This window comes from Schistocerca gregaria, chromosome 1 (genome assembly GCF_023897955.1).
Source record: "Schistocerca gregaria isolate iqSchGreg1 chromosome 1, iqSchGreg1.2, whole genome shotgun sequence".
Taxonomy (NCBI): Eukaryota; Metazoa; Arthropoda; class Insecta; order Orthoptera; family Acrididae; genus Schistocerca; species Schistocerca gregaria.
The window spans coordinates 533518135-533662313 of record NC_064920.1 but is presented as its reverse complement, the minus strand read 5'-3'; the positions used below and the strand labels follow the sequence as shown (position 1 = coordinate 533662313).

At 41.0% G+C, this 144179-nt stretch overlaps 2 protein-coding genes across 2 annotated transcripts; one reads left to right on the top strand and one right to left on the bottom strand.

The window, feature by feature from the left end:
* Nucleotides 1-32217: 32217 nt before the first annotated feature.
* On the bottom strand, nucleotides 32218-69960 carry LOC126355232 (metallo-beta-lactamase domain-containing protein 1). The gene is made up of 4 exons (XM_050005513.1): nucleotides 69578-69960; nucleotides 69130-69294; nucleotides 59287-59400; nucleotides 32218-32490 (listed from the first exon to the last, which is right to left on the bottom strand). The coding sequence occupies exons 1-4, from the start codon at nucleotides 69726-69728 to the stop codon at nucleotides 32267-32269; spliced, it is 654 nt and encodes a 217-aa protein (XP_049861470.1). The 5' UTR covers nucleotides 69729-69960; the 3' UTR covers nucleotides 32218-32266.
* A 292-nt stretch (nucleotides 69961-70252) lies between these two features.
* LOC126355241 (bolA-like protein DDB_G0274169) lies at nucleotides 70253-80109 on the top strand. Its single transcript, XM_050005526.1, has 4 exons — nucleotides 70253-70337; nucleotides 70451-70686; nucleotides 74434-74502; nucleotides 79899-80109. Exons 1-4 carry the CDS (start codon nucleotides 70310-70312, stop codon nucleotides 79977-79979), a joined length of 414 nt encoding a protein of 137 aa, XP_049861483.1. The 5' UTR covers nucleotides 70253-70309; the 3' UTR covers nucleotides 79980-80109.
* The last annotated feature ends 64070 nt before the right edge of the window (nucleotides 80110-144179 follow it).

Genomic DNA, 144179 nt, shown 5'->3' with positions numbered 1-144179 from the left:
ATACCTGTGAGAAATTATGTTTCACCAACAAGCAGCACAATGTCCCACTGAAGAATACACCAAGCTTATGGCTACTAAAGGACCAGTCACTGGAAGGTCTCCAAAACAAGCAAACCTTTACAAGTACAAAAACACCTGCTCTTTCTTGTTTAATAAAAATTAAAGAAAATAGGTGATAATATGTAGCAACATAATACCAAAGCTTTACAAGTCTGAGTTAAAATACTGATGGCTTTTTTGGGTATTAACAGCTTCTAGAATAAACACAAATAACTGCGGCAGTTTGTTAGAAGTAATAACAAGTAACTTGTCTGTGGAGCTACTTCCTTTGTTCAAAAATAATTGTCATCAAAAAATCATTGAAGAACTGATGAAATCGATTTTTCTCTCAGTTTTCACATTTTGCATGTAAGAAATGGTGAGTGACCTGCCTTAAAATTTTTATAATACGAAGAGCGCAAGAAGTTGTGCACCTGATCAAAATATCTCATTTACTTTATGACCAGCTACAATTTTAGGCTATCTAAATTTGTTCAGAATAGCTCATAATTTTTGCAGACCCCACTTAATGCCTCATAAAATCTTCAATTATTTATATCTTAAGCTCAAATTTTACACAGCTTAGTTTTATCCTATAAGAAACATATCAGAAAATTTTCATTCACATTGGAGGTGGTTAGGTTGGGAGTGCTGGTTCTCTTGATATACAAGCCACTGTACAATTCCTAGCAGAGGGTCTTTTCTGTTCCATTCATGTACTGAGCAAGGGAAAAATGGCCCCATGTGCAACCTAATCTCTATTATTTTTATAGAAAGTATATGTGAATGAGTGCCCACAAAAAGTCATATAGAAGGCTTATCCACAAAGTAAGTTCCATTTCTATTTTTATCCATGGCAGTGCTATGATCGAAGTTCCGAGCATGCACGGCAGTTACTCTGACTCAAGGAGAAGACATGTACGCCATTTCCAGAATGCTGTTGCAGATGTACGCTTTGTAGTGCTTCTTTATAATGTCAGCCACAATTGAAAATGCTGCCGCATGTGAAATCAGATTTGTGATTCATTTTCTAAATGCAAAGAAAGTTCAACCAAAGTAAATTCATCGGTAAATCTGCAAGGTTTACAGGCAAAATGATATGAGTGATTCAATGGTTAGAAGATCGGTGAGGATGTTTAATGAAGGACGTGATCAAGTGCACGATGAAGAACGAAGTGGACATCTGTCTGTGGTTACTGATGAACTGGTTCACACAATTGAACTGAAGATTAAGCACAACCGTAAGTTTACACTTACACCTAAAATCTGTCCGTGGTGGTCAACACTTCAGTGATGATGATGAGCTGAAAGAACATGTTACCACATGGTTGAATACACAGGCAGCAACCTTCTACGAAGAATGCAAACAAATCTTGCGTCACAATATGAGAAGTGCCTACAAAATTTCGGGAGCAATGTAGAAAAGTAGTGTAACAGTTGTAGATTTTTGTACAATAAATATTTTTCCTGTAACTGTACACTTTTGTTTTATATAACCATGTGGAACTTACTTTGTGGACAATCCTAGTATACAAATTATCTGTGCTTTATTAATTGAAATAAGTCCACTTTAGGATGGAGGTATAACCCTCCAAAACACATAGTGAGAAGACTAATAGAAGTGACTAATTACAACAATTTGTGTGTTTCAGTTGCGATTCTTTACAATCAGTCAAGTCTAATTGAAAATGGTCACATTTAAAAAAACAATTTTTGATGTTGAAAAATAGTTTCCTTAAAATTGCATGATACATATTTTAGGAATAGCTGTAGTTTTGCTTAATTTTTATTAAACTGCTTTCTTTCCAGGCATAGTAGATGACATGATATCCCACATTATTGACATAAGCAGACTACAGACACACCCGAGAACAGAGAATTTTACAAGTACATCTATCTGTCCTGAAGCACATGGTGCCCCTAGCAACTAGAATGTACACGTAAAAGTTCTCATGTTTATTAGATTCCTTTTGGTTTTCAAGAACAGTGTTCTTGATTCCTTGAAGTTCCCAATTCTGACCTAATGTATGTAGATCTCCACCACAAGGAGTGATGTTTCATAATACTTCATTTTGTAATAAACGTGTGACACACCACACAAATGTTATATTTGTCATACTGTACTTACCCACTAAGTAGATCCCACACGCGCACACACTTTTTTTCCTCTATCAGTGAATTATCTTAAGGTATGCACAAAAGGAATACAAGACGATAGAATGACTTCAACGAGACCTGTCAAGACAACTTAACTTCTAACGTGAACTAATATTAACACGACCAGACAAACTATATATATAAAACAAATAGATATAGTTTTTTGACAATGTCCTGACCAAGTTTTCAGAGGGCTTCATGGGGCATAGGAATTCAGCTCTAATGCAGTATGGCAGTATGGGGGCAGAGGTGGAGGGGGGTGGGGGGGGGGGGGGGGAGGCGTGCCAAGCTGTGCTTTCCGCATGCAGTGTGGCAAAAAACTTTCCACTTCATAATGACTATAGCACACATGAGTACTGTATTGTTAGAGCGCCAGTGTTGATGTAAACCATATGTGGCTCCAAATCGACTAAATTCTATCATCTACCTCATTCAGGATGATGTGAAAAAAACCATAGATCCTCTAAAAATTGTTGCTTGGATCAGAAGGAAATCCACATGCTAAACATTCCTGTGGTACTAATCAATAAATTAATCTAAGAAAAAGAAAACCAAAAACAAATTAAAATCTCAAAAAATGATTTCTGGTGGGAGAAAAGGGCAAACAAATGTGATATTTCAAACAGGATAGCCAATAGCCAACTTGAACCTTTGGCACAAGGAGATAGCCAGATAGCTCTGACACTGGGAACATCAGGAAGGTCTACAAGTCAATCAAAAAGCATCAGTATACCCTCCTTTCGGTCTGCATTGTCCGTGTGCTTTGTTCCATACTTTTGCTTCCACTGATTATTGCAGCAAAAAAAAAAAAAAACTGTTAACAGGTGATGCATAAAATTATGGTGAGTTAAAACACTGCTGGACCGGCGTCCGTGCCTTTAGGCCTTCATGTTCAATTTTTTGTCCAGCATTTAGATTTGCCTTATCACAAAGTCCACATTTCAACATTTGTAGACTGCTGATAGCTGTCTGTATACAAATAAAATGGTTCTTTTGATGTGTTAAATAAAAGCAAAAGTAACAGTGGCTCTTTTCTCTCTCTCTCTCTCTCTCTCTCTCTCTCTCTCTCTCTCTCTCTCTCTCTCTTCAAAATAGCTGTTTTCACCTAATATACATTGTATTTTAGATGTGATTCCATTAATAATCAATGTGAGTAAATTAGCACTAGTGATTATTTGTTATTAGTATACTGTACAGAATTAATCAACAGTGGCTACTACTGCCAGTCAATGTATCACTTGACTTGCTCCACATCACTAAATGCTCTCCATCAAGATGGAATTTACTGAAAATGATGTTTGACAGAATGAACAGGGATTGGTACTGAGTCTTTCTTAAGCCACAGAAATTATCTTCCAATTATTTTAAAGGACAGTTCAAAAATTTACATTGCTGATGAGACAAGCATGCAGAATCCAAGCTCATATTACCATACAACTGGCTAACAGTAAACAGTTCAGGGCAATCTCATAAAGACTCACATTAAACTGTTTTACACAAGAAGAAATGACATACCAATACCAGAAGCAGATATTAATGGTCATACACTAAATTGAAATAGTGTGTCCGAAATACCTTGTGGTGCAACTGTCTATTGATTTAAAGTGGATCAGAAGCATAAATAATGATGGATGTCAGTACAGCTTGTTTTGACCTTGGGTGTATCTTTCATTACATTGAGTTAATAAAGGTAAGTGTGTTTACTTATTTTGTGTACTTTCAGTCCCTGTTGTTTTTATAGATGTATCTTCTGTGTCAACACTTCTAAAGTAAACATTCACCAGAAATGAGTAGTAAGAGTAACATGTAAAGCCGAGAACACCACATCTTGCAGAAGTCTCTATTAGTTTCCTAGAATCCTCACTCACAACTCAAGGCCTTTGCTTCTTTGCAGTGTTTGTTGCTGATGATAAAAATCACTTTCACTGGAAGCGTGGTATGCTTAATTATAATGAAAGATGAAAATATTTTTCATGTAGATTTTGCATTCTTCTCCAAGATTCAGCGTGCAGTCATATACTCTAATGCAAATGTATTCAAAATGCTCCCATCTCAAAGCAAGAATCTGCTAAACTTTGCCAATTCAAAAGAAAATTAAAAAAATGTCCCACTGGCCACCCTCACAAATGATTACTCTAGCTTTCAGAACTATTAGTTCCTTCCTTGGGCAGGAGAGAGGGATATGTTAGGAACAGTAAAAGGAAAAAGGAAAGAGCAGGACTGTCAGACCTGTGGATGATGTATTTTATGATTACCAATGGTACAGAATAAGACTGCCGAAGGTATGTATTGACTAGCAATTCTGTCTCATGATTTTATAGTTACCTAGAGCGAATTTTTCTTTTTATAACACTATATTCAAGGACTGAAAATTCCTGTTAGTAACAAAATTCATTATAAAGCTACATGGCACCAGTAGTAGTGTGTTGTAAATAAGTCTCCATTGTTACTGGTGTAGTTAACTATTTTCTTTGAAAAAAATACCAGTGTAATAAATACTAAGCTACCTACTGAAAATAAACAGCAAGAGTTTAATGCAATTGAGAAAGCATCAGTTTTTTTCACAGCAGCAATTAGCATAAAAACTAATGGATTACATTTAGTTGGCATAAGTATAAACAGTTTTAGGTAGTATAGTGATAACTTATTGTTAATATAGTGTAAACTATAAATTTCAGAGACTTTGTTCTCTTTTGTTAATGTTTACAATGACTTATTTCACATTTGTAAAGGTTCACCTTGATGGAATCTATGAAACACAATGATCCAATATCTTATTTTAAGAGAGACACCTTTTCTCAAAAAACACTGGAAAACTGGAATGCTTCACATTCATTATATGCTTTTATCTATTTATGGAGCCAATTGACAACTAACAATGTTGTTTTCTCTTGCAGCCTTGACTTGATTTACAGCTGACATTGTTTCCTGTATATAACTAACGAAAAACTATTAATCAGACTCCTCATATGTTTACAAATTATTTTCTGTTTCTTGCACAATTTATTTAGCATGAGTTTTATCTATTCTATATCTTCTAAGGTAGCATCAGACACATTTCATGTGATCTGCAGTACAGTAGTTACAAATAAATTTCTCACTTAACAATGTTAACATTGCTGTACAACTGTACACCTTTTATGGTATCTGCAGTTTCTTCTTTTCTTTTCTTGCAGCAGCTGGTACATAACAGCAAAGATAAACAAGGGAGAGAGGAGAAAAGTACAAAATTATGAAACAGGCTAGTGATTTTATCAAAACTGACACATATCTTTAAAGACCATCAGGTGATGTGAAATCTATCAAAAATTGGGAGCAGTGCCCTTGCTGTCTCTACAATCAAAAAGCGGAACTTTTGGTAAACCAATTCATGTCATCAAGAGATGGTTCCATTTTCGTGCTGAATATACATCACACCTGTCTTATGTATATTAAGTTATTATGAAAATAGGACTTCCAACAACAAATTTCAGTTGCTTCCCTCCTTGCATTTTCAGACATAGTCAACCTTTTCCATAATGTCAATTGTCCATGATGTCTTATTCTCACATATCACCCAAACTCGTGTCTTCTTGATATGAATATGTCTTTAAGACCAGAGGTAGATATGGGGCACCAGGGAGCCAGACAAAAGTAAATGTTTACGATGGTGCAGATTTTGAGATATAAACCTGAAATTAATATTGTAAACAAAAACTAAGCTATTTCACTCACAGAGTATATATATATCTGCTTGATTTTTATTTGGTCCCATTTGATTACATTTTGTATAAAGCATGTGCCTGTAATATAGGAGAAGTCAACTTATACCTATTTTCTTGCAATATTTAACCTATTTATTACAATTTACTACATCAAACTGGCAATACTTATAACAATGTTGCATACATTTATCATCCATTTTTAGGTCCTGAAAATAATTTACATACTGCATTATACTCATATTTATATTTTTCTCTTAGTATTCATGTTCTCAAGTTATTTACATACCATAAAATGTTCAATTAGTTACAGTACCTCCATAACAGTAATAGTAGCATTTTTCATTCATTGATACATACACTCTTCTACATTGGAAAATTCTTTTTCCATTAAGTAATCATTTAAAAGTTTTTGGAATGTCTTTTTGCTCACATTGTCCTGTAAACTCTTTGGAAAACACTTTATGAGATTGACATCTGAGTATCAAGGACCTTTTTCAGCAACTCTCGGTCACTGTTGTATACTTCTCAGCTGGCCTTTATTTCTTGTTTCATATGTATGAACGTCTGCATTTCTTTCTAGTACTGCATTTCCTTTTATTAATGATATTATTATTTTGTAAATGTATAGAGATGGAAATGTCAGTATTTCTAGACTATGGAAAACTGTTCCACGTGAGTCTCTTTGTTTCTTGTTCACGATTGTCCTAACAGCTTTTTTTTGGAATGTAAATATTCTTTTTAGTATATTTAATGCTGGAATTTCCCCAAAGAGTAATTGCACGTTGTAGGTATGACTCAAATAGAGCATGGTACCATGTACATAGAAGCTCCTTGTTGGCAAAATGTGCAAGCTGTTTCAAAACAGATAGAGCAGTGCTTAATTTAGAGCAAACATTTTCTATATGTTGACTCCATTTGTTTCATCTATGAATATATCTGTGTGTTCTTACTTTTCTCTATTTGTGAACACCATGAACACTGTCTTTTTTAGATTTAAAATTAAGTCCTTTTGTATAAGCCACTGTACTATGTTATTTATTGACATAAACACACTTCTTTCCAGGGTTTCCAGATTTTTTTCTACATTCATTAGTGTCATGTCATCTGCATATAGTATGTTTTTATCTTTCTCACTGACATCTATACTGTTATAGGTTGCACAGAAGTGGGCCAAGCACAGATCCTTGAGGCACTCCATACTTAATATTTCTGATTTCAGATCTTCATCCAGTTTTTGTTTCCACATAGTGCTTTCTGTTGCTGCAGTATGATTTTATTCACTTTGCTGCATGTCCACAAATACCATAGCTTTATAAATTTTCTACAAGGTGTATACGTGGACAAGGAGAAAAAATTCCTGGATTTTTCCCGTATCTCCAGGTTAAAAATACACTTTCTCCCTGGTGAATATACACTTTTCCATGTTAAGTGACAGTATACTTTCCCTCGGAACTGTAAAATTTGTCAATCACTTAAATGGTTATGGTTTTATACAGCGGCTTATAATTTCCCGGCACAAAACACATGGGAAAACAACATGTTTTGGAATGTTCTTTGATGTGCAGCAACATGTACACTGCATATTTTCGTATTACAAAAGTATAAATTAGCATTCCACGCAACACTGCATATTACTTTCTGAAGCACTGAAATCGAGATTGCAATGCACATTTGTTAGCCAGTCATAGCTCATGTCACGTGATCTCTAGCCAGTCATAGCTCATGTCACGTGATCTCTAGCCAGTCATAGCTCATGTCACGTGATCTCGCCAGTCGATAACAGCGGATATACAGAGCATAGGACACATGATGTAGTCAGTCAATAGCAACATCACTGTTAAGTAGCAGAAACACACAACAGAAAAAGTTAATGGTTTAAATTAATATACATAGTGTTGCTACAAGAAAAGCAAAGCTTCCATATATAATATTTGTCTTTAAGATTAATAAGCTACAAAAGAAGCTAATCTGTCACATATAAAGTTGATACTTTTCCATGTTTTACACTTTAAGATACATTACACAAATGTGCCAGTAAAATGTTTAATACCAACATAAATCTCTGATCTCCTGGGCTCGAAATTCTTCTGAGTGGCTTGTCATCAAAGAGTTGACTTTTAAATGGGAGTCAAACACTCTGTGATTTAAAAAATTCATCGTACGTTCTCGCACATAGTTCATCTTGCATAAAAGGAAATTTACTTCGAAGATTATGCTTTTCAAACTACAATTTGCAATACTTTCCCACGATCTGTTAGAAATAGATTTGTTTCAGCAATTGCCAGAGAGCGCGAGGTAAGAGGCGTCACCGTGCTTGCACAGCTACAATGACGTAGAAGCCCGTATGTTCCTATGTGTAAAACATTAAAAGATCTGAAATTATGTCATAAAAGAAACAAGACATCAGAGGAATTTCGTGAACCATACTGAAATGAATAATTCACCTTAAAGTGCACATAGAATATCCAGATTCCCAACGAAGTAGGCCTCAACCTGATCTTAAGCTTTTCAGTGTGGTTTTTGGGATGTAAATTTTCTGGGAGCACCAGCACTGTATTATCTCATGTTTGGTTCTTTATTATGGCATAATGCCCTACATGCTAGAAGATGAAAACTTGCACTTGAAATGCAGCGAACAGTTGAAACTAGCCAATGGCATGGAATTAAACACTTTGTTTCAAATAAATTGGCTGCCTCAGAGGAAAAATATAAGTAAAAGTCGAATTTCTTTAGCAAAGCGACAAAAATAACTTGATTGTTCTGCAAGGTGATTAATGCTTGACTGACAGAAAGGTGGAACTAAAATCTGAAACTAACAACATATTTTAGCCCTCCGTAAGTATGTGAATGTATTTTAATTCACTTGATAGCTCCCAGGCACAGAAATCACTTTTTTTTTCAATTGACGTGAGAGCAGTAGACAAAGAGGAAACAGCAAAATCACTAAATGTATCATAGATCACTTGGAGACTATCCCCCTCCCCCCACTATAACTCAGATTGCTCTGCGCAACAGCCCCGGATTTACGATATTTCGAACCGGGGCAATACTATCAGTTATTGTATTATTTTCAGAGGAAACAATGAGCACACTTTACAAACAGTATTAAAAATACAAAAGAGAGCAGTAAGAATTATAACAAAAAGCAGTAAGTGAGCCCACTGCAGAGAACTTTTCAAAATGTTAGAAATTCTAACAGTTCCTTGTGAGTTAATATTCCAAACCATAGTGTACATCAAGAAAAATATGGAAAATTATAGCACAAATAGCAGTTTTCATAACTACAGTACAAGAACAAATCACTAGCTTCATCTAGGCACGAAGAATAAACATAAGACTCAAAATAGATTTTTGTATGAAGCTGTAAAACTGTATAACAAAATGCCACAGAAAATAAAAGAAACAGGTAACATGTACTGCTTTAGGAAAAATCTTAAATTGTTTTTGCAGGAACACTGCTTTTACACTATAAGTGAATTCCTTAGTACAAAATGATTGTAAATAACTTTTGTTTCACAATATTTAACCATAAGTAATGTTTTGATAAAGAGCAAAAATTATTGTAAACAACTTACATGTCACAATGTTTAACTACATGTAACAACAAACTGTATAAACATATGAATCTACACAAACTGACAACATCCATATGAAGGTCACTCCATAAGATATGCACACTATTTTTGTAAAACTACAGTTTGCATTCTGCATGTGTGAAAGTTTTACAGTGTGTAGATACATCCTTCCTGCTTGTTTGCAAACTTAGTTCAACCTGTTCCCATGAGTGGCGCCGTCACAGCATGTCTTCAAGATGGCTGCTTCACTTGACATTCATCAGAAGCAACGTGCTGTCATAGAATTCCTGTGCTGTGAAAATGAGACAGTGGGAAACATCGACAAGAGATTGAAAAAGGTGTATGGAGATGCTGCTGTCGATTGCAGTACAGTTAGTCGGTGAGCAAGCAGGTTACGTGATGAAAGCGGGCACAGCAGTATTGAAGATTGTCCTCGCAGTGCCAGGCCTTGTACTGCACACACTCCAGACAATGTGCAGAGTGTTAAAAAATTGGTGACTGCTGACAGACGCATCTCGGTGAACGAATTGTCACGCTACATTGGGATAGGGGAAGGAAGTGTTTGCAGAATACTGAAAGTGTTGGCATTAAAAATTTTTCATGACAAGTGGGTTCCCAGGATGTTGACAGTGGCTCACAAAGAAACAAGAAATACAGTTTTCAGTAAACTTTTGGAACAGTACGAGAATAGTGGAGGTGAATTTCTTGGAAGAATTGTGACAGGTGATGAAACATGGGTCCATCATTTTTCACCAGAGACAAGGAGGCAATCAATGGAGTGGCATTGTGCAAATTCACCCAAAGAAAAAAAAATCTACACCTTCTCCTGGAAAAGTTATGGCTAAGGTGTTTTTCAATTTTGGACACTTGCTTGTGGACATCATGCCAAGTGTAACCACCATAAATTCTGATGCATATGTGACGATACTGAAGAAATTTCAAGCCTGACTGAGTCGTGTTTGACCACACAAGAAAAATCAGGATGTTTTGCTGTTGCACGGCCACATGTCAGTCAGAAAACCATGGAAGCGATCAAAAAACTTGGATGGACAGCACTGAAACACCCACCTTACAGTCCTGATCCTGCTCCATGGGACTATCATCTCTTTGGGAAACTGAAAGACTCTCTTCGTGGAACAAGGTTTGAAGATGATGACTCTCTTGTGCACACTGCCAAACAATGGCTCCTACAGGTTGGTCCAGAATTTTACCATGCAGGTATACAGGCACTGGTTCCAAGATGGCGTAAGGCAGTTGAGAGAAGTAGAAATTATGTGGTGAAATGAAAATATTGTTGCTTCAGGATGTATCTACACACTGTAAAACTTCCAAGCATGTAGAACAAAAGATGGATTATAAAAAATTGGTGTGCATTTCTTCTGGAGTGACCCTCGTACATTTTTAAATGTCCATGGATGGCTAAACAAATAAATAAATAAATAAATAAATAGATGGGAGCATCCCCCCTCTTCCCGCCTTCCTAGAGCGTTTGAGGTAGAATGTCAAAAATTAAAAACGTCAAAAATTAAAAAAAGAAAATACTTTTAAAAAAAATATTATCATTTTGTAGTGCACATCTTTCTGAAGAGTCTGATGCATAAAACATATAACTTCAAGGTAATGTAAGAAGTGTTATCTGGTCTTTTAAGTGTGCCAAAGTGCAGTGCCATACCTCTTTATACAGCAGTCTTCTAATGCATGTGACTGTATTTTGCAAAATAGAACTCAAATGTGTATATTTTATAATGGATGCCATCAAACTATATTCAGGATAGCGGAAACCAAAACGTCCTGTAATGCCTCTTCTGCTCCCAGTCGGCCAATTTGATATCCTGTCCCTCCACCTCGCAATTAATACTGGATGCGATTATTTGTAACCAGAAGGACAAGAACTCTTCAGTAAATTTGGACTCTTTATTGCCTATTAGCTAATAACTTGCTGTTCTGTGTGACATAAAATTAAATATAGGATGCATAAAACCAGTATAGACAAGAGACAAGCAAAACAGCACACATTTATTCAGTCCTTAGCTCCTAGCATTTTTTTCTGTCTAATCTTGCTACAGCTTTACATGGCGCGGTTTCCTTTCTTCGAAAGAAACTATTACCACATCAAATTTCGTCAAACGTTTTGGTGCATGAAAAATCGAAATGTCTCTGTCTAATACGAAAAAGCTGTTAATACAAATAGTACCCAAGGCTCGTGTGGTTTCTCGATCTGATCACCTCTATTTTGTCACTGTCCACTAGTTAAAAGAAAATAGGACTTTCTAATATTGCAGAAATTGTGACACACACCAAATAAGTGAGATATTTTTGGTTATAATGATCATTTTTATAATACAGCAGAGTATAATTCGGGAGTAGCAATATTAAGTGCCTATTTAGCCTACTACAAGCAAAAAGGTTTATGTTAGGAAATTGTTTCACATTTCATTCATATCCTCCAGTTTCTCAAACATGCAATCGAAAAGTAGTAGTACTAAATATCCGTATAAATTTGGAACAGTCATATTCTTCCATAATTTGTGTGATGTCCCCATTTCTTCTCCTTCCTCGTTCTAACAAACAATCTTCTCATCACTAATTCTGTAACTATTCCTACCACTGACAAAACTCATTTTCCGGTTAACTCTACTAACTCTGACAGAATCACCGACTTAGTTACCCCGCATTTATTCTCTGGTTAGGTGTTATTACATGTTCATACAATGCGTTTTCTGCACTACTCCCAGAATAGAACTTAAGTGGCTGCTAGCTGGGGACTGTACTACTTGCCCTTTCAAGGTCTGGAGAAAAATTTTCTGTCAAAATTTCACCTAGAAGATAATACGTAATCTTTCTTACCTGTAATTTCTGTTAGTTGTTTATTTCCACTCTGGTAGTCTTAATCTATGGACTTCGTTAGTAATTATAGCAACATTGATCATTCGCATACACAATCAATCACATAAACAAACAGCAGTGGACAATCATCCGTTCAGCTTTATTCTGCTCAGCTCATGTAGCCCCGAAAACTTTTGTCTTCAGGAAAGTTTATTTCTAGCTGGATTCCCCTGGCAGAGACATCACATACACTATGCATGCATTCAAATATCAACTTATAATTAATTCAATAATCAACTTGGAATGTGTTCAAAAACCAATATGGATGCGTTTTGAAATCACCTAAATAATCAATAGACCAACTTGCGCTAGATGCTAGGCCCTTTGCGAAACAAAGTTTTTTTCCCTCAAGAGTACGAATTTTGTTAGTAATTATAACAACATTGATCATTCACTTACCCAATCAATCACGTAAACAAACAGCAGTTGGCAATCATCCGTTCAGCTTTATTCTGCTCAGCTCGTGTAACCCCGAAAACTTTTGTCTGCAGGAAAGTTTATTTCTAGATGGATTCCCCTGGCAGAGACATCACATACGCTATGCATGCATTCAAATATCAACTTATAACTCATTCAGTAATCAACTTGGAATGTGTTCAAAAACCAATATGGATGCGTTTCAAAAACACCTAAATAATAGATAGACCAACGGTGCTAGATGCTAGGTCCTTTGTGAAACAAAGTTTTTTTTCCTTAAGAATATGAATTTGGCCCCCCCCCTGCTCCTCCGCCCCCCCCCCCCTCCACAGAAATTCCCGCCTGGTTCAGATACCCCAGTTTACTGCTTACACAGCCAACAGCGACATTTCTGTAGTCAGAAGCGGGAGAAGGTACTACTGACTACTTATACGTGACTCAGCTGCGCATGAGCATGAGCCCGCTCGTAACTGCTTAAATGAATCTAATGTAAACATTTGTGATGTCACGTTAATTGGAAGTAATTTGTTGTTAAGGAGCACTGCATAGTCTTCCTAAAGCCGCTCTGTGTGTATTTATGTGGCACACTTCCTTTGTAATTTAAGTTTTATTCCCTCGTTCATGTTTTGTTGGTGCTGTATTATTCTGCAGTAGTGGTATACAGAAATAGACATTGTTAGAGTATCGGTTCTTACCTAATGACAAAAAATTAATTGAAAACTAAAACAATTGGAAGTTCCCAGAATTCTTAAAACTTCCCAGGTTTTCCCAATTTTCTCCCAAATGAAAAAATTCCTGGGTCTTTCCTGGATCATATACACACTGTTCTCCAAGTGTTGTGTGGGTGATTGTGTCAAATCCAGAAACATAGCAGACATAGTTTCTTTTGTCTAATGCATCTATAACAAATTCTGTGAGGCTTGAGATGGCAGGTTCTGTAGATTTCCCTTTTTGGAAACCATGTTGTGCATGAGCATCTCCAGTGTTTTTGAGAAACCAGAGATTAAAATCGCTGATCTGTAGTTATTTGGATCATTTTTTGTTTCCTTTCTGAAATATTGGTACTACTTTGCTTACTTTTAATTTTTCTAGGAATGCTCCTTCTCCAAATGGGCAGTTTGCAATGTCCAAAAGAGGTTTGATTGTTTCTTCATTCACATATTTTATTGAATAATTTGGTACTTCATCATCTTCTACAGACGTTTGGGTTATTTTTATGAGGTCTGTTTTTGTAACTGGTTCCGGGAACATTGAGTGGGATGGTTGGCCAAATGTTTAGCATGCTTCTACCACAGATTTGTTTCCCCTTTCAACTTTTTACAGCATCTATAAAGTTGCCGTTCAGTATATTATCAATTTTTGTTCCATCTGTAACTATGTTGTCGTCAATACTCATTGACTTAATAAAACATGTTTTTTTTACACTTTCTGGCTATATTTTCACTGTTGATTATATCCCATGTTGTTTTACTTTTCTGATTTGAATTTGCTGTGACTCTGTTTATTGAAATGCCTTTTTTGCATCTTTTGTTAATTGCCTGTACTACTTCTGATACTGTTTATGTGTCTCCATGTTCCCTGCTTGTCTGAGCTCCTTCACTCTAGTCCTAAGTTCAATTACTTCTTTCATAATCCATTTCTTACTGTGACCTTGCTTTTTCTGACAGGCTACTTTGGGGAAGACTACATGAAAGTGATGCAATAGTGTGTTAAGAAAAGCATCATACTTCTCATACAGCTGAAATCTGGTCTCTTCTTCCCACCCTCTGAGCAGAGAAGAGCGTGTGGTGCAAAGGAAGGAGCACCATGACTGCCACAGGGAGAGTAACGAACAGTAGAGTTCTCACAGTACTTCCAATGCTCATGTTTTGCAATTTTTATTTATTTATTTATCCATCTTTAAACATTTATGTGCAATTGATGCCATCATGAGTAATGTATAATTTACATATTAAGAAATATAACTACTGTGAGGTATCACACAAAGCTAAAGTATACATTTTAAAAGAACATACATAATAAAGGAATACATTTGATACATAAAGATATCCCACATAACTAAAGTGTGCATTTTAAAGAATGTGCATAATAAAAGAATACATTCCATACATAAGGATTTCTCCACATGTTTAACAGTTAAATGTGGAACTACAGAGGCAAAAAAAGGTTAGGAAGAGGTACAAAGAGAGTTGCAAGTTGTTTCGTAAATCAGGTCCATTTATGAAGAGTTTTCAAATTCTTTAACACTGTAAAAAGCTTTGCCTTTCAGCTATTTTTTAGTCTTACTTTTAAATATATTAAGAGTGGCACAATGTACCTGCACAGGTAATGTGTTGAAAAGCCTTAATCCCATGTATTCGTAACTGTCTTGTGTTTTCTTCAGTCGAGATGTTGGTATGTCTGTCTTAAATGTTTGACGAGTGTTATGATCACGAACGGACTGCCTAAGGTTGTAACTGTTAAAGTTTTCTTTTATGTATAAAAGGCAGCTGTATATAAAAAGAGAAGGTTCTGTCATTATCTGTAATTCTTTGAAGTATGACCTACATGATATGTTATTTTTGGTAATCCAAGAGATGCTCCTGATGGCTTTCTTCTGCCAAATAAAAATTTTCCTTGACCATGGAGAATTACCCCATAGAAGAATACCATAGCTAATATGGCAATGAAAGAATGCATAATAGGAATTAATCAGCTGGCTTTCAGAAACACAGGTGCTTAATTTTTTCAGTAGATAGATAACTCGCGAAAGCTTTCGAGATATGTTGTCTATGTGACTCTGCCAGGTTAATTTCATATCTAAAAAGTTTGGTAGAAGTGTACTCAATATCAGCATTGGATAAGCTGAAGGATATATTTACAGTCTTTTCGTAGTTAATAGCTAACTCACTGGCTTCAAACCACGTATTCTTGTGAATGTGCAAAGAAGTGCTACAGAGACAAAAACAACTTTCAATATCACAATAAAAGTGTGCATGAGGACACATGAAAAATTATTGGTGAAGATATGTAGATGTCAAAACGAAAGTGAGTATCCATTACTTTTACAATTGGTTTGATCATTGAAGTCAAAAGTTAAAATCAGATAACAGCATTTGAGTAAAGTTTCTGATAGTAACTTCCACTGTCTCAAATTCCATATCATGCATTAATCTGTCTTCCAGTTTGCATTTGTCAACAAACAATTCTTTCAACCAGCAATGTACCTTTCGTTTTGACTTATTACTATTTTTGATCATATTATATGTCACAATGAATGAAGCCATTGCATGGGTACTATCCATGTTGTCCAAGAGTGGTGAATTGACATATCAGCAGGCACAACACACAGAAGCGACAAACGCTTAGCTGTCTACTGTCAGCAAACGCCTTTACACACAGAAGCCAAAAGCACTGTGTACGCAGGTTTAGGAATAAGTATCTATGCTTTGGATTTATGGTGTACTGTTTTACAATATAGAGACAAATTTCCAATCTAAAGCACCCAGAGACATTTCAGCTAAGAAAGTAAAAATACAAAATCAGTGAATAAAATTGTGATATTTCATAAACTTTGAGTGTTAGCTACATTTTCCGCTGTTAAAAATTAACATTCGATCTCTTACAGCAACAGTAGTTCCCTGGTTTCATTCCTCATTTCCAAAAAAGAAACTGCATTTGCACCTTCGATGCAGCATTGTATGTCCATCATTTGGTTAAAATAAAATAAAACACCAGCATTATGAGTCAGCTGCTGGCAACCGGTTGGTTGGTTGGTTGGTTTAAAAGAGAGGGGGAGGGACCAAACTGTTAGGTCATCAGTCCCTCGTTCTGATTAAAATAATTCCACAAGGGTGGGAGTAAAACAATTGAGACATACAATACAAAGTTGAAAGAAAGGAAAAAAAAACAAGAATGACAAAATGGCAACAAACACTAAAATGGACCAAATGGGACAAGAAAATCACAGAGAGAAGCAAGAAGCAGGTAGAAGAGATTAAAACAAGAAAGCAGATTACTATTGCCAGCTGAGCATGTGAATAAAATCGAGAAGCCAGCCACACTGTTGTTGTCGTGGCCTTCAGTCCTGAGACTGGTTTGATGCAGCTCTCCATGCTACTCTATCCCGTGCAAGCTTCTTCATCTCCCAGTACCTACTGCAACCTACATCCTTCTGAATCTGCTTAGTGTATTCATCTCTTGGTCTCCCTCTACGATTTTTACACTCCACGCTGCCCTCCAATACTAAATTGGTGATCCCTTGATGCATCAGAACATGTCCTACCAACCGATCCCTTCTTCTGGTCAAGTTGTGCCACAAACTCCTCTTCTCCCCAATCCTATTCAATACTTCCTCATTAGTTATGTGATCTACCCATCTAATCTTCACCATTCTTCTGTAGCACCACATTTCGAAAGCTTCTATTCTCTTCCTGTCTAAACTATTTATCGTCCATGTTTCACTTCCATACATGGCTACACTCCATATAAATACTTTCAGAAACGACTTCCTGACACTTAAATCTATACTCAATGTTAACAAAATTCTCTTCTTCAGAAATGCTTTCCTTGCCATTGCCAGTCTACATTTTATATCCTCTCTACTTCGACCATCATCAGTTATTTTGCTGCCCAAATAGCAAAACTCGTTTACTACTTTAAGTGTCTCATTTCCTAATCTAATTCCCTCAGCATCACCCGAATTAATTCGACTACATTCCATTATCCTCGTTTTGGTTTTGTTGATGTTCATCTTATATCCTCCTTTCAAGACACTGTCCATTCTGTTCAACTGCTCTTCCAGATCCTTTGCTGTCTCTGACAGAATTACAATGTCATCTGTGAACCTCAACATTTTTATTTCTTCTCCATGGATTTTAATACCTACTCCGAATTTTTCTTTTGTTTCCTTTACTGCTTGCTCAATATACAGATTGAATAACATCGGGGAGAGGCTACAACCCTGTCTCACTCCCTTCCCAACCACTGCTTCCCTTTCATGCCCCTCAACTCTTATAACTGCCATCTGGTGTCTCTTCAAACTGTAAATAGTCTTTCGCTCCCTGTATTTTACCCCTGCCACCTTTAGAATTTGAAAGAGAGTATTCCAGTCAACATTGTCAAAAGCTTTCTCTAAGTCTACAAATGCTAGAAACGTAGGTTTACCTTTCCTTAATCTTTCTTCTAAGATAAGTCGTAAAGTCAGTATTGCCTCACGTGTTCCAGTATTTCTATGGAATCCAAACTGATCTTCCCCGAGGTTGGCTTCTACTAGTTTTTCCATTTGTCTCTAAAGAATTCGTGTTAGTATTTTGCAGCTATGACTTATTAAACTGATTGTTTGGTAATTTTCACATCTGTCAACACCTGCTTTCTTTGGGATTGGAATTATTATATCCTTCTTGAAGTCTGAGGGTATTTCACCTGTTTCATACATCTTGCTCACCAGATGGTAGAGTTTTGTCAGGACTGGCTCTCCCAAGGCCGTCAGAACTTCCAATGGAATGTTGTCTACTCTGGGGGCCTTGTTTCGACTCAGGTCTTTCAGTGCTCTGTCAAACTCTTCACGCAGTATCGTATCTCCCATTTCATCTTCATCTACATCCTCTTCCATTTCCATAATATTGTCCTCAAGTACATCGCCCTTGTATAGACCCTCTATATACTCCTTCCACCTTTCTGCTTTCCCTTCTTTGCTTAGAACTGGGTTTCCATCTGAGCTCTTGATGTTCATACAAATGTTTCTCTTATCTCCAAAGGTCTCTTTAATTTTCCTGTAGGTAGTATCTATCTTACCCCTCGTGAGATAAGCCTCTACATCCTTACATTTGTCCTCTAGCCATCCCTGCTTAGCCATTTTGCATTTCCTGTCGATCTCATTTTTGAGTCGTTTGTATTCCCTTTTGCCTGCTTCATTTACTGTGTTTTTATATTTTCTCCTTTCATCAATTAAATTCAATATTTCTTCTGTTACCCAAGGGTTTCTACTAGCCCTCATCTTTTTACCTATTTGGTCCTCTGCGGCAAGGTCCATGGTTCATGGGGACACTGTAACACATTAAAACCTCCACCCTAAAAGTACTTGGGTGGAGGACACAGAGAGACAAAGGACATGCGCTAAAATGTTGATCAAACGAGAAAACCAACCCTCATGAATAAAATGTAAAACTAAATCAGCAAACGAGGCATTGTCACATAAAATTAGCACCAACGGGTCCGGTAACTGAAGATTTCGTTGCAGGGCAGTCAAAGTGGGACACCAGAATATGGGTCACTTTCAACTGGGCGCTGAACCGATACTGAGGCGGGACTTCACAGCACAGGAGGTAGCCATGGGTTGTTCAAGCGTGGCCAATGAAGAGTCAACAGAGAACCAGAGTCCCTACGAGAGGCCCGCATGGAGGACTTCCACATATTCATCAACTCCTTAATGACACACAGTTTGTCGTGCGTACGGAGGTTATGCCATTCCATTCCCCAAAGCCAGAAAACCTGTCTGGCGGCGTAATACTGAAAGCAGGTCAAATTCAGAGATGCCTATCTCCAGAAGCGGTTTCCGTGTAGCCTGACATTTTGTTGTGTCCCAGGGTCCAGACAAACACCACTGAATCACTGGACCATTCCAGGGCATAGATAAAGTCCTGGATGGTCGCTGCCAAAGGATGATGAGGGTATCACTGGTTGATAGCTTGCAGGTTGCTCAAGGAGTCAGTACATGGAAGAAATGACTCCCCAGTGCATGAACGGATGTACTGAAGTGCACGAGATATGGCCACCAGCTCTGCAGCCATCAGGCAAGGAATGCTATCATTATTGCCCCTGTGGGTGCAGGTGAAGCCAACATGACCATCAGCGTAAACCACTTCAGAGCCCAGGAACATGTCAAGAATCAAAAGAAAGCAACAGTGGAGATCCGCAGGAGTAACTGAGTCCTTAGGGTCATGCAATAAGTCTAGTCGAATCTGTGGCCTAGGTGTACACTATGGAGATGTATGCAGATGGACCTGGGTGGTAGGTGGTAAAGGGAAGGACTCCAGTTCAGATAGAAGAGATCAGACGCGAGCTGCAATCGTGAGCCCTGACCTGGGCTGCCGATGAGGGAGATGAACCGCTGTGGATGGGATAAGGGTACGGTAATTCGAATGCTCAGGAGAACTATGAACGTGTGAAACATAACTGGCTTGTGCATGCCTAACCCTCAATAGAGGGGCTCCCGCCTCCACCAGGACGCTGGTCACCTGATTCATCCTAAAAGTACCCGTTGCTAGGTGAACGCCACAATGTGCAATGGGTCGAGTAAACGCAATGCTGAGGGCACCACCGAGCCATAAACCAGACTCCCATAGTCAAGGGAGGATTGAACGATGACTCTGTAGAGCTGCAGCAGCATAGAGCAATCCACACACCAGTTGGTGTCGCTTAGGCAGTGGAGGGCATTGAAGTGCTGCCAGCACTTCTGCTTAAGCTCGTGAAGGTGAGGAAGCCAAGTCAATTGGGTGTTGAAAACCAGTCCAAAGAATCGATATGTCTGCACTACAGTGAATGGATCATCATTAAGGTAAAGTTCTGGTTCTGGATGAATGGTACGAAGCAACAGAAGGCCATAACACAGGACATTGCAGCTGAAAACTGGGGGCTAGAGCCCATGACTGCACCTTGTGGATGGCTCCCTGTAGGCACCGCTCAGCAACACCAATACTGGAGCAGCAGTACGAAATGCAGGAGTTGTCTGCATACAGAAGAAGGTGAGACGGATGGCCCTACAGCTGCTGCTGCCATTTGAGAATGCAAAAGGCTGGGGGGTAATTCTCTGATGCAGAGGCTCAAGCTAGTGCTCAGCAAAGTGCTCCGCAATCACATTTGCGTCGGTAGATAACGCTCCATTAATCGCAACATCAGGGACACCTGTTGGGGCCTGATACCCAAAAACACGTCTGATCTTCATCCAGACTTGGGAAGGTGATGTGTGGCACCCAATGGTCAAGACACACCTCTCCCAACACTCCTGTTTCCGTCTTTTTATGAACTGGCAAACGCAGGCCATTTAAAGGCTCTTAGGTGCTATAGGGAATGGTGCCACTTATGTTGCTGTAGAGCTCGCTGATGCTCTTTAATTGCCTCAGTGACTTCCAGCGACCACCAAGGTACTGACTTTCGCCAGGAACACACTAAAGAACGAGGAATCGTGATTTCCACTGCAAAACGATTGTTGTAGTGACCTGTTCAACCACAACATCAATGGCACCATGTGGGGGAGATTCAACAGCGACAGCAGAGGTGAAGGCTTCCCACCTGCCTTGCTGAAAGCCTATCTGCGTAGGCATCCATTGGCATTACACCGAGGAAGTGACAGGAACATGGGGAAGTGGTCACTACCAAACTGGTTATTATGTGCTCTCCAGTGGATAGATCAGAATAGACCAGGACTGCAAACAGAGATGTCAATGACCAAATCTGTACCATGTGCCACACTGAAATGTGTGGGGACATCTGTATTTAAGAAACAGAGGTCGAGTTGTGACAGTAAATTTTCGACATCTCTACCTCGGCCAGGAAGTTCAGCGCCACCCCACAAGGGGTTATGAGCGTTAGAATCTCCTAAAAGTAGGAAAGGTTTAGGGAGTTGATCAATCAGTGTAGCCAATGCGTTCAGGGATACTGCACCATCTGGAGGGAGATATACATTGCAGTCAGTTATTTCCTGCATCATCTATATCATGACAGCCACAGCTTCAAGAGGAGTTTGAAGGGATACAGGTTCACCAGATGCAGAGTTCAAAACATAGATGCAAACTCCACCTGACACTCTATTGTATTCACTATGGTTCTTGTAATATCCCCTGTAGCTGTGAAGGGCAGAGGTCCACATTGCCGGGAACCAGGTTTCCTGGATGGCAATGCAGAAAGCAGATGTAAAGCTTAATAGTTGCCATAGCTCAGCCAGGTGGTGGAAAAACCACCACAATTCCACTGGAGGATGATGCGATCTTGGGACTGGGAAGGCATGAAGCACACAATGAAACAGTCTATGCCTCAGGGTCACCTGGTGGCACCGGATGGATATCTGTGTGATCATCATCCATTGTAACTGGAAACACCCATTGTGTCTGAGGGCCCAGCAAAATCTAGGTCATCAACGGATGCTAGAATCTCCATTTCATCCTCAGATGCAGAGCTTGTAGGTAGCAGTATTGTGGGTGCCACCACAGTGCCTTGATTCTTGAGGGTCTTTTTTCTTTTTGTGTTTCTCCGGCTGCTCCTTAGGTTTGTCTGGCTGGAAGGGCTTCACTAATTCAGTCTCAGGGACTGACGAGGACCATGAAGCCCTACAACCAGCTGCTTTTGGGTGCTTCAGCCACTTTGTTGGTGTCTGCTTTGCCACTGGTAGGAACCTGGGAAGGGAGTGACTCAAGGGACCCCTTCCTATCGAGAGTAGCTGAAGTAACGGCCGAGGCCACTAATCTGGCTGAGAACAGGGGACTGACATCCCCAATGGTTGGAGAGCTTTGCTCCCGAAGTAGGTGGTGCGGGAGTAGCATGGATAGAAGTGACGCTTACCATCAAGGGGGCAGGTGCAGTATGACGGCTCTGAGAGCCAACTGTACACAGCGAAATGGAAGGTGCTCAAACCGTTGACATAGCGGTGGCATAAGTTGATGTCATAAGCACAGGACGTAGCCTCTCATATTTTCTCTTAGCTTCAGTGTGGGTCAGTCGGTCCAGGGTCTTGTATTCCATTATTTTACTTTCCTTCTGTAGAATCCTACAGTCCAGCGAGAAAGGGAAATGGTGCTCTCTGCAATTGACACAGATGGAAGGCAAGGCACATGGAGTATTGGGATGTGATGGACGTCCACAATCTTGACATATGGTGCTGGAAGTACAGTGGGAAGACATATGCCCGAACTTCCAGCACTTAAAGCACCACAGGGGGGGGAGGGAGATACGGCTTCACATCACAATGGTAGACCATCACTTTGACCTTCTCGGGTAATGTGGCACGCTCGAAGGCCAAGATGAAGGCACCGGTGGCAACCTGATTATCCCTTGGACCCTGATGGATACACCAGATGAAATGGACACCTTGTCACTCTGAGTTGACGTGGAGCTAGTCATCAGACTGCAAAAGAAGGTCCCTGTTGAATATAATGCCCTGGACCATATTTAAGCTCTTGTGGCGTGTGATAGTGACAGAAACATCCCCCAGCTTGTCACAAGTGAGTAATATCCGTGACTGGGCACTGGATGCTGTTTTTATCAAGACTGACCCTGACTGCATTTTGGACAAGCCCTCCACCTCCCCAAACTTGTCCTCTAAACGCAAAAAAAAAAAAAAAAAAAAAAAAAAAAAAAAAAACTGAGGCTTCATTGACAGGAAAGATTCCCCATCAACTCTCGTACATATGAGGTACTGGGACGAATAAGCTTTGTTGCCATCCTTAGTTTGGTGTTCCTCCCATGGTGTGGCCAGGGAGGGTAACAATTTGGGGGTCGTTTTTCTTAGCACTGAAGATGGACCCTGACCACGTACAGACTGCTGGTGGTGGACAACCAGCAAGAGATGATGTAATACGCTTCATGGCATGCCATCCGACCTAATGCCACCCAATCCGACCAGATGCCCTCCCCACTGGTGCCACCCAGCCTCAGCAAAGGCCACCTGGCAGGATGGCTATTGCCGGGAGTCCTGATGCCCCAGGGTGACACCTACTCCTTGGCATACGTGGGTAGTTAATGGTGCATGCATTAGCTGAGCAATCCCTGTGTGGTCAGGGGGTTACACCCAACAGGGTACATGGCGGCACCACCACTACAGACTGTCTACTGCGCTGTATATCAGGTGCAAAGAAGTCCATGATCATTGTCGGTGCAGAAAATGATACTGCACAGTGGATGGAGGAAAACGCTCCCAGGAGGGTGACCTCGCCCAACAGCTGAAAAATGAGTGGAAGTGCAGATCCACATTGATCAATGATGCGGAAGGTCTCAGTCCACAATGGACACGTTGCACCATGTAAGGTGCCCTTCCCCACTTGGCTTTCTCTTCGGGAAACTTTTGAAGAATGGAGGTCACCCTACAGGGGACCATCACATAAAGGCCAAAATATGAGAGACTCCTTTTAGTCGCCTCTTACGACAAGTAGGAATACTTCGGGCCTATTCTAACCCCTGGACCAGCAGGGGGGTAGCAACTGGAAGAGGAGAATTTGCAACACTGCCCTGGACACAATGTGGCAGTGCAAGTGTTGCCAACTATAGCAGGGTTCCGCTACACATAGAAGAGGTTTTCGACTTTTGTGACATAGCGACAGAATTGTAAAATAGTTAAAAACATGGCATAATCTAACTTCCTGGTTGAATGTAGAACCTTGGTAAATTTCCATTGGGAAGTATAAAAAAATATTTAATTCAGTATTAAGGCCAATTCTCACTGGCTGTCACAGCATCATCATATCAAGGTGTCTTTATAATGTCCATCATGTCATGGCACATCAAGTCAGTTTGTCATGTGATCTCAGCTCGTATAGCTGTCCTCTACTATTTGTTTTGTTTTTTTTTCTTTCTTTCTTTCTTTTCCTCCGAGGAATTGTGGTCTCGCCTATATGATTTTCAACTGTTTTTATGCGTGAAATGTGTGTAGACAGCATGGTAACTTATGTATGTAATGAAGTCCGCATTAGCATGAAAATGACATTTATTGGACTCAAATTATTTCCAGAGAGAACTTGTATATTGGACAAGGAGGGCAGAAAAAAACAACACAAAAAGATTGTGAGTCTGAAAAATGTCAGCATTTGGTACAGAAAGAGAATTTCTTGCACTATACAAGGAGCTCCAGGAAGAGGAACCTGCAGTTTATATTTTAGAAAGTCAAAGCATTGGTTTTTCCATTTGTTATGTCAAACTGCACTCAGAATTTCTGAAAGGAATACAAGGTTACAAGTTGCTATCACATCCTGTAAAAATTGGTTTGTTTAAGGTTAAGTTCAATTGGCTGGTCCAGTGCAACTTTTTGGCACAGTTGTATCTCCTTTAATACCTTTCCGTTCAAGATTTTATAGGTTTTCTTTACATCTTTTATTTAGCTTTTGATAGTTTTCCTTTTTCATATTGGGGTTAGGTAATGAAATCACATGAATATTGAGCAGTGGTGCTTGCAAAACTTGTTTCACACACAGTCCAGAGGGCTGCTTAGGAATAAATAAGCCTGCCACAAACACATTTTTAAACAAACAACTTGCAGTGTCTGAAGGTTTCAGTTCATTTCTTTATGAAACACTACAAATGCCTGACAATTCACTTACTAATCAATCGATTTCTAACCACAGTACTTTCTTTACTTGAAGTTGTTGTCATATTGCATCTCTCTTCCTTATGAAATATTAAATATGGTACTGGCTTGAATAAAAATCCACTTCATAAAAGTAATTGAGGGTACGTAATGATACCAACCATGAAAACTACGATGAAATGAGGTATGGAGATCTGTGCATGGCCATATATCGAGACGAAATGAGATAGAGTGTCACATGATCAACAACAGATAGCTGTTATCACATGTCAAAACTTTCTTCTTGAGAAACCTCGATGGTGACGTGACGTGATGTGACGTGACAGGTTGGCCACTGTGGATGTCACTCAGGGTGAAATACACTGCAGAATGTTTTAATGGGACAGGTCATGATGTGACATGATCCAATGGACAGTGTGAATCCGTCTTTATGTGAACTTTAAAACATTGGTAATTTACAGACTAACATAGATTTAATATTACTGTTTGTGTTTTCCTACAGTTAAGTCTGCATGCTTTCCTATTCTTTTGGATATTAACGATAGTATTTAACATATCACGTATTCTGAAGAATGCACTGACATTGTCAGTCAACGATAATATCTGGTACTATAAACAAAGTGCCAGTTGACACATGAGATGATAAAAATATATTACGAGGGTTGACTGAAAAGTAATGCCTCCACCTTCGTAACTACTTAACAGTTGGCAGCATTGGTATGCAGCAGGTATTGGCTTGTTCCCTAGCCTTTTCCCTACAGCTCCAGTTGGTGGGAAGCCTTAGCAGTGAATGGTTGTGTTGTTACAGTGTAAAGTATGGAACCATGCACAGAACATCGGTCAATGCGATTTAAGCAATGTGCAGTTATTTAATTCTTGACAGCAGAAGGTGTCACCGCAAAAGAGATTCATCAGACAATGAAAGCAGTTTATGGTGATTGTGTTGTTGTGAGTACTGTGTCTCGTTGGGTTAGTAAGTTTAAAGACGTTGAGGTGTGAACATCTGACCTGTGTGACAAACAAACCACCGAGTTTCACAAGCAAAATGTTGACAGATTTATTCAGGATGATCGTCGTATCACTCAGAGAGAAACTGCAAGCACAATTGGCATTTCACAAGAACATGTGGGTCACATTATTGCTTTGCTTGGCTATCGGAAGATCTGTGCATGATGGGTACCCCGGATGCTGTCTCCTGAAATAAAAGTGCATAGATTTCAAATTTGCCACGAACTCCTCTCACGTTACAAGAATGAACGTGATGCCTTTCTCCATTCAATTGTGACAGGAGATGAAACGTGGGTACATCATTACAACCCGGAGATGAAACATCAGTCTATGGAATATTGACACAAAGACTCATCCCAGAAAAACAAATTAAAGACACAGCTCTCAGCTGGAAAAATAATGGCCACAGTGTTCTGGGACTCTGAAACGACAGCTACCAAGAGTCTGAAAGGAAAAGGGAAATGTTTTCCTGCAGCATGACTGTGCCAAACCACACACTTAACATGCCACCACAGCAGAACTCCAGAGAGTGAATCTCATCAGCGCACAGCATCCTCCATACAGTCCAGATTTAGCACCGGCTGACTTCCATCTGTTCCCGATAATGAAAGACGATCGGCGGGGACATCATTATGCTTCTGATGAAGACTTTGAGAGAACTGTGGGGTGTGGTTGCGGAAACAGAGTCTTCCATGACGGCTTCAGAAAACTTGTTCATCGTTGGCAAAAATGTATCCAATTGGTTGGTGATTATGTGGAAAAGTGAATACTGGTAATTAAAGATCACATTCTATGCATTATTTCTGCATTTGATTTATTAAAATATTCCCATCCAAACCCAGTTAATGAAGGTGGAGGCATTAATTTTCATTCAACCCTCATTTACATGACCCAATAGATTTCTTTTTTTGCTGTTGTATAATATTTTTTTCCTCAAGGTAAAATAAGGAAAGGACAGGTGCTTTATTTCAGTTTCTACAATAATGCGTGACATCACTAACAACTTTAATCTTTGCACAATTCAGTGGACCTTTAACCCATATGGACACAGACTCTGATTCATTTACTTTACGATAATTCCTTGTCCTAAGAACCAATGGCGTTGTAGACATATAGTAAGATGTACCATGATCTCTGTTGTACACCTCACATATCTGAAATTTACAATAAGCAATAACCTCTCAGCTGTCAAATCATTTACATATTAATGATGGCAGTTACTTCCAACAGAATAACAATGACATTTGGTTCATTGTTTTCACACTTAATGTTGTTGTTGTTGTTGCCTTTAGTCCTTAAACTGGTTTGATGCAGCTCTCCATGCTACTCTATCCTGTGCAAGCTTCTTCATCTCCCAGTACTTACTGCAACCTACATCCTTCTGAATCTGCTAAGAGTGTTCATCTCCTGGTCTCCCTCTACGATTTTTACCCTCCACACTGCCCACCAATGCTAAATTTGTGATCACTTGATGCCTCAGAACATGTCCTACCAACCGGTCCCCTCTTCTTGTCTGGTTGTGCCACAAACTCCTCTTCGCCCCAATTCTATTCAATACATCCTCGTTAGTTATGTGATCTACCCGTCTGATCTTCATCACTCTTCTGTAGCACCACATTTTGAAAGCTTCTATTCTCTTCTTGCCAAAACTATTTACCGTCCATGTTTCACTTCCATACATGGCTACACTCCATACAAATACTTTCAGAAACGACTTCCTGACACTTAAATCTATACTCGATGTTAACAAATTTCTCTTCTTCAGAAACGCTTTCCTTGCCATTGCCAATCTACATTTTATATCCTCTCTACTTCGACCATCATCAGTTATTTTGCTGCCCAAATAGCAAAACTCCTATACTACTTTAAGTGTCTCATTTCCTAATCTAATTCCCTCAGCATCACCCAAATTAATTCGACTACATTCCGTTATCCTCGTTTTGCTTTTGTTGATGTTCATCTTATATACTCCTCTCAAGACACTGTCCATTCCATTCAACTGCTCTTCCAGATCCGTTGCTGTCTCTGACAGAATTACAATGTCATCGGCGAACCGCAAAGTTTTTATTTCTTCTCCATGGATTTTAATACCTACTCCGAATTTTTCTTTTGTTTCCTTTACTGCTTGCTCAATATACAGATTGAATAACATTGGGGAGAGGCTACAACCCTGTCTCACTCCCTACCCAACCACTGCTTCCCTTTCATGCCCCTCGACTCTTTATAACTGCCATCTAGTTTCTGTAAAAATTGACAATAGCCTTTCGGCCCCTGTATTTTACCCCTACCACCTTCAGTGTTTGAAAGAGAGTATTCCAGTCAACATTGTCAAAAGCTTTCTCTAAGTCTACAAATGCTAGAAATGTAGGTTTGCCTTTCCTTAACCTATTTTCTAAGATAAGTCGTAAGGTCAGTATTGCCTCACGTGTTCCGACATTTCTACCGAGGTCAGCTTCTACCAGTTTTTCCATACGTCTGTAAAGAATTTGCGTTAGTATTTTGCAGCTGTGACTTATTAAACTGATAGTTCGGTAATTTTCACATCTGTCAACACCTGCTTTCTTTGGGATTGGAATTATTATATTCTTCTTGAAGTCTGAGGGTATTTTGCCTGTCTCATACATCTTGCTCACCAGATGGTAGAGTTTGGTCAGGCTGGCTCTCCCAAGGCTGTCAGTAGTTCCCGGGGCCTTGTTTCAACTCAAGTCTTTCAGTGCTCTGTCAAATTCTTCACGCAGTATCATATCTACCATTTCATCTTCATCTACATCCTCTTCCATTTCCATAATATTGTCCTCAAGTACATCGCCCTTGTATAGACCCTCTATATACTCCTTCCACCTTTCTGCTTTGCCTTCTTTGCTTAGAACTGGGTTTCCATCTGAGCTCTTGATATTCATACAAGTGGTTCTCTTTTCTCCAAAGGTCTCTTTAATTTTCCTGTAGGCAGTATCTATATTACCCCTAGTGAGATAAGCCTCTACATCCTTACATTTGTCCTCTAGCCATCCTTGCTTAGCCATTTTGCACTTCCTGTTGATCACATTTTTGAGATGTTTGTATTCCCTTTTGCCTGCTTCATTTACTGTGTTTTTATGTTTTCTCCTTTCATCAATTAAATTCAATATTTGTTCTGTTACCCAAGGGTTTCTACTAGCCCTCGTCTTTTTACCTATTTGGTCCTCTGCTGCCTTCACTACTTCATCCCTCAGAGCTACCCATTCTTCTTCTATTGTATTTCTTTCCCCAATTCCTGTCAATTGTTCCCTTATGCTCTCCCTGAAACTCTGTATAACCTCTGGTTTAGTCAGTTTATCCAGGTCCCATCTCATTAAATTCCCACCTTTTTGCAGTTTCTTCAGTTTTAATCTAAGGTTCATAACCAGTAGATTGTGGTCAGAGTCCACATCTGCCCCTGGAAATGTCTTACAATTTAATACCTGGTTCCTAAATCTCTGTCTTACCATTATATAATCTATCTGATACCTTCTAGTATATCCAGGATTCTTCCATGTATACAACCTTCTTTTATGATTCTTGAACCAAGTGTTAGCTATGATTAAGTTATGCTCTGTGCAAATTTCTACCAGACGGCTTCCTCTTTCATTTCCCTCCCCCAATCCATATTTACCCACTATGTTTCCTCCTCTCCCTTTTCCTACTCTCTAATTCCAGTCACCCATGACCATTAAATTTTCATCTGCCTGCACTACCTGAGTAATTTCTTTTATCTCATCATACATTTCATCAATTTCTTCATCATCTGCAGAGCTAGTTGGCACATAAACTTGTACTACTGTAGTAGGTATGGGCTTCGTGTCTATCTTGCCCACAATAATGCATTCACTATGCTGTTGGTAGTAGCTTACCCGTACTCCTATTTTTTTATTCATTATTAAACCTACTCCTGCATTACCCCTATTTGATTTTGTATTTATAACCCTGTATTCATCTCACCAAATGTCTTGTTCCTCCTGCCACCAAACTTCACTAATTCCCACTGTATCTAACTTCAACCTATCCATTTCCCTTTTTAAATTTTCTATCCTACCTGCCCGATTAAGGGATCTGACATTCCACGCTCCTGATAACGATGTCCATTTGAGTGGCCCCCGCCCGGAGATCCGAATGGGGGACTATTTAACCTCCGGAATATTTTACCCAAGAGGATGCCATCATCATTTAACCTTTACAGTAAAGCTGCATGCCCTCGGGAAAAATTACGGCTGTAGTTTCCCAGCACAGCAAGGGCGTTTTGGTTAGTGTTGCAAGGTCAGGTCAGTCAATCACCCAGACTGTTGCCCCTGCAACTACTGAAAAGGCTGCTGCCCCTCTTCAGGAACCACACGTTTGTCTGGCCTCTCAACAGATACCCCTCCATTGTGGTTGCACCTATGGTACGGCCATCAGTATCGCTGATGCACGCAAGCCTCCCTACAAACAGCAAGGTTCATGGTTCATGGGGGTAGGTCTCACTTAATATAAGGAGTCAATTAATCCGAAAAAGGATGAGATTGTTGTAAAAAATGTGTTTTTTTCATAACCACTCTGTTTTCAGAATAATTCCAGTCATTCCTTATTCTGAGTTTACTAAATTGTTACAGGTTGTATTCAGGTACTTCTGATATGTCGAAGAGTTTACAGATGGGTATAGATGTTTCGTGATCTAACCAGTGGGAAAATAGGGGAATAAACAAAGCTTAACAAAGAGCAGTCTTATTAAAGAACTTCTCTGTCCAATAAGTACATGTATCTCAATGCATCAGCTCCAAACTGTTTTTGAACTAAAGTTGTCACAATAAAATATGAATTTTAGTGCAGTTTTAGTGAATGTGATCCTGTGATGAAGGACAAAAAGTTCCTTCAAAATAAACAGCTGTCTTGGTTTTTCAAGCATCAACTTCAGCAGAATGAAGACATTTAGTTGTCAAAATCTCGTATTTCATGTATTTATATAATATTTGGACACACTGTATGTTTAAAATGACAATAATCAGCTGTAAACAAATCTACACTTTTTTCACAGTAAACTAGTTTTTGTAAAAATAAACAGCAGCTTCAGGAGAGCTTGCTGCATATAAATGTCTGGTTAGTATAGGAATTGGCAAATGTTGTTTTGAGTTTTTTAAGCTGACTTAACAGCATAAACTTTTCATATCATGGAGCCACAAAGATATTTCAAAACACAGATGTTTACAGTCAATAAGCACCAGAAATGCAACATCTGTTTTTTCTGTGAAAGCACAGTAAATGGAAATTTTATTCAGATTTTTGCAACCTCACCAGGGTGAGATCCAGGACTAAGCCTTAAGTGTCACTCTCATCGTATCTCATGGCTTCTGACTGTGGCCAATTTTCAGCCAGTGCTGTAGTAACCTTTAATATCACCCAAATCTTTTCACTGTGATAGTTTAATGGATCCTTGGTACAGATTTGTTACTCTAGGACTGCTCCTCAGAAGTTAAGAGATTTAGGTACTGGGACATGTCTACAGACTGGTCTTGCTTGGAATTCTTTTTAATCTACATCACCTGTACTACTCTGGCCTAATCGTTGAATGTATCTGTATCCACTCCTCCAGAACTTCCTCACAGTTTTCATAAATCACTGTTAGTGCGAATGTAAAATAGACCCCCCAACCTAACAATGATGTAAAGGCAAGATAAGAAAAGAAATTAAAGCTTGCACAACTGCACTGGCATTTGTGCCTTATGAAAATTATGAACTGTTAAGTGCAGAAATGGAACAAGTCAATTTTAATAAATGTTACAGAGGAGACAAAAAAACTTCCTTAGACAAAAAACCTGAAGCAAAATTATTCTAAATTTTCCCTAAAAAAGTGCAGTTGTTTGGTGCTTTAGACGATATTAACTTGTATCCAACTTTATGTTACTGGTGTCTCCCCCCCCCCCCCCCCCCCCCCCTGCAACTATTCTGTAGCAGCAACTGCAAACATATGAAGTGTGATTCCAAAACTCAGGTTATAGAAATGGCAGCTAAATATCAAAGTAAGTTTCACCCCACCCCACATGGAAAAATGCTAGAGGCAACTGGTCTTGCTTTGGAAAAATTGATATGAGTACTGACATGTTTGTTTCTCATGCAGTGGGATAAAAGGGACAACGTAAAAGGTTCCAGTAACAAAAAATGGTAACATGAATAGCACTTTATAATAAAATTTTTAATAAGTTATTGAACATTTACATAGTTTAGATGTAGTGAAACTGATTATCAGAATTGTTTAAAATGTCTTCGACATCCTGTTTCATCTTCTGTGTTACTTGGAACTTAGGACCATGGCCAGGTACAACCCAGTCAGCCAACTGTAGCACTCTGTTTCTATTCTGCCGCTGCAGACCAGGTTCGTCACTGCCAGCAACATGTTGCCACAAATGTGGATCTTTTATATCTTCTTCTCTTTCAAACAAGTCACCTGAAACACAGTAATTTCCTTGAAATCATGATGGTGTACTTCATTTTTAAGGTGGCCACTTGTAGAATGGATCAGTAACAGTATAAATATTTTCTTATGTGGAATTAAAAGATGATAAAAAAGATACATCACTACTTACTGTAGCTTTATGGATTAACCTATTGTTGGAAATGTACACTCTTCCACATAAAACATGGCTGCTAGCCATCTGTCACAGAGAAATTCTGATAGCTCATATAAGTGGCCAATAAAACTGGCTGTCCCTCAGAATTCTATATCTGCTTATCTGAATGACCTGGCAACACCATACAAGTGGGATATGTCCATAAAAAGTGTTGCATTCCACCTGATCTGTTACAGTGCTGTATCTGCTCATGGTCTAGCAGTAAATGATTCACCATTAAGATGTAAGGTCGCGAGTTGGAGTCGGAGTCCACTTAGTCCTTTACTTTATCATATTTCAGTTGTATGCTGAAGATATCAGTTTGATGAAGCCTACAAAATAGTTTTGTTCACTTTATAACCCATCAGTAATGAAAAAATCTTCAGCAAAAGAGCTTACAGCTTCTTCAAGATCAGAACGGTTTATGCTCAAATGTTTCCTCGCTCTAGAGCAGCCACCGACCACTCACCATTAGCCGCTTGACATAGGCTGCCATCCAAACAGGTGAATGTAGTGTCTCATACCTAAGGCAGATTTATTCTCTCTCATTGGTACGCATAAAATTGTTTCTTATTATAATTTGAATTTCTGCACGAAATAAATTTGATAAACTGAGAGAACATTATGCATTTACACAACAATAGAGTAATCTACATCTACATTTATACTCCACAAACCACCCAACGGTGCGTGGCGGAGGGCACCTTACGTGCCACTGTCATTACCTCCCTTTCCTGTTCCAGTCGCGTATGGTTCGCTAGAAGAACGACTGTCAAAGCCTCCGTGCGCGCTCTAATCTCTCTAATTTTACATTCGTGATCTCCTCGTGAGGTATAAGTAGGGGGAAGCAATATATTCGATACCTCATCCAGAAACACACTATCTCTCGAAACCTGGCGAGCAAGCTACACCGCGATGCAGAGCGCCTCTCTTGCAGAGTCTGCTACTTGAGTTTGATAAACATCTCCATAACGCTATCACGGTTACCAAATAACCCTGTGACGAAACGCACCGCTCTTCTTTGCATCTTGTCTATCTCCTCCGTCAACCCGATCTGGTACGGATCCCACACTGATGAGCAATACTCAAGTATAGGTCGAACGAGTGTTTTGTAAGCCACCTCCTTTGTTGGTGGACTACACTTTCTAAGGACTCTCCCAATGAATCTCAACCTGGTACCCCGCCTTACCAACAATTAATTTTATATGATCATTCCACTTCAAATCGTTCCGTACGCATACTCCCAGATATTTTACAGAAGTAACTGCTACCAGTGTTTGTTTCGCTATCATGTAATCATACAATAAAGGAACCTTCTGTCTATGTATTCGCAATACATTACATTTGTCTATGTTAAGGGTCAGTTGCCACTCCCTGCACCAAGTGCCTATCCGCTGCAGATCTTCCTGCATTTCGCTATAATTTTCTAATGCTGCAAATTCTCTGTATACTACAGCATCATCCGTGAAAAGCCACATGTAACTTCTGACACTATCTACTAGGTATACTAACCGGGAAAGCGCCGGTAGACAGGCACAATAAAAAAAACACACAAACAATCACACAAAATATCTAGCTTTCGCAACCCACGGTTGCATCTTCAGGAAAGAGGGAAAGACGAAAGGATGTATGTTTTAAGGGAGAGGGTAAGGAGTAATTCCAATCCCAGGAGCGGAAAGACTTACCTTTCTTTCCGCTCCCGGGATTGGAATTACTCCTTACCCTCTCCCTTAAAACCCACATCCTTTCGTCTTTCCCTCTCCTTCCCTCTTTCCTGAAGATGCAACTGTCGGTTGCGAAAGCTAGATATTTTGTGTGATTGTTTGTGTGTTTTATTTATTGTGCCTGTCTACTGGCACTTTCCCGCTTGGTAAGTCTTGGAATCTTTGTTTTTAATATATTTTTCCCATGTGGAAGTTCCAAGACTTACCAAGCAGGAAAACACTGGTAGATAGGCACAATAAAAAAACACACAAACACACACACAAAATTTGTTGGTGTAATGGTTCAAGGATTCCGGGCAGGAGCAGATTCGTTTGCCACGAAGACCTAGGCTGTAGGGAAGGGACTGTTTGATGTGGAATGGGTGGCAGCTGTCATAATGGAATTACTGTTGCATGTTGGTGGGTTTGATGTGGACGGACACGTGAAGCTGGCCATTGGACAGATGGAGGTCAACGTCAAGTAAAGTGGCATGGGATTTGGAGTAGGACCAGGTGAATCTGATGGAACCAAAGGAGTTGAGGTTGGAGAGGAAATTCTGGAGTTGTTCTTCACTGTTCAGATCATAAAGATGTCATCAATAAATCTGTACCAAACTTTGCGTTGGCAGGCCTGGGTAACTAAGAAGGCTTCCTCTAAGCGACCCATGAATAGGTTGGCGTACGAGGGGGCCATCCTGGTACCCACGGCTGTTCACCTTTAATTGTTGGTATGTCTGGCCTTCAAAAGTGAAGAAGCTGTGGGTCAGGATGAAGCTGGCTAAGGTAATGAAGAAAGAAGTTTTAGGTAAGATGGCAGGTGATCAGAGGGAAAGGAAGTGCTCCACTGCAGCGAGGCCCTGGACATGCGGAATATTTGTGTATAAGGAAGTGGCATCAATGGTAACAAGGATGGTTTCTGGGGGGTAACAGATTGGGTAAGGATTCCAGGCGTTCGAGAAAGTGGTTGGTGTCCTTGATGAAGGATGGGAGACTGCATGTAATGGGTTGAAGGTGTTGATCTATGTAGGCAGAGATACGTTCTGTGGGGGCTTGGTAACCAGCTACAATGGGGCGGCCGGGATGATTGGGTTTGTGAATTTTAGGAAGAAGGTAGAAGGTAGGGGTACGGGGTGTCGGTGGGGTCAGGAGGTTGATGGAGTCAGGTGAAAGGTTTTGTAGGGGGCCTAAGGTTCTGAGGATTCCTTGAAGCTCCGCCTGGACATCAGGAATGGGATTACCTTGGCAAACTTTGTATGTGGTGTTGTCTGAAAGCTGACACAGTCCCTCAGCCACATACTCCCAACGATCAAGCACCACGGTCGTGGAACCCTTGTCCGCCGGAAGAATGACGATGGATCGATCAGCCTTCAGATCACGGACAGCTTGGGCTTCAGCAGTGGTGATGTTGGGAGTAGGATTAAGGTTTTTGAAGAAGGATTGAGAGGCAAGGCTGGAAGTCAGAAATTCCTGGAAGGTTTGGAGAGGGTGATTTTGAGGAAGAGGAGGTGGGTCCCACTGTGACAGAGGATGGAACTGTTCCAGGCAGGGTTCAATTTGGAAAGTGTCTTGGGGAGTTTGATCATTAGGAGTAGGATTAGGATAATTTCCCTTCGTGGCGAAGTGATATTTCCAGCAGAGAGTATGAGTGTAGGACAGTAAATCTTTGACAAGGGCTCTTTGGTTGAATCTGGAAGTGGGGCTGAAGGTGAGGCTTTTGGATAGGACAGAGGTTTCGGATTGGGAGAGAGGTTTGGAGGAAAGGTTAACAACTGAATTAGGGTTTTGTGGTTCCAGATTGTGTTGACAGGAATTTTGAGGTTTTGGAGGGAGTGGAGCTGGAAGTGGGAGATTGAGTATATGGAAGAGACTGGGTTTGTGTGCAATGAGAGGAGGTTGAGGTTTGCTGGAAAGGTTGTGAAGGGTGAGTGAGTTGCCTTTCCGGAGGAGGTAAACCAGGAGATTGGATAGTTCTTTGAGGTGAAGGGTGGCATGCTGTTCTAATTTGCGGTTGGCCTGTAGGAGGATGCTCTGAACAGCCGATGTGGATGTGGGAGAGGAAAGATTGAGGACTTTTATTAAGGATAGGAGTTGATGGGTGTGTTCATTGGCTGAGTTGATGTGTAGGTGAAGGATTAGGTGGGTGAGGGCAATGGATTGTTCAGTTTGGAACTGGTATAGGGACTGATGGAAATAAGGGTTGCAGCCAGAGATGGGAACTTTAAGTGTGAGGCCTTTGGTGGTAATGCCAAATGTCCGACAAGCCTGAGAAAATAAAATATGAGAGCGTATTCTGGCTAGGGCGAAGGCATGTATGCGGAGGGAATGTAAATAAAACTTAATGGGGTCGTCGTGGGCGAGTTGTGAGGGTGACATGGTATTAGAAGGTGGAACATGAAGCTGAAATGAAAACGAAAATAAAAATATATGGGGAGAGATAAAGGTGAACTATAAAGTAACTGGAGATCTGGTGTGAAAAAACGAGAAAAAGTGTTGGTTAAAGCTGGGGTATGTTGATCCTGTGGTGAACTTGGGTCGGTAGACAACGATGTGCATGGAGGTTAGGTGGTAGTGTTACCGCAAAAACACGTTAAATGATGGAGAAATTAGGGAAAATTTAGAAAAAAAACTACGTGTAAATGTATAAAAAGGAGTGGTTTTGTGGTGGCAGATTAAGAAAATGAGGATAACAATTGTCTAACGAAGAAATAATGACGTTAAAACCTGTGGAAAGCGGCTAAAAATGATCAGTGACGTGGGAAAAATGAAAATGGAAATAAAGCGAAAGTTATTAGAACTAGCCGAAATGGTTGTTTAATAGGAGAAAGGAACTGTTAGTGAACTAGAAACGGTTGATTTTATAGTAGCGGTAGTGTTGAAAGCGGAAAAAAATTTTTTTGGTTATGGTTTGGAAGTGAGTTACGTATTATTGAGTATATATAGGAGGGATAAAATTGTATAGTAGATTACGGTAAAAAGGAGAAGGTGAATACAAAGTGAAACAACTGGCAAAAACAGAAAGAGAAAATAAGACGACAGAAAAGATTTCGAAATGCAAAAGTAACAATAACAAATGTAATTGTTGGGTTCAAATAAATGATATGAATGTAATAGAGGGAAACAAAGATTCCAAGACTTATCAAGCAGGAAAGCGCCAGTAGATAGACACAATAAATAAAAGACACAAACACACACACAGAATTTCTAGCTTTCGCAACCGACGGTTGCTTCTTCAGGAAAGAGGGAAGGAGAAAAAAGACGAAAGAATGTGGGTTTTAAGGGAGAGGGTAAGGAGCCATTCCAATCCCGGGAGCGGAAACGAATCGTTTATATCTAAACTAAAATTAAGTCTACAACTGACGAAAACAGCAGGACCATCCAGCAGACCTTGTGCAGCTACAGACTTAACTGGAATACGATTCTTCTTGTCTCCAGCTGTTGTAGCAAATTCGATGTTCTCGATGGTCTTGTAGACTGTTTGTTTAGAACGGCGGCGATATCTTCTGTACGGCATCTTGGCAACGTTCAATGCAGTTGCCTGTGCAGCAGCAGCAGCGCGACTTAGCCGCTGCGCGGCGCTCGCTCGCTTGTATACATGTCCGGTTCTCAGCTGCATTGAACGTTGCCAAGATGCCGTACAGAAGATATCGCCACCGTTCTAAACATACAGTCTACAAGACCATCGAGAACATCGAATTTGCTACAACAGCTGGAGACAAGAAGAATCGTATTCCAGTTAAGTCTGTCGCCGCACAAGCACTTCTGGATGGTCCTCCTGTTTTCGTCAGTTGTAGACTTAATTTTAGTTTAGATATAAACGATTCTTTTGGTCATGGTAACGGATGGTTCACCGTTGCCATTGTTCGTGGTGGTACAGGAGTACCAAGTGTTGCTGGACTTGAAAGTTTTGTTGACAGAGATATTATTGCTTTTCGCGCGCGCGCACGCGCACACACACACACACACACACACACACACACACACACACACACACACACACACACACACACACACACACACACACACAAGCAGACATATTTGCCTTTAAATATGTCTGCTTGTGTCTCTCCCTTAAAACCCACATCCTTTCTTCTTTCCCTCTCCTTCCTGAAGAAGCAACCATTGGTTGCGAAAGCTAGTAATTCTGTGTGTGTGTTTGTGTGTTTTGTTCATGTGCCTGTCTGCCGGCGCTTTCCCGCTTGGTAAGTCTTGGAATCTTTGTTTTTAATATATTTTTCCCATGTGGAAGTTTCTTTCTATTAGAAACTTCCACATGGGAAAAATATATTAAAAACAAAGATTCCAAGACTTACCAAGCAGGAAAGCGCCGGTAGATAGGCACAATGAATAAAACACACAAACAGAATTTCGAGCTTTCGCAACCGGCGGCTGCTTCGTCAGCAGCCGCAGCCGCCGGTTGCGAAAGCTCGAAATTCTGTGTGTGTGTTTTATTCATTGTGCCTATTTACCAGCGCTTTCCCGCTTGGTAAGTCTTGGAATCTTTGTTTTTAATATATATATGGTCATTTTCTAGTTGAAATTCTAATATTTGTCTTGCACTTGAAGATTGGGTTTTCGTGATGTAATCTTATGATTGTTGTTTAAGAGTGCAAGTGCGGAAAGGTCTAACTTGTGAAATTTTGTCTGCTTTGGGTGAAACATTTACGTCTTGTGTGGGATGAGTACTATTGTACAAATCACCTCAGAAAAGGATTTTCCTGTTTCAAGAAAGATTGTTCTGGCACGAATTAATTTCCACATTCAGGAAGCATCAATAACTGACACAGGAGATGAAGTGCAATGTTTTGAAAGTTGGTTTTAGTTGCACTGTATGCTCTGATTCAAAGCAATAAAGCAACACTGAATTTTTATTTGAACATCATCAGTTCACACAGTGAGCATTCCTATGAAATATTGTCATAGGTGATTAGTTACGATGCCTATATCTTCACTTGTTAAGAAGAGATTAATGGTTAAGCCCTAACAAAAGTCATCATCACCTCAAGCAAAGGGTAGTGAGAACAGATACCATTTTGCGTCTGGTGGCACCCAAGAGGTGTGTCGCTCAAAGCTGGAATCTGTTACCAACAACTGAGACACCATTCAGTCGCAATGTAAGAGAAACAACACCTCAACTACATCAAGTGTTACTACTACATGGTAACACTGCTGATTTCACAAACAAAACTATTCACAAATTTGTTTGATAAGTAATTCCTCACAGACATTCTTCTGACCTTGTGCCCTCAAATGTTCACCTTTCTTGCTCCTTATGAAACAACCACCAAGAAAATTTCTTTCCAGACAAAAAATTTCTTTCCAAATAAAAATGCACTTCAAACCTAGCTCAATGACATCTTTAATTCTGAAGCTTAGGTTTCTATGGTCAGTGAGCACAGTCAGACTGTTTCAGTTGATGTTAGAGAGCTTATTGCTGATTTCTCTCTCCTGGCTACTATAGTGTTCAATAAACTACTGCAAAAACACTATAAATACGTATTGCACCGATACAAATTTATTACAACTTACGGCAATAACTTTACGACAAAAATCTATTTTAATAAAATAAAGTATCTGTGATGTGCATGCCAGATCGGCACAAATAAGTAACATATTAATATTAGAGGCACTTTAGGCTTCGAGAAGGTCTATGTTCACACATTGTCCTATGTCATCCCCAAGTAGTATGAAACAGAGACAGCTGAAGTAGATGCATAAACAACTCTGTTAATAAATTATTTGGTGCCACAAGTTCATAAAATTGAGTATATACAAAAATTATGTCAGCAGGAGAAAAAGGCACGATCAAGTGTGCAGTATCATGGGCCCTTCACACTTACACTATGGTGTACTGGAAGGAATGAGAAGGCTTATGATTGAGAGGTTTTTTTTATATTTTTAATATTTCCTTATTGATTTTCTATCTGGCTGCTTGTAGCTCTGTCACATCATCAGTCAATGCTAGCCTGCAGTGAGATTTGAAGTAACAGCCAATCAAGCCTTCACTTTATAGTGTGACCACATTATCTTACAGCTACTCAAGAGCTGCAGAATTTTTCCCTCCCTTAATGTTGCAGTTATTGCCAGAAAAACTAAATTGCAATGCAAAAGACAGAATTGGTTGCAATTTCCACATGAAATGACCTTCCTGGGCTCAAAACCATAAACTGTTAACCCAATGTCACACTGCTGTGAATGTAGTAACTGAATAATTCAGCCCAAACATCCATGGCAGCAGAAAAATGTTTCCTTATTCTAGTCCCTTAAAGGTAGCCACTTTACTATAACAGAATGTGGCAACACCGTAAGAAACAACATCTAATGTTTATTAAGAGCACGTTAAAAAAAAACATATTTTGGAGAATTTGAAGCACAGCAATTGATGTTTGAAACCTCATACAGTAATATGTAAATATCTTTGCTGTCTCTTGGTAGTCTATGATATTGTCACAGTAACTTATAGCAGTATGCAGTTGTTCTGTAAACTATCCTAGTTCTCGATAAATAGCAAATGCTAAGTCGAAAAATAGTCTTCAGAGTACTGTACTGAGGTGATTGCAGGCACTCCGAGTAGCTAACTGCTAGTTCATAACTGACTGAGTGTTTGCAGTGCTGCACGTATTAGTGCCTCTCGTGCATGTCTGTGGAAGCAACGTAGTCCGCAATTTACAATTCTCCCAGTGGCGGCTACCCAAACTATCAGTGGACGCGTACAACACTCTGGATGATGTGGTGAGGAAGCAGGAACAGGTCTGAGTTTTGTGAGCACCACCTGGAGGCTGTTGCCTGGAACTGAGAGATGCCAGACGTGTTTGTTCCTGTGTGGTGACGGCCTCTCATGGTGTTTGTTGTGTACCTCTTGCATGGTATACATCACTGAAAATCATTCAAATTACTCAATGGAAAACATAAAACATTAGTGAATTTAGCAGGATAATTCTGTGCACCCAGGAAGTAACTCGATGATCACACATTTGCTGAATGTATTCTGTGTTGTTACCAAGCCTGTTTCTCGAGCAAGCTCAGACCTGAGCTCAGCTAGCACCTCACAGATGTGGCTGTTGAGGGCTGGAATGCTGAAAGTATATGCCAAGGAATTTTATTCCCATTTCTGTCAATAGGTTTAGGGGATAGAGAGTAGTTAATAACAATATTCAGATGCAGCAACTGCAAACTAATCATCATAAATCAATCATTGTCACAGTTATTTTTGTTTCCCTATCTTAAAGATATTGAAAACATGATTCACAATCTTGTAGTGGCTACAGTGGTTATGTTGTACACATTATGAGCAGGTAACACATCTTTTCACCATTATTGGCTTAGAAAATGTTTTTCTCATGCATACGATCATTGGCACTATCCTCAGTACAGAACAGAGGAACACAGCACAGATTGCAGAAAGTGAACATCCACAGAGAGACTTGCTTTAGAGTTGCTCAACAGTGTGACAGCAACATCAGCACCCCACACACAACACAGGCTGATGAACTGCCAGTTAATCAAAACAAAATGCCATATGTTTGCGTCTTTCTACCATTGACTTAGTTTCTTCCGAGCAGCCTGTCATGTTGTTGTGGGGGTGATAAGTATAACAGTTTATCACACCATCCTTCATATCCATTCCCGCCCCATCAGAGTGCGTACCCACAGTAAATGTGTCTATAAATTATGACAATGACACTGATGCTAATTTACATCTACTTTATCAGCTTCTTGTTGTCACTTTCTGACTGTGTTCTTTGAAGAAAAATACTTAAGTAAATATAAATATTCTGTTCAGCAGGCATCTGATTTTCCATTCTTTTAGTTACACCATTCAAAAAATAGTGAAAATAAATGACAGGAAAGTGCCTATGAACTTTTAAAAAAATATTGTAATAATTAGTGAATCAGAGTAGGAAAAAACTCTGACTTTAAATATAATTTTACAGTGAGATTTCAATCCAGGGCTATTGTCACACTGGCACACAGCTAGTGAGGCATTGATAATGTAAACATTATTGCACTGTTGTATTGGTGGCTAAGATCAAAACAGACAGATTCCTCACAAAGTAAAAGCTGAGAGAAATTGTAATTTACTATTAAAATAGCCTTCCTGCAGTTAAAAAATTTACTTTTCTGGACCACTGTCACTCATTATGCAAGAATTGTTCAGAACATGTCATTAAAATTATACATAAATATCTAGTGAACTTAGTAGGTTAAGTCATATCTGGTCTTTGAAGTCCAATGACTATCAAGTTGCCAAACATTTCCAGATGGCATTTTATGTGTGTGTTTCTTTTTGACAAAAGAAGTAATTTGCAAACATTCGTCCTGTTATTTGTTTAGCAGCACTGTAACAGCATCCTTTTCTTAATTACCATATTTTGATGGTGCCAATGCAAGTCAAACACATGTGAATCAGAGTTCAGCACCTGTCAAGCTGCTTATTTAACTAACAGTAACTGTCATTTCAGCTGCATTGTGGACAGTAATGTTTGTTATGCAATTACCTGCAGAATTAATGTAATTACAACAATGAATTATCAGGTCGTTTTTGTATAATTTACAGCTCATGGATTGACTACTTTTTTTTTTGTTAAGTCAGGTTTTCAAATTGATGTCAAATACTACAGAAATTGTTTTAAATTTGATTCTGAGGTATGTTCTGCAAACTATGCTGCATGATATAACTGCAAAGTGACCAATGTAAAATCTGTCATATAATAAGTAAAAATATTATTTATGAAACAAAGTGAATAAAAAATCATTACACAAGTAAAAATGGTGCTATAATAGGCGAGATAAAAAGAGAAGCAAGCTGCATTGAGTAATATTATTTACAGTAATTACTTATTCCATGAAAAATTACAGCTATAGTTTGTAAGTATGTATTTCACTAGGCTACAACATCTTCACACATATAAACTGAAGTTGTCTCCTGGCATCTGTCTACAAGTGCAGGCTAATATCAGGAACTGCTATATGGGGAAGGTTTTTGTATATAATATACACATACATCACACAGACTATCTTAATTACCATGAATTAAAGTAACAATATAGGATTAAATAGCCAACCGGTGTAAGTGCAACCAGTCTGTTTTTTAATCCTATGTTTAAACTAGTCTGTGTTTGCTGAATAACAGCCATGTTCCAAACTGTAAGAATTAAAGTTAAATTGTGGCAATGATGTCACTATCACTTACCAAACAGCAGCTATAACTTGAGAGAGCAACAGTGCCTTAAGTTTACAAAGTGTGACCAAGTTCACATCTGGTTTAATGATCAAGTGGTAGAGCATTTGAATAAGGACCAGTAGACTGCAGGATCAACTGCCAACTGGATCAATTTTTTCACTCTGCCAAAAACCTAGCATTTACCTCTCAATGATGTGGAGGACCACCAGAAATTAAATGTGGTCCGGATTCCACTACATCTACATGACTACTCTGCAATTCACATTTAAGTGCTTGGCAGAGGGTTCATCAAACCACAATCATACTATCTCTCTACTATTCCACTCCCGAACAGCAAGCGGGAAAAACGAACACCTAAACCTTTCTGTTCGAGCTCTGATTTCTCTTATTTTATTTTGATGATCATTCCTACCTATGTAGGTTGGGCTCAACAAAATATTTTCGCATTCGGAAGAGAAAGTTGGTGACTGAAATTTCGTAAAAAGGTCTTGCCGCGACGAAAAACGTCTATGCTTTAATGACTTCCATCCCAGCTCATGTATCATATCTGCCACACTCTCTCCCCTATAACATGATAATACAAAACGAGCTGCCCTTTTTTGCACCCTTTCGAGTCCTCCGTCAATCCCACCTGGTAAGGATCCCACACTGCGCAGCAATATTCTAACAGAGGACGAACGAGTGTAGTGTAAGCTGTCTCTTTAGTGGACTTGTTGCATCTTCTAAGTGTCCTGCCAATGAAACGCAACCTTTGGCTCGCCTTCCCGACAATATTATCTATGTGGTCCTTCCAACTGAAGTTGTTCATAATTTTAACACCCAGGTACTTAGTTGAATTGACAGCCTTGAGAATTGTACTATTTATCGAGTAATCGAATTCCAACGGATTTCTTTTGGAACTCATGTGGATCATCTCACACTTTTCGTTATTTAGTGTCAACTGCCACCTGACACACCATACAGCAATCTTTTCTAAATTGCTTTGCAACTGAGACTGGTCTTCGGATGACCTTACTAGACGGTAAATTACAGCAACATCTGCGAACAGTCTAAGAGAACTGCTCAGATTGTCACCCAGGTCATTTATATAGATCAGGAACAGTAGAGGTCCCAGGACGCTTCCCTGGGGAACACCTGATATCACTTCAGTTTTACTCGATGATTTGCCGTCTATTACTATGAACTGCGACCTTCCTGACAGGAAATCACGAATCCAGTCGCACAACTGAGATGATACCCCATAGCTCCGCAGCTTGCTTAGAAGTCGCTTATGAGGAACGGTGTCAAAAGCTTTCCGGAAATCTAGAAATACGGAATCAAATTGAGATCCCCTGTCGATAGCAGCCATTACTTCGTGCGAATAAAGAGCTAGCTGCGTTGCACAAGAGCGATGCTTTCTGAAGCCATGCTGATTACGTGTCAATAGATCGTTCCCTTCGAGGTGATCCATAATGTTTGAATACAGTATATGCTCCAAAACCCTACTGCAAACCGACGTCAATGATATAGGTCTGTAGTTAAATGGATTACTCCTACTACCCTTCTTGAACACTGGTGCGACCTGCGCTATTTTCCAATCTGTAGGTACAGATCTATCGGTGAGCGGCGAGCGGTTGTAAGTAGGGAGCTATAGTATCAGCGTAATCTGAAAGGAACCTAATCGGTATACAATCTGGACCTGAAGACTTGCCCGTATCAAGCAATTTGAGTTGCTTCGCAACCCCTAAGGTATCTACTTCTAAGAAACTCATGCTAGCAGATGTTCGTGTTTCAAATTCTGGAATATTCCATTCGTCTTCCCTGGTGAAGGAATTTCGGAAAACTGCGTTCAATAACTCCACTTTAGCGGCACAGTTGTCAATAACAGTACCATCGGCACTGCGCAGCGAAGGTATTGACTGCGTCTTGCCACTTGTGTACTTTACATACGACCAGAATTTCTTCGGATTTTCTACCAAATTTCGAGACAATGTTTCGTTGTGGAACCTATTAAAGGCATCTCGCATCAAAGTACGTGCCAAATTTCGCGCGTCTGTAAATTTTAGCCCATCTCTGGGATGTCGCGTTCTTCTGAACTTCGCTTGCTTTTTCCGTTGCCTCTGCAACAGCGTTCGGACCTTTTTTGTGTACCACGGGGGATCCATTCCATCTCTTACCAATTTATGAGGTATGAATATCTCAATTGCTGTTGCTACTATATCTTTGAATTTGAGCGACATCTCGTCTACATTCGCATAGTCAGTTCGGAAGGAATGGAAATTGTCTTTTAGGAAGGCTTCTAGTGGCACTTTATCTGCTTTTTTAAATAAAATTATTTTGCGTTTGTTTCTGATGGATTTGGAAGAAATGGTATTGAGCCTAGCTACTATGACCTTGTGATCACTCATGTGATCATCAGTCATGATGCTCTCTATCAGCTCTGTAGCTCCTCTGCATAAAGAGCCAATGACAAAGAATTGTGGAAATGAGTCTCAACAATGCATCATGTTGTGTACTAAGGTTCTGTTCACAGGCATAGTGCCGTAACAAGAGCCAACCATGTACATCATGCATATTTTTTCTTATTTTTCCTGACTGACGCACACACACACACACACACACACACACACACACACACACAACTCATGGTTCACATACAATATTTACAATGGTTGCAAACTTATCACTCCAAACACCAATTCAATATGGAACACACAATATTCCTGGCATGCACTGGTTGCATTACGTAAGTTATATATGAATGTGATGATATCCACTTACACTATGTGATCAAAAGCATCCGGACACCGGGCTGAAAATTATTTACAAGTTCATGCTGCCCTCCATTGGTTATGATAGAATTCAATACCGTGTTGACCCACCCCTAGCCTTGATGACAGCTTACACTCTCGCAGGCATACATTCAATTAGATGCTGGAAGATTTCTTGGGAAATGACAGCCCATTCTTCAAGGAGTGCTGCACTGAGGACAGGTATCTTACATCAGTCGGTGAGGTCTGACATGAAATCAGCGTTCCAAAACATCCCAAAGCTGTTCTACAGGATTCAGGTCAGGACTGTGCAGGCCAGTCCATTACAGGGATGTTGTTGTCATGCAAACACTCCACGATAGGATGCGCATGATGAAAAGTTACACAATCATGTTGAAAGATGCAATTGCCGTCCTCGAATTGCTCTTTAACAGTGGGAAGCAAGAGGGTGCTTAAAACATCACTGCAGGCCTGTGCTGTGATAGTGCCACACAAAACAAAGGGTACAAGCCCCCTCCATGAAAAACAAGACCACACCATAACACCACCGCCTCCGAATTTTACTGTTGGCACTACACACACTGGCAGATAAAGTTCACTGGGCATTCACCATACCCACACCCTGCCATTGGATTGCCACATTGTGTACTGTGGTTCATCACTACACACGATGTTTTTCCACTGTTCAATCATCCAATGTTTATGCTCCTTACAACAAGTGAGGTGTCATTTGGCATTTACCAGTGTGATGTGTGAGCAGCTGTTAAATCATTAAATCCAAGTTTTCTCACCTTCCCCCTAACTTTCATAGAACTTGCACTGGATCCTGATGCAGTTTGGAATTCCTGTATGATGGTCTGGATAGATGTCTGACTATTATGACCCTCTTCAACTGCCAGCAGTCTTTGTCAGTCAACAGACGAGGTTGGCCTGTACGCTTTTATGGTGTACACTCCCTTCACATTTCCACTTCACTATCACATTGCAAACAGTTGATCTAGGGATGTTTAGGAGTGTGGAAGTCTCACGTACAGACATATGATAAGTGACAATCACCTGACCACGTTCGAAGTCCGTGAGTTCCACAGAGTGCCCCATTCTGCTCTCTCACGATGTCTAATGACTGCTGAGGTCGCTGATATGGAATACCTGGCAGTAGGTGGCAGCACAATGCATGTAATCTGAAAAATGTGTGGTTTTGGTGGTGTCTCGATACTTTTGATCACGAAGTGTACTTAAAGTTGTTATTTGAGTTTTATTTGTGACTCCAAGCAAAACACACTATACCAGTCAAGTTGTCTGGCCATAGATAATTAATGCTACCTATGCGAATCTGGGCCGCATTGATAGTTTTACATAAAAATTGAGCTTTTTGTACGTTGTTACTTGCAAAACTCAAAAAGTAGTCACTTTGACACAATGTTTAATTTGAATGTTTTCCTATGCCTATTTTATGTATGTAACATAAAAATGATTATATAATGTACAATGTGGAAATACTGTTACACAAAACCTCAAAAAGTACTGGACCAATTTACTTCCAATTTTTACATGTTACTCAAATAAACATTTGTACAAATACAGCTTTTATAAAATAATGTTCGAAAAAGTCTTCAAAAATTCTTGACAGATTTACTTCAAATTTTAAACAATATTCTATAAAACACACAGACTAAAGAATTTGGATTTGCAATAACAAAAAACAAGGCTCAAGTTCAGAAAGAGGAGAGGGACAGAGGGATGGAAGTACACTGACACAGAGACTGGAAAGGACGAGATGGACAGAGGTGGCAGGAGTGGATGAAGAGAGGAGATGACTGACAGAGAAATGGGGGAGGAGTTGATGGACAGAGAGAGGGCGAAGGAAGGAAAAGGAAACAGTAAAATAGAGCAGGAGGAGATGGACAGAGACTGGGGGAGGGAAGGGGGGGGGGGGGCAAGAGGAAATTAGGACATGCTTTTCCCTTTTCTTTCTTTTCCTTTCAACCGTACTGAGCCACAGCAATTTGTGGCTGGGTACAGCTGGTAACAACTACATTTTGCAGCTACACAAGACCAATTTAATTTCATTTTTTACTAATACTCCATCGGAAATGTGTCCTGGAATATTTATTTGCAATTTCTCATATGTTTAAAAACTACAGTTAGCATAATTATAGAGGTGGTACGTAGATCTTTAATTTTTCATCTGTCAGTCTTTAAAAGCAGGAGAACAGTCAAATCTATACTTTCCAGAAAGGTAAGATGATTGAGTTAATGGGTTAAGTCAATTAGCTGGAAGCAATATACAGCTCAAGCCGATAGCCAGAATTTAACATTGCTCTCATTGGCAAAAGCTTGCATTAATTACCGTATTTACCTGAATCTAATGCCCCATAAACTGTTATGCATGCCCCAATAATTAAAATCATAAAAAAGAGTATGTTTGCATGTAACTGGTAGACTAAATCTGTTTTACACAACAATGAATTTATACATGAACTATTAAACAAACAGCAATTTTTAAGTGGTTGGTTGGTTGGTTCGATTAAAAGAGGGGGGAAAGGGACCAAACAGCTAGGTCATCGGTCTCTAGTTCTGAATAAAACAATGCCACAAGGGTGAGAATAAAACAAGCAAGACTGACGACACAAAATGGAGAGAAAGGAAAAAACCACAAGAACGACAGAAGGGCAACAAACACTTCAATGGAAAAAAGGGGAGAAGAAAACAGAGAGAAGCAAGAAACAGGTAGAAGAGATTAAAACAACAAAACAGATTACCATGGCTGGCTGACCATGAGAATAAAAAGAAGAAGCCAGCCACTCTGCAACACATTAAAACCTCCACCCTAAAAGCACTAGAGTGGAGGACACAGAGAGACGAAGGACATGTGCTAAAACTTACATAGACATAAAACCCACCCTCATGAACAAAACGTAAAACTAAATCAGCCAATGAGGCATTGTCAGAGATGAAATTAGTGGCAACGAGTCTGGTAACCGAAGATTTCGTTGCAGAGCAGTCGAAGTGGGACAGTGCACCAGAATATGGGCCACTGTCAACTGGGCGCCACATCGATACTGAGGCGGGACTTCACAGCGCAGGAGGTAGCCATCGGTCACCCTATGCAGAGGCGGCAGAGAACCACAGAGTCCCTGCGAGAGGCCCGAATGGAGGACTGCCACACATGCACGGCCTCCTTAATGGCATGCAGTTTGTTGTGAGTACTGAGACTATGCCATTCCTTCTCTCAAAGCCGAAAAACCTGGCAACGTAAATACATACGCAGGTAAGATATTGGAATGCCACTTTCCACAAGTGGTTTCCGTGTAGCCTGTTGGGCTAGCCTGTCAGCAAGTCCATTGCCTGGGATTCTGACATGTCGTGGGGTCCACACAAACACCACTGAATGAGTGGACCATTCCAGGGCTTAGATGGGCTCCTGGATGCTCACTACCAAAGGGTGACAAGGGTAGCATTGGTCGATAGCTTGTAGGCTGCTCAAGGAGTCAGCAAACAGAAGAAACAACTTCCCAGGGCACAAATGGATGTGCTCAAGAGCCCGAGAGATAGCCACCAGCACTGCAGTGAAAACCCTGCAGCCATCAAGCACGGAATAGTGTTCAATATGTCCTCCATGGACACACGAGAAGCCGACATGAACATCAGCCATCGACCCATCAGTGTAAATTGCTTCATGGTGTTGGTACATGTCAAGAATTGAGATGCAGTGACAGCAGTGATCCGCGAGGTGAATTGAGTCATTTCAGCCATCTGAAAGGTCCAGAGGAAGCTGCGGCCTACGTGTACACCATGGAGGTGTACTCAATTGGACCTCAAGTATGGGTGGTAAAGGCAAGGACTTCAGTTCAGGTAGAAGGGATCAGACGCGAACTGCAATTGTAAGCCCTGACCTGGGCTGCTGATGCGGGAGATGAACTGCCGTGGGTGGGAAAAGGAGACGGTAATTTGGATGCGCAGGAGAACTGCAAATGTGGGCAACGTAACTGGTGAACAGTTGTGCATGTCTGACCTGCAATGGAGGAACTCCAGCCTCCGCAAGGATGCTGGTCACTGGACCCATCCTAAAAGCTCCCGTCAATAGTTGCTTTTGCTTAGGCAGCAGAGGGCATTGAAGTGCTACTAGCACTTCCACTTAAGCTGACAAACGTGAGAAGCCAAGTCAATCAAGCACCAAAAACCAGTCCTAAAAATCGATATGTCTTGGGTTCCGGATGAATGGTACGATGCTGACAGAAGTGCATAACACACGGCTTTGTGGCTGAAAATTGAAAGCCGTGGGCTAGAGCCCATGACTAGACCTTGTGGATGGTTCCCTGTAGGTGTCACTAAGCAACACCAGTACTGGTGGAGCACTACGAAATGCAGAAGTCGCCTGCATATAGAGAGGGTGAGATGGGTGGCCCTACAGCTACTGCTTGACTTAATGGCCACTAAAAATAGACACACACTCAATACAGAGCCCTGTGGGACCCCATTCTCCTTGATTTGGGGGGAACTACCGGAGGCACCAACTTGGACACAGAAAGTACGAAGTGACAGGCAATTTTGGATAAAAATTGGGAACAGGCCTCGGATACCCCACTCGTATAATGTGCCAAGGATGATGATGTTGCCAGGTGGTGTCATACGCTTTTAATAAATAAAAAAAGATGGCAACAAGGTGTTGGTGTCTGGAAAAGGCTGTTTGGATGGCAGACTCAAGGGACACAAGATGATCAGTGGTAGAGCGACCCAGGCAGTAGCCACCCTGGCACAGAGCCAGTAGGCCACATGCTCCAGGACCTGACCCAACCGCCAACACACCATATCTTCCAGCTGCTTACAAAGAACTTTGGTGAGGCTGATGGGATGATAGCTATCCACATCAAATGGACTCTCAACAGGTTTTGGCACCAGAATGATGGTGCTCTCCTGCCACTGCAACGGAAAGACGCCATCACACCAGATTCAGTTGAAGATCATAAGGAGATGTCACTTGTCGTCAGACGAGAGATGTTTATCATCTGACTGTGGTTCTGATCGGGCCCAGGAGCTGTGTCGGGGCAATGTGCAAGGGCACTGAGGAGCTCCCACTCTGTAAATAGGGCATTATAGGGTTCACTAAGGCTTGTAGTGAATGAGAGGACTTTCTCTTCCATCCACCGTTTGAGAGTGCGAAAGGGTGGGGGTAATTCTCCGAGACAGAGGTGCAAGCATAGTGCTCAGCAAAGTGCTTCACAATCGTGTTTGTGTCAGCAGATAACACACCATTTATGTTAACACCAGAAACACCTGTTGGGATCTGGTACCCAAAAACTTGGTTGATCTTTGCTCAGACTTGGGAAGGTGACATATGGCACCCAACGGTCGACACATACTTCTCCCAACACTCCTGTTTCTGCCTTGGCAAATGTGGGCATGGAGCTGTTTAAAAGTTATGAGATGCTCCAGGGAAGGCCGCTGTCGAGCTCGCCAATGCTCCTTAACTGCCTCAGCAACTTCTGGCAACCACCAAGGGACTGTTTCGCCAGGGGCACCTTAAAGAACAAGGGATCACATTTTCCACTGCACAAATGATCACTGTAGTTATCTGCTCAATCACTACATCGATGCTACAGTGTGTGGGAGATTCAATAGTGACATCACAGGTGAAAGTTTCCTCTAGGGCAAGCGTCCGAGGGCCTGATGCTGAGGTAGTGACAGGAAGATGGGGAAGTGGTCACTACCACATAGGTTGTCACAAGCTCTCCAGGGGGTAGATAGGAGAAGGTCAGGACTGCGAACCGAGAGATCAATAGCTGAATATGTGCCATGTGCCACACTGAAATGGGCTGAGAGGCAGAGGTCGAATTGCGGCAGTAAATTTTCGACATCTCTGCCTCAGCCAGTAAGAACTGTGCCACCCCACAAGGGGTTATGAGCATTAAAATCTCTTCAAAGTGAAAAGGTTTAGGAAGTTGATCAATCAGGGCAGCCAATGCGTTCAGGGGTACTGCACCATCTGGAGGAAGATATATGTTGCAGACAGTTATTTCCTGCATTGTCCTTATCCTGACAGCGACAGTTTCAAGAGGGGTTTTAAGGGGCACAGGTTCACTGCATACTGAGTTGTTCAGGACAGATGCAAACTCCACCTGACATTCTATTATAGTTGCTATAGTTCCTGTAATATCCCTTTTAGTCAAGGAGGACAGGGGTCCGCAATGCTGGGAACCAGGTTTCCTGGAGGGCAATGCAGAAAGCAGGTGTAAAGCTTAACAGTTGCCATAGCTCAGCCAGGGGGTGGAAAAAACCACCGCAATTCCACTGGTGGATGACGTAGTCGTGAGGCTGGGAAGGCATGAAGCACGCAAGGAGGCAGGTTATGCCTCAGGGTCACCTACTGCCTCCAATGAATATTTGTAGCCATTTTTATGGTGGATGAGGCATCAGTGAGACCCAGGTCTGCAGGTGACACTAAGATCGCCACTGCATCCTCATATGCAGAAATGATAGGGAGGGGTGGTGTTGGAGCCACCACAGGGTCCTGTTTCTTAGCAGACTACTACTTAGTTTGCTTGCTCTCTCGTTTCTCTTTAGGGGGCTTGCTGGGAAGATCTCTCTGAAGCAGTTTCAGGAATAGAGGAAGACTGCGAAGCTCTTCGTCCAGCAGCATTTGGCTCCTTGAGCCACTGGCGAGTGTCTGCCATGGCATTAGTGGAGACCTTGGAAGAGAGGGGGCTGTTGCTTCTCCGGCAGGGGGGAGGGGACTAATGTCTCCTGCATTTGGAGGGGTCTTGCTCCCGAAGTAGGTGCTTTGGGAGCAACAGAGGAAGATTTGCCCCCTGCCACCAAGGGGGCGGAAGTATTCTGGTGGCCCGGCGGGCCTGCTGGTCATGGCAGAGTGAGAAATCACTGGCACCTGGGACGGCGATGGTGATGTAGCAGCAGTGTATGTTGACATCAACCAAATGCAGTGTAATCTTTTGAATTTACATTTAGCCTCTGTGTAAGTCAACCTGTCCACGGTCTTGTACTCCATAATTTTCCCCTCCTACGGAGTACTGGACAGTCTGATGTGCAGGGGGAGTGGTGCTCTTCACAGTTGATGCAAGTGGAATGTGGCACACATGGAGTATCTGGGTGCAGTGGACATCCACAGTCTCAACATATGGCACTGGAAGTGCAGCAGAAAGACATGTGCCCGAACTTCCAGCACTTAAAGCACTGCATACGGGGAGAGACGTATGGTTTAACATCACAGGGATAAACCATCACCTTGACCTTTTCAGGCAATGAATCACCCTCAAAGGCCAAGATGAAGGAACCGGTAGCAACCCTGTTGTCTTTGGGTCCCCTGGAAATGCATCAGATGAAATGAACACCCTGCTATTCTAAATTGGTGTGGAGCTCATTGTCAGACTGCAAGAGGAGGTCACGATGGAAAATAATCCCCTGGACCATGTTGAGGCTTTTATGGGGAGTGACGGAAACAGAAACATCACCCAGCTTGTCACAAGCGAGTAATGCTCGGGATTGGGCTGGGGATGCTGTCTGAATCAAGACTGCGCCGTTTTGTACTCTTGGAGAGCACTGTCACTTCTCCACATTTATCCTCAAGGTGTTCAATGAAAAATTGAGGCTTTGTTGGTAGAAACGAGTACCCATTGGTATTTTGGTTCTGCTACAGACTAAAAACCGAGGCGAATATGCTCTCTCCATTCTGTAGATCTATGTTCCGCCCATGGTGTAGGAAGGGAAGGAAATGATTTAGGGTCATACCTGTCGGCATTGTACTCTATCTTGTCCTCCTTAGAGACTGCTGCTGCCGTACGATCACCAGCCAGAGATGACTTGGTCTCCTCCATTGTGGGCCATCTGCTCTGATGCCACCCTCTCCGATTGGGGTATCTCCCCACGGGCACCACCCAGCCACAGCAAAGGCCAACTGGCACAATGGCTGTTGCCAGGAAGACAGGCATCTACTCCTTGGCAAACATGGGGAGTTTACAGCTCAAGCATCAGCAGTGTTACCTGTGTTGTCAGAGGGCTACCACCAAATGGATACATGACGGCCCCACCACAATGGACTGGCTACCGTGCTGGATATTGGGTGCAGGGAAATCCAATATTGTCATGAGGGTGAAAGAGGACAGGAGACAATGGAAGATGACATACTCCGGAAAGTGTCCTCACCCAAAGAGTTGAAACACAGGAGGAGATGCAAGGCTATGACAGACTCAGGATATTAAATCTAAGGGCACTTGTGCACCACGTAAGGCGTCTTCCATATATGGCCTGCACTTTTTCTACAGAGAATTTTGAAAGTGGCACGCAAATCATAGAATGGGACCTGAACTCATAGGGCCGAGAAGTGAGAGACTCCTTTTAGTCGCCTCTTACGACAGGCACGAATACCTCGGGCCTATTCTAACTCCCATACCCGCAGGGGGCAATTTTTAAGTGGCCCTCTGTTAAATGAAAAAAAAGTCATTATTAAAAAGGAACATATAATTTAACTACCTACATGAAATACATACAAACAAACATACTTTAAATTACCGACATTACCCATCACTATTCACTAATGTCATCATTACTGGTATCCTCAGGAGTCTACATCAGAAATATATTAATTTTGTTGTCCCCCTTCATCCTTGGTGATGTTACAGGGCACATCATATTCAGTGCTGTCTAGGGATTTGAAATGCACCATTTCTTGAATTATTTTACAATCATTGGTGTTTCAATGCTTTTCCAGGCAGCCAAAACCCACTGTGCAATAATGTGGGGTGCAACACACTCAATTTTTCCTGTTGGAGTCAGTTCACAGTTTGGTTTGCAAAACCATTCTTTTTTTTTAACTGTAACCTTTGAAAGGTTTATTTATACAGTTCACAATTTGGTTTGAAAACCATTTTTTTAACTGTAACCTTTGAAAGGTTTATTTATATAAACATCCAGAGATTGTAATACGGAAGTCACTCCTCCAGCAATAACAACAAGATCACCGCCTAGGCTGTGGATCTACTTTATTATGTCATCAGTGAGATGATCACAAAATGCATTAAGACAAAACACTGATGTTAGTTTTAGTTCCCATACGTTTTGGAGACAGTCAAGCATTAAAGTTCCAGTCATCCATTCCTTCTCTTGGTTTTGATCAAAAATGTCAACAGGTAACAACTTTTCATTTTTATATGTCTTTGAGCATTTTTCCACATGAAGATTAAGAAAAGGGGAAGTCTGCGCCCACCAGCTGTGATTCCCAGCATTACAGTAATGTGCTGTTTCTCACATCCTGTTGTTTTGATGACAACTTCTTTCATCTCCTAATCAACCGTGTAATTATGTGCCAAATCAAACCAAATTATTGTCACATTAGCTTTGCTTATTTGGCCCATCAAAAAAGTATTCTCTTTTCAGTGTGTGATGACATATCTCTGAAAATCTTAACTTTTTTCTCAAAATCTTGTAGATGCTTTTGGCATACTGTTGTACAGAATCATAGAGATAAGCCTGCCCATTTCATAAAATGATTAACCCATCCGCAGCTAGCCTTAAACTCTTGTTTCAGTATATTAAGAGCTGCAGCCACCTCTTTGGTTTGTTTCTTGTGGTGTTACTAGTCACAGATTACCCATACTACCTTAACAGGCAAATTCAAAAACTTTTACTACGGCATCAGGATGTCTCTGTGAGGGCCAGTGAATTTCTTTCTATTGGTGGGCATTGAAAATATTGCCAATTTCTGTATCTTCCATAAGCAAATGTTACTCTCAGCTAGCTTGACCTCTCGTCCAGCCCTCCTGTTACCATATTTTTCAACAGTAAGAATTATTTTACAATTGAAAATAACATTATACAAGGTACATCTTTGATTGCCTTCCATTTTGTGATTCACTAATGCAAACACACTACAAGTAAAAGGCCAACAATAACATAACAAATTTGAGAATTACAACAATGTGTTGTGATGTAAGGAAAAATACTTACATTTTAATTATGCTGCTGGTGAACAACAGATTCAAGTTCATATTCGAATGTAATGTGCCACTGAATTTTATGTTGCAAATGTTAGATCTCTTGCACTTGTGACTATTTTGTAACTCTTAAACCACATTCATAACATTAAAGTATGCAAAACCTAATTTGTACCTGCAAGACAAATACTAAAACTTCAATTATGAAAATTACAACTGATCTATACACTCATAATGTTTGCATGTTGTGTAGCTTCTCAGCATTCTCTCAGTTTATCAAATTAATTCCTCACGGAAATTCAAATTACATTAACGAATGAGAGAGCCGAAAGGCATTTTGGTTTTCCTGGTCACCCTTTTGGATCGCTGTCTATGTGAAGTGGCTAGTGGTGAGTGGTCCATTGCTGCTCTAGGGCAAGGAAACACTTGAGCATAAATTGTTCTGATCTTGGAGCAGGCACAAGCTCTGAGGAAGATTTTGCTGTTACTGGTGGGTTGTAAAGGATTACAAAATGTGTCTGAGGTTCCATCAGACTGACATCCTTTGCAGACGGCTGAAATGCGATTAAAAGAATAAAAGAACGAGTTGACTCGAACTTGCGACTTTGCATCTGCATTTTGCCATGTTTAGCACTAGACCACAGTTCTAATGCAAGAAGAGTTTTAACTAAAACTGGAATTACCTTGCAGGTCAATCAGCTACATCTGCACATGCACAGGGGCACTTTCAACTAAAATGGCACAGATGTAAGACTGACAGTGTTTCCAAAGCTTTTATAAAACTGTTGTTGTAATTCTTGCAAGGTTACAATGAATTCTCCAAATCTCACCTTTTTTTTTAATGCCACTGCACCAGGGAACTGGCCTGTCTTTCAGAACGTGTCCCTTCTACAAAGTGACTTTTTTAAATGCATCCCTATCAAATCACAAAGATGTTGCCTTTCAGCATCTTACTGTGTGCAGGTAAGTCCATTTAAAATGCAAAGTCTACGATCAATTCCAGCTGATCTAATTTTTATTCCTGCATTCCTTTTTCCTTCATAAATTCAATAGTGAGATTTAAATTGAAAAATCATTCCAGGCATGCCCCTTGACTTGACCAACATATTTTGAAGTAGTAATTGAACTCCTTATGCTCTTCGTTCATTTCAACTGAAAACAGTTGCAACTAAAAACAGAATAACAGATGCAACTTCAGAAATTTTACTGCCCGTACTACCAATTTCTTCAAGTGCTCCATGGCTGCAAATTTAGCATGAAGTACTTCTTGGTTTACAATGAATCACACCTGTCAACCATTGTAATTCTTTGCCCTGTCATTGTCATCTAAAAGCTTAAATTCTTTCTGCATGGTGCTTAATGTAGTTGTATAGCAAATAAGTAGTACCCTTCGCTTATGCAAATTGAGAATTCTCACCCTTCTCTTTCGTCATTCCCATTCATTTTAAATAATTATGATGATCACTCTAGACTTCTTCTTCTTGTGCAAACAGCCAATGGACTTGTGAACATCCTTTACATCACAAACAAACAGCAAAGAAACTTCCTGGCAGATTAAAACTGTGTGCCGGACCGAGACTTGAACTCGGGACCTTTGTATTTCACGGGCAAGTGCTCTACCAACTGAGCAACCCAAGCATGACTCACGCCCCATCCTCACAGCTTCAATTCCGCCAGTACCTCGTCTCCTAGAGCACTTGCCTGCGAAAGGCAAAGGTCTGAGCTCAAGTCTTGGTCCGGCACATACTTTTAAGCTGCCAGGAAGTTTCATATCAGCACACACTCTGCTGTGGAGTGAAAATTTCATTCTAGAAACAGCAGAGAGTAAGCATCACTGACCCCATAATTCTGCTGAACTCAGTGTTGTGCCAACTGGATGATGCTGCACTGCAGTGCTAAATGAAATATCACACTGTTCCAGGTACTTCCAATAAGGAGTGAGCAAAGTCAAGTGACAGGACGGGCCTCTGACTGCCTACAGCCTGCACATGCTGCATGCATGAACTTCAGCATACTGTGGCCAGCCCTGACCTAGAAGCACTAACAGACAGGTTTTGACTGTGAGAAATGTCTTAAATGTCACCCACTTTCATTTCATTGACTTCTATGGAGTTAACAGTTGGTCGAAGTAGAGCTCAACATGACTGAGTAAGCCTCATAGAACTGAGATGCGGCAAATGCCCTCGATGTTGTCACTAATGATATTTCACCTCAACAGACACCATAAAGAAAACCTCGAGGTCTTTTTTTAGTTTTATAACATCCTCAAAACCACAGCAGATAAACCTAAATATGCAGTATCTCAACACAATCATTTCCACCATCATGCTTAAATGAAGTCTCTAAAGTATGCCTAGAGGTTAAGGTAATGAAGGACTAGTGATACTGACCAGTTCTCAGCTTCTCTAAACCTGTACCAGACAGGATTAGCAAAGGTCCCTAAGGTGTGGATGAATTGTGATCATTGCTTTGGTGAGTTATGTAACTCACTTATAACTTTAAATCAAAGTCACCACTGAACATGTGGAGCTATAGCTGAGTCGGCATAAGCTGATTCCTCGCAGTTGCAGACAGCTGGATGCAAACAGCTGGATGCAGAAGCTTTGTGGGCCTATATCAACTAATAACGTAACATGATAGAAGTCTCTATGGCAATGCCTAGTTATTCTCCCAGCTCTGTGTATGGCTACTGTTTTCTCCTGCAGCCATCAGTGCTTACAGTTGGAAGCTGTCAGTGGTCTTTTTAAGCTGTCTCAGCTGTAGGGCCACAAAATAAATTTTGGTTATTAGTTTATTACCTGATGCTAAGTTGTCAACCATGGCAGCACCACACTTATAAAGCCAAGTTTTGAGTTATCACTATTCCATCCAAGTAGCAGACACGCATCTATTTCTGTTCCGGTTCAATTAAAGTGTTACTCCATAACATGAGGGAAAAGGGGGGAGGGGGGGGGGGGGGGAGGAGCTGAAGGCTTATTTGCCTACATTAAATTCCATTAAAGTAAACTAACATTTAATAATAAATGATTGAAGAGTAAATTTATAACTTTACCTGTAATTGCAAAAATGCCATCACTTTTAGTTTTAACGATTACAGATACATCACTGAGAGTGTGGCCTGGTGTTGGTATAACTTTCACATCTTCATCTATAATATAAGGTTCCCCTAGAAATTAAAGTGGTTTTTGTTAAAAGGTTTCTTAATACCAAGAGGAGAAATGAAATTGTTATCACATGTAACAATTATTATTTTTGGGATGTTGGTTTGTGAAATTCCAAATTTTAATCTCGGAAGTGGTGATAAAATTTTTCTGTAAACTCTGACAAGGTTATCTTGTGTTCATTGAAGTACAATTACAAAAAATAGGCACATAATAATAAATTGAAGTTTAATAAACTGAACCATTTGAAAACAAAGCACACATTAAACAAGAGAATAGATTATTATGATTACTATTTAATTTAATCCTGGAAACAGCAAAACGAAACTCAATGTATAAATATTGCCAGAAGTCTCCAAACTAAAACTCGCCTTCATTGCCTAGCTTTTGCTGACATTCTAATCCTCTCCAATAACAGACCGGAAGCAACCCTTTCTGTAGAGAAAATCTATGAAATGGTGGCAAAAGCTGGGACCAAATTTCATAAGAAAAAACATTATATGGAAGGGACCAGATTAAGACCGAACGACCAACTTTTACTCAGCAATTTTGGCACACCCCAGCTAGACAAATTCTAGTATCTAGGAGAAATTATTGAACTAGTGGGGCTAAATCAAGAAGGTAACAAAGAAAGAATTGCAAAACTATAAAAGGCACACACATTTACATGAAACAGATAAACAAAATATATATAAGAGAAAATTAAAAGAATTTCTGAATGACAACTTCTACTCAATAGATGAATTCTTAGATATGAAGTAGTAATGAGAAACCACAACTGGTTAATAGAAGTTAATAATAGTAAAAGTGTGCATGAAGGGAGAGAGACAAAGCATTCACTGAGAATTAACTGCATTAAGAATTATGTAGTACCTTCCCCCAAATCTTTCATAGTTTATATGAGATATCTGTAGATGTAACTCTTATAACAAAAAATGTGTTAAATATGGCACAAACTTTAGACATCAAACTGCATTCATATCAATCCGTTACCATTATATTTATTTCGCATTTACATTTGTTGGCTTCGATAAATCATAACCAAAGTGTCACATTCCTACCTAACTTAAGTCTCTCACAATTTTATAGATTAGTTTGTCACAACAATGAAGATTTCTAGTGGGGATGGGCATTATCACACTAACTCTAACTAGTGTGACAACACAGCAATAGGCTACCACTATTAGTAAGTTAAAGACTAAATTGTGACAGTCCCTATGAGCACATGGTTGAAATATTCACTTTATTCCATTGAACATCAAATGCCTGATCATTTAAAAACTTCATATTGGAGAATATTGGGGTAAGACAGAGCATAATCTGCAGACTGGTATTCTCTTCTTGCTAGGCTTTAATGCCTCGCTGCAAAATCTTCATGTATGACAGATTAGTTCAGTTTTATGGAAGGCACACACAAAAATAAAGGAACCAGCCTAGTGCTATGGTGCCTTGAATCCCCTCCCCGTCTCCTGCTAAACCACATACATACTTAATCAAACTGAACAAATCAAGATTTTTATTTCAAAGTTTGGCTCAACAGCTCAATGAGAATATGTTAAAAACACGATTTCATGTATTTATGTTCAATATCTGGGCTCATTTACAGTTTCTTCTGCCGCTCAACATCTCTGGGTTATGGATATGCTTATCACCATGTAAAACAGTAAATTCTGTGTCTTGGTGTTGCCAGGGTAGCTGAAACACTTTTTGTAATAAATATACTGAGAAATGCCCAGTCTGTCACAATACCACCACGACCACAACCAATAATAATAATAATAATAATAATAATAATAATAATAATAATAATAATAATAATATAGTCCCTCCTACAGGTGCCACCTTTATGTGGTCAGGAGGGGGTGAGGGCCTTGAGTGCTCCAGTAAAGCTGAGAGACATGCCAGCAGTAGTGCAACCTACTGGCAGTTTCAACCACAATGAAGAGGTCAAAGCTGAGGGGAAGGACTAAATGCACCTAACTCATTTGAACAGATGGAGCAACAAAACAAAAACAGGAAGCCACACTGGCTCAGGTGTCACTCAGGATAAAAAGGAGGACAGTGGCTGCTGACGAATCTGGGCAGCCGTTGGCTGGTGGCCTACCATACATAATGAAAAAACTCTGAAGCTGCAGAAATACACTATGTAGGACAACTGGGAAGTCATCAAATGCTTCTAGCCATCAGAACTTTATAAGAGTGGCTACCAAAAGAACATGTACCTGCTCTCGAAACAAGAATATTCACATTCAAAGATAATAGAATGATAACTATCCAATTACAGACAATTTGTCCTAAGGAATAAAGTGTTTAGTCTAGTGCAAAACTTGGGCACAGAAGTAATACTACCTCCTGCTTGGGCACCAGGAAGAACTGGAGTCACTGAACACTGTCAAACTTTAAAAAACCTTTAAAATGATGCAAGATGAATAAGAAGGTGAAAAAGAAGGCCACTGATGAAATGCCTGATACACTGACTCAAAAGACAACAAGATCTTAAAGAGAAAACTCTGGATCGTTGGCCATCTAATGCAAAAAGCAAGTGGCTGCCAACTTTAAAAACTGTATGCAGTAAATAACTGGCTCCACTAATTAAGGACATCAAAGCTGCCCAAACAACAACAAAGAAATGAACCAGGTTGAGTTCAGCAGTAATGGTAACAAAAGAAAAGGGGTTACTGCAACCAAAGCCTGCCAGAAGATTTATTGGGAAAGCAAAATAGAAAGTTCACACAGAAGATAAAATCAAAAGCTTGAATCTGGTGCAAGAAACTTTAAGAACATGAAAGGGCATGAATTGAATAACGAGAAGACTAAAAATGTATTGAGTGAACACAGGAGAAACTGAAGAAGCTTTGAAAATTGTGAAACAACAAATAACTGCAATAGCCAGGGAAATTGAAAAATATGAGGCCAGTATCATCCAGTACAGGCCAAATCAAAGTTTCCAATCCAACGAAAGGCAGTTCTACCAGCGCCTGAATCAGTAAGTCAACACAAAATTTGAAAAACAGAGAAATAGGCAGCGACTCCATTCTGGAAAGATCTTTGGGAGACTGAAAAGTTCTGGGTGGGCAAAGGACTTAGAAAAAAGAATGTACCAGCTGTGGATAAAACATGAAATGGTTGAGGAAAGGATGAAGGAAGTTAAGAACTGGACAGCACCTGGCAATGACTTCCGATTCAAATACCTAACCAATCTGCATGTAAAAATAGCCCAACTGCTCAGTGCAATGCTGCAGATGGGTCAACTGAAGTTTGCAATACTACCTGTCTATTTCGACCTGTGATATAAACGTGTTGTGTGACATCATGGTGGCACGGTGTATTTGAAACTAATCATATTTGCAGAGCATGTGGTGGCACTTTCTAGTGTGGGATTTTTTTGGTTTTTAGCAGTTCACTGGACTTCTTGAGTGCTGTTTGTGAGAATAATATAGGAAGAATTTGTGGTGCTTTGTTAGCAAGTTATTTTGACGTTGGCAGTTAAGAGCACTTTATTCATTTTTCAGATTTGTAATTATTGGTGCAGGTTATTGTTAATAGTTGGAGCATTGTGTGTGGCTTGTTTTTGATACTGATATGACAAGGTGGCTTACCCAAACATGGAAAAAAAACTGAATTCCAGGTGTGAGGATGGTGTCAAGTAGCTCCCAATACATAAATGGTGAGTGGGGGGAGAGGCAGCACAGCACAATAATGACTTTTCTTTCCTCTCAGCAGAGCTACATACCAGCCATAAGCAGTAGCTTAGTTGCAGTTCTTAAACACTGATAATGGAATTAAAATACAGGGAGAAGAAATACAACATTTGAGGGCTGCCGATGGCATTTTAATTCTGCCAGACAGCAAACGACCTGGAAAAGCAGTTGAACACAATGGACACTGCTTTGAAAAGAGAATATAAGATGAATATCAACAAAAACTAAACAAGAATAATGGAATGTAGTCAAATTAAATCAGGTGATGCAAAGAGAATCAGATTAGAAAATGAGACATTTAAAAGTAGTAGATGAATTTTGCTGTTTGGGCAGCAAAAACTGATAATGGCAAAAGTACAGAGGAAATAAAAGTAGAATGGCAATGGCACGAAGAGCACTTCTAAAGATGAGAAATCTGTTGACCTCACAGGTCAAAGTCAAAGCATTGTACCACAATTTTCAGCTTTAACCCAGACAGGAAACACCAATGAACAGCTAACAACTGAAAAAAAAAAACTAATTAAAACAGAAAGATGGACAATACCCAGAAATTACAGCTCACTAGCATCTTTGTACAGCTCGTTAAAGTTTCTGAGAAGTGCCATAAGCATCAGAATTCAAGACTTTCTGGAAGAATACATAATCATACCAGTAGGACAAAAAGGTGACAAGTGAAAAAGCAAGAGGACAAAGACCAGCTGCTGATCAACAAAATGGTTCTGGAAAACTGCAAAAGCCAGAAAACATATCTATGTATTATGACTGTGATTGACTACATAAAGCTTCAGACTATAGAAAAAGCCTTTGACTCACTGCCACACAGAGGGACCAAAAAGCACCTGGAAACCATCAGGAGCAGCAAAAACAGGGAATTCACAGAGAAATTGTAGACACACTGGAATAGAGAACTATTTGTCAGATATTGAACTTACGGACTTGTCAATGTCAAGATAGGCACCTTCCAGAAGCACTCGTGTCCCCACTGCTTTCCGCCATTGTCTTGATTCCACTGCCAATGATATCACAGAAAACAAACATGGCCTATCAAACAGCGAGAAATTCTCAGGAAATATCCCACCTACTGTACCTGGATGAACTGAATCTCTATGGAAAACCTGAAACTGAAACCAGTCTCTGGCAAATACAATCTAAATCTTCAATTGTGACAACAGCACAGAATTCAGCTTAGATTAAGTATACCACATTGGCACGAAAGAAGGGCAAAACTAAGAAAGTGGAGTCATTGAAATGCCTAATGCACAAATCATCAAGTGCTACAAGCCTACAAAAACCAGGGCATTCTGCAGTAGGATTACATCAAGCATGGGCATGTAAAACATATGGTCAGTAAAAAGTAAACCCAAAAGATCCATCCTTGACAGTGACGTCGGGGCTGTACTTGCCCACAAAAGCAAACACTGGAAGAAGAAAGGAATGCTTTGGCAAACTGTGTGAAAGATAGCAAAGAAGCAACGCTGATTGAAGTCGACAACAGAAAGCTTCTCAAGATACAACAAACCAAGATTCATCACGCGGAAAAGTTGTACTGCCAAGCCGGACTGACAGCCTATGCAATAAAGCTTAACAGTACAGACACAGCCAGGAGCCCAGTGCCATATTAAGAGCAGGAGTTGCAGCCAGCTGTTGCAGACTTTTGACAGCTTCCTCAATAGTGACCTATATCTCCAAGCAATGACCAGCCTCCAGGGAGTCTCAATGGCACGGCATGAAGCAGCACTTGTCTTCAGCATGAACTATATACACCCTTGGGCCAAATGAGCAAGTCATCAGCGCAGATGAGCTATACATTAACACCTGCCACGGCACCATGTGTTGATCTCTGCTACGACATTACCAAAAATCTTGTGACTTAATTATCACCAATGCAGCTCGGCTGTCAACCAACAACTGCTGGTCACCTTCACTCTTATCATCTCCATTAGACAGCCAGCCATTGATCCTGACAGCAGTTTATGGGGTAGTATGTACAAACTGAGGGACTTCTCACTCTGTATCACTGAGGTGATCTCTGCTGCTTCCAGCAGCAGTGAATCACTCAGTGGTCAAGGATTCGTTCCCCCATCACCACCACCATTTCCTACTAGGCTGGTCACAGGCCTGCCTCATTCTGGCCATCTGAGCCAGGACACTGTCATAACATCCCAACTCAGCAACAGTTGGCCTCTTGGAATGCACAAGTAGCCAAGTCTGCTCACTACTGGGCTGTTTGCAATGGTGTGGCCACACTGGCATGCATGGAGGCAGAGTCAACATCCATCAGAGGCACACTGCTTTATGTCTGTCTAGTGCTAACAATAAAGAACTTTGACGACATATGGATACCTTCATCATCTATGCCTCCATCCAACTCCAGCAGAGAATCATTTGCTCATTACATTCTCCCTGGTGTCATTTCCAATACTGTTACACTTGGTGTCTGAAGGTCCATAGGATGTTGAAGAGCAGATCAGTTGAGGACTGCAATTGTGATTGAATGTATTCGATAACAGTAAATGTAAGTGGCAGCAAGTACACATCTTATACCATTCGTAGGGTCCTTGTATCCTGGTGTTTGTCCTCTTCCCATTATGTGATGGATACTCTCAGCTATGGTACCTGGGATGGAGCTAAGGGATGAACTGATGACACAGGCTACATACACACACAATGTAATTTATCTGGGCATATAAACTCATGTGCCAAATTGTAAGACACAGTACGCAAGGGCATGCTGACAAAAACAGCATTACACCATGTAATGCATAGAAAACATGAGGCTAAGACAAGGAAGGCCATGGGCACCAAGTAAATTTGGGTCAATGTAAATAACAGGAAATTATCAGCATGAGTTGTAGATAGAGAAGCAGGAATTTAGCATATGATATGTCTATATAAACTAAAGTGAGTTCTATAAATGGTTACAGTGTGTTATAGGAAATAGGATAAGTATGATGACCACCAGAGCAAAACTTAAGGAATATTACTTAGTTTTAATAAGATAGATGTAAACAGTAGTACAGCACTGCCAAAGAAGAGCACAGATCAAATGTTACAACAATATCATATGGTTAGGATTTCCTGTCTTTGCATCACACAACACTGATTCAAGGCAGCAGTGCACTGAGATACCACAGATGCAAGATGAACTATTGGTCGTGACATCATCAATTCAAATACTATGTCCCTTGAGATTCAATGAACATGACAACAGAAAATGCATCAGAGATATCTGTCCCAGCTAAAAACATGAAACTGCAGGAGAATATATCAGGTATTCAGCTAAGTATTATGATAACTATGACAGGTGGACTAAGGGCACACAGGGTAGCTGAAAAGTGACTATGACCCTCAGGTCAGTGACATTGGTGAGCACATGCAGCACAATCTGCCAGTCAGGTCTCTTGGAATGAGAGGCATCACCAAATTGTGATTTTGTAGTAATGTTAGTATATGAGAACAATGGAATTTTGATACTTCCTCAGTCACTATGTCCAAGAATATGACCACAGCAATGCTACCACGGACACCTTTATTTTGTAGATAAAGATCCTTATTTGTTATGACATAGTTATACAGCATTATATAGCAGTATGCATACGGATAAGTTCACACAAGCCAAGAAGGGCTTGGACTTGTCTTGAGTGTTGGATGAGCAACTAGTACTTTTTACCTACGACAAAAGAGGGCACAGATGTTTCTCATGTCTTCTTATTAGCTATTTGGAATCAAGTGACAATAAGGAAGAAAATACAAAAATAAGAAAAATTAGTGGGGATACAGTGATAGGCCTCTCTTCCTACAAGGTGGAATGACAGCTGCTTACTGGACTAAAAACAAAAGAAATAAAGAAGGATGGGGCAAAACAGTACCTAAAGACTCCACACCTGTCCATCACAGGAGTCAAGACAGTGAACATAGCACAAATGTAGAAAGGAAAAAGAATACTAAAAGGTATTGGTCACTCAAAAGTGGTCAGTCCGGCCTTGAGTAGCAGAATACAAAATGTAAACAACTGAAAAATATTTCTGTTACAGCCAGTTTCTCAAGCAGAAATTTAGTGGATCGAATCATTGCTCAAAGAGTGTAAATGTAGGTATACATATCCAGACAGGAGACTGATGCCAGATCAGGGCATAGATTGCACCCAGCCAGCATAGCATTTCGCAGTATCAACAGCTTCTTCAATAGTGACTCAGTTCTCCAGGCAATGACCAGTGTTAGGAAGTCTCAGTGGCACTGAATATATGTGTCAGTACTTGTCTTCCATATTAAAAAGCCTCCTCAACCACATATAACCCCTGGGTTGGCCAAGCAGGTCACTGGCATGGCTGGGCCATGTATCGACACCCGCCATGTGTTGGTCTCTGCTGGGAGTCACTGACACCCTTGTGAAGCAACTGTCATTGATGGAGCTATCATTGATGCAGCCTGGCTGTGAGTAAACAACTACTGCCTGTTGGTCTATCCATCATGCCACCTTCACTCTGCCACTGTCTACACAAGACTGTCAGCCAGGGAACCTGCCACCACCTCGTTGTCTGACATATAAACTGGGGTCCTCACAGCTCTGCGCCACTGGGGCCCAATCAGATGCAGCACCCCACCAATTGGTCCAGAGTTCCTTATCTGGATGTCACTGCTGTTTCCCACTACACTGGCCACCAGCCTCCCTCTCTCCATCCACCCAAAACCAGCAGTGTCAAGCCACCCTGACTCACCAACAGCCATCTGCCATGTGGAATGCACTGGTAGTCAAGTCCATTCACTATCAGACCGCCTACAGTGACTCATCCAGACCTGCGCTCCTGTTTGCAGGGTTCGACACCTGTTGTCTGCTTACTGCAAGTATGCTGCACTGTATCCACTTATGGTTGATAATAAAGAACTGACACCATCCAGATGCCTTCATCGCCCACGCCTCCACCCACCTCCAGCACACAACCACTTGCCCATTCGACTCTGACTCCCTTACAAAAGCGTTGCATGGGCAGATTTTTTTGCAGAAGACTGAAGGTAAAATCGACTAAGAAAATACCTGGTCTTGAGTGACCAACAGAAATCTGATTAAAGAAACTGAAAGACTAACTTTTGCTGCAATCAGACAAGCAATCAGAACAAACGCCATTACAACCAGAATCGAGAAATCAGCAAAGAACTGAAAGTACATACCCTGCAAAAATGATGATGAAACAGCTGACTGTATCTTGAGATACAGCAAAATGATTGCTCAGACTGATTACAAGCAGAGGCACAATGATGCATGAATTATCTGCTGGAACTTAGACAAAATTACCACCTGCCAGTGAGAAGGATCTGGTGGTATCACCAGCTAGAAAAAGTTAAAGAAAACAAACATTGCAAATTACTGTGGTATTTTCAATTTCATATAGATTGAATGCTGTAAAACAGTATACTAGACATCACAGATGTGGAGAAAAAGTGTGGATCACAGATACTGTTATTCCAAATGATTGATAAGATGACAAGTAACTTGAAAACACTCCATGTATGAGGGCTTGAAAACTGGGCTACAGTGGCATTGGCATAAGCAAATAAAAGTGGTCCCACTGGTTCTTGGTACACTGGGAGCAATACTAAAAAATCTTATAGGGCATTTTAAGACCGCTGGCATTGATAATATAGCCATCTGCCAACTGCAAAAAGCCACTTTACTGGGATCTACACGAATTATCGCGATACATCGTGCCGTGCTGGATGCTTGGGACGTGTTCGACTAGTGACAAAGCATGACATCCAACACAGAAAACTCACTGGCTATGTTTACTGTTACAACAACAATAATTGTTTACACCATTCTGCAAAAGTTAAGCAGATGGCTGATAACCATACATTGTAAAGAGTATCACTTAGTGAAACTTTCTGTCCAATAATCAGCGCACATTCCACTGTACAATGAAAGTGCATTCCGCTGATAACACTTACTATTCGCTGTATCTTTGTAAAGTGCTAATTTTTGTTTATGTATTATAATCGTACTTTTGACAAACTCCAAAAGATAATGGAGTTACTTACCTGTTTCGAATGGATGAATAAAGTATGTATTCTTGAAGGATACAGAAAACCCCACAATATGTTTTGCATTCATAAAAAGGTTGTTGTTCCCTATATGATCTGAATGACCGTGAGTACAAACCACATAGTCAATTTCTTCGCAGGTGACTCCATGACGTGCTAGTCCTGCAGAATGAGTGATTTCAATTAAACTGGGCAAAGCTCAACATTAAGCTTATCTATTATGAATATTGTACACTATATGGATATGTATTAACTGAATGCACATACTGATAATTGCATGTCCCATCTGGATAGGACGCTGAAGGGGATCGAAAATTCTTTTAAGGAAATAAATATTTTCAAAATGCCTGGTCTTAGATATTTGTATTTAGGTCAAAATGAAAAAGCTTTTTTATAAAAAGAAAGCAAGAAGTGCAATTCGTTACAACACAAATTATTAGAGAACCTTCGATTATAAGTTCCTTGTCCCATGCTGTCATAGTATCCACTATTATTTTTTTCGGTCCTTTAATTAAAGTGCAACTACAGTTAGCTTCCATTCCATTCTCTGTCATCTTCGAAAATCCATCGTAAAGTACATGTACTTCATACGCCATGATTCAAGTAGTTACAGATCATCCACAAATTTCTTGCGCGACGACAATCAAATTTGAAAATCACGCACAGCTGATCAAAACATTGTCAAAGATTCCTCAAATTTGCTCACCAAAGATGAAGGTAGCTGTAGGTAGCCAAGTGAAGTGCAATGGACAGAGTTACAATAATACAACCATCAAATGAAAATCCGTTTGTAAAACGTACTTAAATTACATACAAAAATAAATAACATCTAGTTACAGACACTGGGCTTACAAAGTGACATCGCGAATACAAAAATTCGTCAATTATTGTTGTCCTCTCTCATGTCACAGACTAAAGTCAGCTGTCCTCATTTAGTCCGAAACACACACGGTTGCCCAATGACAACTTTTTTATTTATTTTTTAATGACCCAAGTTTCTCCTCTCCAAAAAGAAGTAAATACAATTTTAGTAAGTCGTCACAATTTAAATCGTTAAACGGAAGATGGGCGCAGCTTGTTGAGTTTGGGTTGCCAGTGCTGTAGTTATCAGTTGTGGTTTGTTTACGTTAGACAGCTGACAGCTGATTGACTCCTTCAACAGTCGACGACTCGGCGAATGATTCGATCAGTCAAATTGGTTACAAGTGAGAATATTTCCTTATGTCAATTAAACTGATTAACCACATCGAACAAAATTTTCAATTTGTTTACAATTCCTTCCAACCATATTCCTTATGATGAACCTTTTTCTTTACAGGTGTACAAAACGTACGACTCTGTGGTCGATGTGGGTTAAATAAAATGTCTATTAATTCAGAGCCAGCTGCAAAACCGATTGAAACGTCAATACGCCAAAAACTGTCAGAGAATTTGCAGCCACACCATATTCAAATTATTAATGAATCATACATGCATAATGTGCCGCGTGGTTCGGAAACTCATTTTAAAGTCGTCGTCGTTTCAGAAAAATTTGAAACGTTGCCTCTTATAAATGTGGGTTGATATGTAATATAAAGTTTTTCGTACTTTTTGCAGATCTTTGGTTAGAATGAACTGTCAAGTGACTGCATGAAACTAGTGCATTCATTACATTTAGTTGCGTCGTGTTTGACACGCCCTGAATAATGATTTTGTACAGTTGATCTGAGCACTACGTTTAATGTGTAAATGGCCAAACGCTCCAAATTATTCATGTAGTAGTAGTAGTAGTTTATTCATCCAGAGACAAAGTACATTGCATGGATTTCGTCAAAAAATACATAGTATCACACACACACATAAAGGGCGAACAATACTATACAAAATACAGATGTGCATAGTAGATTACATAACATCATACCACATTGAAGTAGCATGTACAACTTTGATTTTTTACATTGATGTATGAGAAAGACTTTTTACATAGAATACACAGTTGATATTTAGATATAACACATATAATTAAAGCACTTTTGTACATATTATTTATTTAGATCATAGCAACAGTCAGATAAAAATTACTATTGGCATAGAGTACACAAATATAATTGTTTAGTATGAAGCTATTCCAGGCATTCTTTTACACTATAATAGCAGTTGGTCATTAAAAATTTGAATACTGCTTCTTTAAATGAAGACAATTTTTTTATTTCTTTTATCTTTACAAGTAGTTTGTTATACAATCTGCTTCCTTGTATGTTTGTTTGTTTCTGCGCCAAAGCCTTGTTAACTCTTTTTATATGAATGTCATTGCACTTTCTTGTGTTGTAAGTATGTAGATCCGAGTTGGATTGGAAATTGTTAATATTTCTTCTTACATTAATTATACTTTTCTGGGTTCAAATTAATGATGATGTAAATAAAATAGAAAGAAACTTCCACATGGGAAAAATATATTAAAAACAAAGATTCCAAGACTTACCAAGCGGGAAAGTGCCAGCAGACAGGCACATGAACAAAACACACAAACACACACACACACACACACACACACACACACACACACACACAGAATTACTAGCTTTCGCAACCGATGGTTGCTTCTTCAGGAAGGAGAGGGAAAGACGAAAGGATGTGGGTTTTAAGGGAGAGGGTAAGGAGTCATTCCAATCCCGGGAGCGGAAAGACTTCCCTTAGGGGAAAAAAAGGACAGGTGTACACTCGTGCGCGCGCGCGCCCACACACACACACACACACACACACACACACACACACACACACACACACACACACACATTTAAAGGCAAAGACTCTTTGTGTGTGTGTGTGTGTGTGTGTGTGTGTGTGTGTGTGTGTGTGTGTGTGTACACCTGTCCTTTTTTTCCCCTAAGGGAAGTCTTTCCGCTCCCGGGATTGGAATGACTCCTTACCCTCTCCCTTAAAACCCACATCCTTTCGTCTTTCCCTCTCCTTCCTGAAGAAGCAACCATCGGTAAGTCTTGGAATCTTTGTTTTTAATATAATTATACTTTTCTGTATATAGAGGCACCGTAGGGGTAGAATATTCAGCTGTTTAAATAATTGCTTTGAAGGAGTTAGCCTTGAACTGTTGGTAATTATTCTAACAGCTCGTTTTTGTAGAGTGAAGATAGTTTTGAGATTTTTCTTACTATGACCCCAGAAGGCGAGGCCATAGGTAATAGCAGAATGAATATAAGCAAAGTAAACAGTTCTGCTACATTCCCTACTACATACAAAACTAATAACACACAAAGCAAAGCAAGCTGAGCTTAACTTATGCAACAGATTCAGGATATGGGATTTTCAGTCTAAATTTTCGTCTATATGTACACCTAAGAATTTTGTGGTAGCAACTCTCACAATTTCTTTATTTTGTATTCTGAGATCTAGATCAGAGTGTGACTTTGCTTTCCTGTAATGGATATAATTAGTTTTAGAGATATTTGTGGTTAATTTGTTCACTTCAAACCAATTTTGCAAATATTCTATAACTCTGGTTGCAGATGTTGGCAGTACCCGGTTTATGTCAGTTACTACAATGTTTGTGTTATCCGCAAACAGGGTTATATGAGTACCATACTTGATATCATTTATGTAAAGAAGAAATAGGAGAGGTCCTAGAACACTCCCCTGCGGTATCCCAACTGGCACAGTCTGAATATCCGATCTGTAAGCAATTGTTGCAATTTCTACTACCTGTTTCCTATTATGGAGATACGACTGAAACCACTTTTTAGCTACTCCTATTATACCGACATATTCTAATTTGTCTAGTAGGATATCATGTTGGACAGTATTAAATGCCTTTGAGAGGTCCAAATTAATTCCTATTGTACTGTTGTTCTTATCTAGCCCTGTTACAATATTTTCAATGAACTGGGTGATGGCTGACTCTGTACTCATTCCTTTGCGAAAGCCGTGTTGCTTTACAGACAATAGATTGAATTTCTCGAGGTAATTTGTAATTCTGTTTTTCATGACTGTCTCTATTACCTTTGAAAATACCGATAATAAAGCTATTGGTCTATAGTTTCCCACTTCATGTATATTGCCCTTTTTATACAATGGTTTTACTTTTGCAATTTTTAATCATTGTGGAAAGACACCTTCTGAAAATGATATGTTTATGATGTGTGTGAGTGGGTCTGATATGACACTAGCACATCTCATCATGACTGTGCAAGATATCTCGTCAATCTTTGAGGACATTTTATTCTTAACTGTTTTTATTGTTGGATTAACTTCCAATTTGTTCGTGGGAGGTAGCAATAATGAATTAACACTTTGTTCTTCTGAGATTGATGTTCTACTAATCTTAGAACAATTTTTACTGAGATTGATTGGACTATTTATGAAGTAGTCATTAATGTAATTTGCTAAAGTAAGATTTCTGACTAGCACACCTTGATCATCTTTTAAAACAAAGTCATCTGGATTTCTAACATGCCTTCCACAATTTCCTATACCATATTTGGTAGTATCTCACATGATCCTCCTTTTCAGTTGTGCCGAATAGCATCTCTGCAGATTTGAATATACTTAAAAGAATCAATGGCCAGAAACTGGGCATAATGAAATCACCACTGATGCCAAGTCATTAGTTATTAGTGTTGACCTGGAACAACGGAGGACATGTTCCATATGCTAAAAAAATTTTAAACTTTTACTTATTCATCAAAAATTCAAAAACATTATTTGCTCTTTCAAAGGCAGTAGAAAGCATAACTGTGATTGCTCAATTTAACAAAGGCAGACATTACAAAAGTAACATATATGGGTATTGTTTAGTAAAGATAACTAGTATTATTACATGCTGAAAATTTTGTCATTGCGCATTAGCTTATGATAAAGTCTTTAGTTTTATAATTTGTCTGTCATATATTCTTCATTCTGTAAGATTTTTATTTGTGTCAATATCTGTTGAATTTTCATAATCTATTGGGTTCCATAGACACCATAAGGACTGAGAACCTCGTGGGATGTGAGAGGAGCCAATGTAGACACACCAGTACACAAAAAAAGATGTAACTTAATCAATAAACTATTACTACATTGGTAAATACTGTTTGTGCTTACACAAGCTAAATGTAACCTAGTAAAATGAAAGGAAAGACACCACTAAACAAAAAGTTGCAATTTTCTCAGTTATATGCATTGTCCACCTATGGAACACCTTAATACCATCTATAGTGTGTTTAATCAAGTCCGTTAACATTTCAGTAACATATAATTTCAGCAATTTGTCATGTAATTTAGTCACTACGTGCAGCTAAGTATTTAATATTTTTCATTTTATTTCAGAGGCATCGAATAGTAAATGAAATACTGAAGGATGAACTGAAAAATGGTGTTCATGCCTTGTCAATTGTGGTAAGTGTGCTTAAAATAAGAACAAGTACTCACTACAGAGCATAATGCATGCTGTAAATATTCTCTTTATATCTGTCATAGAAATTTTGCAACAAGAATGTAGAGAAATGGGGAGAGCGAATGCATTTAAGACACATTGTGCTACATCATGTGTTAGGAACTTTTGAGAGAGGGAGCATCCATGAGCATATATGCTCATGTTTTAGTACAACCAAATAAGTATTTCGGCACCAGGTAATGTCCTAAAGTTGGTTACACCACCTAAAATTATAGTCATGCAATAGTTGTTCTGAATTCATTACTTTCTGTATATGTCCAAAGAAAGTGCAAGAGATGTGTGCTCTCGTGAAGAATGACTGACCAAACCAGAGGAAAAATATTTGTCAGAACAATTGTTTGTGTAGACTCCTCTTGAAGAATGCTTTTCAGCACACTTATGTAGGGTGTTGCCTCCACATCATATGAAGAATTCTGCTTGACTTCAGTATATAAAGAGTCACAATTGGAAAATGTGTATTACCCTGCAACAACACCTCACCTGGCTAAAAAACTTACTAATTTTACGAGTTGTGCAAATTGCTGTATTTTGATGGTATAAAAGTACATCACCTTTCTTTGACTTCATACATTGTACTTCTACATCCACATCTATACTCTCCATGCCACCATCATTGTGCTGCATTATGTGATCAAAAGTATCCGAATCCTGTCTGAAAATGACTTAGAACTTTGTGGTGCCCTCCATCAGTAATGCTAGAATTCAGTATACTCTTGCCCACACGTAGCCTTGATTACAGCTTCCACTCTTGCAGGCATATGCTTAATGAGTTGCTCGAAGATTTCTTGGGGAATGGCAGCCCATTCTTCACGGAGTGCTGCATGATGTCGGTAAGTGAAGCCTGGTATGAAGTCAGCGATCCAAAAACATCCCAAAAGTGTTGTATAGGATTCAGGTCAGAACTCTGTGCAGGCCAGTTCAATACAGGAATGTTGTTATCATGTAACCATTCTGCCACAGGCTGTGCATTATGAACAGGTGCTCAATCGTGTTGAAAGATGCAGTCACCATCCCCGAATTGCTCTTCAACATTGGGAAGCATGAAGGCACCTAAAATATCACTGTAGTCCTGTGCTGTGATAGTGCCATGCAAAATAACAATGGGTGCAAGCTCCCTCCATTGAAAACACAACCATACCATAACTCTAGCACCTCCGAATGTTACTCTTGGCACTACACATGCTGGTAGATGATGTTCACTGGGCATTCGCCATACCCATACCCTGCCATTGGATTGCCACATTGTGTACTCCACACAATATTTTTTCACAGTTCAATTGTCCAATGTTTACGCTTCTTACACCAAGCAAGTTGTCATTTGGCATTTACCGGTGTGATGTGTGGTGTATGAACAGCTGCTCGTCCATTAAATTGAAATTTTCTCACCTTCCCCCTAACTTTCATAGTACTTGCACTGGATCCTGATGCAGTTTGGGATTCCTGTATGATGGTCTGGATAGCTGTCTGCCTATTACATATTACGACCCCCTTCAACTGCCAGCAGTCTCTGTCAGTCAACAGACGAGGTCAGCCTGAACGTTTTTGTGCTGTACATGTCCCTTCACATTTTCACTTTACTATCACATTGGAAACAGTGGACCAACAGATCTTTAGGAGTGTGGAAATCTTGTGTACATACGTATGACACAGGTGACACCCAATCACCTGACCATGCTCGAAGTCTGTGAGTTTGTGGGGGGTGTCTGGATACTTTTGATCACATAGTTTATATGTGTTGGAGGGTTCATCTGGCAACAATGTATACCCCCCTCCCCCATTTTTCCATGTTCCATTTGTAAATGGGAAGAATAAGTATGAGTAAACCACCACATGAACTGTAATTTCTCTGATTTTCTCATCATCGTCATTGTGGGAGATGTATGTGGAAAAACAATACATTGGCCTACTCTTCTTGAAACAACGTATGCTTTTGGGATTTTAACTCTCTCTCTCTCTCTCTCTCTCTCTCTCTCTCTCTCTCTCTCTCTCTCTCTCTACCTATCTATCTTTTTAACTCTATCTTTTTCTCTCCCCCTCCCCTTTCTCCCCCTCCCCATTTTTTACCTCTTCCCCCTCCCCTTTGTGTTGGTCCTAGACTGCTGAGCAATACTCAGGACTCTACCTTAAAAATGTATTGTAAGTTACTTCTTTTGTTAATGAATTATTTATTAGACTTCCTTATGATTCTTTCAATGACTGTCAGCCAGATATCTGCATTTCCTACAATTAGTTTTATGTTCAATTTAGGTCACTCTTGACAATTACTACTAGGTACTTCACAGTTGTTAAACAAACAGTAAATGATCCTTCAACTATTTATGCACATTGTGCTACATTCGTTAATATTAAAAGGTCAACTACCTGGCCCTGTAACACAGATTTTGCTGTAATTTGCTACCATATTCTGGAATTGCAACTTTCCTGTAGAAAACAACATTGTCTGTGAACAGGATCATAGAACTTCCAACGTTATCCACTACACCATTTCCTTGGGGTACTCCCTAACTTACCTTTACATCTGCCATTTTCAAACCTTTAAGAACCACACTTTGAGCTCTACATCTATACTAATAAGGCAAAACATTATGACAAATGCTCACACAACATTGGATGCTGCCTGGTGGCATTGCCGACACGTGACATGCTAACAAAAGTATGTTTGTGGAGCAGACATGGATCAGCTAAGGGGTCACCATAGCACTGACATGGACTTCAACTGGGGAAATCCATAGACATAGTGACTTTGACAAAGGGCAGATTATTGCTACACAGAACCTGTAAAGGAGTATCTCGAAAATGACGAAGCTGGTCAAATGTTCACATGCTACTGTTGTGAGCATCTATGGAAAGAAATAGGGCGACAGGGAAACTACCAGCAAACACTAAATGGAAGGATGTCCACGACTTTTCACAGAATATGGGGCTTCGAAGGCTTATTTGCTCTGTGAAGTGCTTAGATGGTGACCTATGGCATATCTGCCGAAAGAGCACAATGCTGGTGCACACCCAAGTGTTTCGGAGCACACCGTTCATTGTGCATTGTTGAACATGGAGCTCCGCAGCAGACCACTCTTGTGTGTTCATGTGTTGACCCAACAATGACTCTCCAGTTGCAATTGCAGAGGATGCAGGGCCATCAAGGATTCAGCTATCGATTAATGGAAAAATGTCGGCTCTTCAGGTGAATCACATTTTTGTTACACTAGGTTGCTGGTTGTCTTCACAAATGCTGTCATCAATGTGAACGGTGGCTCAAAACGTGCAGTGCGCCGTAGCCACGGGCTGGTGGGAGCAGTACTGTGCCATGGGAGACATTCTCCTGCATTTGCATAGGGCCTGTGGCAGTAATCAAAGACACGGTGACAGCTGCAAGCCATCTGCATCCCTTCGTGTTAGATGTATTCCCCGACGGCGATGTCCTCTTTCAGCAGCATGATTGTCCATGTCTCAGAGCCAGAACCATGCTGCAGTGGTTTGAGGAGCATTATAATGTACTTATGTTGATGTCTCAGCAGCCAAATCACCTGATATAAATCCTATGCAGCCCATCTGGGTCACTACCGGGCACCATCACATTGTATGTAAATCAGTGACCTGCTATTTACACAAATTACATGACATGTGCATAGACATCTAATGCCACATACTTCCACAAACTTACCAAGAAACTGTCGGACCCCTGATACACAGAATCTGTGGTTTATCTTGTTCCAAAGATGGACAAACAAGCTGTGAAAAAGGTCATCATAATGTTTTGTCTCATCATTGTACACTCGCCCCCAATAGCTGAGTGGTCAGCGTGACAGACTGTCAATCCTAAATGCCCGAGTTCTATTCCCGGCTGGGTCGGAGATTTTCTCTGCTCAGGGACTGGGTGTTGTGTTGTCCTAATCATCATCATTTCATCCCCATCGACGCGCAGGTCGCCGAAGTGGCGTCAAATCGAAAGACCTGCACCAGGCGAACGGTCTACCCGATGGGAGGCCCTAGCCACACGACATTTCATTTCATTTCATTGTACACTCTGCAAGTTACCATTAGTTGCTTGGCAGAGTGTACATCTCACTGAATGCCTCTGTGCACAAAGTAATTATTTTAATCTTATCCTCACAATCCCTATGTGACCAGTACATAGGGGAATTATTATATTCCTAGAGTCATCATTTAAAGCCAGTTCTTGAAAATTTGTTAATAGACTTGACCAGGATGGTTTATGTCTGTCTGCAAGAATCTTCCAGGTCAGTTCCTTCGGTCCAGTCACAAATTTCACTTGACACGCCATATGATCATACTTTTGACAATAAATGTAGATGTGGGACTAAGTCAAATCCTTTTCGGAAATCAAGAAATACTGCATCTATCTGACTACCTTAATCCAAAGCTTTCAGTATGTCATGTGAGAAAAGCGCTACATGCTGGCAAGTCCTGGAGCCAGTCACAAATCTGTCCTAATACTCAGTAAGCATTTCTTTTGTGCACTAAAGAACAGTGCAAATTTATCTAATACCATCCAGACATTAAGAAAAACAGCATCTACTTGGGCAACTTTGTGTTTGATGCTCTGAATTTTTTGGCTGAAAAGAGAAACCTGAGTTTTACAAGATCTTGGTTTATCAAATCCATGTTGATTTTTATAGTGGGGAGTTTCATTCTCAAAAAATACCATAACACTTGAGAATAAAACATGTTCCATAATGTTACAACAGATTGATGTCAGTGACGTAGACCTATAATTATGTGCAACAGTCTTTCTTGAAAAAGCACCTTTTTCTGATCACTTGGTACCCATCATTCCTCTAGAAACTTTCAGTACACTCCTGATAGAAGGAGAGCAAGTTCTTTTGCATGATCTCAGATGCCTTTCCAAAACACAATGGCATAAAGCAGCTAGTGAATCATTAACGTACAGCAATCAGGCTATCACTGCACTTTATATCATTCGTACATTCCTAACTTGTTTTTGTCTATATTGGCATTTGAATTCTTATTTTCTTTAGTGTTTTCCATTGCAGGGCTACTGAGATTTAGAATTAATCACACAACCATTATGAACATTACTCTTTAAAAAAAGGAGGGGGGGTTAAACATCTGCAACTAATGAAGCTGTATTGCATTTCCACAAGTTTTTGTATCATATTAGAACAGGTTTAGAATACTGAAAGGACCATTTTCGTGTAATTATACTTCTGCTCTGAGTGTCACCAACATATTTGCTAATCTGCTTGCTGATGGTAGCTCCTTGTAAAACTGATAAAAAGAGGTGAATGTGCAATCTGTAATGTTTGTTTATCTGTATGTGACAGTTTCAAAGAAGTCTCTTTAATTTGTGTCATTTAAGGCAAAAACTCCGAAGCAGTGGGAAGAGTCAAGCAAGGAAGTGACGTCTAGTCCAGCATGTAAAGGTGGTTTTGGAAAATAAATGTTTCATAACACACCTGAAAGCATATTTGAAAATAAAAGAAGTATGTCTCTGTATCATGTAAATCTTGAGTATGTAGTGTTATAAACTGTAGGTTTCATTAAAATAAATATTCTTTCATGTCAAGAAACATTGTTTTGCTTCTTTTTCTCTCCCCTTCAAGTTCGTGATTACATCATCTGCTACCTGGTAAAATGGGAAATAAGTTATGCAGAAAATTTAAACAATTATTTTAAGTAAGAAAATGAACTTAACTTCAGTTTAAGATCATGTGTTAAAGCAGAAATTTATGTTTATATTTGGAAGAAATTATATTAAGAGGTGCAAAATTCTGTGTCAGGAAACGATGGTAAAGAAGATATATAGCACAGGTGACAAATATTTTTTTAAACTAAGTATTGTGAATCAGTGACAATTTGTCATCTATAAAGGAATTTCTGAGTGGAGGAAATGAGCAAAACATGTACAGTGAAAGATTACTGATTTGGACTAATTGAGGTGAGTTTCAGGTCAAATTATTCAAACTCTAAATATTTTTCAAAATGTTTACATGAAAATATAAAATGAAATTCAATGAAATGAAGGTATATAACATGTGAAGTATAACAGGATGTAACAGTTAGCTGCAACTTGCTAAATTTTTGGCAATGTAGCTAATGATTTGCTGATGCCAAGAAAAATTTCAAGAAAGTCAGGTTAACATGATGCTCTCTTCCAGAATTACATATTTATTGCATAAAACTGTAACAAAACTGGCTCACAAAAAACTGTCCAAAAACTGAAACCCTGCGTGATTGATATGCCAGTGTTTGTATATATTTCGAACAGTCACTGCTTACATCATTCATTATTAGAAGCACAATCACCTTGCCCACTTTCTGGCTAATTCACCTTTTTTAACAAAAAAAGGTCCAAAGCTATATTATGATTTTTCTTAATACTGTAACAATGAACTTTACAATCCTAAACTCTTTGAAGAACTATCTTGGATTTTATCAAGCATTCTCATTTTATCTTATAAACTTAATGATTTGTATTTACTCATAATACTCATCTTGGTTTCTGTATTGTACTGTACAACATTTAACACACTTTTAAGTGATCACAAAGACAGAATTCGACACCACTCATCATGTGGACAGCAGCAAACTAACTGAGCAGGATTTGATTTTGTTGTGTGCGTATGATCAATAACGATACGTATGTTCCTCATTATCAGCCACAGCTGAAGCAAATGGGAAAGGAGATGATGCTTTCAACATTTTGGAGTGAATAAAGTTGATGCAAATGAGATCGGGTACAGTAAGATGACATTTCATTTTGCAGTACGAAGCAGGAAGCAGTTCAGCTTCTGGAAGGCCAGCGTATGCCTGTCACAAGACAGAATAAAATGTATGTGATGAAGGTGTAACACCTTTAAAATCCTAAGTCATCCCTGTCTGTCTGGTAGTGCCTTTTAAGGATCTCGTGCATGGATGTCTACAGCAAGGGGGTGAGATGGCAGGAGAAGAGGGAGAACTTGCTCCCTCTTGGAATCTATTGTATTTTTATTCATTACAGAATTCTTATACTTTTCTAGAAATGATCGTCTGAACTACAGATCTAACATTGCTGAATGCAGCAGGAAACACGGTGTCTTTTGCAAGCACTGCATGACAGTTTCATTTGGTTGTCTAGCTGTCCTGTACACTGTACCATTTCCTCGATGCAGTTGTTTTTTGGCATTGTTTTGCTATCACGGAAATTAAGAAGCTTTACAAAATATTGCTAAAATTTGTATGTCACATCCTCGTACAGCCATTAATGACCTGCAGTTACAACAACCAACACAAAGTAAACATGGCATTCCTGATATTTGTCCCAGTTCACAGGGACATCCAGTAGCCTACTGCATAATTCAGTCACAACAGTGCTTTAGTGTATGCCTTGGGGGGAGGGGGGAGCGATGAAGAGAAGACAAAGCTTCCTTAAACTACAATGAGTTTCGCAAGGCAGAGTCATTGTAGTAGAATCTGAAGAACACGACCATGTACATGACTGGCCCAAATACTTCACTGGAAAAAAAGAAAGGATATCATTTTATGGATTAGAAAGAAAAAAAACAAATGTGAAATTTCTAGGTCAGAATTATGTCCTCTTCAGGAATGTAGACTGTCTCAAATAGTGCAACATGCAGTCACAGTGTTACAAATTCTCCAGTCTATTTGGCATGGCCACAGATTGTGTGTCAGACTGGAGAGATGAGGACCATCTTGGTTCATCCTATACTGTTAACAGTCTATTTCTGCTTGCTGACTTGAGTATTGTTTTGGGAGATTTTGCGTATCTACTCTTAAAACATTAGCCCAGGCTTACATTTTACCCAAAGAACCCCAAAAAAGGTAGCTTCCAAAACATTTTGTTCAACTTTTATTATGCAAGTTAACATTAACAAATAAAAGACATGAAAACAATGAAAGAAATTCATTAATGTGATCATAAGTGAAGTTTTGTTTGTGAAATTGGTGTTACAGATGGTACCAAAGTTGAATAAGGGTTTTTAAAAGTTTAGTTTTTGTTTCTTCAAATTGAGGAGCGTCGGTCAATGACAATTTGCTGATTGTTTTGTTGGTATCCAACAAAGTTTTCTAATTGATCTGACTTCTTTTCCATATTTAAGATTTTAATTTTCATAGTCAACCTGAAATTGTTGGTATATTCCAAGTATTTTCTAACTTTATCTCCTAGCTTGTTGGGTACAGTGGATTTAATCATACAAGATCAGCTTGGTAAATGAAAATACATATTAACAATATAAAAATATTAACTTCTTGTGCACTACTGAAGTACCTTTTTGATATCAGAGTAATACTTCTTTAAAAAGTGAGACAGTCATTGTCATATTTGAGAAACTCTTAAGTTTTCTTGTACTTCCCATTGAATTTATTTCTCGGAGCACGACATATTTTCAAACTCACTAATCAATTATATCAAAAAAGGTAATTTCAGATTCTTGTTTAATTTTAGATTGTTGGATAATTTTTGTGGACACTCATTGTCTTTTTTTCACAGTTATGTAGCTAATGGAGCCAGGAAATTAACAATATAATTCAGAGAGAGGAAGCAGCAATCCTCTGTGCTGTGGCCAGTACAGAAAGAAACTTCATTCTGGAGGAAGGCAATAGTTCCTTGAGTACTCACAGTTGATGGAAGTCACCTGGCATAACAACTAATATGCTACCTATAGTACTGTGATGTGTACGGAAATGGGAAACCTTCCTTAGTATTTGCAGTCTGCTAAAAATGTGTTGACAGTCTCCTGCTGGATAAAATGTTCTGGAGGTACAATGCTCCCTCATGTCAATCCCCAGATGAGGAATACTACTGGATGGAGCTATTAGATGTACAATTATTCCATGAGGCGCAGTTCACTGATGCAAGTCTTCAACTGGACATCACTTTGGTGACTTTCGTGTCCCTAACTTACCTCAAAATCCTACCAGGGAAAGGGGATATAAAGTTTAATGTGGAATCTGAATCATCTGACATTCCTGGTTAAAGGCAGGCTGAAATATTCTATGGTCTCACCAGGATTCCGTCACTGATCTTTCATTTTCCAAGCATGAACTTTACCACTAAACCACCAGGCCTGTTGGTATTAGACATCAAAAAAATTCTATGCTGGCTGAGTACATGGAATATTATAATACTAAAGCAATTTGCTTTACTAGAAGACCTAAAGCTAGAAATGAAAATGATGCAGGTAGATTTTGAGGAACCAGAGAGACGCGATGGACAGGAGAGTGAAATTTTTGGAGTGGGGATCATACAATTTATCAGACAGGGTTAGGCAATGGTAGAGCAGAAATAGAAATAATAATGAACAAGGGCATTGGAAATGAGTAATTATGTGCATCAAATGGAAGGAACACTGATAATGAAACTAAACAGATATTCCACAGGCATTGTAATTATACAGGTATTATGTCAACTATAGCTATGACAGACAAATTTGAGAAGTGTTTCATAGTATTAATGAACTTGTAAACTATATATATCAGGTGGGATGAGAATTTAATAATAATGAGAAACTGGAATGCATTATCAGTGAAGCTAGGGAACAGACAATATAAGCTTTATGCATCAATGTTACTTACTATGAAGAAGACACATCTCGATGTTTCCATTGTTTGAACTTGATACATTATATAATGGCCAAATCTTGTGCATGGAAATTATATGAGACTAGTTATGCAGGGAAAATTCTTACACATCAGAATCTGTATCTGTGTTTGACAGGTACATTTCATAGCTATGATTTTCACTCAAAAAAGGTTACAGTTCAAATGTCGTTTACTGCAAGACCAGTCAAACTATAGTAAACAGATGTTTACAGCATTTTCTAAATTTGTTATTCTACTGATCAAACTGACATTTAATCATGTGCAGACGCTACACAAACAAGCCATACAGAACAGCAGCCAAGTGCTAATTTAGTTGCAATATAATAAAAATATTTAAGTGGTTGGAGAAAGCAATCATTAGTAAATAGGTCCCAATTCTGGGAGATACATGAAACAAAAGGATTGCTGAGTGTACCTAAACCGATGTCATTGACATTAAATCCTTGTTTTTTCATGATTTTCAACCATAGATTGCTTGTGTTGTTGACAGATAAGGTGATTGACTTTTAGTATTGAAATTCACAAAATATGTTCAGTAACAACGCTTATATCATGAAGATTATTAGTTGAAAAATGTTCCTGACTTTTGCATGAGTTTATTCCATAAATACTAACAAGAAGCTGGTTTCACTTTTTCTAAAAGATATCACGGAATTTCAAAATGAGAATTGTTTATGTTTTATGTTCAGCTATCAATCAGTAACAGTCTAACCCGCTCATAGATATTTGTATGCTTTCTAAGATCAAAACAAAATTATCAGAATATGAATCAGTATAATAAATTGAGTTCTAAAAGACCAGATAAATGAAATAAGATTGTTACAAAAAATTTTATAAGCCTTTAGATGTGGCAGCCTGATACTTGAGGTCAACAAGTCATGTCTTACTTATTCTAACAATCATATATTGGTACATTTCATACATTAGCAGTTAAGTAAACACTAGATGAAGCATAATATGAGAAATACTGTTTAGTTTATTTAAATTAATAGTAACTAATGTAATGATATCATAATAATTACAAATAAATTAAAGTTACAATACACTTTGAAAGATTATGTTAAACAAGCTTGATATATACACGACTGCACTCAGCTTACAAAGCATCTGGACAGACGTCAGTTGTAACATGCATTGTCCTTTGGAAACTTGTATTTAGAATATTCTGTAGAAAACACATCAGGCTGACACTGTGCCTTGGTCTGAGAGGACTGATAGCTACCCACATTACAAATCCAGCAGACAAGCTTCATGGTACTCCAAAACCCCAGAGGAACCTTCCAAACTTTCATTCCGTGTTCATAAAGGGTGACACTAAAATGAGCATTACAGTGTTTCCTTCCCATTGCACATATCTTTCATGCAACACTACGACAAAAGCTGTTACACTTATTTGACACCACCATATGCACTGATGTCATAGCAATTTGCTGTGTGAATACACTGAACAGCTGTGAGAAACACTGTGTACAGGCCTACCAGTTAGTTCAAATGGCTCTGAGCACTATGCGACTTAACTTCTGAGGTCATCAGTCCTACCAGTTAGTAATTGAGTGGTTTGCAACTTGTTTACCAGCATACAGCTGTTACTCTACACACTAATAAGTGATCAGGTACGCATCTGAGTTGGTGCAGCACACTAAATTTATCTCACTGAGAGACAGTTTCACAAATAAAATCTTTTAGGAGGTTACAATAAGTTTATGTTCCCAAGGGGGGCTAGTTCTGCCTGTGGTTAGTGTTTATACCAGAATACTGAAACTTTTTGCTGACTTGATAGACTCCAATTTACAAGGTTACATTTTGCTGGAGTAAACACAAAATAATATTATGCAAAATAGTATTAGTTCCTTGTTCATACATTGTACAGATTAAGTTTTCACCAATTGCCTGTCTTTTGTTAATGTATTCTTTGTTTATTCCACACCTTTAAAGGTTCTCCTTCATGAAGCTATTTATAGAAAACGATTAATAAATTAATAACTGAAGGAATGAACAAACATTTGGAAAAGTTAGGATATATAAAAATATTGAAGTTCTGCAAAACAATGTCTGTAACCAGATGACAGTCATTCATCCAGTCATCATGTTCCATACAAATTATCAAAGAAGTGAACCTTCAGGTACACAGAATGAATCAAGGTCTACACTGAAAAAAGACCAGGAAACCATACCTCTTGATATAGTATATCTAATTCTATATAGACTTTTGGTCCGGTGAATACAGGGTTATAAATACAAAAGCAAATACGGGTAATGCAGGAGTAGGTTTAATAATGAATAAAAAAATAGGAGTGCGGGTAAGCTACTACCAACAGCATAGTGAACGCATTATTGTGTCCAAGATAGACACAAAGCCCATGCCTACTACAGTAGTACAAGTTTATATGCCAACAAGCTCTGCAGATGATGAAGAAATTGATGAAATGTATGATGAGATAAAAGAAATTATTCAGGTAGTGAAGGGAGACAAAAATTTAATAGTCATGGGTGACTGGAACTCGTCAGTAGAAAAAGGGAGAGAAGGAAACATAGTAGGTGAATATGGATTGGGGGAGAGAAATGAAAGAGGAAGCCACCTGGTAGAATTTTGCGCAGAGCATAACTTAATCATAGCTACCACTTGGTTCAAGAATCATGAAAGAAGGTTGTATACATGGAAGAACCCTGGAGATACTAAAAGGTATCCGATAGATTATATAATGGTAAGACGGAGATTTAGGAACCAGGTTTTAAATTGTAAGACATTTCCAGGGGCAGATGTGGACTCTGACCATAATCTATTGGTTATGAACTGTAGATTAAAACTGAAGAAACTGCAAAAAGGTGGGAATTTAAGGAGATGGGACCTGGATAAACTGAAAGAACCAGAGGTTGTACAGAGTTTCAGGGAGAGCATAAGGGAACAACTGACAGGAAAAGGGGACATAAATACAGTAGAAGAAGTCAATAAAATTCCTCTGGGTTAGAGACCGCATTGTCATTTATAAAATTCCAACGTTTCGGCGTCTGTTGCAAGACGCCTTCCTCAGGGTGTGTTGCTAACTGCTGAATGAGTGCAAGTGTGGGTACATATATACTATGGAAGAGTGTTGTGATTGGATGTGAGGTTGAGGAGGAAGGGTACTAGGAGTTCATTTTATTGGCGTTTGCATTGCGTCTTGTTATTGGCGGAAATAGGCGTTTTCCACTGGAGTTTCCTTTACTGCCTGCCATTGGTGGAAATCGGCGAATAGGAGACTTAGCGGCAACTGCAGCGTAGCATTGTTTACTAACTGCCTAGTATCGACTATGCCGCGTCAGCGCTCTGTGTACCTTCCTCCGCTGTGGCCTACCGCACGCCTGTTGCTTTGCGCGAGCTGTCCTTCCGCAAAGCTGTCACAGCAGGCAGCCAAGATGCTGGAAGTCTGTACCCGTCTTCTCTGTTCATATTATCGGGTCGCTTGGCTATTTCTATAGCCTCTCTAATCTTCCTCCTCAAACTAAACGGCTGTTTCGCCAGTACTCGGGCCTCTCGAAATTCGATGTTCATCCTGCACTGCTCATGATGTTCTGACACCACCGATTTGCTATATTGTTTGAGGCGGATATATCTCTCATGTTCAGTTAGCCTCGTGCTTATTAGACGCCCAGTCTCACCTACATACACCAGTCCACAATCACACTCGATTTCATAAACTCCGCCGGCATGAAACTTGTCAATTTTATCTTTGTGGAGCCCAGAATGTCTTTTATTTTGTTGTTGCTACGAAAAATCGGCTTAATACCTGCCCGACGGAGAATTTTGCCCAGACGTTCAGTAACCCCTTCTACATACGGTAGCACGGCGGTGTTCTGTGCTTCGTTCTGTATTTCCCTGTTGCCCTCCTCCTTTGGCGCCATGGTTTTGCGTATCAGCCTCATGTCGTAGCCATTAGCTCCAAAAATGGTCCTGAGGTTCTGCAGTTCAGCTTGCAGGTTGTATTCATCGCTGATCCTGTAGGCTCTCTTAGTTAAAGTTCGCAGGGCCGAATTCTTTTGCATAGGATGGTGGTGGGAGGATGCATGCAGGTACCTGTCCGTGTTGGTGGGCTTCCTGTAAACTCTGTGTCCAAGCTTCCCGTCTGGCTTACGATAAACTTCTACGTCGAGAAAAGGCAATACCCCGTTCTTTTCAATCTCCATGGTAAAATGAATTTTGCTGTGCTGCTGGTTAAGATGTTCGTGGAAGTTCTGAAGCTCTTCTTCTCCGTGTGGCCAGATAACAAAGGTGTCATCCACGTATCGTAGCCAGCATTCCGGGCGTAATGGCGCGGACAGGAGTGCTGTTTCTTCGAATGCTTGGATAAAAATGTCTGCTGCAGCAGGCGAAAGAGGGGAACCCATAGCAACACCGTCCGTCTGCTCGTAAAAATCCCCTTTCCACCTAAAATAGGTGGTCGTCAAACAGTGGCGCACTAGCTCGCTGATGTCAGGTGCCATGCGTTCCTCTAAGATGTTCATGGTGTCCGTCACGGGTACATTCGTGAACAAAGATTTCATGTCAAAACTGACCATCAAATCCGTATCAGAGACACGCTTCTCTTTCAAAAGTGCTATAAAATGGGTGGAGTCCTTGACGTATGCATCTGTATGTCTCACTAAACGTCTAAGCTTCGGAGCCAATTCTTTGGCTAATTTGTAGGTCGGCGAGTTGATACTACTCACTATAGGCCGTAAAGGGAAGGCTTCTTTGTGGGTCTTTGGTACCCCATATATTCTTGGTGCCTGTTGCACCTGTGGAATGAGTCTACGGGTCATGTCAAAATTCATCCTGGTTTGCTTCAGCAGCGCTTGCGTCGATTTCACTATCTTGACCGTCGGATCCCCCTTAAGTTTATGGTAAATGGGTTCCTTCAAAAGATCCTCCATCCGCTTATCGTAATCTAATGTGTCCAACACTACGGTGGCATTTCCCTTGTCCGCCTGTATTACCACAATCTGAGAGTTGTTCTTCAGCTCCTTGATGGCCTGACGTTCCTCTTTACTGATGTTTTGCTTCGGAGGCTTTGCGTGAGCCAAGACTCGTACTGTTTCTTGTTGGATCTTCTCTGCTTCTGGTTGGGGTAGTTGGCGTACCGAGGCCTCCACTGATTCGATAATGTCTTCTTTCGGTACTAGTTTTGGTGCGATTGCATAGTTCGTCCCTTTCGCCAAAACTTTTGTGGCTGCATTGCTCAAGGTGTGGCTGGAGAGGTTCACCACTGTTCGTCGCGTATCCAAAACTGGTCCTTCATCTCTTGTTTTTCGTTGCAATGTGTAGAACTTCGTCACCTGGCAACTGGTGGTACATTCACTTGATCTGGCAGCTTGCTGGAAGGTTAACCTGTCGACCTTGTGCCATTCTTCCTCATCCAGTTTCCCACTCAGAAAGAGGTGCAGTTCACACAGTTTTATGTTGTTCACGTCGAGACTACCACAAATGTGACGGATCCTTTCCCGCAATAAAGCTTTGCTGGCCTGTGCACAGATATTCCTGGCCTTGTACGATTTTATGTGGGACGTCAGCCGTAAAAATGTTCGTACTACATTGGCATCCCTACATCTCTTCAGGAACGCAAGATCATTCAGCAGTTTACCTCTTTTCAGCCTCAGTGATTCAAGCTGCCTGATGTTTGCGTAAATCTCCTGCCCATACAGGTGCGTTAAATGTAACAGTAGGCTTCCGCGGCCGTTGTCAATGTCAATAAAATTCTTCTGGGTTAGAGACCGCATTGTCATTTATAAAATTCCAACGTTTCGGCGTCTGTTGCAAGACGCCTTCCTCAGGGTGTGTTGCTAACTGCTGAATGAGCGCAAGTGTGGGTACATGTATACTATGGAAGAGTGTTGTGATTGGATGTGAGGAGGAAGATTAGAGAGGCTATAGAAATAGCCAAGCGACCCGATAATATAAACAGAGAAGACGGGTACAGACTTCCAGCGTCTTGGCTGCCTGCTGTGACAGCTTTGCGGAAGGACAGTTCGCGCAAAGCAACAGGCGTGCGGTAGGCCACAGCGGAGGAAGGTACACAGAGCGCTGACGCGGCCTAGTCGATACTAGGCAGTTAGTAAACAACGCTACGCTGCAGTCGCCGCTAAGTCTCCTATTCGCCGATTTCCACCAATGGCAGGCAGTAAAGGAAACTCCAATGGAAAACGCCTATTTCCACCAATAACAAGACGCAATGCAAACGCCAATAAAATGAACTCCTAGTACCCTTCCTCCTCATCCTCACATCCAATCACAACACTCTTCCATAGTATATATGTACCCACACTTGCGCTCATTCAGCAGTTAGCAACACACCCTGAGGAAGGCGTCTTGCAACAGACGCCGAAACGTTGGAATTTTATAAATGAAAATGCGGTCTCTAACACAGAAGAATTTTATTGACATTGACAACGGCTGCAGAAGCCTACGGTTACACAGTAGAAGAAGAATGGGTAGCATTAAGGGATGAAATATTCAAGGCAGCAGAGGATCAAATAGGTAAAAAGACGAGAGCTAGTAGAAACCCTTGAGTAACAGAAGAAATATTGAATTTAACTGATGAAAGGAGAAAATATAAAAATGCAGTAAATGAAGCAGGCAAAAAGGAATACAAACGTCTCAAAAATGAGACTGACAGGAAGTGCAAAATGGCTAAGCAGGGATGGCTAGAGGACAAATGTAAGGATGTAGAGGCTTATCTCACTAGGGATAAAGTAGATACTTCTTACAGGAAAATTAGAGAGACCTTTGGAGAAAGGAGAACCACTTGCATGAATATCAAGAGCTTTGATGGAAATCCAGTTCTAAGCAAAGAAGGCAAAGCAGAAAGGTGGAAGGAGTATATAGAGGGTCTATACAAGGGTGACGTACTTGAGGACAATATTATGGAAATGGAAGAGTATATAGAAGAAGATGAAACGGGAGATACGATAGTGCGTAAAGAGTTTGACAGAGCACTGAAAGACCTGAGTCGAAACCAGGCCCCTGGAGTAGACAGTATTCCATTAGAACTACTGACAGCCTTGGGAGAGCCAGTCCTGACAAAACTCTACCATCTGATGAGCAAGATGTATGAGACAGGCGAAAAACCCTCAGACTTCAAGAAGAATATAATAATTCCAATCCCAAAGAAAGCAGGTGTTGACAGATGTGAAAATTACCGAACTATCAGTTTAATAAGTCACAGCTGCAAAATACTTACAAAAATTCTTTACAGACGAATGGAAAAACTGGTAGAAGCTGACCTCAGGGAAGATCTGTTTGGATTCCATAGAAATATTGGAACACATGAGGCAATAGTGACCCTACAACTTATCTTAGAAGAAAGATTAAGGAAAGGCAAACCTACGTTTCTAGCATTTGTAGACTTAGAGAAAGCTTTTGGCAATGTTGATTGGAATACTCTCTTTCAAATTCTGAGGGTGGCAGGGGTAAAATACAGGGAGCGAAAGGCTATTTACAATTTGTACAGAAAGTAGATGGCAGTTATAAGAATCGAGGGACATGAAAGGGAAGTAGTTGTTGGTAAGGGCGTGAGACAGGGTTGTAGCCTCTTCCCGATGTTATTCAATCTGTATATTGAGCAAGCAGTAAAGGAAACAAAAGAAAATTTCGCAGTAGGTATTAAAGTCCATAGAGAAGAAATAAAAACTTTGAGGTTCGCTGATGACATTGTAATTCTGTCAGAGACAGCAAAGGACTTGGAAGAGCAGTTGAACGGAATGGACAGTGTTTTGAAAGGAAAGTATAAGATGAACATCAACAAAAGCAAAACGAGGATAATGGAATGTAGTCGAATTAATCCGGGTGATGCTGAGGAAATTAGATTAGTAAATGAGACACTTAAAGTAGTAAAGGAGTTTTGCTATTTGGGGAGCAAAATAACTGACGATGGTCGAAGTAGAGCGGATATAAAATGTAGACTGGCAATGGCAAGGAAAGCGTTTCTGAAGAAGAGAAATTTGTTAACATCGAGTACAGATTTAAATGTCAGGAAGTCATTTCTGAAAGTATTTGTATGGAGTGTAGCCATGTATGGAAGTGAAACATGGACGGTAAATAGTTTTGGCAAGAAGAGAATAGAAGCTTTCAAAATGTGGTGCTACAGAAGAGTGCTGAAGATCAGATGGGTAGATCACATAACTAATGAGAAAGTATTGAATAGAATTGGGGAGAAGAGGACTTTGTGGCACAACTTGACTAGAAGAAGGGACCGGTTGGTAGGACATGTTCTGAGACATCAAGGGGTCACCAATTTAGTATTGGAGGGCAGCGTGGAATGTAAAAATTGTAGAGGGATACCAAGAGATGAATACACTAAGCATATTCAGAAGGGTGAAGGCTTCAATAGGTACTGGGAGATGAAGAAGCTTGCACAGGATGAGCTGAGCATGGAGAGCTGCATCAAACCAGTCTTGGAACTGAAGACCACAACAACAACAACAACAATTCTATATCTGCATTATCTAGCTATCTATGTATACACAGCTGGGAAAAATGCAGCACCTTCAATGGCAATGTCATTTTATTGACAAGCGACAGGTAGTTCATAACTGTAGGAGTACATGATAAATTCTGACCAAATGACACACACATCACAGTAAAGGATGCCCACCCAGTGAGTCACATCGGTACATAGTTTGTACCCCTCTGCCCACAGTGCAGGCATGAATCTCACATGCAAAGATCCATAAAAGTGTCCAATGCTGTCTTGAGAATCTTGCATAATTTTTCAATTTGGCAATGATTCTTGCAGGCCCTGTAGATTGAGTAAGTTCCCACTTCATCATGTTCCATATGTGTTCAGTTGCAAGAGATATTGTGATCTTGCTGGCCGGGGCACTTGTATACCATGAAAGCACTTTGAGTAATGGCAGCCGTATGTCGACATGCATTGTCATGCTGAAAAAGCACATCACCTTCATGTTGAAGAAGTGGCAGTAGCAAAGAGATAAAAGCCTGCGCATTGTAGTGGGCACTTGTTACTTCACCCTACAGAAACACCAAGTGTGACTGAAGGCCTCCACCTTACAAAGCCTGGGGTGGGACCCTTATGCCATGGGCAAGTGCACTCTGAACTATGCTGCACAGCAGGTCTACACCATATATGTGTATGTCCATCACTTGCACGCATACAGGACTTACTCTCATCACTGAAGACAAAAGAGTGTCATTCCATTCTCCACTCAGCTCTTTCAAGACACCAGAGTACCTTTCCTTGGAGGTGTTGTGATGTCGGCATTGGCGTGGGAAGAGGCACACGTGGTCATGCATAGTTCTGCTGCAAGTAGACGATTGATAATGGTTCTTGGTGACACAGCATGTGCCCAGATTTCTTCCACAGATGATGTTTGGTCTGCCACCACTCTTTAGCACTATGCACCAATCTTGACATATGTCTGTAAAATGCAGACATCCAGAACAAGCTCTACAGGTGTGGTAATGTTCCACAGACCACTGCTGTAGGCGGTGACACACCACCAATACATTGTGCCCGACATGTATGGCAATCCTTTGATACATCTATCCTGCTTGCTGCTGGCCAACAATGTGACCCAATTCAAATGGCTGAAGCTGTTCATTCAACAAGAGCATGTACTCTTGGTGGAGCATGGTAACCCTATAAGGGTTGTTGCAAACACTGTTCACCTGTAAGCTTAGCACTCTTCGTGCCTGCAGAATCAAAACACTTTTGGTGAAGCAAGCTGGGAAACTTTTACTTCCCCTCTTGTTGGGAAAGGTTGGCACTCAGTTCTAAAGAATATAACACCAGATCTAATTTTGTGCCTAGTTTTATGTATGTAATTGATTTTCTAATTTATTTCAACTATACCTAGTTAGTATCTTTTGTTATAGGGTGAAATCAGTAATTGTTTCGTAACTTAAATTCTGTTGTTGACTTATACAGAAATATAAATTCTGTACTAATTAAAAACATTTGGAGGAACAACTAATAGTATTCTTAAAGTATTTATTTGGCTCTATTCAAAAACATGTTAGCAAAGCCAGCCCTTAATTAATTCCAAAGTAATTAACAATTTTGTGAAAAGTATTGTTTGTGTAATGATATTTGTTAATTTCATGATTTAAACAAATAATTCAGCCTAACTCATGTAGTAGAAGAAACTGTTAAAAAGAACCTATTTCTCAGTGTATTCAGTTAATTTAATGAGTTAAGTTTTAATTTTACTTTCTGTAAATAGTGCACTGGCCATATAACTTTGTAATATTAGGGGGTTGCGAACAGTGAAAGTAAAAGACCGTGAAATGCAACTTTGCATCTGTCAGCTACATCATTTACATTAGTCAGTAGTTGCACTTCCACCTCCTATTTTTTTCAGCCAGTACATCAACACGGAGGATAATCAATGAAGAGAAAAAAGCAGGGAATGTTGTCACACACTGGATGCACAGACAGCCCTCCTGACGATCATCTGATAGTCGATGATCAAGATAAATGAAACACTAACATTATAACTTCTCAATATGCACATATTATATGCTGTGTCACTGAACATAGTCCTTGAGTGTGTTGCATCATTTTCTTTTCAGCAAAATTTTGCACACATACTGCTTGTCTCACACAAGGCACTGTCAGGGTTAGAACCTCACAGGTCCCACAGGAAGGGAGGTAGAGGCAAGTTTCTCAGCTTATGACATGACTGCCCTGAATAACAGACATGTGTATTGGGATAGACTGACCTGCCTTATCAACCTGCTTTGTAGAGCAGTGCAAGAAACGTTTTTCATGTTCCAAACATTTAGGTTGCCCTGCATGACAGGTGTGTAGTAGGAGTTGAAACGGCTTACTTTATCGACCCATTTTCCAGGGAGGTACATGTGCGGATGGGTACACCTTGGGGAAGGTTGAGATGGATACAGGATGGGATGGACAGAGGGGGGCGGGGGGGTGGGCAGGAGTGTATGTATGGAGACAGACAGGGAAGGAGGAGCTGGACAGAGAGAGAGAGGGGGTGAGGTGGACATGACAGAGATAAGGAAGATGAGGAAATGGACAGAGAGAGGGTCAGAGGATAAGATGGGCAGAGAGAGCAGGGGAGGAGATGAGAAGAGAGAGATGAGAGGAGGAAGAACGGGGATGGGCATGGGGGGGGGGGGGGGGGATTAGAGCTCAATGTCCCACTGACATCAATGTCATGAGAGACAGAGTATAAGCAGAATGCATTAACAGGTCGTTGCAATTCAGCATTTACCCAGAGCAACTTCCTGGTACCTCGCGGCACATGTGAGTTTATCCTTTGTGCTGCTGACTGCAGTTTAGGTGGTTCATCCCTTAAGATTAACGCACCTTGCATTTATACTTTACAGGTGTCCATCTCCCCTAGCTGGTATGTTGTCCCCTTAAGTTCAACTCTATATTACCTGTTGTCAGTTTTGACATGCTGTGTTGTCAGAAAGTCCAGTCCTAAGATCATGCAATAACTATCACTTACTCAGAGCACAACTTCTATGCTTTGCCTAAAATACTGCATTCCCCCCCCCCCCTGAAAATTCCACATATTATCTCCAACTGCACATAAATTATACTGTGGAGAGTTTAATAACCTCTGACACACAAGGTCCATACTTGCTACTGAAACATGCATTCCTGTGTCTAATAAAAACTTGTGCTTTCTATCTTTCACTATTCCCACTATACTACAACCCCCCTAGAACCCATGAATCTGTATTTATTGGATCAAAATTTATTGGTAGCTTCATATGGTGGGTTTGAGGTTCCTTTTTGTGTTTAATACCTGCTCATTTGACCCCTGTTTCCCCTTATCATTCCTACAATCATGTTGGTGGCATCCAATCACACCACACCTACTACAACGAGGTTGGAAACATTGCCTCTGCACATCTGTTCTACCACATCTGTGACACCTCACATCAGTGGAAAATACTTCTCTCTTATCCCTTACTCCTCTTACTACATTAATTTCTTGAAAGTTCATGGCTAATCTGATCGCAGAGTATGAATCCTTTGGGGCACATGTTCTCACCTATTTAGATATATCAGACAGCAAGCCCCACAAAAATGTGTTCAATCTTCTCTGTTCCACTTCGCACTGCATTTTGCTCATCACTTTCCCCTAATTCTTATGTCTGCGCATTCACTTTCCACTATCTACCCGCAACATTCTCTAATGACTCATTATGCTTCCTTGACATACGACCCAACTTCTTGTATCTTTGTAGCAGGCCATTTTTCTATTTTTTCAATTCATCAAATTTCTGGGCTCCTTTTTGTCCTTCTGTACATCTGACGTGTCTTGGCTTCCATTACTAACTGTAACTTTGGCACCTGTAATAACTGGTCCTGTGACCTCCCACTGTCCTATTAGCTACTAACTACATTTCATCCAAAAAGAAAATTATATGTCAGTCGGCTTTCCAGAGAGGGACTTGATCAAACTGGCTGTGGCTGGGTCTAATAAATGACTAGGTTCCTCATCTAATTCCAGTTCTTCCTGCTTGGCTGTAAGACTGTTATGCAAGTCTACATTATCTGCTTTCAACTCTGCCATACTATAACCAATGCTTGAACAACCTCCCAACTAATGATAACCTGCACTTGAGAATCTGCTATTGCTGAATCTTAGTCTCCAGCACACACTAAGGGATACAAAATTCACACACAAAAGTTCATATGACTCCATTCACACTTATGTCTTACAACTCATCGTCATCCATTCTGACGCTGTGCACTACTAACTGTACACTTGAGGTGTTGACAGTTAACATAAATTATTTGCACTGAAACTGTATATGATGCAAAATGCTCTCACAAGTTACTCTGACCACATCTCACAGGTCATTAATAATGTTCCTCTGTATGAGCACAGAACTGTGAAAGATCAGCTGGATCCCCTGGCTGTACAAGCACACTACTCAAATCCCTACTCACTTAGTCTCCATGCCCTTTGTACATAAAACATGACATAACAACCCTAAAAACCAATAGTCTGCTCACTTACCCCACTGTTTGATGAAACTGTGTTCTGTAGTTGCAAAGCAGTTCTGCATAGTGATCGATTGTGCTGGCACCAATTGCCAGACGAGGCTCACAAGTACTTATGACACCACTCTATAGTAAACTGGGTGTGAGCAGGGCTGCTATGGTGTAGAGGTGGTGGAGTGATGGGTTGTGGATGTAATGCTGCTGACCAGGGGTGAGTAGGAAAACTCTGCTTCAACATACAACGTATTTTATTTGTCTTGGATTACAATGACAGAGTGAAGTGATATTCTTGGATTCACCCTCTGCAGATGCATGGTCCACGTGTGATACCAGTGGCATTGGAAGACAGCAGTGGTGAGATGGCCATTTGACATCTGTATCTCGCTTTGCATACACCATTTACCAAAACTCAGCTGTGCATGTCTGAGGCAGCACTACGCAGCCCCAAGTGAGCATTGCCAGTAATGTGCACACCTGCTAAAATACACATAGGTAGCCAGGGCTAGACGGTAGCAGTACCACCCTGGTTGCAATTTGCTTCCCTCCAAGGCAAAAATTGAGGACTGCTACAGTACCTGGGTAATGTCTTCACATTGTGTCACCTATGTCCATGAAGCAGACTTAGAATCATGAGCTGGTGTGGTGGAGCTGGCTGCCCAGACTGGCTTCAGCTCCTGCCTAGCCCATTGCATGTTGGGCACTGATGTAGGTGCAATGTCATGGAAGGTGGTGGCAGGCTGCATGCAGTTGTACTAGATACACAGGATATTTATACTGATTAGCAGCACCCATCATTGCATGTCCTTTCTATAATGTCACCATGACTGTGCAACTCAACCTGAGTGCATGTGCCTGCCTGATTTTCTCTCACATGGCTGCATTGGAATTGTTTTAATTCAATAATGCCCAGAATTCAGTGATGGCATTACACTACTGTGTAACGTGCAAGACGGTCCAAGTCTGGCATTCAAGAGGTGTGGCTCTGTTATTTAAGCAAGTCCATCCCTCACAGTGAGGTCATACCACACTGAAATGGAAAAATGTCTTTAATTGTCATGAAGCCAAAAAAGACATAAAAAGCTACAATAACATTGGTTTTTAATTGTCCTGAGGGCAATAACTGCATAAAAGCAACAATGAAATCAGTTTTTAACTATTCTGAGGCCAAAAACAGCATAAAAAGCAACAATAAATTATATTTTTAAGTGTAATGCGACTGACACAAGAGATGCTCAATATGCTGTCCACCATTTTTGGTCACAAGTTGAAATTGAGAAACAGCATGTTACACAACAGATTAGTGGGTCTCAGGGGGTCACATTCGGAATGCATGCATTGTGTGCTTTCTGTTCAGCTATGTTTGTAATCGAAGCAGTGAAGACAACATCTTTCAGATATCCCCAAAGCCAAAAGTCACATGGAGTAAGATTGGGTGCTGTGGATGGCCACTCAATAGGGGAATGATGGCTGATAATTCCTACATTTCCGGGATGCCTCTGCAGCTGCTGCTTCACTGGCAGTATAGTATGCAGAGGAGCACCAACTTGCATAAAAATGATCCTACCCACACACCCTCGCTATTGAAGGTTGGAATGATGTTGGTGTGCAAAAGACTCTCATAGCATTTGCCAGTGGTAGTACTGGTAACAGAACCTGCAGGACCCACCTCCTCAAAAAAATATAGCCCTGTGATAAACAATGCTGTCAACCTGCATCATACAAGTACCTTTGCAGAATGAAGCAGTACCAATTGATGTATGAGTGGATCTTCCATTGGCCATATTCTGCAGTTCTGTGTATTGAAATGTCCTTGGAGATGGAAATGGGCTTTATTTGTCCACAGAATGTTCCATAGCCACTCATTGTCCACTTCCACATGAGCAAGAAATTCTAGAGTTTATGTTTGTCTTACTGGCAGGTCAGCATGAAACTACTCCTGAACATGGGTAATTTTGTATGAATAGTAATGCAGGAGGTTTCATAGAATTTTACGCACTATGCTCACAGGCACATCCAAAGCTCGGGTAGTTCCGAACCCACTGCATGTTTGCACACCATTTCCCAACTACTGATGCAGTACTGTGGCCACATCTTCTACCGATGCCAGATCAATTTTTTTCCTCCCTCTGCTACATTGCACTTCAAACAAACCTGTATTTTTTCAGTTTTGAATCATATTCTCCAGACCTTTGGCAGACATTGATTCAATGCTGTTTTTCATACCCCTGAGTGTCCAGACTTCTGAAGAGCTACTGGTACACAGTATAACTTCTTGTAAAAGAGCTTTACCAACAGTGCATGATGCAGAATTGAGACATTTATATATAATGTTTTACCTTCTATACTATTCCATTCAAATGTGACCCTATTCTGAGCAGCGATCTGTTTTTATATCAATTTGAAACTGGAAATTCAATTACAGTCACCCTCCATATTGCACACATCTCCTCCTCCCCCCTCTCTGTGTTCTCCTCATTCACCTCCTCCTCCTCTCTGTGTATCTCCTCATCCCTCTCTCTGCCAATTTCCTTCTGCCCCTACTTTCCGTTCATATCCTTCTCCTTTCTCCCACTCTTTGTCCATCTACTTCTCCCACTCTCTCTGCTCAGCCTTGCTCATCCACTCACGTACCGCTTGGATGCATGTGAGGTTTCACTAAATCCTTTCACTCATATCTCATTTCCTATGGGAGACAGGGGGCTCTCACTGCCCCTCCCCTCCTCCCCCCCCCCCCTCCCCCCCACACACACAGCTCATATTTCTAGACACTAAGTGTTGTGTTTACCAAGGGTGGTTGAAATCAGTCGACCATATCTTCCTTCCCCTACCTCTGTCCACATCATCCTCCCCTTTTCCTTTTCCACATGCCCAATCCCCCTCTACACCCACCACCTGCCCCTTGTGTCGCTCCTTCTTCCCCCAGACCGAGCGAGGTGGCGCAGTGGTTAGCACACTGGACTCGCATTCGGGAGGTCGACGGTTCAAACCCGTCTCCGGCCATCCTGATTTAGGTTTTCCGTGATTTCCCTAAATCGTTTCAGGCAAATGCTGGGATGGTTCCTTTGAAAAGGCACGGCCGATTTCCTTCCGAATCCTTCCCTAACCCGAGCTTGCGCTCCGTCTCTAATGACCTCGTTGTCGACGGGACGTTAAACACTAACCACCAACCACCAACCATTCTTCCCCCATCTCTCTGCCAATCTCCTCCTCCTCCTCATTCTCATTCTGACCACCTCCTTCTCTTCCTCTTTTTCTCTCTGATTTTTTTCCCTACCCTCTATCACCAAAAAGCTCTTCCTCTCCTCCCTCTGTCCATTTCATACTTGCCCCTGTTTCTGTCCATCTCATCCTCCTCCATATTACCTCTCTCCATCTCCATCTCAGTTCTTTGCTTGAGGTGGCACAGTGGTTAACACAGTGGACTCGCATTTGGGAAGGCTCCAGTTCAGAGCTGTGTTCAGACATCTTGGTTTATGTTTTCTGCAATGTCCCCAAATTGCCCCAGGCAAACACCAGGATGGTCCCTTTGAAAGGACATGGCCAATTTTCTTCCCCACCCTTTAAATATTCTGAGCTTATGCTCTGTATCTAATGACATTGACGTTAGTGGGACATTGAGCTCTAATCTTCTCCCTGCCCCCCACCCCCATTCTATCTCTCCTCTCTCTCTTCCCATCTCCTCCTCTCTGCTCTCTCTGTCCATCTCATCCTCTGCCTCTCTCTGTTCATTCCATCATCTTCCTTATCTCTGTCCATCACCTACTCCCCCTCTCTCTGGCAGTCTCCACCTCCTCCCATCTCTCTGTCAAATCTATGCATTTAGTGCATCTTATTAGCAGTGAGAGGGTTAAGATGAATCCAATGTTGATACAGGCAGTACAGGAATTTCTGGTCCCTAGTAATATCAAGGAGATACAATCCTTTTTGGGTTTAGTGAATTATTAAAGAAAATTCATAAAAGGATTTGCAGATATGTGACTGTTAAAAAAGGAGATAAGGTTTGAGTGGAGAAAGGAATGCTGAGACATGTTTTAAGAATTAAAGAGAGTACTAACACAAAGCCCAGTACTAATTTTTTACATGGTATGAAAAAGAGTTTATCTCGTCAAGTGACACTTCCAATCTTGCTATCGAATGTTTTCTCATTTAAGGAGCATCTGGAAGTACATCCTTCTAGGCATTTGAGCAGAACAGAGAAAAACTCATACAGTGTAGACTTTCATGGCCAGTGTTGTCTTCAGTTGAAACTTCCGGGCCATGGTCTATGTATGAAATATCCACCTAACTTTTTGTCTTCAATTGCGGAAGACATCTTCTGAGGACCTCAGTGCGATTCAAGTGCCCTGTCAGCCATTCAATTTGAACAGCCAGCAATCTGTCAGGTTGAGTCCCTTGCTTGCGATCACCCCATTCAGGGGAGGCCTGCACTAGTGACAACGAGTAAACATCATTCCATGCTGCGCAAGCAGTTTGTTATACAGGCAACTACACAGGCAAACATAATTAAGTCTTGCCCTTGGTGTTATTCACGGCACAAATGTCAAGACTGCCCCTCCCAACAAATTCAGTGTTACGCATGTGGTAAGAAAGGACATGTACAATCCATATGTTTGCAATGGAACAAATATAAGAATACAGTCCATTCACAAACCTCTAGTCACAAGGCCCTTGTCATTAATGCAGTATATTTCAAGTCTGCCACAGGCATTAGCAAAACTAGAAATCGTGCAGTTCTTCAACTATACACCAGTCAAACAAATTTTTTGTTCATTTACTTCTTTGTGGAAAATGTGTGAAATTTCAGTTAGACATTAGTGGCTCTGTTGCATTGCTAAATTGTCACACATAAGAACTGTTAGGCTCCCCAATACCGGTACCAGTACCACAGCTCAATGTGGTAATGCAGACGCTCTTTCACATCTTCCGATTGGCCCTCATACAGACTCTGATGCTTCTGCTGTATCTTGTTGCCCCATCAACGCTCAGGATTCTGAATTGCTTCAGTCTTTTCCCCTGAACTACAAGAAAATTGCACAGGCCACAAGAGCTGATCCAGATTTGAACATTTTGCTAACATACATTCACACATCTTAGCCTCATTCTTTGTATAGCATACAGAAACCTGTAGTGCGCTGATACTTGGCCACATTGGCATGGCCTTGTTGTACAGAAAGGTGTGATTCTTGTTCAAAATGATAGTGGACAGTTCCGTGTGTTGATCCCTACAGCTTTGCAAAAAGAAGTGTTGCAGTCACTTCACCAAGGCCACTGGGGGATTGTTTGTACGAAACAGTTGGCACGTTGACACTGTACTTGGCAGGATATGAACGCCCAAATAGCACAGACGATGTCACAGTGTCACGCATGTGTGGAAAATCGCTCCTCCACAAAAATTCCACACTTGGCCTAAGTCGCAGTCACCATGGCAATGTGCGCATAGACTTTGCAGGACCTTTTTGGAATACTCATTGATTAATTGTTGTTGACTCATATCAAGTTTCCTTTTGCTGTGCCAATGAACTCAACATCGTCACATAGCACAATTCAGGTGTTGTCCTCTATTTTTTGCTTTGAAGGTTTACCTGAAGTAATATTGTCAGACAACGGACCTCAGTTCACATCAGATGAATTTGAAACATTCTGTGAACGCAATGGCACACAGAATCTAACTATTGCACCATTCCATCCACAGTCAAATGGTGAATCGAAATGTTTTGTCAGAACCTTCAAGCAGCAGATGGCCAAACTTCGTCCACACACACTAGGGATCAAGCATTGCAACTGTTTCTTGCCTCATATCGTTTGCACCCACGAGATGGACCATTGCCGGTGAAATTGCTTCACGGCTGCTGCTATCACATACTGCTCCATCTGCTCCACCCTTCTCAGCATATGGTGCCGAAGGAGAGCCCCGAGTATTGCTTTGCACCACATGGTATTGTCTTTTACAGGGTTTTTAGCGGCACTAGATGCTGGGCGCGGGGCAAGATAGTCTGTCAACTTCAAATTTGATATCATTATCAACAGTTGTTTTTTACAACATTTTGAAACTGGAACTTGAATTGTAGTCATCCTGTATATGACATGTGCTTACACAGATGAAGCCATGGGTAAAACTGTATCACCCAAATTTGATCCACATTCAACTTGGGAATAAGCACTGCAGGTGTTCAAACTCCACAGCTCCAATAGTAGTGGAGAGGTGGGTGAAAAGGTTTTTCAAACCCTAACTGTCCTGCTCAGGAGTGTATTGCGCAGATAATATTGGTAGGCATTGCAGAGACTAAACACATGGATGGGCACAGCTGAGCAGAGGTAGGGGGAGGGGCTGATGGACATAGAGAGTGGAGTAGAGCAGATGGAGGGACAGAGAGAGTGGGGAGGAGGAGATGGACAGTTAGAGGTATGTGGATGAGGTAGACAGAAAGAGGGGAGAAGAAGGGGTACAGATGGAGATGAGGTAGGAGATGACTGGAGAGAGTTTGAGGAGATGGACAGGAACGAGAAAGAGGAGGAGGAAATTGACAGAGATAGTGGCAGATGGAGGATGTGGACAGAGAGAGGGGTAAGGAGAAGATAACAGAGAGAGGGGTAAGAAGAGATTGACAGGGAGGGGAGAGGAAGAAATGGTCATAGAGAGGATGGGATGGGCACTGACAGGAGAGATGGTCACAGAACTAAGAGGAAGAGGGTGTAGACTGAAAGACAGTGGAAGTGGAAATGGACAAAGACAGGAAGAAGTGGATGGAGATGGACAGACACATGGTAAAAATATTAAATGGCTCACAAATACACATTCTGTAGTGCTGAGACACCCCCAGAGAGACAGAGGAGGAAGACATGGACACACAAAGAAGAGGAGGAGTAGATGGACAGAGGGAGGAGGAGGAGATGGGAAGAGGGGGAGGAAGAGATGGACAGAGGACAGAGAGGATGTTGAAGAGATGGACAGAGTGAGGGGAGGTACATGGGAAGAGAGTGGGGGAAATGGAGATGGACACAAAGAGGAGCAGGAGGAGATGGAAAGAGGTAGTGGCAGGAAGAGAAGGACAGTGATACAGGGGAAGAAGGAAATGGAAATAGAGAAGAGAAGAAGTTGTGAACAGTATACATGTCATATGTATACACTGGGAAAACTGTCAGTAAAAGGATTGTATATCTGTATGTTTCACAGCTACTGCTAAGATCTTGATCAGCTAAAACCAAAGTTGGTACACATAACACACAGAGTCTGGAAAGAATCACTGATGCAAAAACCACCTAGTTGCTGTTGGGGTGACAGTGACATGGCATAGGTGAAGGACAGAAAGAGGGGGTGGAGGAGATAGACACAGAAAGGAAGGAGAGGAGATAGACAGAGTGAGGAGTGGAGGAGACTGACAGCATGAGGAGAAAAGGGAAGAGGGACAAAAAGAGAGGGGAATGGGAAATGGACTGAGGTATGGTGAAGAAAGAGATGGACTGAAGGAGGGAGGAGAAGTATTGAACAGGAGGGATGAAGAGGACTGGACAGAAACAAGGTGGAGAAGGAGATTGAGAAAGACAAAGAGAGAACAGGAGAAGGAAACGAGTGCAGGAGGAGGAGGAGGAGATGGACAGAGGCAGGGGGTTAGAGGAGATCGACAGTTAGGGAGGAGAAGGAGGAGGACAAAGACAGGCAGGAGGAGGAAATGGGTAGAGGGAGGAGGACAAGAACATGGACAGAGAGAGGGGGACAAGGACATGGACTGTGAGATGGCAGAGTAGAAGATGGATGGAGAAATGGAAGGGGGGGGGGGGAGTTCTAGGAGACAGGTGGAAGATGAAGGGAGTTAGTGAGTGGGCAAGTGTAATAGGAAGTGAGTGTGAGGAGGCAGATAGAAGAAAGAGAGGATGTGAGGACTGAAGTGGATGAAGCATGTCGGGGGGGGGGGGGGGGGGGGGAGGAAGGCAGGTTGTGTGGAGGCAACTGGAAGAGGTACAGTGTGAAATGAAGCAGGTGGAAGAGTGGTGTGAAAAATTGAAGGGGAGAGGAAATTTTTGCTTATTATTTTGGTGTAATCATTTTAAAAAATTGGTGTGCATAAGACTCATGTTTTGTATGAAAGAAGTGTGGTAGTATTGTATATCCCTACTAACCCTACAGATGGGGATGAGATGAGAGTCCTTAAAAAAATGGTCTAAGATAATCTACTGGTATTTTCTTCCTGTATTTATTTGACCTGGAATCTTTAAAAGTATGAAGAGCATTTTGTTTTTTATTTGTGTTGCTCAGTGTGTCAGCGAGTCCATGAGATGGAACACTGGAACGAGACAATATTTTTGTCAAAGTGATGATGCCACATGGTGGTATACTACAGATGAATTTAAAATCCTCTGTGGAGTTGTATGGTGCCAAACTGCAGAGATTCAGGTGTACATGTGTGTGCAGTATATGTGTTGCATACACACAGTTAGTTCACAAAAAGCTAGCACTATAATGCTTAATGCTATTAATGTTTATTTCATTTGAATCTAATTGAGTAAAAGAAAGCTGCTACTATGAAAAAAGGTGTGGTCTCTAGAGTGAACAATTGTATTAAAACAGAAGTGCAAAAGGAAGACACAAGCTGCACAAATAAGTGTTGCTGCTAGTATGGGTGTCGCCATTAGAGTGAGGTTGGTAAATGTGGCAATGCAGTAGCTGAATGACATTAGTTTGTAAAGAAGAATTGTAGATTACAGAAAGGAATATTTAATCACATGCAAAAGATGTTTAACAGAAGACGTATGAAAGAATAGTCTGTGGCCACCCAGGAGCAATAAAGAATGACGCCATTTGCATTTGCCTTACATTTCTCCTATCTATGACTAGCTTTTTACCTGTGACTTCACCAGCGTACATGTGTGTTGCATCTATTGCACACATACATGTTTAAATCTCTGCTGTTTTACACTGTAACACTCCACAGACGAAAATAAATTGATCTGTGGTATTCAGCTGTGTGGCATGGTCTTTGATCCCAAAACAGTTTAAAAGAAATACTTTATTTCTGTAGTGCTCATTCACATTGTATAGTTGTCATAGTGAACTGCACAAATAAGAGTCAAATTTCATTTCATACTTTTAAAGGATTAGTCAGTTAAATACAGGGGGAAAATGCCAACAGATGTTTTTAGACCATTTTTACGTACCATCCCATCCATAGTAGTAGTTGGGGTGTCTTATTCCCACTCTGCTTTCATACAAAGAGTGAGGTACATATATGCCAATTTTTGCAGAAATTGTTTCATCAAAATAATCATGTGAAATTTCAATCCCTCACCTAGTCTACCTTTGCCATTCAATTTGTCACACCACTCTTCCCCTTGCTTCATTTCACATCACACCCATTTCTTTTCTTTTTTCAGCTGCTCGGTAAACCTCTCCATCTTCTACCCGCTGCCAAAATGTCCTTCCTCCTCTCAGTTCATCTCATACTCCCCTCTCTCTCTGCCCATTGCCTCTGCCTGGCTCTCTCTGTCAGTCTCCTCCTGTTTCATCTCCTGTACATCTTCTCCTTCCCCTCTTTCTGTTCATCTCCATATCCCCCTTCTGTCTCTTTATCTCCTCCTCCCCTCTCTATCTGTTCATGTCCTCTTCCCCCTTTCTTCGCCCATCTCCTTCTCCACCATCCCTCTGTCCAACTAAACCTCAACCTCTCTCTGTCCATTTCGTCCTTGTCCTACCTACCCAACACCTCCTCCCCTTACACTGTCCATTGCCTTCTCCCCCTCTCTGTCCATCTTCTCCTCCCCCTCCATCTATCTTCTTGTCCACCCTTTTTTTGCCATCTCTTTCTACTGCCTCTCTCTATATACCTCGCTCACTTCCGCTCTCTGTCCACCTCCTCCTCTCACTATCCATATCCTCCTCCAGCTACACTCCTGCTCAGCCCTGTCCATGCACTCTGATACCATCTGGAATGCATTCCAGTACTACCCACACAACATGCCAGGCCTGCAGGGTAGCCAAGGTCTCAGGCAATGCCAACCCTTTTCAGCTCTATATCCACTCCTGTGGGAACTAGGTGTATCTTACCCAGACAGCTTCTTTCCAGACAATATGTGTTATGTGTACCAAGTTTTATCGAATCAGCCCAGTTGTTTAGGAGGAGATATGGAACATACACACTTACATATGTTTATACAGGATGTTACAAAAAGGTACGGCCAAACTTTCAGGAAACATTCCTCACACACAAATAAAGAAAAGATGTTATGTGGACATGTGTTCAGAAACGCTTAATTTCCATGTTAGAGCTCATTTTAGTTTCGTCAATATATACTGTACTTCCTCGATTCACCGTCAGTTGGCCCAATTGAAGGAAGGTAATGTTGACTTCGGTGCTTGTGTTGACATGCGACTCATTGCTCTACAGTACTAGCATCAAGCACATCAATATGTAGTATCAACAGCTTAGTGTTCATTACGAACATGGTTTTGCAGTCAGTGGAATGTTTACAAATGCAGAGTTAGCAGATGCCCATTTGATGTATGGATTAGCACGGGGCAATAGCCGTGGCGAGGTACGTTCGTATCGAGACAGATTTCCAGAATGAAGGTGTCCCAACAGGAAGACGTTCGAAGCAATTGATCGGTGTCTTAGGGAGCACGGAACATTCCGGCCTATGATTCGCGACTGAGGAAGACCTAGAACGACAAGGACACCTGCAATGGACGAGGCAATTCTTCGTGCAGTTGACGATAACCCTAATGTCAGTATCAGAAAAGTTGCTGCTGTACAAGGTAACATTGACCACGTCACTCTATGGAGAGTGCTACGGGAGAACCAGTTGTTTCTGTACCATGTACAGCGTGTGCAGGCACTATCACCAGCTGATTGGCCTCCACGGGTTCACTTCTGCGAATGGTTCATCCAACAATGTGTCAATCCTCATTTCAGTGCAAATGTTCTCTTTACGGATGAGGCTTCATTCCAACGTGATCAAATTGTAAATTTTCACATTCAACATGTGTGGGCTGACGAGAATCCGCACGCAATTGTGCAAACACGACATCAACACAGATTTTCTGTGAACGTTTGGGCAGGCATTGTTGGTGATGTCTTGATTGGGCCCCATGTTCTTCCACCTACGCTCAATGGAGCACATTATCATGATTTCATACGGGATACTCTACCTGCACTGCTAAAACATGTGCCTTTACAAGTACGACACAACATGTTGTTCATGCATGATGGAGCTGCTGCACATTTCAGTCGAAGTGTTCGTACGTTTCTCAACAACAGATTTGGTGACCGATGGATTGGTAGAGGTGGACCAAGTCTATGGCCTCCACGCTCTCCTGACCTCAACCCTCTTGACTTTCATTTATGGGGGCATTTGAAAGCTCTTGTCTACGCAACCCCGGTACCAAATGTAGAGACTTCGTGCTCATATTGTGGACGGCTGTGATACGATACGCCATTCTCCAGGGCTGTATCAACGCATCAGGGATTCCATGCGACAGAGGGTGGATGCATATATCCTCGCTAACGGAGGACATTTCCTGTATCAAAATGTTTGAAGTCACGCTGGTACGTTCTGTTGCTGTGTGTTTCCATTCCATGATTGAAGTGATTTGAAGAGACGTAATAAAATGAGCTCTAACATGGAAAGTAAGCGTTTCCGGACACATGTCCACGTAACATATTTTCTTTCTTTGTGTGTGAGGAATGTTTCCTGAAAGTTTGGCCGTACCTTTTTGTAACACTTTGTATACATGAAGTAGATATGGTTATTGGTTTAATGTTGTCCAAGATGCCCTTCCTGTCACAACAGTCATCAAGGTAACTTGGGGGACGGAAGTTTTATGCACCTTTTGTCTGCGAATCATGTAAAATTGGTTCTGTATATTATAGAAGTGTAACAGTTCGTGCATTGCATTCTCTGAGGTAGAATTTGAGGACACCAGCCCAACATTTGCCTAAACGAATGGGAAACTGCCTAAAAAGTACACTCAGGCTGATTGTCTGTTACTCAGGCCGCCAAGCTGCTGCACATTATCAGTAGAAAAGGCAGGCTGCCTTACTCCCTTCCAAGCCAAGCTATGCCCAACCCCAGCAGGCTACAGGATTCTTGCTTGCCTGTCCATCTTCCTACCATGCTACACTACATAGCATCGTATTCTGTACGCCTGCATTGCAGTGTTATGAGTAGGGTTCGGAAATTGATGAAAATTCTTTTTTTTACTCAGATATCACAGACAAGGCTCAATAAAATATATATTGACATTGGGTCATTGTAGGTCAGAAAATGGTGGATTCTATTTGTCCCTGTTATTCTTTTCAGCATATTTTGGGGTTATTTATTTATTTCGATATGAACAGTTTTCTTTACGACTTCACCCTCTTTCAACTAGCGCTGTCTGTTCTCAATTCGACCATCATCAGGTCACCTCTAATACATGTTTTCTATTGTAAGCAGTGCCATCACTGAATGTCGAGATCCTTTGCACCTAAGAACCTTATGATGTCTATTATACTGCAATGTCGACTAAAGTAAGGCTTTGGAAGCGTAGTTTCTGTAACTTTAGTGCATTCCAGCCAAATATGACCCCAGTTGTGCCAATTTTAATTACTTTGTCCAGGATATTTGCTCGGGTTCATTGATTTCATTCTAAGTGGGCAAAATACTTCATTCTAGATTCCCCAAATGTATTTTAGTAAAGACGCAGTTTGTTTTCCATATTATGTTAGCTAAAACATACATGTGTGTGAGAGAGGAAGATTTTGTTTCATACTAAGTTTTCTTCGTTGCATACCACCAGAATTTGATTTTTAATATCCACTGAGACATATCTTTTTCTGTTTCAGTCAACTTTTGCCCTAAATTTAGAAAGCCTACATACTGTGTGGTGTCATCGTAAGATATCGCTCGTGCGCTGGCCGTCAAAAGCCCGTCAGCGCTAATGTCATTACCTGAGGACCCCCCAGAGGTAGCGCCAGCGTGGCAGTGTACTCAAACCCGGCGCCGCACTTCCGCTCTCCGGGAAGACTAGACAGCACTAGCGCTCTGGGGACTGATGACCTTAGCTGTTTAGTCCCCCCTTAAACATCCCAACAACCACCAACCACTAGCGCCCTCTCGGAACTGTCATACCGGACGCCAATGAGTGCGCTCCGATGCCTTTGCGTTAGCGCAGGTCTTCTCTTCATTTCGGCAGCTCGGCTCCATGGCACGGCAGCTGCATACGTCGTAGTTAGGCTTGCGAGAACCAGCACAGCTGTTGAGCTGACAAAATCTCGTATGTTCTACATGACCGCTTGTCAAAAGCTAAGTAAATGTGTTCGATTACTCAATTATAGCACTGTCTATTGATATTCTGTAGCTTTCCCAGCTACCCTGGTCTGTCTCCTGCTTCCTAGTCTACGAACTACTGTCGTGACCATCCGAGATTCAACATATGCTGAATGATCTTAAGTCCTTAGAACACTTTTTCCACAGACGTGTCAGCCACTAAGTCTCTGTCCTTTTTCAAAACAGCTATAGACTGAGAAAACTGATAGTTAAATTCACAAACATACTAAAACATACATACTCGAGGTTCTCAAATAAGTGTAAAGTAACTTTTTACACAATTTGCGTTGCTAGGCAGCTACTGATTTATTTGCAGTTGCCTCATATACACGTGACACCCTTTCCCCTGCTCGGCCAGGGCGCTGTTTCGTGACTGGTATATATTTCCTAATTCCTAGTTTCTCCTCAATCTGTTGTAAGTTTGGTTTGTTAATTTTGCTACTCCCACTGTTACGATAAACGAGCTGCAGTGAAACTACCTACGTAGACATACAGTATAGCTTGCTAGTCCGTTGGATTGATAGCGCAACTTGTTGTCAGGTGCAGCAGGCTGAAATGGTCCCGTGAAGCTTGTCAGACTCGCGGAAAGGCAAGTTGGTCTCCTTTAACCATTGTGCTTCATTACACACGTATTCTTGCATCTCCGTAGCTGCAGGTTGAGCAGCTGTAATGGGTACGGCGGAGGTAGGGGCACCCAGGCTGGAAGGAGAATTTCTACACGTCTGACACACACACACACACACACACACACACACACACACACAAACACACAAACACACACCATTACCCCAGCGACTCTTCTGCTATGTGAGTCAAAAACTGAAATAAGTAAGCAGCCTATTTTTTAAGCAGACCTACTTTGGTGAAGCGGAATATAATCTTAACAATTTTTCCCTGATTTATCCACACATAAAACTGCTATTCGTCCCTACATCATTGTATGTAATACTGCACACTACTCTAGGTACTTTTTATTTTCGTACAAAACCGAAATGTTTCTTATGAGAATCTGTATGAAACTTGTAAGATAACCTTCTTACATTCAGAGTAAAGATATAAAAACTGATTAGTTAAAAACTGAATAATGTCACAAAAAATGAAATAACAGTGCAAGACAGAACAAGAATGAATATATAATTTCCAGTCAGTACATAAGTTGGAATATCAATGTAAAAATGAAAATTTCTTATGAAATGTTTTTGCTTAGTGACCTAAATTATTGTATTACTTAAATCAGTTTTTTCTCTTACTTGTATATCGGGAAATGGTCTGTTAGTTTCGAAAAATCAGTACTTCGAGCTCTTTTAGTTTCTACATATCTTATACATCTACATGTTCAATTATACTCTGCAAATCACTGTAAGCTGTGTGGCAGAGGATACTTTTTAATGAACCATACATTCAAGTCTATATCTGTACAAGGCTGTATCTGTTCCATTGAAGCTTCGAGCATTTGGACAATGAATGCTTCTGCGCCTCTGTGCGAGCTTTATGTCCACAGTTTTCTCTTCATGATCTATACGGGTAGACAAATAAGGGGCTGATGTGGTTTCTGTGCTGCAAGGCGGGACTTGGAGCTTTCCAAGCACATTAGAGTTGTGCAGACAAACTATTCCGCAAAATCCTGCTTACAAAGATTTTAGAGACAACTCTAAAACAGCGACTGCCAACCATGAGGCTGTGGATGTGTGTCGAGCCTCACGGCTGACGAAGTTTGCTCGCCGACGACTGCAATCTCAACCCTGTTTGGTAGCACCGGTACCTTAATAGTACAACCCCCCCGCCACCCACACGATTCGTTGAAGAATTCAGCTCCCTTGTATAATAGTCTATATCCTGAACTATGTGTCGTACAATGACGTAATTCTGCTAGTACGAGGGTGAGTCACACGAAAACCTTAAATTTGAAATAACAAATCGAAATTTCGCGCCGTTATCCTGTAAGCTGGTAAGCGTGCTACAAACAGCGTGCAGAATGGTCTGTAGGTGGCAGCAAAGTGCGGATGCACACATACCATCGCAGTATCAGTATAAAGATGGCCTCCCCCCTTGCGACTTGCACCAGGGAAGAACAGCGTTCTGTTATTCGGTTTTTGCGTGGTGAACGTGTGAAACCTATTGAAATTAATCTTTTGAATGAAGGTTCTGTACAGTGACGCATGTTTGTCACAGCAGCAAGTCTACGAATGGAGTAGGAAGTTCGCAAATGGTGTGACTTCAGTGGAAGATGCTCCTCGTCCAGGTCAGGCACAACGAGTTGTGACTCCACAGAACATTGCAGCAGTTGAAGCCATAGTGAAGGAAAACCCCCGAGTGACACTGACTGACATTGCAGCATGTTTACAGATTAGTCATGGGTCAGCACACTACATTGTGCATGATGTGCTCCAGTTTCACAAAGTGTCTGTAAGGTGAGTGCCACGGCATCTGACTCCTGAAATGAGGGAATGACGTGTTGATGCTTGTGAAGAAATTCTTCGCCGCTTTGAACGAAAAGGTGATGGTTTCCTTGCAAGAATCGTTACTGGTGACGAAACCTGGGTTCACTTCCACCAACTGGAAACCGAAGAGAGCGAGTAAGGAATGGTGCAATTCCTCGTCACCTAACCAAAGAAGTTTCGAACAGAAGCATCAGCAGGGAAGGTTATGCTGACACTCATTTAGGACGAAAAAGGTGTCATTTTGGAGCATTACATGCCTAGAGGGACCATTGTCATCAGTGCATCATACACAGACCTCCTAAAAAATAATCTGTGGCCTGCAATCAAATCAAAGCGACGTGGATTGTTGTCAGCAGGTGTCCTTTTGAAATATAACAATTCAAGGCCCCACATTGCCTGTACAACAGTTGTAACAATCACAGACCTGCGTTTTGAGTGTCTTCCTCATCCACCATACTCACCAGACCTTGCCCCCAAGTGATTTCCTTATGTTTGGAACACTCAAAGACGCAGTAGGAGGAAAGAAGTTCCGTTCTGATGAAGAGGTACACCACGCGGTGCATGAGTGGTTGCGTGGACTACCAAAAGAATTTTTTTCTAAAGGAAGTTCTGCACTTTGTATGCTCTGGAGGACTTGCATTGAGCGTGGGGGAGATTATATTGAAAAGTGACACAGGTTTGTACAACTTCTGCACAATAAATAATGTTTAAAAAATATTAAGGTCTTCATTTGACTCACCCTAGTACATTCAGTGGTATGGGTAGAAACTGTCTACAAAATGTTTTGTGGATAGAGTTGACAGAAAAGACATAATAAATTAAAAAGTAAGTCTCCATACTGAAGTTATACTGCACGAAGAACGAAAACGTAGGAAGCGATAAGCTTCTGTCTTTTAATAACGTTCTTTTTTTTGGGGGGGGGGGGGGGGGGAGGAGGAGGAATAGTCAGTGACAGCCGGCCAAGGTGGTCTCGCGGTTCTAGGCGCGCAGTCCGGAACCGTGCGACTGCTGCGGTCGCAGCTTCGAATCCTGCCTCGGGCATGGTTGTGTGTGATGTCCTTAGGTTAGTTAGGTTTAAGTAGTTCTAAGTTCTAGGGGACTGATGACCACAGCAGTTGAGTCCCATAGTGCTCAGAGCCATTTGAACCATTTTTTTAGTCAGTGACAAAATGTAAGTTGAAGGGGGAGAGGGAAAAAGGAAAGAGCAGAAACTAATGATATCAGATGCATCATAACTTTATGTGGAATCTACAGAGATGAGTGAAAATGTGTGCCAGACTGGGACTCGAACCTGGGATCTCCTTCTTAGTAGGCAGTCGCGTTAACCGCTGGGCCACCAAGACATAGTGTTTATTTCGGCATGCTCCCTACCGACCCACATTCCCATCCAGCGCCAGTTCCCACCCAAGTCGTCCACGCTCACTAATCTTATGTTCCCACTGGAGGTTGAACTAAATGTTAACCCGCACAGAAGGTTGCGGATTCATTGCCCATCAAGGCGAATCAATTACATAAATGTATGGACATGGCCAAAATAACAGACACCATGCATACATATAGTTTAAAAATTATGTGTAAAGTTTATTAGAAGTCACTAAGTGCTGTCATTCTCAAATGCTAGTTGGACTTTTGTGGTAAGTACCTATGGGACCAAAGTGCTGAGGTCATTGGTCCCTAGGCTTACACACTACTTAATCTAATTGATGCTAAGGACAACACGCACACCCACGCCTGAGGGATGACTCGAACCTCTGATGGGGCGAGACGCGCGGGCCGCGGTGGCGGAGCGGTTCTAGGCGCTGCAGTCAGGAACCGCGCGACCGCTACGGTCGCAGGTTCGATTCCTGCTTCGGGCATGGATGTGTGTCATGTCCTTAGGTTAGTTAGATTTAGGTAGTTCTAAGTTCTAGGGGACTGATGACCTCAGAAGTTAAGCCTCTTAGTGCTCAGAGCCATTTGGAGCCAGGCGGGCCGTGGCAAGATGCCTAAGACCGCGCGGCAACCCCGCACGGCCTGCTGGCTGGACACAATTTGGGTAATTTGCGCGCCATGAATTAGGCTGCCTAAAAACCTGTACATAGTTTCTAACTTCAATACCACGACTGTTGCTTGAAGATTTATGAAACTCACTGAATGTGTGAAGCTTCGAAACGACTAGAGAATGCAGTCTCATTCTGTGGGACTTCCAACAAATTATTTTCTCTACAGTGTTATTTATAGATACAGTGATTGCTTTGTACCTCCATCCTCAGTTCTACTCATCTGCTTAAGAAATTATGTATTTTAACGTGCTCGTTTCCTTTTTTTTCGTGTATACAGTTCCGGAAACAATGCAGCATCCTCAAGGACTGTGTTCCGTGGCATTAGGGCCAGTATGTGCATACTGACAAGTTGTAGTGTTACCGATTCATTTGTCACGACTATCGACGGTCAGATTGCACTCAGAGGACCTTGCCCACTACATTGCACAGGCCGTTATCCCTCTGCTACTGTCAATTTTTTTAGAGGAAGGGAATGTGCTTTTTCAGCAGAATAATGCACGTCTACATATGGCTACTATGACGCTTTGTGGGGTTCTACTACTGCCCTGACTGGAAAAATTACCAGGTATCTCGCCAGTTGAACTTAATCGTTCTCCATGGCTCCGCTAGAACCATTCCCGAATTGTTACAAAAGGCGCAAGATGCTTAGGGCAATCCATCATAGGATGCCATTTGGCACTTTTATGATCAGTTGCACGTGAGAATTCATGACCGCACAGCCGCCTGAGGGGTACAATGTGTATTGGTACGACTGATTGGGCTCCTTTAATGTGACACGTACACTGATAAACCAAAACCTTATGACTACAGCCCATTGCGAGGTTGGATGCCGCCTTGTGATGTTGGGAGCACGTGACGTGCTATGAAAAGTAAGTAAGCGCGGCGGAGACGGATGGGGATCACCCTGACAAAGATATGAGCTGCAAATGTGGAAGTCCACTGTGATAAGCAACTTTGTCAAAAGACAGATTATTATTACACAAAGCCTGTGAACGAGTATCTCGAAAGTGGCGAACCTGGTCGAATGTTCACATGCTTCTGTTATGAGCATGTATGGAAAGAGGTAGGACAGTGACACTGCCACCAGGTGCTAAATGGTTAGACGGCCACGACCCTTTACAGAACTTGGTTTACGTAGGCTTGTCTGCTCTGTAAAGTAGAATAGATGGTGATCTGTGGCGTGTCTGCAGAAAGGGCACACTGTTGATGCATGTACAAGTGTTTTGAGGCCAGTGTTCATCGTACATTGCTCAGCATGGAGCTCCGCAGCAGACCACCCCCACGCATTCACATGTTGACCCAACGACATCGTCAACTACGACTGCGGTGGGCATAGGATCATCGGGATTCGACCACCGATCAATGGAAACGTGTCGACTACTTGGGTGAATCACATGTTTACTACTCTAGGTCAATAGTCGTCTGCACAAACGCCCGACGTGAACGGCGGCCCGAAACGTGCAGTGCGTCACAGACGCAGGCTGGTGAGAGATGTATTATGTTACAGGAGACATTCTCTTGCACTTGCGTAGGGCCTGTGGTAGTGACAGTTGCGAACCACCTGCATCCCATCGCGCTTGATTTCTTCCGGAACGGCGATGTCATCTTTCAGCAGTATAACTGTCCGTATCTCGGAGTCAGTACCGTGCTACAGTGGTTTGGAGAGCGTTATAGTGATCTCACGTTGATTTCTCGGCGACCAAATTCGCCTGATGTAAATCCTATCGGAACCCATCGGGGCCGCTATCAGGTTCCGTCACCACATACGCAGATCAGCAGCCCGTTATTAAAGCGAATTACGTGACCTATGTGTAGACGTTTAAGGCCGCATACCTCCACAAAACTACCAACAAATTGTCATATCAGCGATACACAGAATTAGTGATGTATTTCGTTCCGAAGACGGACAAACAAACCGTTAAGCAGATGGCTCTGAGCACTATGGGACTTAACTTCTAAGTCCCATAGTGCTCAGAGCCATCTGCTTATCTGAGGTCAGCAGTCCCCTAGAACTCAGAACTACTTAAACCTAACTAACATATGGACATCACACACATCCATGCCCGAGACAGGACTCGAACGTGCGACCGTAGCGGTCACGCGGTCCCAGACTGTAGCGCCTAGAACCGCTCGGCCACCCTGGTCGGCGTTAAGCAGATGGTCATAATGTTTTGGCTCATCAATGTGTTTCACTTGATCTGAATTTATTATCGTGTATACCTACAGTGATGAACCACCTGGTACATCAACTACCAATTAACTGACCTTGTTCTTGAGGGTGTATCATTTTTTCCCAGGAGTGTAGTTTTTAAGACACAAAGAAATTCAGCACTTTAGCTACCAGTAAGCATTGATTTAAATCAATGGGGGAAGGTGAAAATTTGTGCCAGATCAGGACTCCAACCCATATATCCCAATTACTACGAAGATGCGCTGACAATTACGCTATCTGGACACAGTAGTCAACACAACTGCACGCAATACCCAAGCATGCCTCCCGTCAGATCAAAATTCTCAATTTATCCATACAGCACTGATTTAGTGCACCTTGTCCATATCGGCATCATTCACAGCATTTCACCAATTCCGGCAAGAGTTTGAGCTTGGTGTCCCTCTGTGCTGGAGGGATCACTGACCATCCTCATCTTAATTATACAATATGTAGTGTCTGTTCTTTCAGACATGCCCAAAAGAATGGATACTATTTTGATCCTGCAGTCACTGTGAAACAAGACACAAAGGAATTAAAGACGTTAGCTATCAGAGGGCATGATTTATTCAATTTAGAAAGTTGAAAATTCGTGCTGGATCGGGATTCAAACCCGGGTCTCCTGCTTACTAGGCAAACGCACTGACATCTGCGAAAGAACAGACACCACATATACTGTGTAGTTTTTGTTTCTAATTCTCGTTGTGAGATAACTAACTGCAGCAGTCGACACCCTGATGCCGCACTGGGTTCATATGTGACGTATCTACAGAGATCCTCGATTTTTTTTCTTCAAAATTTTGCACGCATAAGGAACTTGTATAAATAAGGATGGAGTAAAATAACTTTATTTTATGTGATTTCCAAATATTGTTTGTTACAGTGGACGGGCCTGAAAGTGTGGCCACCGGCGGACACCCGGCGTCACACATGAGGTTCTGCGTGTGTTAAGTGATGAATCTGGGATTTTATTGCAACGCCCTGTGTATTGCTCCCATAGGGATCACAAAGACAAGCTAAGAATAATCACAGTGCTCCTGAAGGCATATTGAGTCTCAACTTTATCTTCGATAAGGAAAATGTAATTAGATGAGATCAACAGATCACCTAAACCTGAGGCAGAGGCAGGATTTTCTCATTACCTACAAAGCTTGGGAGCGATTCCAATATCGGAAAGCTCTGCCAATGATAACTATTTGACAAGGGGAAATCAAGATCGTCTGAGAGTTGAACTGAAGTTTGTGTTAGGGAGGGTATTGCACTGGGGTATATTGTGCAGCTGCATTAGCCACAATGCCAAGGTGGTGTGGTGGACAACACATCTACCTAGCAAGTCCCAACCTTGATACAAATTTTAATTCACTGCTTGAGTTTCTATCCTTATCGAGGAATTATTACATTGCACACAGAGGCGTTAAAGCAATCATTTTTCCCGCTTTCCATACGTGAATGGAACGGGAAAAAGCCCTAATAACTGATACAATGGGAAGCAACTCATCTACATACCTCCGAGTGGTTTCCAAAGTATGGATGTGCTTCTTGAAAGGAAGGAAATAAAGATAATGGAATGTATGCCAATTAAATCAAGTAATGCTGAGAAAATTAGATTAGGAAGCGAGAAACTAAAAGTAGTAGATGAGTTTCGCTATTTGGGCAGCAAAATAACTGATGATAGTCGAAGTAGAGATGACTTCAAACATAGACTGGCACTGGGAAGAAATGCGTTTCTGAAGAAGAGAATTTTGTTAACATCGAATATACACTGTGGTGACAAAAGTCATGCAATACCTCCTAATATCGTGTCTGATCTCCTTTCTATCGGGGTAGTGCAGCAACGCGACGTTACATGGATTCTGTAAGTTGTTGCAAGTCACCTGCAGAAATATTAAGCCGTCCCTAACTGCGGAAGAGTTGCCTGTGTAGGGTTTTGTGCACGAACTGACTTTTCATTTATGGCCCATAAGTGTTCCATGGGATTCATGTCAGGCGATCTGGGTGGCCAATCATTCGCCCAATTTGTTCAGAAAGTTCTTCAAACCAATCACAAACAGCTGTGGCCTGCAGACGTGTTTGGGAATATTAAGCCCATGAATGGCTGCAAATGGTCTCCAAGCAGCCGAACATAACCATTAAATGGTCAGTTCAGTTGGACCAGAAGACTCAGCCCATTTCATGTAAACAGAGGCCACGGCATTAAGGAGTCATCACCAGCTTGTTGACATCTTGAATCGATGGCTTCATGGGGTCCATGCCATTTTTGAATAGTACCATCAGCTCTTACTAACAGAAATCGTCACTCAAATGACCAGGCCACGGTTTTTCAGTCGCCTAGAGTCCACCCGATTTGGTCATGAACCCAGGAAAGGCGCTGCAGGTGATGTTGTGCTGTTAGCAAAGGCACTTACATCTGTCGTCAGCTGCCATGCCCATGACTCTTTGTCACTTCAGTGTAGATTTAAGTGTTGGGAATTCTTTTCTGAAGGTATCTGTCTGGAGTGTAACCACATTTGAAAGTGAAATATGGACGATAAACAGTTTAGAGAAGAAACAAATATCAGTTTTTAAAATGTGGTGCTACAGAAGAATGCTGAACATGAGGTGGTTAGATTACATAACTAATGAGGAGGTACTGAATAGAAATGGGGAGAAAATAAATTTGTGGCACAACAGGATTACAAGAAGGTATTGTTGGATAGAACACATTCTGAGATACCAAGGGATCACCAGTTTAGTGTTAGAGGGAATTGGTGGGGGGGGGGGGGGGGTGGAGGTTAAAAATTGTAAAGGGGACCAAGAGATGAATACTGTAAGAAAATTAAGAAGGATGTTAAGTTGCAGTAGTTATCTGGAGATGAAGAGGCTTGCACAGAGTTGAGCAGCGTGAAGAGCTGCATCACACCAGCGTTCAGACTCGAGACCAAAACAACAACAACAACAGATGTTGATGTAGATACTTCGATTTCTGCCAATTAACATCTTTCAAAGTTTCTGTTAGACACTTCCACAAATCAAACAAGCCTGTGAACATTCGTGCCATCCTTCTCCTGTTGATATTTTCAAAGTATTACTAACTCATCGTAGAATTGGCTAGAGTAAGTAAAGGATTCGCACATCTTTACGTGAGAACGATTTCGCAAACCGTCGTTGTTTCTGTTCGGTACACCATGACTGCTTTAAATAAAGTTCTAATCAACATTAGCTGTGTTGTAAGCTGAAAGGATATATCACGAGAAAAGTCATTGAAAAACTGAAGTAGTACGTTTTTAAGATGTTCGTCACAACGGGAGACAAGAAAAAAAGGTTATGTAGCTACATGTGCGTCTACAACGTGCTACAGTCCTTAAAAACTGGTATTTAGTTACGAATCATTCGATCAAGATTATTACTTTGAGATAAGTTTCGGATTCTGTGAGGTTCTCGTCCTGGCAAAGCTCGTCGAAGTGTTTCTCAACTGATTGGGCAACGTACACCAAGTGGCCCACCATTCAGAGATGTTGAAAATTTTGACAAGTAGTTCGTCGCATGATCCTTTGATGCTAGCTATTTCTGAGAGCAACCGAGCGAGAGACATTGGACTCGCAATTGGGAGGACGGCGATTCAAATCCACGTCTTCTCATCCTGGTTGAGGTCTTCCGTTATTTCCTTCCAAATTGCCTGAGGCATATGCCGGATGGTACCTTTAAAAAAGACGCGGTCGATTTTCTTACCCATCCTTCCCCTACAAGAGTTAGTGCTTTGTCTCTAATTAATGCATGGTCGATGGGGCGTTAAACCACAGCCTTTCATCTTTATTTATGACAGCGCAGTTCCTAAAAAGACAAGTACAGCTGCAACGCCCATCCTCTCAGGCTGCAAGACTGTAAGTGCTGCATTAAGACTCTCAAGTGGTTTATTTTGTATCTGAAAAGGTAAGATTATGTTTTTAAGACTTACTGCTACATTTATTTCGTTAAATTTCTTACTCTTATGTATTATGTTTGTCAGAGCGTTAAAAACGTCAATCAGTCTCCCTTCAAGCGTAATGATGGTTTGTTATCTGCAAGCTCAACGCGTTGGATTTGGTGTCTTGAGATTTAAGTGGGTAGTCCTCACGGGACAACTTTTTCCAGCCGTCACCGTAGCATGCTGTGATCAAAAAATACGTCAACGTTGTCAGCTGTTTCGAAATCGAGGGCTGTTTCTTGTTTAACCACGTAGCCTCTACCACGACTTTAAGGTCTAAATTTAAATTGTGATTTGATTCTTCTTTGCAAGCCATTATATATGCTACTGTGACGGTTGCTCCTTTATAGCCTTGTCCGAAACACTTCCTCACATCTAGTCCCTTTCGTTCTATACATTCATTTAACTGATGTTCGTTTCCTAAAGCGGACTTGTCTTTTACTTGGCTAGAGTAGGTAAATGATTCGCACACCTTTACGTGAGAACGATTTCCAAAACAATCTTTCATTAATTTAAGGTACCTAGCAAAAGACTTCCCTTCACTGATCGATTTTACTAACTTTTCCACATTTTCTTCCCACTTCATTTTTTCTCCCTTTTTCTTTCTTTTTATGTTCAGTTCTAGAGGCATCTTATCATTAGGGAGATTGTCCGCCAAGTTACGCCCTACTTTCATTACTGGATAATGTTCTTAATTGTATGCTCATTATCTTCTGCATATATTCCCAGCCCATTCAAAAAATGGTTCAAATGGCTCTGAGCACTATGGGACTCAACTGCTGTGGTCATTAGTCCCCTAGAACTTAGAACTACTTAAACCTAACTAACCTAAGGACATCACACACATCCATGCCCGAGGCAGGATTCGAACCTGCGACCGTAGCAGTGTCACGGTTCCGGACTGCACGCCTAGAACCGCGAGACCACCGCGGCCGGCTCCCAGCCCATTCCACTTGTGTTCTAAGAGCAGCGTCTTTGACTACTAATTAAAATGTTTTTCGTCTCAGGCTCAAACCCAGTCACTGACAATTATGTAAAAAGTGTGTGTGTGTGTGTGTGTGTGTGTGTGTGTGTGTGTGTGTGTGTGTGTGTGTGTGTGTGTGTGTGTGCGTGCATGCGTGCGTGTGTGGTACGTATGTATGTTCCACATCTCCTCCTAAAGCCCATGATCGATTTGAGCCAAATTTGGTACACATACTACATACTGTCTAGAATGAAATACTGTGGGTCAGTGAACCACTTAGTTTTCATTGTGGACAAAGTGACATAGGTGATGGACATAGACAGAGGAGGGAGGAAGAGATGGACAGATATAGAGGGGAGGAGGAAATGGGCAGAGAAAGGGAGACATGGAGATGGATAATGGGAGGGGAAGGAGGAAATGGATGAACTGAGGTGAGGAGGTGAAGATGGGCAGAGAGGAGGTGGAGGAGATGGACAGAGAAAGGGGGGAGAGGAGATGGTCAGAGAGGAGATTGAGGACATGGACCATAAAAGAGTGGGGAGCAATGGGTGGAGAGACTGAGTGAGGAGAGAAGAGAAAGTGGTGAGGAGGAGAGAGGGGAGAAAAGGATATGTGCAGAGAGAGGTGGCAGGAGGATATGGACAAACAGAAGGGAGATAAGATGGACAAAGAGATGGGGAGGAGGCAATGGACAGCCGAAGGGAGAGGAGGACATGGGCAGAGAGAGGGTGTAGAGGAGATGGACAGAGAGAGGGGGAGGTAGAGATGAACAGATGGAGTGGGAGGTGGAGGTGGACACAGTCAGAAAGAAGGAGAAAATGATGAGTGAGACAGAGAAGAGGAGATGAACAACCTGAGGAAGAGGTGGAGGTAACAGACAGCGAGCAATTGGGGAGGAAGAGATGGAAAGAGAGAAAGGGAGGAGGAAATGAGCCAAGAGGGGAGACAGCAGGAGTTGGACAGACAGAGGGGACAGGAATAGATGGAAAAAGAGAGGGAGGTAAAGGAGATGGCCAAACAGAAGGTGGTGGAGGAAATGGACAGAGAGAGGATGTGGACAAGATGGACAGTGAGAGTGGAAGGTGGAGATGGACAGACAGAGAATGGTTCAAATGGGGAGGAGGAGATGAGCCAAGAGAGGTGATGCCAGGAGTTCGACAGACAAAGGGGACAGGAGGAGATGGAAAAAGAGAGGGAGGAGGAGGAGATGGCCAAACAGAAGGTGGTGAAGGAAACTGATAGAGAGAGGATGTGGACAAGATGGACAGTGAGAGTGGAAGGTGGAGATGGACAGACAAAGAATGGTTCAAATGGCTCTGAGCACTATGAGACTTAACTTCTAAGGTCATCAGTCCCACTAGAACTTAGAACTAATTAAAACTAACTAACCTAAGGACATCACGCACATCCATGCCCGAGGCAGGATTCGAACCTTCGACCATAGCGGTCGCGCAGTTCCAGACTGTAGCGCCTAGAACCGCTCAGCACCTCGGCCGGCCGACAAAGAAAGAGGTGGAGAAGATTGACATGGAGAGAGTGGAGAGAGGGACATGATCAGAGAGGGGGAGGAGGAGATGGAGGGAGAGCAGGGGAGGTAGAGATGGGCAAAGTGGGGGAGGGGGACAGAGAGAAGGGGAAGGAGATAGACAGCAGAGAAAGAGATGTAGGAAATGGACAGGGAGGTAGTTGAGAGGAAGAGATTGATGGAGAGATGGAGAAGTGGAGATGGACAGTGACAGGGAGAGGACGAGACAGGCAAGGAGAGATTGAGGTGGAAATGGACAGACAGATGGGAGGGAGAGGAGATGGACAGAAAGAGGGTGAGATGGAGAGCCACAGAGACAGGGGGGAGATGGAGATGGACAAAGAGGGGTGGCGGAGGAGGTGGACAGACAGAGAGGTCAGAGGAGGAGATGGAGAGGCAGAGAGAAAGAGGAGGAAATGCAGAGACAGGAAACCAAACAACTATTCAGGTTGTCATGTAGAAGCTATGAAAATGGAGATATCCCATCAGACTACTGAAAAAATACCATTCACACCATCCTGAAGAGAGAAAGGGCAGATAATTGCGAGAATATGGAATAATCAGCTTACTATCCGCTTTGCTGACTAGAATAGCATACAGAATAATGGGAACTGAGGGTTTGTTATATGACGATCAGTTTGGTTTTAGGAAAGATAAATGCACCAGAGGTGCAGTCCTGACATTGCGCAGATAATAGAAGTAAGACCTAGAACAAAGCTTTCGACTGTGTAGAATGGTGCAAGAATTTGAAATACTGAGAAAATTAGGAGTAAGCTAAAGAGAAAGACCGTTACTATAAGGCTCGTATAGAGAAAGACGGATGCTATACGGTTTGTACAATAACCAAAAGGAAACAGTAAGAGTGGAAACCGAGGACAGAGTGTTCAGATTAAAAAAGGTGTAGGACAGAGATGCAGTCTTTCGTCCCTACTGTTCAGTCTTTACATCAAAGAAACAGTGACATACTTTGAAGGAGGGTCCACGAGTGGTATTAAAATTCAGGATTGAATAATGTCTATAGTAAAATTCGCTGACATTGCTACCCCCAGAGAAAGTGAAACAGAGTTACAATACCTGTCAAATGGAATAAAGAAGCTAATGAGTACACAATATGAATTGAGAGTAAAAAGGAGAAAGACGAAAGTAATGAGGATCCTCAGAAATGAGATTAGCGATGAACATAACATCAACATTCTTCACCACGAAGTGGCCGAAGTAAAAAAACTCTGCTACATTGAAAGCAAAATAACCTACGACGGACGATGCAAGCAGAATATAAAAAGCAGCCTACCAAGGCAAAAAAGGAATTTCTAGCCAAAGTAGGTCCGTTGGTATCAAACATAGGCCTTAACCTGAGGCAGACATTTCCGTGTATGTTCCATAAACTTTCGGGCATGCAGCCGCATAAATTCAGCATCTTCTTTTAATAATTCCGTTGAAAACCGTCCAGCCATCTTCAGAATTAGCCGAGGTGACTAACACTCCAGCACATGCTCTGTCCTTTTCAACTCGGGAACCGAACCACTGCATATGCACGCAAAGATACACAAGACGCCAGAGACGGTGATAGGCGGCAAAGAGGTGTAACACATGCATGGAAATTAAATCTATGGCTGCGCATCGACTCACACGGTGACATCGATGTGTCACAGAGAGCTGCTCCGTCGTGGCGTCTTTGTGATTTAATTACAGAAATTGCCGGCTTCCATGATTTTTCCAAGCTGAAGCCGCTATCTCTATTTATTAAATTCGTTTCCAACCGAATTTCAATTACTTCTTCCATTACTGAGTCCTAGAACGATGAAGTCGAGGCTTAAATTTCGACATTATCGTACACCATAGAGTGCCCAGTGACAATAAAGTGCTCCGTCACCGCAAACTTATTAAACTGTAAGAGACGGGTGTATCTGCGGTGCTCTGTCAATCTCTCCTGGACAGTACGTGTCGTCTGTCCGATGTATGAACGGCCGCACTCACATTGGATCTTATAAACCCCAGGCTTCCGAAGTACCAAATCATCTTTAACGGAACCCAGGAGTGCTGCAATCTTTGGTGGAGAGCGAAAAATCACTTTCACTTTGTGTTTCATGAGGATCCATCCTGTTTTTGATGAAAGGCTTCCCACGTATGGCAGGAAAGCCATGGATTTAAAACTTTCCGTGTCTTCTTCGCTTTTCTTGTGCCCACTGTTGCTTTAATTTGTAGTGCCTTTGGCCGCAAACGCAGTGGTTCGATCCTCGAGTTTAAAAGGAAGGAGCAAGTGCTGGAGCGTTAGTCACCTCGGCTCACTCTGAAGATGGCTGCACGATATACAGTCGAAATATTAGAGGAAGAAGCTGAATTTATGTGGCTGCGCGTCCTAAGTTTTATGGAACAATCTTTACGCCGCGAAAACATGTAGATGCACATTTCCGCGTGTGTACGTCCGGAGTACAGCACTGGATAGTAGTGAATCATGGCCTGTGGGTAAACGGCAACAGAAAGAGAATCGAAGCATTTGAGACGTGTTATGTTAGAGAAGGATGTTGAAAATTAGTTGGATTGATATGATAAGGAATGAGAAGGTTTCCCACAGAATCGGTGAAAAAGGAACAAACAGAAAACAGTGACAAAGAGAAGGAACAACATGATAGGACATGTGTTAAAACATCAAATAATAACTTCCAAGGTACTAAACGGATCTGTACAGGGTAAAAACTAAAACGGAAGACAGAGATTGGAATGCATACAACAAATAACTAAAGACTAGGGCGCAAATGCTACTCTGAGCTGAACAGGTTGGCAGAGAAGAGGAATTCGTGGCGGGACAGATCAAATCAGCCACAAGACTGACGATGCAAAAATAACCTCTTAGAGTAAACATATCGCGACGTGAACCAGCTCTCAACAATGTAGGAGCGTCAACAGTGACCCATGCCGTTGCTTAGCACCAATCTGAGACGAGACGACTGGCGAGCAACATGAAGGTACCCATCACGAATTGGCAAAATCTTACGAAATCCTTGAAATGCAGCAAGAAAACGGATGAACGACAGCAGTCAGAAGGTAACCCATCAACAAGCACCTTGAGTCCCGCCAATACGTAGGCGTCATCGCTCCCATCTTTCTTAGAACACATAACAAATATTCTTCCAGGCGTTTATACTCAATTATTAGGTTGATGCATAACTTCGTAGCGTTTTTGTTTTGCACGCTGGTTATCGATTCTCATTTTCATTTGTAGTTCATTGAGTTTACGTATATTTCATTTCTCATTTGAAGGTAGTGGCTGGAGGCGTGTACGCTACGAAATGCAGTACCAAATGGAGAAACTGAAATATTTCCGACATATTATTCTGTCTGAGTTCAGTAGAGTGGTGACAGCAGCGGAGGCAGCCAGGAACACTGACGGCGTGTTTGGGGGTAATTCCACCGGACAGAACGTGGCAGGAAAATGGTTTTGTCGTTTTAAGGAGGATCGTTTTGATGTTATTGACTCTCCACGTTCAGGAATACCTTCGAGGTTTGATGAATACAGAGTCATCCGTTAGCTAAAGCTGACTAAATGATTTCCAAAACCAGTTTTGATTAGTGCCCTGGTTGCCCCAGTTCGGTTACGCCTACCCTCACTTCCTTTGATCTCAAGTTTTTAATGTTGGTTCTTTGTGAACATTCCACATCTATTGCCTGACACCAGGCTACGCTAAGATTACAGTCTATGTTACACATGCTAGCGCACATAAAATTTTCTAGCACTTTTTTCTGTTACAGAGTAGCAGAAGAAAAATAATCTAATGTAAAGGTCATTGGATTCGCACACAATATACATTGTACCAATCGAGTCAGATTTGGAAGCACGAAAAAATGTACGTATGTCTAGTAACCAGTGATTGGGAAATTAATATTACATACATCAATACAAGGAGGAATGGTCAATAGGATATGAAAGGAAAGATCATTCGAAGCAAAAAGGTCTAGTAAAGGTAAGTTATAAAATTCGTACCTTAAGAGCTATGAGCGCTTGTTCAGTATAAGAAGTGTGTTTCGCAGTAACGAAATAAACAAGTACTCATATATCTTAAGGTGTGCATTATAGAGCCCACATTTACCAGATTTTTTTCCCCTTTCAATCATCTTTCCTGTCGTATCCCGAAATATTAACCACCCCTCCAGGGGCGCCATGTGTTTTAGGCCTATACCACTTTAAAGTTTTGCTTGGTTTGAAAGTTTGTTATCTCTCATTTATGGACTATTTTGCATATTATGAAAGCTACATATTTTATACACAATATCATGTTGCAATTTGTCTCACACGGCACTGCTCATAAAATCATTTGTTCTATAAAAAAAGATTTTTATCAAACATATTTTGATAACTTTTTTGGCATATTTTTATTGTTTGATCTAGCTGTTTCTTCAACGAAGATCATATGACCTTTGTTAAGGCTATAGCCTCCTATCGTTGTCTCTTATAAGTTTCTGAACTTACTATGACATTTGTTCAGGGCAATTCTTGGACACGGAGTGCACACTCCGCCCTCCATAATTGTCGCCAAATTCGTATAGTGCGTTATTAACACCAATTTACAGCGTGCTATGTGAATGTGACGAAAATTACACTCTGACCATTAAAACTACAACATATAGGGTATTGTAGGAAGGCTACATGATCAAATTTCTTGAGGTATATAACGTGTGAAATTTAGTACACAGAGCTGCAACCTCTGGCAGAAATAATGGCCGTAACCAGACCGGGCACAGTCGAACCTATCTTGGATAACAGAAATTTGTGCAGGGGCCTTTCTTTTTTTTTCGAAAGTGGGTTGATTTTATTCAGAATTACACCACACCAAATTATTCCCCACGATTTTGGCCTCAAAATCATATTTTTCAATATGATTTTGGCCTCAAAATCATATTTTTCAATACAATCTACGTACAATGCAACGGCCTTACGCCACTGTATTGGGAGTGCCTGTATGCCCTCATGTGACCACTGTACTGGTCAACGTCGGAGCCTCTCCATCACCCACGCACTGCTTCCCATCGAGTGCATCCTTCATTGGGCCAAACAGATGGATGTCAGAATATGCCGCATTCGGGCTATAGGGTGGATGTGGAAGAACAGTCCATTGCAGTTTTGTGACCTCTCGGGTGCGCAGACGTGTATGAGGCCTTGCGTTGTCATAAAGGAGGAGAAGTTCGTTTGCATTTATGTGCCGACGAACACACTGAAGTGATTTCTTAAATTTTATGAGGGTAGCACCATACGCTTCAGTGTTGATCGTTGCATCATGAAAGACGACGTCAAACAGGATAACCCCTTCATAGTCCCAGGAGACCGTCGCCATGCCTTTATCGACTGAGGCAACAGCTTTGAACTTTTTCTTCCAAGGTTGAGGTGATTTGGCGCCACTCCAAGGATTGCCATTTGTTTCCGGTTAGAGTAATGAAGCCATGTTTCATCGCCTGTGACGATGTTCGACAAAAATTCTCATGATCAGCCTCGTAACGCGCTAGCAATTCCGGACGTATGTTCCTTCGTTGCTCGTTATGGTCTTACGTTAACCCGGGCCCACACACTGAGTACTCCCAATTGGTGAACGAGTGTGTCAGCATAATCAACAGAGACGTCCAGTTGTGCAGCGAGGTGGTTGATTGTGATTCATCACCTTCAGTGAGTTTATCGGCTGTGTGTGGCTGGCCAGCATGCGGGAAATCGGACAAATTTGCGCGACCTTGTTGCGATGATGACATACGCCTCGCGCGCTGTCTCACCTTGCTTTTGTTAACTCCCAGGTCTCTGCAGATATTCTCTAATATTCTCTAACCGCCTATGAATATTTGCGATGCTCTGGTTTTCCGCCAAAAGAAACTTGGAACGCAGTTCCATTACAGGTGACATTTTGAAAGGTACATATAGCGCCGCCACCTATAAAGAAGTGTAGGGGCTGAAGCGAGAATATTGTACGGTGTCCAACAAGAAATTCCGAATCTTTCCACCAAAACTGGCCGACAAAGAAAAAGTAATGTCTTGCACTAGTCATTCTAAGGCCCCCTCCCACGTCACTGCATGCTGCCTTAATGCAATACCATAGTTCATGAATCGTAGTAGCTAGCCAGTGGTGATGTGATGTGCCAGTCTCTCACGGCATCATATGTTATAAGTGGACACGAATCATGGAGAAAGTGCTCGCCTGGGTGACAGTCGACCAACCTCTATATCGGGGTCGGTAACGACAAATGGTTCAATGACGACAGCGCGGGCGGGCAGTGTGCGGTTTTACGTTATCTTGCTGAAAGATAATGTCACAGAGACGTTCAAGAGATAGCACAGCCACGATTCTTAGCACATTAGGAGTGTAGCGATAACTGTCCAAATTACCAGAGGTTATGGTGTTGGGTACCTAATGGCCGCAATACCGCCACGCCAAGTGCTGGGTCCACGTGATGATGACAAATGCAATTTAATAACATTCGTTCTGCTCGTAGTCTCCACACAAGTATATGTCCAGCATGATGAACTCGTCTGAAGTTATGACGTGGTGCCCCTCCTGCATCCGGAGTTGTTATGGGCGCACCACTTTCAGCACTGTCCTGTATCTGGCACATTAAACGAGTTGGAATGCAGGATTTTTGATCGTATATTAAATGTCAAGGAATAATTTCTATTTTTATTCAAATAGTTCTCATGTACCTCTCTGAATGCAAAGGATGCACGATCTGTGAAAACATCTGAACTGGATGATTTTCAATTTACTGTAGCACCTTTTTCTTACCTCTGTGTCGTTGGAGCGAGATGTATTCCTTCAGAATTGAGAATAATTTGTGAAATACATTAATTGTCGTTCAAAAGGATATTTATTACAATACATTTTTTCAGTTCTACGAAATGTATTACTTGGAGACAAAGTCAGATATGAAAAGAGAAAACTATAATTAACGGAAGTATCTGTTAAATACGACGACTGTAGGTGTTAATCGTATAAGTCGATGTTAAAGTATGTATGACAAGAAATTTCACTGACATGCTCGCCATCAAAAATGTCTTTATTCTTTATATGGAACTAAATATTTGTCGTAAATACCTAGGGAACTTCTCCAGCAGCCGTCACTTGTTGTGTTATTCGGGAGTGGAACATTCCAGAAACAATTTTGCATTTATCCTTTTCCACACATAACTAACGTGAGCAAATGTCCCGTTCTGGACGGGACATTCCCTCTTTCAGACTGTCTGTTCCGCTTTTGCAAATAGACCAGACGGTAACTGATTATACGTACTCCCTGCCTGCCTGTATTCATTACATTCGAAACGCGCGGGTGACGGCGGTAGCACGGGCAGCGTAGAGAAGAGAGAGCGAGTAACATGCGAGAGTGAGACGGATGCTGCCGTTCTACTCAGCCAACAACCTCTTCGCGCGAGTGCGAACGTCGCTTGCTGAAACATTGTTTAGTTTTTAGTTGGTATTGGAGTGTTCGGGCGCACGTGCATAATCAAACGACTCATTCAACGTTTTCGTGTGTGTGTTTGAAACATTACAAAATGCCTCAAAGCAAGTGTGCCTTTAATATTACTTTGCAATAGAAGTATCCATTAATAAAACAAGGAGTGGTGCTTCAGATGTTTCGTGTGAAAAGTGTGGAAGCGATTTTAGTGTTGGTCGTGGTGGTACCAGCGATATTGAGAAACATTTAAAGTCTGAAAAACATACGCTTTTCGATTAAACTGCTGCTTCCAGCTCGTCAGCTTTTCGATTAAACTGCTGCTTCCAGCTCGTCAGTGCTTTTTTTATAACCGATTTGCCGACATCGAAGAATTTGGATGTAGCTGCAACGGAAGGTGCATGGGCGTACCACATGGTTCAAGAAAACCACAGCTTTCGCTCAAATGACTGTGCCTCTATCTTAATTCAAACACGTTTTGAGAAAATAATTAGATGTGCTCTTACAAAACGCTAGGCTACTCTTGTAAATGTGCTGGCACCTATGATGATGGATGAACTGGGTGCACATCTTTGTAAAGCCCTCATTAACAGACGCTTCAAATCATGGCTCAGTAAAATTATTCCCTGTTTAAATTCGATGTTTTTTACCTTATGAAGGTGTGAAAGTCAAGATTTTAGACTTTAGAGTTTCGAGAGCAACCTGGTGAAACATCGGATATAGTTATCGATTATTTGAAGGAGGCATTTTCGTGAAATGATTTAAGTAAGCAAACGGTGACATTTTGTGGAGATAATAGTAATTGCAGTTTTGGAGGAAATAATAGAGGAAGTAACAATGTTCACGCAAAATTGAGCCTGTCACTCGGAAGGCAACTCACTGGGAATGGATGCGGAGCCCATATAGTTCACAACACCATCAAAAGAGCTTCACACTGTTTCCCTGTGGACTTGGACTGCATCATTCTGAAAATTTACTTCGAGTGGAAGGTCTCTTACTTCGAGTGGAAGGTCTCAAAGAGTTCCGTGATTCCAGTGACTCAGTGTATCAGAAACGGCAGGGCTACAGCAAAACCACATGGCTCGCGCTAATACCGGCACTTGAAATATTTTTTATGTTATGTCAGACATTAAAAACAATTTTCCTAAACATCGATAAAGCCCAAATATTTTAAAACCTTTTTTCGAAAATCCCATCTCTCTGTAATGATTTTACTCTTTGAACACAGGCAGCGACTATCAAACAGTGTTAAAAATTGAAGCACAATGCGTGTCTGCTGAAGAATCCACAAAGGAATTTGGCTCGTAAAGAGAGTGCTCTTTTTCTTCCTCACACCGTCCATAATCTAACAGCAAAATTACAAGAAACTGATGCTGTTGTTCAGGGTGTGAAAACTGTTGCGGCTGAATTTTTAAGACTAGCAAAGAATACTTGGATCTGTGGTGTCAGTTCAATGCAGACTTGGAAGTGTTTCTATGGGCAACTTTGACACAAGTGACTACGTCGGAGAAATACAGGATGCGACAGATTTGCTGATTACAAAAGGATTTCTTGGCAGAGACCATGATACGAACACATTCGACGAGTTTTAGCTTATTTCCAACGTCACGGACTATTGGGAGGAGTTGTTCACACATTTCTCAACAATCTGAACTGTACGAACTTTCGTATGATTATTGACTACGTTTTATGTTCGTGTGGAAGTAAAGCACCTGTCGAAAGAGTTTTTTCTCTCCGAGTATCATCAACTATGTGATAAACTCCATTCCTACTTGAAAACTAGACCCGACATTTTGAAAATGATTTCCTACGCTTACAAGTACAAAACAAATGCATCTGCAACTGCAATGTAATGTTGATTAATTTAAATCATATATAATCAATACATTGTTATCATGCTCTTGTTTTTGAATAAGTTATAAATAGTAAAATAGGTTTTTTTCCATAAATTCCGCAAGCGTCCTACTCTAATGAAAAAAATAAAGAGTTACGTTACACATACCCCATGTAATACTACGAATGGCTGATACTGACATGAACAATCGCGAGAGCGGTAATTGAATTTGTTGTGTGATGTTTAAATTTATGAAGATAAAATTTCGTCTGTAAGATTATTATTTCTCCTTTTCATGTATGACACACACAAAATGAGGCAATGTAATCGACTTTTAATTATTCCACATCTTATGGAACACAATTTGAGAAAAGAAGTTGTAACTTGATCTAACAGCCGAAGATGTCTTTTTTCCTGTTTAGTTAACATCATTAAAAAATTTTATCACCTCTGTGTCACATTCTATGGCGTGTGCTTATACTATTGAGAGCTTGTTGCTTAGGAGTTGTTCTGTATTCACCATTTTCCTTTCAATTTTCTTAAAATCTTGAGTGAAACTTATTGTTATACAGGTTGGAGCAAATAAATTTGACCTGGAGAACAGAGTTCCAGGGTATAAAGATACACATCGGAGGAAAGGAAATACAGTACTAACTTGACTGTTGCAGATATTGATAGTGACCACCATTCATCTCGTGGCACATTTGGGCCCCGGTTGCTGAGCGTATACTGAATCTGAAATGCCGGAATTACCCGCAATCTCGTCTTAAATGTTCTGGTGCAGTTCTTGAAGACTATGAGGGGTGCTGCGATACAACTTAGACTTCATGGCTCCCCATACAAAATAATCACACACTGATAGATCAGGAGATCTGGGTGACCAGCTGGGGCTACAACCAGACTGACCTCTGCTAACAACTGTCAGGTATGAAGATTGTGTAAATGTGCTCCAAGATTTGGCCAGCTGTATGGGCAGTTGCTCCATCCTGTTGCAAATAACTGTAGGTCTTTTACTCCTCCGTTAATGCTGTCACAAAGGGATTCAAAAGGTTTACTACATAACACGCCGAAGTCAGCATCTAATGAAAGAAGATGGGACCAATAATGCGGTGTGCAGACACTGCACACCAAACCCCAACCTTCTGATCATGCAGTGGTATTTTAAGGATGTTATGTGGATTCTCTCCTACGCAGAACCTGTGATTCTCTGAGTTGACATAACCACTCAAGCGAAACCAGGCTTCATTAAATATTAAGAACAGATCAATGTCCAAACCATTCATTGTTATCTCAGTGAACAGCCACTCACAAAACTGGAGACGTTGAGGAACGTCTTCCGGTTTTAATGCATAAGCAATGGACACTCGGGAGGGACACATGTGTAGGTCCAGGTGGAGTATTCGTCCACATGATTGGCGTGATATGCTAGTCTCTTGCAACAGGTGTCAGGTTGATTTCGTAGGAGTCTGAGGCATTTTCTGATGAACTGCAGTCACGTTTTCTGTTGTGTGGGCACCTTTCAGGATGATTTTTGACTTGTTCTAAGCAGATCTTGTCTGACATCATTTTCAGACTAAGCATTTCATGTTACTCTTTGACACCATTAAACTTCTCAGTAAACAACAGCCACACTGTTTCTGAGACTTTGTTGTTAAGTAACCTTCCACGTCGAACACCTGCTGCTCCACTGTGAGTGCCACCATTATCTTTGCACTGCTCCACACATACTGGCACAGCCCGCACTATGCTCGGAATCACCGTGAGTGACACAGTGGGCGTACATGAGGTATGTGCATCACATGGCGTGGTTATATGCAAGTATTCACATCCAATGTATCCACTTGTCCAGGACACTTTTATTTGCCCCACTCTGTATTTTTTTAAAGGCTAATATTGATGCTATATTGTGAGGTAGGGCGAACAGTAAGCGAATCTGCTAGCATGAGTGAAATGATTAATCAGAGGAATGTCGCAGGAAGCAAAAGTGATGGACCATAGCCCATATACTAATGGACTGATGTGGTATAATAAATTGCCAGAGTCCATAAAAACAGTAATAAAAAGCAATTCAAATCAAAACTAAAGGAATTCTTAATTGAAAAGTGTCTCTATTCACTCAAAGAATTTTAAATTGTTAAGTTCATGAGATATAAAATATTGTAAAAAAAAATAATTGGCTGTATTAATATGTGTAAGACGTAATGTATATTGACGAGCATCAATTTACTGTTTAATTACCACCTGTAAGGCTAAGATCTAAACGTATTTTATGTTTGTAACTGTGCCTGACATTTGGAAAAGCCATCATATTGATGACTCCATGTAAAAAAATCTAAATAAGTAAACATCCCGACAGAGTCATAGTATTTCACAGGTAAGTGACAAGTCAAATTTGGCGCAAAATTATCTTGAAGCATATGTTTCAGGAGAAATTTATATTCATGAAACAGGTGATGTATCATCAAATTATCTGGAAAATTTTGTTTCTTCTTCCAAATGGTCTTGCCAAAGAGGTAGTAACAAGATAAGTTATTCCTGTTAGTTTGATGATCAGAAACTGGGCAAAGTACAAGCATTACCAATGCAGGATGATGCATCCCTAGAGGAACCAGGTAATATAAATTTGTTACCTAAATAAATGCAAACAATGCTAAGTCAACAAGACATTATAGATTCATATAATGACAAGTTCTATTTCTATGTTGATGATTAAGAAATTTCTTTGTATTTGGTTAAGACTACACCAAACCATAGTAAGTTTTTTCAGAAAGCGAATCTTCATCTTATTTACCAGAAAGTATTATGTGCCCATGAGCAACGAGCATACACATTAGTGGATTTACAAATTGACAGTCAGGCCATAAAAGGGAAAGTAAAGGAATCCTCTTGTGTAATTACAGTATAGAAAGATGACTATTTGAGTTAGTATTACAATATTTGACAAGAGACCTGAGATGATTTGTGAATATGTGTACAAGATGAAAGTTCTTCATCACCAGACCTTTTGTCACTCACCTTATACTGGATCTTGAGTATAAAATGGAAGATGTTAGAAGAGATATTGAAGGAATGAACAAATAAAAAATAATAGAAACTTTGACAATCTGCAGTCTACTACTTTTAGTTGCAAATCCAGATGATAGTGTTCACCTAGTTTTAGATATGAGTGCAGATAACAAAATTATTGTATCAATCTGAACAAAATCAGACATATCAGCTGAACAAATACTAAAATTCCATGAAGTCGTGTATCTAGCCACTACATATCTGTGATCTTCTTATTGACAGGTTGTTCCCATACAGTCAGTCACAAATATACCGCCTTTGTCTGCTCAGGTAGAAGTTATCAGTTTGAACCTTGGACCATGAGTTTTCCTCTCAGTTTAGATAGTGTTTTGGGCCCACAGCAGTTAAGCAGAGTAACAGTATATGTAGATGATCTTTTAACTGTGACCACATCCTGAAAGGAACACTTGGAACTGTTAGGCACTTCTAACTATTAGACAAATTGTTTTATAGATATCTAAGTTTTGAAGTTACTGTGAATTTACAAAAATCAAAATTCTGCTTTAAAGAGAATTTTTTTAAGGACATGTTATTTGTTGATCTGGAATACTTCTGGATAAAGGAAATACTGAAGTGATTAAGCATTTTCTTGTACCTGAAACAGAAAGACAACTAAAAGCATTCCTTGGACTGGCATAATTTTTTTTCTTTGTACATTTGTGTCAAACCAGCTTTTAAACAGCAATACCTTGCTGTATCTGCTGCGTAAGAATTCCACTTTGTTGTGATCAAACCAGTACAAATTTTTTTTTTGAGATAATAAAGGAAGCCTTAGTCAATGTAAATCTATTGAACCACCTGGACATGAATAAAGATTTTTGTTTAGCCATGGATAAGCATCTTTTAATGTGGTGGGAGCACTTCTGCATCAAATTAAAGATGTTTACAGAAGATCTATCATTTGTGCAATAAGTTTTGTGAGCAGAATTCTCATGGAGTGTGAACGATCATACTCAGTGACAGTATTAAAAGCATTAGCAGTTGTTTGGGCTTTTAGAAAATTTCTGTATTGTCTATGGTCTTGCACGGTGGCCTCCTTTTCTTCAACAGTTTAATTGTGAACTTGTATGTATAGATGGAGAACAAATCAATATTTTTGGATGCTCGTTTTTGTCTTCCATGAGGTCTTAATGAGATTGTGGAGCTCTCTGAGCAAACATTTGACTTTCACATTTTACTTATACATAATGGCGCTTTCTGTTCATATTATTTAAAGATGTGTGATAACATGGGCTTCCATAAGATGCTGATCACCAATGAAAAGCTGTAAAACAAAATATTTAGCAAAATAGTCATGATGAACTATGTAAATGGAATACTGTTTCACTGTCACACACCTGAATCTTCTTGGTGGTGTGTAGGCGCAAAAAAAGAGTTATGACCTAGACATCGAGCTATGAGCCACTCATTAGTTTATGCTTTAACTGACTTGTACAGGATCTGAGTGTGGTGGAGGATTTGTTCTCTCACCCACACTTGGAGGTGTGACTATTTACATTCTTATGTAAAGTAATGGCAGCATAAAACATTGATGTACACTATACAATTTTGCTATATGAGGCATAATTTTGTATTATATCTGAAACTATGATGCAAAATACAGTTCAAGCAAGATCTTATACAATAACTCAGTCTGAAGTGTGAAACTCATAACATGCAATTAGTAATACGAAATAAGGAGAAACAGTGAATATGTTCTGTTAATGAGATTAGTATTTTCCTTCTACATACGCACATGTATGAAGAGAACTTAAAAGATTTTTCTTTGCACACAAGTGAGTAAAACTAAAGTAATGTAAACACTTTTTAGCTATATTACTAGAGAAATACTGGGACAAATTATTCCAGGCAAACAGTAATATACATGACTGAATCGAATTTTCTTCTTGGAAATGACTAAACCAGATTTCTAACTTTACACAGTGCTGGATGGAATTTTCATTAAATTGATGATGAATGTACATAATAGATTTTGGAATAAACTTGTGTGTGTGTATATGTGGGTGTGTGGAAATACTAAGAATACCAGAACCAGCTCAAATCTGGTGTATCTATGACAGATATCACTCTGGATAAATCTCTGTATGTAAATATGTACACATTCTTAGTGACGAAGGTAGGAAGTAAGTAAGAAATAATTTTGTATGACCACGTCTGGAGAATACAAAAGTGGTTGCAATCAGGGGCGATTCCAGAAGTCTGTCAAGGGGGTGTTAATGGGGGAGGGAAGGGGGAATGGAATATCGCTTAACAAAAGGAGAGTTGGGGTCCTCCATTGACAAATTGGTAAATTTTTGTTTTGCTTAAAGTAGTTTTTGGTAACTGTTTTGGCGTTCAGGGTAAAAAATGTGAAGTAATGAATAATAAGATGCCCATATTAAGCTAAATGATATTTATTGGTTTACATGGTAAGCTGTTAGCCACTCTTCTATATTGATATATAATTATAAAAAATAGATTGAATCTGTTGGAGTAATATAGCCTCTGATTTCTGAAGTCATTTTATCCAGTGTAATATGATACTCCATTGGGGGGGGGGGCTATAGCACCCATAGCCCCCCACTTGCCACTGCCTCTGGTTGCCATGAACACATCTTCAGTAAAGATAAGTGGACACAAGTTAGATATGAGTTGTATGTGAGGAGATAATGACGAGTCATGCTTTTGCTATAGATTCCATGTATATTTAACTTAGTGCATCTTTTGTTGTATTATTATTAGCTACGTTTCACTTCACTTGTAGGATGTACGATGTATATTTTCAGTGCTTGAATTTACATAGCTGAAATGTATCCACTGAGTAAAGTCTAGATTCTCTTCTAGAAGACTGTGGGATTTAGTTGCCAACCACTCGGATCTTATATGTAATGTGGGGTTATGTTGTGTTGCGTGTGATGTGAATCGAGCTTGAATTGCGATTCGTCACTGTAAAATACAGTAAATAATGAAGCTCCAATATTTTATTTTATTTACTTGGTGTGTAAGATCGGTTTCCTCGCTAGTAAGCAAACTAAATACGAGCAGAGCCAGACTCTTAAAGCAAGTGTGTTAACGGAACATTGTGAATCAAGTATGTATTCATGAAAATAATTTTATTTAAATGTAAAACTATATATCGGCAGTTCAAATTGTCTTAAGTGCAAAGACATTGTGTTAATAAATAGGAATTTAGGAACTAGACGTAAAAGGATGTTTGGTTCCACAATAATAACGTCAGAACGAAATAAATAAAAACATTAGTGATTCAAAATAAACTCGGTGCACGCCAATGGATTAAGTGAGAGACGCAAACCTTGTTTCATGTGTCGAAAAGCGTGTGATGGCACCGACAAGAGACAAATTGCAGTCGTCTCATGAAGATTTCCTCGGACAAAATCCGTAGCAACTTACCTGACTGAAATGCAAGTAGAGTGTTTCGCATCCTGTGTCTTTCTGCCTACACAATAAAATCGCGGGTCGGCGCAATCACGAAATAGATGAGTTCGACGGCACAAGGTAAATCACTATCAGACATGGAACAGTGTTCCTACACTTGCTGTCACTCCTGCTACCACCGTCAACGATGTCTCACGTGACAACAATGCTAAGCAACAATGCTGGCTGAGTACATCATTATACACTCCTGGAAATGGAAAAAAGAACACATTGACACCGGTGTGTCAGACCCACCATACTTGCTCCGGACACTGCGAGAGGGCTGTACAAGCAATGATCACACGCACTGCACAGCGGACACACCAGGAATCGCGGTGTTGGCCGTCGAATGGCGCTAGCTGCGCAGCATTTGTGCACCGCCGCCGTCAGTGTCAGCCAGTTTGCCGTGGCATACGGAGCTCCATCGCAGTCTTTAACACTGGTAGCATGCCGCGACAGCGTGGACGTGAACCGTATGTGCAGTTGACGGACTTTGAGCGAGGGCGTATAGTGGGCATGCGGGAGGCCGGGTGGACGTACCGCCGAATTGCTCAACACGTGGGGCGTGAGGTCTCCACAGTACATCGATGTTGTCGCCAGTGGTCGGCGGAAGGTGCACGTGCCCGTCGACCTGGGACCGGACCGCAGCGACGCATGGATGCACACCAAGACCGTAGGATCCTACGCAGTGCCGTAGGGGACCGCACCGCCACTTCCCAGCAAATTAGGGACACTTTTGCTCCTGGGGTATCGGCGAGGACCATTCGCAACCGTCTCCATGAAGCTGGGCTACGGTCCCGCACACCGTTAGGCCGTCTTCCGCACACGCCCCAACATCGTGCAGCCCGCCTCCAGTGGTGTCGCGACAGGCGTGAATGGAGGGACGAATGGAGACATGTCGTCTTCAGCGATGAGAGTCACTTCTGCCTTGGTGCCAAGGATGGTCGTATGCGTGTTTGGCGCCGTGCAGGTGAGCGCCACAATCAGGACTGCATACGACCGAGGCACACAGGGCCAACACCCGGCATCATGGTGTGGGGAGCGATCTCCTACACTGGCCGTACACCTCTGGTGATCGTCGAGGGGACAGTGAATAGTGCACGGTACATCCAAACCGTCATCGAACCCATCGTTCTACCATTCCTAGACCGGCAAGGGAACTTGCTGTTCCAACAGGACAATACACGTCCGCATGTATCTCGTGCCACCCAACGTTCTCTAGAAGGTGTAAGTCAACTACCCTGGCCAGCAAGATCTCCGGATCTGTCCCCCATTGAGGATGTTTGGGACTGGATGAAGCGTCGTCTCACGCGGTCTGCACGTCCAGCACGAACGCTGGTCCAACTGAGGCGCCAGGTGGAAATGGCATGGCAAGCCGTTCCACAGGACTACATCCAGCATCTCTACGATCGTCTCCATGGGAGAATAGCAGCCTGCATTGCTGCGAAAGGTGGATATAGACTGTACTAGTGCCGACATTGTGCATGCTCTGTTGCCTGTGTCTATGTGCCTGTGGTTCTGTCAGTGTGATCATGTGATTTATCTGACCTCAGGAATGTGTCAATAAAGTTTCCCCTTCCTGGGACAATGAATTCACGGTGTTCTTATTTCAATTTCCAGGAGTGTAGATGTTCTATCATCCTGTCCCTTCTTCTTGTCAGTGTTTGCCATACATTCCTTACCTCGCCGATTCTGCGGAGAACCACCTCATTCCTTACCTTATCAGTCCAACTAATTTTCAACATTCTTCTGTTGCACCGCATCTCAAATGCTTCGATTCTCTTCTGTTCCGGTTTTCCCACAGTCCATGTCTCACTGCCATACAATTCTGTGCTCCAAATGTACATTCTCAGAAATGAAGATCTAAGATTGATACTAGGAGACTTCTCTTGGCCACGAATGCTCTTTTTACCAGTGCTAGTCTGCTTTTCATGTCCCCCTTGGTCTCTCTCTGGTTATAATGCTGGACCCCCTATCTCTTCCCTGTCGAATCCTGTTTCTTCTTCTATCACCTCACCAGCCAAGTCTTCTCCCTCGTAGAGGCCTTCAATGTACTCTTTCTGTCTATCCGCTCTCCTCTCTGCATTAAACAGTGGAATTCCCAATTAATGCTACCGCCCCTGCTTTTAATTTCACTTATCTGTATGCTGATTCCGTCCTTCCGATAGCCACTTCTTTCTCGATTTTTTCGCATTTCCCCCTTGACCCCCCTGACTGCTTCTTACAGATGGCATAACACAATATTCTCACAACCAAGACTAAACTGCAATGTCTCTTTACTTACGTACAATATGTAGATGGCGTTCCTGCGACTTATCTTGTGCGGTTGCTGTGCAACAATAATCATTTCCATACCGTTGCATGTATTCCGCCTTATGCCAATTTGACTTTTGTTGCATGCCGCCAACATGGTGCTGCAATTTTGTATCCAGCAGTGGTGACAACCCACACTGTGTCTGAGTCTGTACTGAATAAACTTATCAAGTCCGGTAAACAGTAAAAATCAGTGACAGCCAAATGTAGCCCTTCTATGGCACATGCGTTTTCCCTTAGAGATACAAAGATTGTATCTCTCGCTTTGTCTTAGTAGCACTGTGTAATAAAAGCAGCGTTAGAGATTCTAACGCGTTAATATAATTTACAGAGACAGTGTGTATAATGTGTGTGCATTTGTTGGCGGCCAATATAAACAAAGAATTGACGAAGAATCAGAATTCGACTGTAATATTTGAGACACAAACTATTCCCGTCAAGCCGGCCGCGGTGGTCTAGTGGTTAAGGCGCTCAGTCCGGAACCGCGCGACCGCTGCGGTCGCAGGTTCGAATCCTGCCTCGGGCATGAATGTGTGTGATGTCCTTAGGTTAGTTAGGTTTAAGTAGTTCTAAGTTCTAGGGGACTGATGACACAGCAGTTTAGTCCCATAGTGCTCAGAGCCATTTCAACAATTTTTTTTTATTCCCGTCAGTCAGCTCCTGACGAAGACTTGGTGAATATCTTGAAAAGCTCGAGATTGATTTCGAACATGACGCGGTTTGCACACCGAGAAAATTTTATTCGTGGGTGTGGTCACGAAATAGTCAGAAATCAAAAAAAGAGATGAATGTAACAGTCGTAACGAAAAAAGGTTCTTTATCGAAACTTGGTAACAGACCCTAGTAAACCATATAGCAGTACATGGTTCCTTTATGGGCAGCAAAGCAAATGTCAAATTAAACTGCAAGTGACTCACAAACGGGCGAGTTCTTCACCCGTGGCTGAAACCCGGGAAATGGCGAGATGTCCGCGTCCGTGGCGAACTAGAGAGGTTTCTCTTGCCTCCTGGGAGAGCGCACCGTTGCAGAAGAAAGTGTGTGACAAGTAGGTGGAAGGAACTCGCGCGGCGTGACTCATCCCGCCGCGTGCGAAGCCAGCTCAAGGCGAGGATGATGCTTATACTTCCGATTACTGCCAACACACGATGAGGTTGCACAAACCGCGAACAGGGAGTTCCCAGCCTGCGGTCACTGTCAAGGTTTCATCCATTCAAGTAGCGCTTTTTTCAATAGCGCATAGCGAAACTTCGGGCAATGAGGGAACTGGGGCGTGGATATTTTAGACATTTTGAAACGTCCCCTTTTGGAAAATGATGTATTACTGAGCTGGTAAACCTCTTACGTTATTTTATTTTCAAACAGATGAGCAAAACTGAACGTACTCAGACATTTTTATCTTTACTTATTCTGATCGTCACTAAATTGTGTAACATTATGTGATTGCCTTATCATTTTAAATCATTCACTAATCGAGCAGTCGCTCGGCAACAGCTACAGTTAGCAAATAATGTTGCGAGAATGTAAAAGGTGAACGACCTGTGACGTAACTTGTTTATTGTCGAAGCGCCATCAGAGATGCAGTGAGTTACTGACTTTGAAAACCGCGGCGCGAAAAACGGACAGAAGAAGAACAGTTTTACAGATTTCTTTTTTTATGTACGAGATATTCTCGATGAACAGTTACTCATTCTTCTCTTGTCTCTTGTAACTTGTGTCGGACGCGCATGTCTTGCTGCCGTATTATTATTATCGTTAAAAATAATATTATTTTAGTGTAAAGTGCAATACTAAAAGTGCAATACTGCATAGCAGTAAATTTATTGTGCGACGTGTATGTGAAAACGTCAAAGGAATTATTGTCATTACCAGAAGAGAAGTGCCAGTCAAAACGGCAGCCATGTTAAAATTCTTCATTGTAGTGTAAGTTCATCTATTAATTGCCATAAATTCAGATTTAAATGGAGTTGGTGTATGGACTATTTATTTAATATAGAATGTATGTCTCACTCCTTCATGAAGTTATTTAATTTTCTTTATGTTTCTGCCAAATAGAGAGTTCACAGTCACGAATTCTTTCGTCGAAATCGGACGGAAGTTGTATGCGGCGAAATATTTTCCCCGCGCCACATTCTGCTGGTAAATTCATGATAAACTACGGTCCCTTAGGAAATTCATGTTGAGCTATCCAAAAGTAATTATATTTCGAATAGGCATTTACTCTCCTCTGCAATCCAACAGGAAACAGCCGCACACGGTCGGCGTTTGCAAATATATTTCCACCGCTGATTATAGCTATATGTTGCAGCATAAAAGAAACATATTGTTATAATTAGCGACTACGAACGGGGACGTTTATAACGTGTGTTTATGTATACACATTACGTAAACATATCGTTGTAACTGACACACAACGCAGTCTGACTTTTAATAATCCCTACAAAAGAATGGCCCTGACTAACAATAACCTATACCTTTCATGAATCACTTACCTCAGAAAAATCTTCGTTACTCGAACTACTGCAAAACAGTGAGCGGCAATGCTGCCAGCTAAATAAAAAATTCTAACTACTGAAGGCACTAACTACTGATAGGCATACTTAGCAAATGAA

Excerpts from the sequence above, each read along its gene's own strand:
- LOC126355232 (XM_050005513.1), bottom strand. The coding sequence starts at position 69,728 with ATGGCGTATGAAGTACATGTACTTTACGATGGATTTTCGAAGATGACA. Across the intron at positions 59,401-69,129 it reads TATTCATCCATTCGAAACAG|GGGAACCTTATATTATAGAT; the intron begins GTAAGTAACTCC and ends TTTAATTTCTAG. Across the intron at positions 32,491-59,286 it reads TGGCATTTTTGCAATTACAG|GTGACTTGTTTGAAAGAGAA; the intron begins GTAAAGTTATAA and ends ACTGTGTTTCAG.
- LOC126355241 (XM_050005526.1), top strand. The coding sequence starts at position 70,310 with ATGATTCGATCAGTCAAATTGGTTACAA. Across the intron at positions 70,338-70,450 it reads ATCAGTCAAATTGGTTACAA|GTGTACAAAACGTACGACTC; the intron begins GTGAGAATATTT and ends TTTTCTTTACAG. Across the intron at positions 70,687-74,433 it reads AAACGTTGCCTCTTATAAAT|AGGCATCGAATAGTAAATGA; the intron begins GTGGGTTGATAT and ends ATTTTATTTCAG.